Source organism: Loxodonta africana, chromosome 19, assembly GCF_030014295.1.
Source record: "Loxodonta africana isolate mLoxAfr1 chromosome 19, mLoxAfr1.hap2, whole genome shotgun sequence".
Lineage (NCBI taxonomy): Eukaryota > Metazoa > Chordata > Mammalia > Proboscidea > Elephantidae > Loxodonta > Loxodonta africana.
This window is the reverse complement of record NC_087360.1, coordinates 14,809,961-14,954,139: the sequence shown is the minus strand read 5'-3', so window position 1 is coordinate 14,954,139 and position 144,179 is coordinate 14,809,961. Positions and strand designations below refer to the sequence as shown.

Genomic DNA, 144,179 nt, shown 5'->3' with positions numbered 1-144,179 from the left:
CACATGGGATGTTTAGAAGTAGATTGCCAGGCCTTTTCTCCTAGTTTGTCTTAGTCTGGAAGGTCTGCTGAAACCTGTTCAGCATCATAACAACACACAAACCCCCGCTGACAGGTAGACTGTGACACATCAGAGGTACTGGCTGAGAATCGAGCCCAGGTCTACCGCATGGAAGATGAGAATTCTACCAGTGAACCACCACTGGCCCACTAGGAGGAAATAAACACCCAACCTCACTGTCCTCCCCCACCCCTCGCCCCACTGCCCTGCCAATGCTGCCCATTGCCTGAATCCAGTGGGAGCCGAGGCCAGGGAGCCTGCTGATCCTGTCAGCCTCCAAGGACACCAAGTAGGGTGCAGAAGGGGAAGCTAGTGGACTGAAGGGACAAACGGACACTAGCTAGCCCATACCCCTTCCAGGCTGAAAGATGAGAGGTGACCACATCCATTAGGATGTCTTTGGTTTCAAGAGTCCTAAACTGACTCTGGCCAAACTCCAGCAAGTGCATTCCAGGGATTCGGGGCAGCTTTCAGATTAGAAGGAAGAGCTGAACAGCTGAGCCTCAGCAGCAGGCATCAGGACCCCCAAGACTGCATGTGAATGAGAAAGGGGACTCCCCAAATAAAACTAGGGTTCGGTGGCCCAAAGAAGGGATGTGAATGCTGGGGCCACCAGGCAAGAAATGGCCTTGCTAGACTTACTCCTGTCACCAAAAAAAAAAAAAAAATGAAACCGAATCAGCTGCAAAGCTAATCCTTCAACCAGCCTCCGAGAGCCCATCCACTGGTCCTCTAGACTCATCTGTGGGCTGGAGGAAGAAATGAACCAGGGACTGCTAAAGAATTTGGGCCTTATCCAGAGGGCACTGGAGACCTTGAAGTGCCTCTGGCTTGGGAAGTGCCAGGGTCAGATTTTCACTTTGGAAAAGTCACACTGAGCTGGGTATGCAGACTTGGTCACAGGGGGAGCAGGAAGCCTGTTGGGATGGTAGGGTGCTCCAGGAGAGGAATGATGGCAGCTTAGACAGCAGAGTGCTTGTCAGAAGGGAAATGGGGTTAAAACCAGTTGCCTTTGAGTCAGTTTCAACTCTTGGCGACCCCATGTGTGTCAGAGTAGAACTACGCTCCGTGGGGTTTTCAGTGGCTGGTGTTTTCAGAAGTAGATGGCCAGGCCTTTCTTCCGAGGCACCTCTGGGTAGACGTCAACCTCTAACCTTTCAGTTATCCAAGTGCTTTAATCAATTTGCACCACCCAGGAACTCCAAGATGGGGTTGTTGGGTACCCTCTAGTTGATTCCAACTCAGTGACCTCATGTGACAGAGTAGAACTGTTCCATAGGGTTTTTTTGGCTGTAATCTTTATAAAAGTAGGCCATCAGGTGGGTTCCAACTGTTGACTTTTCCATTAGCAGCCAAGCGCTTAACTGTTGTGCCACCAGGGACTCTAAGAAGGGGTTATAGTAGAGCAATTTGGGGGGTAAGGGCATGATCAGAGTTGATCAAGTTACTAAATACAGGTCAGAGCCCCACTGATGGGCCTGGGTCCGGGGCTGCAGCCCTGGGGGTGGGAGAACCCCTGTTGATACCAGCACCAGCATCGCCATTTGAGGGCCCCCTTGTCACATGCTGTGGGGATCCCTAACCCACCACAGCTATTGACTCCATGACCTCAGACACCCTAGGGGTCCAAGCCAATCCCACGAGCCAGTATGAAGACCCCTTTACCTGCCTGCTGGGTTGACGGAAACCCAGTCACTGACCCCAGGAAGCTTCCGTTTTGTTGGCACAGGAGGAGAAAAACCATTGCCGTTGAGTTGATTCCGACTCATAGCCACCCTGTAGGACAGAGTAGAATGGCCGCACAGGGTTTCCTAGGCTGTAATCTTTACGGAAGCAGACTGCCACATCTTTCTTACACCCGGCAGCTGGTGGGTTTGAACTACGGACCTTTCCATTAGCAGCTGAGCGCATAAGTACCGCGCCACCAGGGCTCCTTACAGGAAGATGGGTAGAGGAATAAGCTTTCCCCAAGGAGGGGCAGACCATCACCCAGAAAATACCCACATCTATACCCCTACACACAGCAATTCCAGGGAGGGGCAGCCCAGGACTAAATTGTGGCTCCAGAAAGGTGGCTTTCACCAGCCAAAGCCTGAGCTGTACAGCCCTTAGGCAAGGGGTTAATTCCACCATGGGCAAAACTCTAAGCTCCTGAGTTTCCTGAATGTGCCAGCATTCCAAGTCTTGGCATGTTTCTGGAATGATCTTTCCCTTCTCCTCCATGTCTACCTTCCCTGGGTCAACTCCAAGTAGTCCTTCAGACCCCAACTCAGAAATTCCACCCACAGGGGTAGGAATTTCTTTGCCCTGGGCTGGGTAAGTGGGTCTCCTCTGAGCTCCCACACCCCTTCCTCCATCATTGCCCTTAACATGCTGCATTGGCCTTGCGTGACCTTGACCAAGTTGCTGAGACTTCCCTGAGCTCAGTCTCCACCCCTGAAAAATAGGGTTACAATAGCAGCCGCCTGACCAGTTCTGACCCCTATAAGGCACTTAGCATGGTGCTTAGAATGGAGTAAACTCACAGCAAGTACAGTTAAACCTGAGAAAACCGGAACCTGTGTGAGGCCGAAACCTGTCAGAGAAGCAAAACTCAAATATTCTCCGCTAAAACAGGCAATAGAAAAGTGGTAAGATAGCACCCTGTCAAAAGTGGAAAGCTTTCAAAACCCAGAAAAAGAAGGCAGTCCTGTCAGGTTCCAGCTCTCACAGGCTTCACTATGTTAGCTATTGCTTGCTGAACCACTTCTCAGGTGGGAAACCCAGTACAGAATCTAACAGAGCCTTGCTTTTGCCAGTGCCTTGTGATTCCCTGAGGCCTCAGATGACCCATCATTGCTTACGGCAGCCCCCCACCAAATAGCAGGGCTGCCTTCCTCTGGGGGGTATTAATTGGCCCAAGAACTATGTGCTGTTGGGCCTTAAGGGATTTCTGAGTAAAGTCATTGATACCCTTCCTGTGACATCAACTCACAGGGGGGTTGTCGGTGCTGGAAGTACTTGAAGAAGTCTACACGGGTTTTTCTTCTTAATATTTAAGGTGCTACCCTCATCTGTTGTATTGTTGATTGGCTGCATAGTTAAAAGATTTTACTTCTCGTGTGTCTTAGTGCAGCCGTAATAAAAAATACAAGTAGGTGGCTTTAAAGAACAGAAATTTATGTCCTCACAGTTCTGGAGGTTAAAAGGCCAAATCGGGGTCTTGGCCATGTCGATTCTTCTGTGGATGTCTCTCCTGATTTCTGGTGTCTGTCGGCAATCCTCAATGTTCCTCTGCTTGTAGGTGGCCCTTTTGCTGTCTGTCTTGCTTTGCTGCTTATAGACATGTCTGCTTGTGTTGTCACATGGCCTTTTCCCTGTGTGTCTCTGTCTGTTCTACTCAGAAGTGATTAGGTTTAGGACCCACTCTGCTCTGGTGTGAACTCATTAATATAACAAAAGAAACCCTTTATTTCCAAACAAGGTCATATTTACAGGTATAGGGGTTAGGACTTCCACATTTCTTTTTTGGGGGGACACCATTCAATCCATCACACTGTATTTAACAACCCTTTATTGAGCACCAGCTGTATGCACTTCCTCCAAGAGGCCTTCCCTGCCATACTGTCTAAAATTATCCCCAGCCTAGTCCTCCCTCCCTGTCTCCTCACCCTGATGTGTTTTTGTCATAGTATTCATCACACTTTGACATTATATTATTCATTTGTTTAATTGGGGGGTTTCACGTTATTTGTGTGTTCACTTGTATATGGTTGGCCTCTCCTACTAGAAAGTCAACTCCACAAAGGCAGGGATTTGGTCTTCTTTGCTCACTGCTGTAATCCCCAAGGCCTACAACATACTGTAGGTGCTCAGGAAATAAGTACCAGGTGAATAAATGCAAAGCAATAGAGGAGACATTTTTCAGAGAAAAGAACGTGAATGTTAAGACATGGATTCTGAATTCAAAATGCTTATCGTTGAGTGGTCAAGAAAAGCCTTGGGAAAAACAATTACAATTCTGGAAAGAATTAGATGCATTCTAAGAGTGGGGCTTTGAAAAGCAGGATCCATTGAGAGGCAGAGGAAGGGAGGAGAAGTGGCCTCTTATACTGTCATTAAGTTATGGGCATCTTTGTTGAATGTCTGTCTCCTCTGATGGACTGCCTGGGTGTCCTGACAGCAGGGACCATATCTGTTTGGTTCATCACTGTAGACACAGGATAGAGTCCAGTTTGGGACATAGTAGAATTTTAGTAAATGTCTTAGTAGATCCCAGAAGTAAATCCTGAGACCAGGGTTGAAGTGCAAGTAATTGGTGCAGTAGATTACCCCAGGAAACACCAGTAGGAGAGTGGGGAAGTGAGACATGGATGGCAAGGAAGCAGTAAAGGGTATCTTATCAAGCAGGTTACCCCTGAGGGCAACTGGAGCTGGATCCTGTGGTGGGAACCCTGGGAGCCAGTGTAGAACACACACCTCAGAGTTACCCACTCAAGGGGGAAGGAAGTTGGCTCTTGGTACACTAACTCATATCACTCATTGGTTGATGATTGCTTCAAGAGGGGTGTGTTGAGACTGTGCCATTTTTTCAGCAAAAGAGTTGTAGGTTCTGGAAGCTGGAGGTTGGGTCAATGTGTACATGTACGGGAATGGTAGATGCCAAGGTGACATGGTAGGGGGTAGGTTGGAGACTGCTACGGTAAATATTTATTGAATTACTGAATGAATGATGGCTGTTGGTCGAGTGCCTAGTACATACCAGAGCTTCGAACTGGTTCTTCCCAGTTCGGCCATGGCCAAGGAAGCGACACCAGAAAAGACCTAAATTTTTAACAGCTGGTTGAACCGGAACCATAACTGGAATGAGAAAAATTACAGGTGGAAGCTCTGCTAGAAGCTTCATCTTCCTCTTAGCAAATAAGGACAGGGTACACATTGCATAGCAACCGAATCTCTTGCCTGTCGGATTTCACGCAGAGTTGGAAACAGTGGTGCCCTCTTCAAAGATGGCGGCCGGCCACACCCTTTGAATGACAGTCGCCGTCGTTCTCCTCAGTCCTGGCAATAATCCCGTCTCACACATCAGGCTCCTGAAAGGCCTCGTTTTGCTTCTTCCAAGTCTCCCATTCCAGGGCTTCAACCCATAATTTTTCCCATTCCAGTTGTCATTCTGGATCATCCAAATTGTAAAAATCTGAGTCTGTTCTAGTTTCACTTCATCAGCCATGACTGAACCGGTTTGAATCGGTTCAAAGCCCTGCTACATACCAGGTGCCTGGATGCTGTTACTTCATGTGATTTGTATTTCTAACAAGTTCCCAGGAACCACATTTTGTTCTAGAGGTAGACACTGTCTTTATTACACAGGACCGTAAGCAGGCTCGCCCTGGGCTCTGGAGGGGACACTATTTCTATTTTCCAAAGCTATTGTCTATACAAATCTCCTTGAAAAGATAGTCTGGATAAAAGGCACCCAGTATCTCCGGAAATGCCAGAGACACATGGTTTCTCACAGGATGGAAGAGTGGGTGGATGGATGGGTTAGTGAGTGAGTAAATGAAAGGGTGGGCAGATGGGTAGCAGAATAAAAAATGGCAAGGCAGTGCTTTTCAAATTGTGCTCCTGGAAGTCCTAACTGCTCTAGGGGCTCCTGTGGGAGAACAGGGCAGGTGGGCATCTTGTCCTCTCCCTTGTGATTTCTGAATAGTTCCTCTTTCACCTGTTTTATATATTGGCTCTGCACACAATTTCATTTGGAAATTTTAAAAAAAGTTTCCCCAGTTAAACAAGTTTGAAAGTCATTGGCGTGTGGAGTGTGGAGACGTAATTCTCAAACTTGAAAGCGCACCAGGACTGCCTGGAGGCAGTAGAAACACAAATTCCCAGGCCCCACCCCCAGAGTGGTTGATTCGGGGGACCTAGAAATTTTGCAACAAGTTCCCAGGTGATGCTGATGCTGCTGACCTCAGGACCCCACTTTGAGAACCGCTGGTGTAGAGTAGCTATCCTGATTGCCCCAGGCTGCTGAATTCAGCTATGGGGTGACTTCAGGTTTAGAAGAATTCGGTGGGTTGACATGATAGCTGCGACAATGGGCTCACACAGATCAATGATCGTGAAGATGGCGCAGGGACCGGTCAGCGTTTTGTTCTGTTGTACTTAGGGTCGCCATGAGTCGGAACCTAGTCGATGGCAACTAACAACAACACTGAGTGGCTGGTTAAGGCATGTTGGAGGATATCAGAAACGGATTCAGACATGGCTACTACCCCTCAAAGAGGCAAGAATCCCCCACACACCAATAGATACTAACAAGAGGAGCTTGCATTTATTGAGCATATACTGTGTACCAAGGACTGGGCTGAAGGCTTCACATGCATTATCCCATTCAATCAGCACAATCCTATGGGGTAAAAAACCTATTGCCATTGACTCATTGCAAACTTACAGGACAGAGCAGAACTGCCCACAAGGCATAGTTCCATAGTCCCCCTATGAGGTAGGGGCTATCGCTATCATTATCCCCAGTTTTGACAGATGTGAAAGTGGAGGCTCAGAAAGGGCGGTCAACTTGCCCAAGGTCACACAGCTAGGAAGTGGCAAAGCCCAGGACTGATTCCGACGCTTTTAATCACACCATCTCTTAGCACACTCCCCTCTCCCACACAATTAGAGAAGAGCATACGCCAGTTTGCTGGAGTGTCAGCCGGAATAAATCACATGCCACAACCTATGAAGCTGACAGAGCTCTGGGCTGTCAGGACAGGGAGAGGAATGTGGGTGTTCTCATTAAGACTTTAAAAGTCAGGGTGAGGCCGGCAGGATCCCTTTGCGGGGCTCAGGGCGGTATAGACTGCCAAGTGTCAGCACGCTAGCAGGCCGGGCTGTCACTGCTTGTGGGCTTGTCTACCTCTCCCATTGGACTGTGCGCTCCATGATCCAGAAATCTTGCCTGGCGGTTTCAGTCACCCCAGCCCCTGGCACAGCTCCTGGCATATGGCCCACCGAGAGAAGGGGAGGATGATTACATGGAAGACAGAAGATGCTGTGGGTAGCTTCCAGACCAGTGGCTCTCAAGTTTGTTTTTCAAATGAAAGCTTAATGAGGGAGCCAGATACATAAGAGAGACTAAAAGCAGACCAACACTGAATGGACAGTAAGGGAGGGGGGCTAAGAGGCCCCTAGCACCCCTCCCCCTTGACCTGCAAGGTAATACCCAAGATGCTACCCAGAGCCCCAGGGCATCCTAGAACAGAGGAGGCAAGCCACTGCTCCACTCTGACCCCTTAATTTTACAAAAAGGGGAGGCGCCTTGTGCAAAGTCACATAGCTGATTGAGGACAGAGTCCAGTGAGACTTCAAGTTCCCTGACCCTGGTTTTCATAGCTTTCTGGAATGCCGGGCTTCGGTTTCACCTGCTCCTCTCTCCCTGGCTGCCTTTTTACGTCCCTGTTATCCTCCCCTGGGGACTAGTCTCAGCGTTTTCCTAATTCTTAGGACTAAGCCCAGCTGTGCCATCTTTTCTGTGTATGTCTGTGGTATGATGGGAAGAAGCAGAATTGTAAGGGATTTCTTCTTTGATGGGCATGTTGGGGGTTGGGGGCAGTTGTCATTATTGCTGAGAAACTGTTACTTCACTGCAAATGTCTGTTCAGGCTGGAAATGAGGACCCAGCCCAGCTCACTGGGGTGGCCTTACCAACACAGAGTGGACACTGGCTACAAGGGTGTGTTTGCCAACTGGGGACCAGAAGACCACCTGCCTCAGTTTCCCCTGGACAGCTTGCTAAAAAACAAAGCCTCTTGGGGCCTACTCCAGACCTACAGACTCAAAATCTTTGGGGGTAGAGTCCAGGAACTCAGACGAATCTTCTCAGGAAATTCTTATGCGCCTGGCAGTTAGAGTATCACCGCTTTAGACTCTGATTAAGACCTTCCTTGTCATTCAAACGCCTGAAATTCATTTCCTCCTGTACCTGGGGCCAAGGTGGTTTAGTTTGGTGGTGCATTGCTTTGAAAATATTGGAATGAATGCTTTTCAATGGGGCATGCAGTACTCTTAGCCACAGACCCCACTACTCCCCAGTGTCTCACACCCAGCCAAATCCATCAGTTCCCTGTTAAGCAGTGCTCCCTTCCTGCAGACCCCACTGTGACTTAGGTTTAGAGGATCCCTGCAGTGTGGGTGCCATGAGTTGGGGGTAAGAGAAGAAGCGAGCCCTGCAGTGGGGCATGGGGGCAAACCAAGGACTAAATTGGGGGTATGAACACCAAACTTAGGGCTCCTCCAGGTTTTTCTGTTTGTCCCCCTGGGCGATTGCATCCCCTATCCCCCCTTTCACTCGCACCCTAACACTCCCACCCTTACTTCCTTTTCAATGCCTCCTCTATAGATAGAAGCTGCAAGAGAGGGCTGGGAAATGGAAGATGCAGACAGTCCCCCAGGGATGCCCAACACTCTCACTTCACCTAAGTCAGATCCATGTAGTGGGGACCCGGGCCTCGGTGGTCCCAAGGCTGAGTAAACAGAAGCTGTAGACCTACCTGGCAGGTCTCAGGAATAACTGGAAGGCTACAGTGAAGGTTTAGCACCATCTGTTGGTCATTCCAGGAACTGCTTGTCTGCCGGATACGCTGTGTAGAGCAAGGGGCCCCTGCAAGCTTGACAGCCAGATTCTGAGACAAGAAGTTGCCTCCTTTTTGCCCATGAAAGCCCCCTAAGAGACTATCTGGTCCAGTTTCTCTTAACCTTTTCATATTCTCGGACCCCTTTAAGAAAGCAGCTGAAGACTATGATCTCTCCCCTACCCCAAAATAACACTCATACTCCTTTCTGCCTATCATTCCAGGGAGCTGGCCATCCTCGGGTTAAGATCCCGTGCTGAGATGCAGAGATGCCCAGGGACTTGCTCAAGCTCACACAGCACATTAGGGGCAGAGCCAGGTCTGGAAGCCCGGTGTTCTAGCCCCAAATCTAAAGTTCTTTCTTGTGCTCTGGGCTGGCTCTTTAAGCCTTAAAGGGCCCCTCCCTCTCTCTCCCCTGCTGGAGTCATGTGTCCGTGGGGTGTTTAACCAGTGCACAGCCATCTCAGGAACTGAGGCACCCCCACCTCTCCTGGGGGTCTTCCCACCCCTCTGCGCCCTGTAAAAGTATGCCCCCAGGACCACTTTGGTGATCTTCTTCCTTTAGGGACCTGAGTCAGGACAAGAATCTAATTGTTCACTGACAGGCTGTATGCCTTTAGGTGCATTGCCCAACCTCCCTGGACCTTGGCCGCCCTGTCTGTAAAATACCAGGGCTGAGGACAGCCATCTCCAAAGGCCCATCCTCCCTGCCATCCTCCTCGCTCTCACTCTTCAAGGCTGACCATGGGTGCAATCCTTCATAAGCACGTCTGAGTGACTTCCTGGCTGAGCACCTAGGTCTTGCATAAAAAACAGAATTCTATTCCAGGATTAGAGACCCTGGGTGGCTTGGGGTTTGGAGGCTGCTTAAACAAGGGAGGGGATCTGTGTATGGGCAGGATCCGAGGGTGCAGAGTAGGTACCCCTGTGTCTCTGTATACCCCCTGTGCGCCTGCAACTCAGGCCAGAGAGGCAAACCAAGAGAACGGAGGAGGGTAGGGATGGTGAGGGATGGATAAGGGGTGGCTGGGAGGGTTCAGAACTCAATGCACAGGGTTTGGCATACAGTTGATACCTAATAAGGAAGAGTTATTGCATTATATAGCTGGCCCTGGCTTAGCCCTAAGCTCTTCATTGATTTATTCAATAAACATTTATTTGGGTTTGAGTTCAAGCAGGATCCCCTGGAGGGCTTGTTTAGAACATGGAGTACAGGTCCCCAACCTGAGGGTCTGATACGGCAGGTCTGGAGTGGGGCTGCAGAATGGGCATTTTTACAAGTTCCCAGGTGATGCTGAGCCTGGTGGTCCAGGGAATATGCTCAGAGCACTAGCTTACAGTGGTGAATGAAGTAGACCCATCCCTGCCCTCATGAAGCAGTTCACAGTCTAGCCTGGGAAGCAGACACGGAATGGGTGAATATTCCAACGTGTACGGATTGTTGTGTGAGGGAGGCAGGACCGACCCCATTTTACAGATGAGAATGCTGAGGTTCAGAGGCAGCATGACTGGCCCGAGATCACAGAATGGGGAAGTAGCCCAGGTCTGTCTGTTGGTAGGACACCTGCCAGCAGCCACACTCCGCCTGCTGTTTCTGCCCTGCTCCGCCACCTGCCCCTTCCCTGGAAAGCTGCCCCTCTTGATCCAGTGGCAGGGCACCAGCCCGAGTCTGAGCTGCAGGCCTGGCCAGCCATTCTCTGCCCATTCCCCCACCCAAGTCCTTCAAGTGTTTTCACTGCTGGGTGAATTCAGCAGATGCCTTTCGATCGCAGCCTATTAAATTAGCCCCTCTCTGCAGCCAAAAGAAGATAATTATGTTTTCATTAGCCCTGGATAATGTATTACCCCCTCGGTGCTGCCACATCGCGAGGTAAGCCTCCTCCCTGCCCCTCCCCCCAGGTTCTCCCAGAGCACTCTGCTCCCCTGGGTCCACCTCTGGCACAAGGGGGTGTCCACTGGTGAGGGTCCAGGGTGGTGGGGAGGGGAGCAAGGGGGCACCCGGGAATCCTAGCTCTGTACCCACCCACCATCCCTGCAGTCACTGAGGGGTGTGGGCCCAAGAGAAGATCCTAGAATAACTGTTATTGTGGTGATCATTTATTGAGAATTTGCTCTGTGCAGCTCCCTGGGCATGTCTCAGCTAGTTTAATCCTACAGCAGCCCAGGACAAGTGGCATTATCACAGACTCCTCCGGAACACCAGGGAACCTTCGTATCTCGTAGGAATCAGGTTAGAGGGATGCCCAGAGCAGTCTTGAAGCGGGGCAGACGACAAGGACACCCTAGGAGCTTTCGGGCACTGTCCCTGTGCCGGCCCCAGGCTCATCACGTGGATATGAGTTTCTCTTTTTAGTTCCAGTGATCAGGGCCCTCTGGAGTCACTGCCCAGCACTAGCACGGTGGGGTCCCCACAGGCCAGGCACCACTCCCCAAAATTCCAGACACTCCCCTACAACCCTAAAACCTGGCTCAGCCATCCATCACTTTCTCCACCAGGCGGCGGTAGGGAGACAGGAAGACCCCCATTTTGGGGACCTTAGGACCCTTTACCACCAATTAACTAGGTGACCCAGAGTAAGTCGCTTTGCCTCTCTGGGCCTCTATTTTCTCATCTGTAAAATGGGGATAATCATAGGACCTGCCTCTCAGAATCGTTATGAGAATTCCATGAGCTATACCTATAAAACGCTTGACCCAGGACTGGAAAAAATGAGAAGTGCTCAAGCCAAGTTAGCCATCTTTACTTCTACTACTACAGCTAGTATTGTTACTGCCAAACAAACAAAAAGCCGGTTGCCGTTTTGTCAGTTCTGACTCACGGCCGCCCCATGTGTGTCAGGGTAGATCGTGCTCCAGGGTTTTCGATGGCTGATTTTTCAGACGTGGATCTCCAGGATTTCTTGGGAGGCACCTCTGGGTGGACTTGACCCTCCAATTCACCATTTGTGTACTAGTTCCCCTTAATCCTATAGAAACAACCACAGTAAGAAAAGGAGAATCTCTCTCTCTCTCTCCCCTCACCAGACCCCTCTTGGTGACTAACCTCCTCCTCTGAGCTTGGAGGCCCTGCCTTCCCAGATTTCTGCCTGAAGAGCAGCCACGTTAAGACGCTTTGTTCTCTGTTTCACCAGGACACCATGTGGGAAGGAGAGAATTGGGGAGGGGTGTGCCCCCAGTCCCAAACCCAGGCCGGTCCTGCCTGATGAGCGCACAGCCCAGCCCCTTGGCCCTGACCCCACCAGCCCCACGGAAGAGCAGCTTTCCTTCTCCTGGCTTTCTGATTTTCCCCAGTTGCCATGGTAATTGAGGGGAGCAACGTTTTGAGTCTGAGACCACTGAAGCCCGATGCTCAACTTCGATGGTTCAGGCAGGTGCCGCTGGGCCCAGGACAGAGGGGGCCAGGCTGGAAGGACTCAGCTCTGGCCTCACTTCCCTGGATGCCCCATCAAGCTTTGACGTCACCGTCATTGTCCTCTTCCTCTTTATTATTATGGGCTACCGTTTACTGAGCATTTACTACACGCCAAGAGCTTCGCTGACATCGTGTCGTTGTGTGCGTCCTCACAGCGGCCTCAGCCCCACGTTACCATTGAGGAAACTGAGGGTCCAGTAGGTTCTGGAACTTGCCTCTTGCACATGGCAGACAGGAGGTGGCCAAGTCCCGGAGCTGGCAGGAAATTTTGTACCTCTTCCTTCCAGCTTGCTGGAGACAACATAGACTTCCACGTACTCCCTCAGTTCCTCATTCCTTCCTGCCTTCCTTGAGTTCACCCCCACACCCCACTTCCTGCCCCCCAAATCACACTCCTTCCTCTCTCTGCTTGATGTGCAAGACGATCTGGAAAGCATCTATTAGTGACAAAGGGTGGTGGGTGGTGGCTTTCCTCTTTGCCTCTTCTCTGCACAACTCAGAGCCTTAGTGGGCTCCCTCCACTCGGTGGGCGAGGCTAGGGAGGAGGGAGGATGAAGCCTTTCAGAGCCAGGTGCTGGGTGTGTGTGTGTGTCTGTGTCTGCATCCTCCTCTCTTTCCCTGATTCCCCCCCCCCAACGTCACCTCCCCGAGAGTGTCTGAGCAACAGCGACAGTGCAATGCAAAATCGTTTGCAATCTGCCCAGGAAAAGACAGCTTTTAAGATGAGTTTATATGGTTACCCATATGTTAGGGCCCCTAAGACAGGAACAGAAGCTTGGTTCTTGGTGATCTCCCTTCCCCCAGTCCAGCCCTTGGCCTCTCCCCACCTGCAGGTCTACCTGGCCACAGGTGTGTGTGTCCCCTCTGGCCCTTCTCCCTCCACAGCTGCCAAGCCTAAGCCCTGCTCTAGAGAGGACCAGAATGGGCAGTGTTTCCAGAACTGGCCATTTCTCTCTATCTGCCCACCCAAGCACAGGGCCAGATCCCAGGCTGTGACCTCCTGTTGATTTCTGGGGGCTTTCAGCCCTGCCCAGGGTAGGGGACTGTGCAGTCCACCTTTCCATTAAGCTCAACACTGAAGCTGGAAATAACCTTCCCTGCCTCTCAGGGGCCTTTTTTGCTCAGAGACCGGCCCTCCCGTGCGTGGCTACTACGTTCACCCCTCCAGGCTCCCAGAAATTGTCATTGTGTGTGTGTGTTTCCTGATAGAAGGAAAAAAAAAATGGAAATTAGGTTATATAAAAGATGTATGCTTTGGAGCCCAGAGCGGCTCTTTAATGAGGGTTGCGACGTCTCCCTCCCCACACCCATAAACCAGCCGGGTTGGACGTCACCGCTAATTCGTTTCAGCGATGATAGGATAAAGGAGGGACATTAAGGAATAAATTCCCCCTCACGACCCTCGCTGAGCTCACGGCTCAGTCCTTACATATTTATGCCGCGTTTCCAGCCACTGGGCGAGGAGCTACTTAGCGCTGCGGCTCCTCCGAGGGGTGGCCAGGCGGCGAGCCTCTACCGGGCAGACAGGGTGAGCCAGGGGCGCGCGCGCGGGGCGCCCAGCACTGCGCTGGGGAAGCCCGCAGCCTCTGTCCCGAACTTGGTTTTGCTTGGGCGGAGGGAGGGAGGGAGGGGAGGCAAGGGAAAAAGGGAGAGGTGGGGGCCAGGCGAGAGGGGGTGGGGAGGGATCTTAGAGGCACAAAGCGGAGGGGAAGGAGGAGGGACGAGCGCAGCTCCTACCCGGAGGTGAGTCGGTGCCACTGGCGCCCTCCAGCCGTGCGGGGCGGCGGGCTCGGAGCGGAGCGCAGCGGTCACGGGCGCCCGGGAGGAGGAGGAGGAGGCAGGCAGGCGAGCGGCCGGCGGGCGGGAGGGTGCGCAGCGCGGAGTGGCAGCTTCGGCGCTGCCCAGCTCGGCGGCAGGTGAGTTCTCAACCCGGCGTCCCGCGCCCCTTTGCTGCCCTCAAGGGCTTCTGGCTCCTGTGCGAACCCCGAGTGCGGGAGAGGCGCGGGGTAGGTTGCCCAACTTGGTTCCGGCGGCCTCGTTCTCCTCCCAGCAGGCAGCCGGGGCTGGGGGCTCTAGTCCCCGGGGTCCGTGCGCCCGTGGCGCCAACTTTGCGGGGACCTACGACCTGCCGCCACCGCGCGCTTAGCTCCGAGCTGCGCTCCTGAGGTAATGGCGGCCCCTTTGGCACCCTTCGCTACTCCCATCCGGCAGCCTGATGCTGGGGACGCCAGTCCCCGGGAACCATTGCACCTGCCCGACCTCAACTTTGAGCTCTCCGCTGTCCCCGGCTCTCCAGCCAGATCGGTGCTGCGAGCCCCTGGTAATGGCGGACTCCGGCAGGGCCAGCCACCTCGGTGGGGGGCCCGGGGCTCAGAGGGTTTGGATCCTGGAACGCTGCTCCTGCCTGGCTGTCAACTTTGCAGGGACCCTCAGCCCTCCATAGACGCCCGCCCCTGGCCGAATGGGATCTTCGCTCCCACGGTGATGACGGTGCCTTCTGCACCTATTTCTTCAGCCCGGGCAGGATCAGGGTGGAGCAGTGCTGGCTTCCAGAACCTGGGAAAGTTGTGCCTCCCCTGCGGAGAAGGCGCTAGGGCTCCCGGATTGCCCCCCCAGTGGGCGAGTGGCGAGCTCCCGCAGGGTTTGGGCCGGGCAGTGTACTGCGAGCGAGGGTTTGCTTCTAGGTGACCAAGGGTCAGAGCAGTGTCCCCATAAGATCCAACTTCCAGAACCACCTGAGGGACCCTTGGGTCCAAGGGTCCAGACGGGGCTCTCCCCACTGGGCGCTAAAAACCGAGAGCCGCTCACCTCGACCCGCAGAGCACCGGGCCGGGAGCCTGAGGCTCTGTGCGCTCTAGACCTCGCTGTCTGGGGCCGGCACTGGCAAGAAGAGAGGCGCGCGCGGAGAAGGCAGTAGACCGAGCGCTGGAAGCTTCCTAGTGACATCCCTGGGTTTTAACCCTGGATCTACCCTTTACTTGCTAGATGACCTCGGGTAAGTCTCTTTACCTCTCTGAGCCTCAATTTTCTTATCTATAAAGTGGGGGAAGCAATACCTTTCTCATGCAGCTAACATTAGGACCTTGAAAAAAATTCATGAGCGGGAGTATCAAGCTCAGGACAGATGCTCAATGTGTGAGAAAAGTTGCCGATATTATTATAATGCCCCGGGACGGGTCAGGAAAACTCATGGGTTTCAAGTTTTCTGCCAATAGGAACTGGGGGTCCTCCCCTCAGGGTCCCCAGGTGCTTGCCTTCTGCGGGTAATAGGTAGCCCTGAGGAACATGCATCCAGGTCTTTTCAGAAGATGAGATCTGCCTTCCCCTGTAGCCCTACTCAGATGCTTGCCTTAGGCCCCAGAGGAGCGTACAAGTGATGGTGGAGGGAGTGTCCCCAAGAGTGCCTCTGGGTATAGGAGCTGTGGCGGTGAATGTGTCCAGGGGCACTGGCTGCCCAGCACCCTGGAAGGGAAGAGGAAAGAGCTGACCCCAGGTCACTCTCTCAGGGGAACCAGGAAAAAATTCCCCTTTCTTCAGTGCCTCTCGCGTTGGGGTCAGTCCAAGTCTGGGGTTTGCATAGGCACCAATGAGCATTGCCAGGGCTCCCTGGGATATAGATTTCCCCATTGTTATTTTGAATTTGAGATAAAACAGGGACTGTACCTGTCCTGGAGTATACACTAGCCGCAGGGCTCCCAAGCATTTCTGCCCTCAGCGGATAGGTTTGAGAAGCCTTGGCAGGTCTCCGGAGGGAATACTGTGTCCCCCCACTGTCACCCCAGCCCCTCTCCACAAACCCGGATTCCAGAAGCCTTGGGAGAGGCACACAGCTCTGTGTGGGCTCCAGGGTTCCTTCACACACAAGGTATCCCTGAGACCTGCTAACAGGGATATTTCCCCAGGTGGCAGGGATCTAAACCCCATTTTGCAGATATGGAAACTGAGGGAGGGGAAAGCAAGTGACCACACTGGTACGTGACACAACTGGGCACCCTGGCCCTGGTTTTTGGCTTCTTAATGTGAGTCTTTTTGCAGGAGTCTTGGGCACTGAGGAGCCCTGGCAGCACAGTGGTTAAGAGCTCAGTTGCTAACCAAAAACGTTGGCAGTTCAAATCCACCGGCTGCTTTTTGAAAAACCTATGGGACAGTTCCACTCTGTTCTGTGAGGTCACTGTGAACTGGAATCATCTCAGCAGCCACGAATTTGGTTTTGGGGCACTGAAGCAGTCTAGCATGTGCCCCCTGCCTTGACACACGTGCAGCCCCGTTTCCTGATACATCTGCCCAGCCAGAGGCTACCCCAACAGCCAGGGGCATGACTATGTCTTCAGAAATGGTGATTTTCCCAAAGCCCTGACTGTGTAGAAAAAGCAGGAGCTGTGTAGCAGAGGCGCTTGGTGAAGATCTCTGCTTGAGGCCAAGTTTAGCTCACTCCACAGCTGTGTGACCTCCAGCTAGTTGCTTAACTTATCTGGGCTTCTGTTCCATTATCTTGAGAGAATAACTCCCACGAGAGGTTGTGGAGATTTTGAGATTGTCTGTGTGAAAGATGTTCTGTGAACAACTGTTTTATGGTAAGATTGGCAGTTGTAAGGAAAAAAGGGAATCCCAGACAGAAGAAAGGGTCTTCTGTGGAGCCATTTGAGGGGGCTGGTGTGGACTTGGCTTCCAGACAAGCCTGCCCTTTTCATTTCTGGTCTCTTTCCTGTTTTCCCAAATTTCCAAAGCCAGCCCCCCTGGGACACTCTGCCATCCATAGGGGAAAGAACACCCAGGGGAAAGGTGAGAACAAGGGCACCGAAGGGTGCAGGAGGGCCAGCAGCTCCACGGTGGTGGGTGGGCAGGGGGAGGCCGTCTCTGCAGCTGAGCCACAAGGAGTTAGGTGTTTAAACTCTCCCCAGTGGTAGGGGCTCCAGCTAGGACTCAGGAAGGCTTGGGTATCGAAAGCATACGTTGGCTTGACTTTGCTGCCTTCTTGGGTGTGTATTTTGGGGTGACTTATGTTTTTAAGAGTCAGGCTGTGTGGCTGTCACAGGCTTCTGCGCAGGACGTGGTGAGCCTTAGAATGTGGCGTGCTGGGAGCCACAGGCGACAGTCGGTGCCAATAGAACCAGGGCTTTTTCCTATTAGAAACTGGAATCTGCAGAAGTGGAATTTGACATTTCAGGACCAATTTCCATCTGGGCTGTTGTAGCAAAGGGGCCTGCTTCCCACCACAGGTCAGGTGGGTTTGTGTGGTTAACTACGCAGAGGCTGCATCAGCTGTAGGTATGACCATTTTTCTCGTTCGAGTCTAGCAAGTGGCAAACACCAGCCCAGCCGACTGGCAGCATGAGAATTCACAAAGGCACCCCAGAATCGGCAAATGCGTAGAGACCAAAGTTGCTATGTGGTTACCTGGGGCGGGTGGGGGGGGAGTGGGTTGTTGCTTAAGCTGCACCGAGTGTCTGTTAAGGATGGGGAAAGTATTTGGAAGCAGAGAGTGGTGATGTTTGGACAAGATGGTGGATGTAGTTAATGTCACTGAATCGTGCATGTAAAAATGGTGGAGGTGTTTTGTAACATCCATTTCACTGCAAGAAAAAATTTAAAAATCAAAAAAGGAGAGAGATACCAGACCCCACCCCAGATCTACCAAATCAACATTCCCAGGGGAAGAATTGAAGTGCCTGCATTTTTAACAAGACTTCCCCCAAGAAATTCCAACACCTTCAGCCCCTCTCTGTCACCCCCATTTTACAGATGGGGAAACTGAGGCCCAGAAAGGGTCAAGAACTTGCTGAGAGCCACACAGCACGTCGCTGACAAAGCTGAGATAGAACCTAAGCGACTGGACTCTTGGTCCAGTGCTCCTTGACAATAGCTTCGTGTTTATTTCAGTATAAGGAAGCCCCACCCATGGGTGGTGAACTTAAAGGAAATTTAACCCTGTTTCTTTCCTGGTTGTCGCCATAGATTGGACAAGCTGTTAAAGGGAAACTGCCTGATTCTTCCCATCTTGACCTTGCTGGCCATCAACCCTGAGTCCCCAACCAGAGTTGGGCATCAGCCCCATTAGTTGGTCCATCTACCTCTTTAGAGAGCAAATCCCTTTTAAAACTGACCCACTGGCTGGAACAGGAATTAAGTCATCTGTAGAACTAATAAACCGAGTTTAAGCACCATTGACGTCACCAAAGCCCCTGGTTTGGGCTCATCTCTACAGCTAAGTCGACCCCTGGCTAGGTCTCCTAAGATTACCGTAAGAAAATACCACAGTGGGTGGCCTTAAGGAACATAAATTTATTTTGTCACAGTTCTGAGGGTTAGAAGTCCAAAGCAGGGCCTTGATCATGTTCATTTCTTCTGGGGGCTTTGACAGAGGGACTGTTCCACGCCTCCCTCCTGGCTTCTGGCGGCTGTGGGCAGTCACTGGTGTTCCTTTGCTGCTTGGAGAATCACCTGTCTCTGTCGTTGCATAGTGTCTTCCACTGCGTGTGACACCAGTCATATAAGATAAGGATTAGGATGCACCCTCCGCTGATAAGACCTCGTTTGACTCATGAAAGAAAAATCCTATTTCCAAACAAGGCCACACTTACAGGTACAGGGGTTAGGACTTCAGCATATCTGTGGGGGGGGCACGATTCAATCCCTCACAGCCGCCCACCCAGTCTTTGCAAGTCACGCATATGTTTACGTTGCTCACATGCCCGTTCCCAGGAAAGAATTACGGAGCAGCATCCCATGACGCTGGAAAATTGAGCCCACTCCATTCTATTCCGTGAAAGTGATGTAGCAACCGAAAATGCCCCTAGGCTCCCAGTGAGAGGACAGCTAACAGGGTGCAGCAGGCGTGGATCACGGCAGAGTCGTCTTCAGCGACAATAAACCGATGAGGAACAGCAGTGATTGTGTGTGGTACTGCGGTGGACATCCGTGCATTTGTCAAGTGTGCAGTGATGTCCGTGTTAGGTGGCAGGCCCAGTGGTGGCCCTGAGGGCAGGTGCCCAGAGAGACATGGTGTGATCGCCTTATCTAGTCAGGGACATGGCCACCAAACAAGCCCCGTACGAGGTGTGAAGCTTCTACAGGAGAGGCAGAGGCAGAAGGAGGCTGGATGCCCCAGGAGAAGCACCTGGGACTATCAAGAAAGGCTTCTTGGAGCAGGTGGCAGCTGAACTGATGGTCTTCTGATTGATACTGTCACTCTTGGGGCAGGGTCTCTGGTGATGGATTGGGGCAGGGTCTCTGGTGATGGATTGGGCCAGGTGTAGTCAGGTTGAAAGGCAGAGCGCTAGACTGAGAGTCCAAAGAGAATATCATCTTTGGAAGCATCCGAGGCCAGGCTCAGGCACTTGTGGGCTCTGTGACCCCAGGTGAGAGAGTTAACCTCTCTAAACTCAGATGTGCCGTCTATAAAACAGGGATTCTAAATACCACATGGGGCTGGCAGGAGGATTTGATGTGTAGCGTATGTGTAACTTTGGAAAGGGGACAGTATCAGGCCCAACCCAATGATGATAACAAGAAGTGAAGTACAAAAAGAGAGACGCCTTTAGTTAGCCACATGATATGGGCCTTGCCTCTCCCTCCTGCTCAGCCTCAGTTTCCTCATTTGTGAAACGACGGAGTTGGATTTGAAAGACATCTCCATTTGAGAAGCAAGCAGATGTATTCTGCTTGGCTGGTACAGCTTTTTTTTTTTCCCCCTTGGTTTTGTTATTTTCTTGCCATTAGGTCACAGACCCCACCATTAAATATTGTTTAGGTCACTCGCCTGCCCCTTTGAGGCAGTTCAGTTTACCAACTCTGGCTAACTTTCCTCAAAGACCTTCCAGTGTCGACATTCTCTGCCTCTCAGGAGACAAGCGTTTGCCCCAGTCTCGTCCGTCCGTTGCGTTTGTGATTTCTGCTGCCAGGTCTTATGAGGGAGATGGCCCTATTCGGATGGGAAATCCAGAAGCCCAAGTTGGTCATACCCTTTGCGAGCTCTCACAGCGTACCTGGACAAAGGGAACAAAGAAATTCTCACTTCCAGTCTGGGCAGTGTTTTCTCTTTTTCCAACCTCTGTTACCTACTGTAAGCTTATCGCTTCTCACCTGGGGTTTCCCAGGAGCCACGGGCCTTCATTCTGGCCACCCACGGTGCTTAGGGAGTCTTGGACTAAGGGAATTTGAAAGAAATTCCACAGGTTTTCAGCAGTGCCCTCAAAAGCAGCTCAGCTTCTGCTGAGGACCTTCCCCAGCCAGCATTAAATAATAGTCAGAAAGTCTCTTATTCAAACCTGACGGCTAACTTACTACCTTGGGGATAATAAAGGTGGGCCTTTCTGGAACCCATTTCCAGTGGGAAATGAAGAAAGCAGCTTGTGGATTCCAAGAGCTTGACAGGCTTCTGATGGCACTGATGAGCAGCTATCGTTGCTCAGGATTTTCTTCTCTTGAGTAAAAGTCAACTCAGCCTCTTCTTTGCTTAACAAGCCAGCCCTGAGCTCCCAGCTCCATCTCAGCCCCCGTGAGACAGGCCAGGGCGCAAGGAGAGGGGGAAGACAGGGCCCCCGCACTCAAGTACCTTACAGTATCTGGGAAAGGGATCAACCAGCCCAAAGCTAGAATGCAATGTGACAAATGGGGGCAGAGGTGATTCAGTGATAGAATTCTTGCCTTCTGCGCGGGAAACCTGTGTTCAATTCCGGGCCAATACAGCTTATGCACAGCCACCACCCATCTGTCAACGGAGGCCTGTTTGTTGCTATGATGCGAACAGGTCTCACCAGAGTTTCCAGACTAAAATAGACTTAGGAAGAAAGACGTGGTGATCTACTTCTGAAAATCAGCCAGTGAATATCTTATGGATCAGTGGTCTGCTCCCATTATACATGGGGTCCCCACAGTCAGGGCCGACTGGACAGCAGCTAACAGCAGCAGTGTGACAAATAGTGTGTGTAGTTCATCTTATCTGGTCCCTGAAGTAGACACCTGGATCACCACGAGCTGTGTTTCATTCCAGGAATTTTTAGCGTGAAAATGCAACCTACAGGGATAAATCAGGATAGTACTTAATAGCAGCTGAAGTATTTTGAGCATAATTTTCTCTTTGATTTTTGAAGCAGTATCTTGGTTCTGAAATATTCAGTAAGGAAAATGAAAACCAATTATGTCATGGACCGGGGTCCAGGTAATGAAGACAGGCAAATACGTCCATGTGCTAGTTTGTTACGGTAAGTCTTAGCTGGAAAGAGCTTCATTTGTCTTTCCTTCCCTAATATCAGGGTAGTCACTAAAATGAAAATCCCCGTATTTCCCGAAAACCAGGGTATGAAAGAACGGGACAGAATGGGTGTCATGGCTTGAATTTTTCTTATTTTTTTTTAACAAACATGTAAAACTCCTACAGGTAGATAAATGCTGTTTCCTTTACTGATATCTGCAGTGCCCAGGAGGGTGGGCATTGAATTTCTTGGAGGTACCTCCCTGAGTGGTATAAGCAGTTAACAAACTCACCTGCTGACTGAAAGGTTGGTGGTTTGAGTTCACCCAGAGGTGCATTGGAAGAAAGGCCTGGCAATCTATTTCTGAAAAGTCAGCCAGAGAAAAACCTGTGGAGCACAGTTTTACTCTGACACACATGGGATCACCATAAGTCAGAGTCAGCAGCTTTTACCTTCTTTAAGACTTGCCTTCAGAAGGGATGATATTCCCCTTTGAATCTCCCCACTGCTGATATCTCATTGGGCTTTTGAGGGTGGATTTGCTTTTCCGAAACAGGAAGAAGCCATTGGGAGTCAGGTGTTAGGCTTAAAAGTAGTGAGTGAATTGGATGAACTCATTTGGAGTTTTAGTATTGAGAACGGTTCTTTTCAAAGACATATGGGGTCGTCAGACTGGCTTTTTCACCTGGTACAGAACTGGTGTCTAAGTCAAGCATCGTGCCCTGAAAGACTCTGACGGTACCCAGCCTCCAGGAGGCCAAGACCTTCCTGCTCAAGAATCCCTTTTGACAGCCCATTTCTGTGAGGCAGGCTGTCTGACTTCTCTCTCCGAAGCAGCGGAATTAGATTGACTACTCAGGTTGTCATTGTTTAAAAACAACCTTAACGGAAGTATTGGGGAAACTGTGCAATTACAGTTAATCTTCTTGGGTGTAATAGCAGCACTGTGGTTTTGTAGGAGAAAAAAACTGTCTTCATTCCGGAGATGCAGGCTTGAGAATTTAAGGATGAAGCCTTCTGTGTCTGTCTGCTGCTTAGTTTCAGATTTTTCAGTGTAAAGACAGACATGTAGATAGATTTAAAAAAAAAGATAGATTAAGTAGAGAGAAAGAGATAGGCAGGTGCACATAGGGCAAATATGGCAAAATACTGATAGCTATTGAATCTAATTAGAAGTTTATGAGTGTTACTGTACTGTTTTAAGTTTTCTGTGGTTAGATTCTTCATAATAAACTTGGGGGGCAGAGACAGATTTAGTTAGCCATTCCTCTGTGTTAGATTTTCCCGAGCTTCTCGGGAGAATACCATTCAGCCTCCCCATCTCTCTCCCCATCCTGTGCGCGCGCGCGCGCACACACGCACCCATGCACACACACTCTGCCTGTCTCTCTGTCTCTGTTCCACTCTCGCTCTCTTTTCCTGGAAGAAATAATCTTGCAGCTTAGCAGAATGCCACTGTTTTCCATGGCAGCCTTCCTTTACATTTTCCCTCAGCATTTTAATTAGGGCAGTGAGTCACCGTGCTTTATGAAGGCTGGTGACAGTGTCATTTACGGCTGTTTAGCATCCCAATCAAGCTCTCTTTGGCGGAGCTCATTCCGTCGGGGGCACTGAGCAGTGAACAGGAAGCTGCCCCTCTGTCAGCAGCAGAACAGGCTTGGGGCCTCTGGAGGAGCTGAGAAATGACTTAGAGGTTTGTCCCTGGAATATCTTCCAAAGTTGCCTTCTCCGCTGCTGCCTCAGTCATCTGGGCATGCCTGGATCTGCTTCAGCTCCAAGGGTTGCTCACAATGGCAGCTTTGACAGCCTTCTAGGTGCCAGCAAGCTGTCTCCCAAATGCAGGGACCTCTTTCCAAAGTTCCATCAGTGCCGTGACATCAGTCATTGCATGCCTTCGATCCCTCTGCAGGTGAGGTGATAGGGAGGAGGCAGGATTCCAGAGTCTATCCACGTTGGGTTCAAATCCAGCCACTGCCACTTGCTGGCCGTGTAACCTTGGGCAAGTTACAGAATCCCTCTCGACCTCCTTCTCCTCTGCTGTAAACATGGAGAATGATAACTTCACCTCTCTGGGTTATTGGGGTAATTAAGTACCAAGCATTTACCCCATTTACCCCTGGACACTCTTAACTCAGAGCTGAAGTTCACCCTTTGGTCAAAGATTAGGCAGGTCTATAAAACAAACAATAACACATGTAAGGAATGTGCTTCTTAGTTCAATCAAATATATGACACCAAATGGGCAACACCTGCCCAAAAGCAAAGCTGAGACGGCAGGAAGGGACAGGAAAGATGGACAGATGGAAACAGGAAACCCGGGGTGAGGAAGGGGAGAGTGTTGACACATCGCGGGGATTGCAACCAGTGTCACAAAACAATTTGTGTATAAATTGTTGAATGAGAAACTAATTTGCTCTGTGAACTTTCACCTAAAGCACAATTAAAAACGCAGGCATTTAAGTTAAACATTGTGTCCTGAGATACTCTGATGAGTGTCCCTCAACTTGAGTTTGTTTGGTGGTTTCTCACGATTGGAATGAGATGGTAACCATTTTTAAAAACATACTCATTAACGTTGATAGGTAACAGGAAAATGTAGCTAGCCCCTTCATACCATGATTTCGTGGATTTCATTCTTTATGATGAGGCTATCATAAATATTTGAGGTAAAAAGTGAATGAGTCACTTTGAAGGAAAACTGTTAAATAAATAATTACATAGGTGAGGTATAGGTGTGGCACGTAGGTGTGATGGTGGTAAGACCAGTTTGGGAAACCTGGCATTATTTCACAGGACACTCACAAGAGCCCTCTCCACAGTAGATGCTATTATTACTCCCACTGTGCAGATGAGGGCACTGAGGCACACAGATGCTAAATGCCTTGTCCAAGCCCACACAGTGAGTAAATGGCAGTGTGAGCATTTGAACCCAGTGCCCATGATCTTAACCATGACATTCTCCCAGAAGCCTTCTTTCCCACCTCTGTGACGGCAGCTCGGTTAAGGTGATGCCATTCTCTTTCGACTGTGATTTCATTCAGTAGGGTTGAATCAGGTAGGAATGTGTCACTTGGTGGCGAGGTGTGGTGTCTTCTAGGAGCTCACTGGGTGTGCTGGTGCAACGGGGGAAAAAGATGGAGCCAGTTCATACATCCCTCAGTGGAATCACCAACAAAAACTTACTGAATCTGGGATCGTATGACCCCTCCGAGTGGTGGAAGGTGGTTGGGTTCGTTCAGCTCTTGTTGGAATGAGTAGGCAATGCCTAGTTTGACACTGAAGGAGAAAGCCCCAATTAGAGAGAAAGGTGTCCCTGAAGGAAGAGTTTCTGTAAACGTGCTGAGGTGGGAGAGGAAGTTGATACGGAGTTATCATGCCGCGCTGATCTCAGTAGACGTAACCCAGGGAAGATGAGGGCAAAAGCTGGGCATTGGCCAGCGAGGCGCAGGTGGGGCCTGATGCAGAGGGGCTTTCAGGGAGGGGGCTTAATGAAACACCTGGGTCCACTGGTGGCACCTATGACAGGACCCAAGCCACTGAACACACCTTAGCCCTTCACTGAGCAGCCCCTAAAGGTGACTTTCCTTGGTTCCCTTTAAAACCCACTAACCAGCAGAGGAGTCCCTCGGTGATGCAAATGGGTAATGTGCTCAACTGCTAACTGAAAGGTTGGAGGTTCAAGTCCACCCAGAGGTGTCATGGAAGAGAGGCCCGGCGATGTAATTCCGGAAAAACAGCCATTGAAAACTCCTATGGAACACAGCTCTACTCTGACACACATGGGGTCGCCATGAGTCGGAGTCGATTCGATGACAAGTGGTGGTGAACTAATGGGGTCTTGCAGCCAAATACCTACAGGTTCCTGGCAAGAAACAAACGAGGTGGAGGGGGGCTCCATGGGGACCTAGGGGACCTGGAAAGCCCACGCCCCATCTAAAGAGGGTGCCTACCTCCTGCTCCAGCTGATTGCTGACATGGAGGAATATAGGCTTGATACAAACACACCTTCCCATGTGTCCAGAAAGCCAGAAATTTTTATTTTATGTGAAACCTCATGGTTTCTAAATGTTGGTAACCCATTTGGGAAAAAAAGTTAAATGTGTGGACCAAATGAAACCCACCTGTATGTCTGTGGGCCGTGATTTGTAGACTGATTGGAGCCGTTTTGAAGCATTTGATACCCTGAGTCTGAAGCATTTTGTGCAGAACAGGTGATAGTTTAGGTCGAGCCATCTGAAATCGCTATTTTTGTAGGTCACAAGATGATTGAAGACCTGCAGTTTTATACAGTGCAGACTAATATTATCACACTCACTAGACCCAAGTGCCCTGTTTGAAGCTTTCTAGGAGTACAAAAAAAATAAAAGGCATTTAGAGGCAAACTGGACCACTGTTTCTCAAACTGTAATGTACGCATCAATCACCTGGAGATCTTGTTAAAGTGCAGAGTCTGGTTCATAGGTCCAGGGTGGGGCCTGAGGCTCTGCATGTCTAACAAGCTCCCGGGTGAGTATCGAGGTACTAGACCGTGTTCATCATTGGTGATTGTGCGGACTCCACTGAGACTCCCTATCTTAGTCATCTAGTGCTGCTACAACAGAAATACTACAAGCTGATGGCTTTAACAAAGAGAGATATTTTCTCTTGCAGTGTAGGAGGCTAGAGGTCCAAATTCAGGGTGCCAACTCTAGGGGAAGGCTTTCTCTCTCTGTTGGTTCTGGGCGAAACGCCCTTGTCATCAATCTTCCTCTCGGCTAGGAGCTTCTCAGCTCAGGAACCTCAGGTCCAAAGGACACACTCTGCTCCCAGTGTTGCTTTCTTGGTGGTAAGAGGTCCCCAAGTTTCTCTGCCTGCTTCGAATCCACCTGCCGCTCCTTGGAAACCCTATGGGGCAGTTCTGCTCTGTCCTATAGAGTTGCTATGAGTTGGAATTAACTCAATGGCAGTGGGTTTGGTTTTTGATTTTGGTACTGAAATAAGATTCTGAGAAAATTTTTTAATTTCAGGGAGGAAGCAAGAAAAATTAGTGGGTAACCTGAGTTTGGGGAGAAATTATGCAAGCAACCTGAATCCTAGTCTGGCTCTGTTTCCCCACTGTGAGCCTCAAATTCCTCATCTGTTAAATATGTGGTTAGTTCAGTGACTTCTAACATTTCTGAGTCATGGAGTGCTTAGAAAATAGTGTAAAGTGGTTAACACTCCCCTCCCCGCCCCCCCCTCCCCCGCAAGATACACACCTACTTACAAAAGCTGTGCCCATATTTCCAAGGTTTTCAGAGATTCCTGGGCCCTGTGGGGTCTATAGATCTCATATTCTGAACTTTCAGAATAGACAATCTCTCTAATCCCTTCTAACTTTTAATTACTAAAATTACACAGGTGATCAGTTCAACTGAGTTAAAAACATACCATAGTAGCAAAGACTTTGAGTTCAGACAAACTGGGTTTGAATCCCCTCCACTAACACTTATTGGCACAGTTTCCCATCTATAAAATGGGCATAACAATAGTACTTCCTTCATATGGTTGTTGCAAGAATGAAGTGAGATAATTCGGTGAAGTGCTTATACATAAAACTGTTTGAAACATTAGATTAAACCATATGCAGTTCGTAAATTTGATAATTCTAAGCTGCAAAACTGGCAATTTCATCTATCCCACCCTAATTAATAAATATTCAATAAAAGGTATTTCTATGAATAGCTAGTCATTTATTCCTGAATAGTTATTATGTACTTATTAGGTGCTGACATATTCTTTTTTATTGTGTTTTAGGTGAAAGCTTACAGCGCAAATCAGTTTCTTATTTAAAAAACTATACATGAGTCATTTCGTGACCTTGGTTGCAATCCCTGCAATATGTCAGCACCCTCCTCCTTTTCCTTTCCACCCCAGGTTCCCCCATGTCCATTTGTTCGAATTTCTTGTCCCTTCCTGCCTTCTTATCTTTGCTTTTGGGCAGGGGTTTCACATTAGGTCTCCTGCAGTTGGTTGAACTAAGAAGCATGTTCCTCATGTGTGTTATTGTTTGTTTTATAGGCTTGTGTAATCTGTGGCTGGAGCCCTGGTGGCATAGTGGTTAAGAGCTCAGCTGCTAACCAAAGAGGCTGGCAGCTCAAATCTACCAACCACTCCTTGGAAACCCTATGGGGCAGCTCTACTCTGTCCTATAGGGTCACTATCAGTCGGAGCAAACTCAACAGTACCTAACAACAACAACAACAATCTTTGGCTGAAAGGTAGGCTTCAGGAGTGGCTTCACTTCTGAGTTAGCAGGGTAGCCAGGGGCCATAGTTTTGGGGGTCCCTCCAGTCTCTGCCAGACCAGTAAGTCTGGTCTTTTAGGTGCTAACATATCCTAAGAAGGGAGTCAGTTATATCTTTCAAGTCAAAGCAGACCTATGTTGCCTTCAAACCAGTTGACAAGCAGTTGTATATGTAAGCTCAAGCTTGCCGTGGTGAGATACTTCCCTTTCCATCCTTGATTCTTGTCCCTACATCTGTGCTAACTAATATAGAGCAAGTGTAAATGCATTTTAACCAGTCTGAGAGTCTTTTACTCCATGAATTTAACACATTTACGTTTATTGTTGTTACTGATGTAGCTGACGTGTGGAGTTATTTCTGCCATTGTAGTTTGTGTTTTCTATTTAACATGTTCTTTCTTTGCTGAAGTTCATTTGTAACAGATTCAGGCCTACCTGGATACTATGATCTATTTACAGGAAACTTTCTTCAGTACTCTCTTTAAATAGCCATTCTTATTTCTTTCTCATTCCATAAGTACCTTCTGCCTTCCTCTTTGACCAGCTCCCCTGCACCAGGGGACACCTGAAGACGGCAGGCATGAAAGGAGAAAACTTGCTTGAGATTCAGGTTAACATTGAGCTGCAGTTTGGAGATACTGCTCTTGATGTCCTCCTAAAAATAAAGACTCAGCATTGTCATTACAGTTGGCATTTACAGACTGCAAAGTGCTCTTCACAGCATCCATCTTATTTAATCTCCACAAAAACCTTGGGAAGTAGTTGTTATTACCTTTTCAATTTCACAAAAGGAAATTGAGATTCCAAAGGTTAAATGGCTTGCCCAACATCAAATAGCCAGCAAATGGCAAGGCTGGGGGAATGAGCCAAATCAAGTGTATTTTCTATAAACCAAAAAAAAACCCACTGCCGTGGAGTCGATTCCAACTCACAGCGACACTGTAGGACAGAGTAGAACTGCCCCATAGGATTTTCGAGGCTGTAAATCTTCACAGAAGCTGACTGCCACATCTTTCTCCCACCGAGTGACTGGTGGGTTCAAACTGCCAGTCTTTCGGTGTGCAGCCGAGTGCTTTAATCACTGTGCCACCAGGGCTCCTTGTATATTCTATAATCCCCATGAGCTTTCAGAATAGAATATAGAGATGGTAATTGAACCTTGGTGGCCCAGTGGTTAAGAGCTTGACTGCTAACTAAAAGATTAGCAGTTAGAATTCACCAGCTGCTCCTTGGAAACCCTACAGGGCAGTTCTACTCTGTCCTGTGGGGTTGCTGTGAGTTGGAATTGACTCGAGGGCAATGTTTTTTTTTTCTGTTTGTTTGTTTGTTTAGTATCAGGAAATATTGACTCGCATGATGTACTAGACCACAGTTAAACTATTCATTCACACTCAGGAAGAAGAATTCTATCAAATATAATTCAGTTATTCTTATTCTTTCCTTCATCCCATTTTTACCTTGCCTTCTAGTGCTCTCTCTCTCAGGAAATTTTGTCACCCTTCATCTACTCTTGGAAGCCAGGAGCTCAAAAGTCACCATGGACACCTCCCTCTCCCTGACCCCCTATATCCAATCAGTCACCAAGTTTTATTGATTCAGTCTCCTAAATATCTCAAATCTGCGCACTTCTCTTCTCTTCTTTCATCACCTGAATCCTAACCACATCATCTCTGGCCTGCAGCAGCCTTTTAACTGGCCTTCCCGTAGCCTGCTTTGCATTTCCTACCGGACAGCCAGAATGATCTTCATACAATCTGTATTTGAGCAAAACCCTCCAATGCTTGCCATTGCTCCAACTGTCAAGTCAGAAGTCTTTTACCTTCACTTTCAAGAGACCCGTGTGGTCCAGCCCCTGGTGATTCCTCTAGCTTTGTATCAAGACACTGGCTTCTTTCTCCTGCTACACTGGACTTTGTCCAGTGCCTCAAAGTACCTGCTTCCTCCCACTTTACGATCTTCTCACATGGTGTTCTCTCTACCACTACTCATCCCCACATCCACTCCCTTCACCTGGCTAACTCTGTTTCCTGGCTCTTCTTCTACAATGCCTTCCCTGACCACCACGACCCAGGGTAGGTTAGGAGTCCTGTTACATGCTCCTATTAAAAACAGTTGATGCTGAGTTGACTCCAACTCATGGTGACCCCATGTATGTCAGAGTAAAACTGTGTTCCATAGGGTTTGCAAAGGCTGATTTTTTGGAAGTAGATCACCAGACATGACTTTTGAGGTACCTCTAGGAAACCCTGGTGGCGTAGTTAAAAGCTATAGCTGCCAACCAAAAGTTTGGCAGTTCGATTCTACCAGGCACTCCTTGGAAACTCTATGGGGCAGTTCTACTCTGTCCTATAGGGTCACTCTGAGCTGGAATCGACTCGATGGTGATGGGTTTTCTAGGTGGAGTTGAACCCCTAGACTTTCACTTAGCAGCTGAACGCATTAACCATTTACACCACCTGGGGACTGTGCCCTCATTAGCACCTGTATCTCTACTTTTATACTACTCATTATACTTGACATTAATATCTCTCCCCACCCTCATTTTGTGAGTTCTGAGGGCAGGAATGCTATCTGTCTTCTCCATCCCTATATTTGTGATACCTGGGAAGTACGTAAGAATTAGTAAATGAACCAGGGCTTTGAGCCGGTTCATCCCAGTTCAGTCATGGCCGAGCAAGTGAAACCAGAACAGACTCTAATTGTTACAATTTGGGTGAACTAGAATGATAACTGGAATGGGAAAAATTATGGGTTGAACTCCTGCTAGAAACTTAATCTCCCTCTTAGAAAATAAGGACAGCATACGCATTGCATGGCAACCAATTCTGTTGCCTGTCAGATTTCGAACAGAGTCGGAAACAGTAGTGCCCTGCTCAAAGATGGTGGCCAATCGCACTGCTTTAGATGTATGTTGCTCTCCACAGTCCTGCCAATAATCCAATCTCACGCATCAGGCTCCTGAAAGGGCTTACTATTCCTCTTCTAAGTCCCGCATTCCAGAGCTTCGACCTGTAATTTTTCCCATTCCAGTTATCATACTGGAGCTGGACCACCCAAATTGTAAACATTCTGGTTTCACTTTCTTGGCCATGACTGAACCAGTTTGAAGTGGTATGAAGCCCTGGAGTGAACTCATGCCATGCATGAGAGATACCCCACTGATCCCATTTTACAGATGAGGAACCTGAGGCCAGTAAATGGCCAAGGTCACCAACCTTTATCTTTCTAGATCTAAAGTCCATGACGCTTGTAATGACAGCATATATTCAGCATTTTGTTCTGTTGTGCATGGAGTCGCCATGAGTTGGGGGCTGACTTGATGGCAACCAACAACAGCAAAAGCAGTGATGGGGAGACTCCATTGGACCAAGATGCTAGTGTCTCTAGGATCCCTGAGGCACAGACGACTAGCTTATACCCCTATTTTGCAGGAGGCTGGAGGGTTTACAGTATGACTTACTAGCGTGGGAGAAAGCACGTCAGCTTGATTCTTAGGGGGTGTTCTCTCTGGGGAAAGACTGCAAATTAGTGGTTCAGAAAATGTGAGGAAGTTGGTTGTTTTGTTTTTTAAGAGGAGCACAGTTGGGTTTACACTTTTGGTCTTTTGTTGATGTTGGGGGTGGCGGTATTTTGCTTTGTTTTTTAAGACTTGGAGGATTTGGAATTTGTTTTTAAATGAGATTGGAGAGAAATGGGAAACAGGGCTTTAACTCCATCAGAGATTTTGTGGGTGTGCAAATGGAGAATTGCCAGGAGTTCACGGGCTGGCTTTTGATTTCTTTAATATTGTTCATTTGCAAGGTAATACACATGGAACAGAAAACAAATGAGATGCTATTTAAATAGAACAAAACAGCATGTAGGGCAAAGTATGTCTCCCTCCTACTTCTGACTTGGAGCATTCCTTCTAGGATGTAGCCATTGATAGCCATTCCTTCCAGAAGTCATCTCTGCGTTTACATGTGGAGAATCTACACATTTTCACCTTTCTTTTCTTATCTACTGGTGTATCTTGGAGCTCCTTTCCAACCTGTAAGTAGATATCTGCCTCATTCTTTTTAATGGAACATCATTGTACAGTAGACTAGATTTTAAATGACAATTGGAAGACAAGATTTTGGATATTGGAGTATTAGCCGTGATGACATCCTTCTATTTCTTCTCTCTTCGGTTAGTTCTGTTATTGTTGTTATGGTTGGGCACCATCGAGCCGATTCCAACTCATAATGACCCCCTGTGACAGAGTAGAACTGCCCCACAGGGTTTCCTTTAAGCCACTGGGTGGGCTTAAAGTGCCAGTTTTGCAGTTAGCAGCTGAGCGCTTAACCATTGTACCACCAGGGCTCCTTCACTTGATTCTAGATGGGCTTTTTTTTTTCTCTCTCCATCCTACTTCCTCCACGCCCTCAAAAAGTGGCAAAAAACGTGTGAACCCTCCGTGTCATTTTTTCTGATTTCTTCAGAAAGTAAAATTTGAGGAAGTATTTTCTGCCTGGCTAAGTTATCAGCAGATTCTTGAGGGGACCCGAGGACAGCGGGGTATAGGAAAGAGCACTGCCCCGGGAATCAGGAGGCCACACTCTGGATGCGTGATGTTCAGTAGAAATACAATACGAGCCACATATGCAATTTTTAATTTTATCATAGTCGCATTAAAAAATGTTGAGTTGATTTTGACTCAGAGAAGAACAGCCAGCCCCATAGGGTCTCCAAGACTGTAAGTTTTATGGAAGTAGACTGCCACATTTTTCTCCTATGAAATAGCTGTTGGATTTGAACCACTGACTTGTTAGTTAGCATCCAAGTGTGTAACCACTGCGCCACCAGGGCTCCTTATAGTCACATTAAAAAGATTAAAAAAACAACAGCTGAATTAATTGAAATAATTATATTGAGCCCATTATATCAAAAATATTATCATTTCAACATATAGTATTAAACATAATATTAAACTATTGTTGTTTTTAGTAGCCATCAAGTTGGCTCCAATTAATGTCGACTCCATATACAGCAGAGCAAAATGCTGCTCAGTCCTGCACCATCGTCATGATTGTCGGTATGCTGAAGCCCACTGTTGTGGCCCCTGTGTATTTCGAGTGACTTGCAATTAAGGGGGCTCAGCTTTCAGCATTATATCAGACAACATCCTGAGCTACAAGATTTTCATTGGCTAATTTTCATAAGTAGATCACTAGGCCTTTCTTCCTAGTCTGTGTTCTGCTCGGCTGAAAACAGCCCATCGTAGTGACTCTGCTGATATTTGAAATACCAGCAGCATAGCTTCCAGCATCACAGCAACACACAAGCCACCACAGTACAACAAACCGACAAGCGTGTGGTGGTTAAGCATATTAAGTTCTTTCTTTCATATTAAGTATTTATTTGAAATTCACCATGTATTTTGCACTTACGGCGCATCTCAGTTCAGCCCAGCCACATTCAAGTACTCAATGGCCACGTAGGTGGCAAGCAGCTGCCATGTTGGATGCAGTAGTTCTAGACCCACCAACTGTTGCTGATCCATGTTGAATGAATCCTCGCTTTTGCAGACCTCGGTGTCCCTGTTTATGAAATGGGGGCATTAGACTAGATGATCTCAATGACCCTTTGTCATTCTAATAATGTTCTCAGACTCTCAGTGCTAAATATAGAAAGTCATAGGCAAACTGGAACAAGTTGATCACACTGAAAACCTGTTGCCATTGAGTCAGTTCCAACCCATGGCAACCCCACGTGTGTCAGAGTAGAACCACACTCATATGGCTTTTAATGATGGTAACCTTATGGAAACAAATCACCAGTCCTTTCTTCTGTGGTGCCGCTGGGTAAATTTGAACTTCCAACCTTTCAGTGAGTAGCCAAGAGCAAACCATTTGTGCCACCCAGCTTAATTTCTACATCTGTAAAATGAGGACAGTCAGTTCTGACCCTGGTCTGGGTGAGAATGAAAACTATTGGTAATGGATGAGGCCGTGCTTTGGAGAGGAACAGGAGGTGGGGCATAGCATGGCAAAATTGCCATGTGGATAATGGTTGACAAGGGTAAATGGTAAGGATCCATTCGCTCAGACCCAGGGCTGCCTCCTCAGTTACTTCTCTGAACCTCGGTCACCTCCCCTTACAGCGGAGGATTTAGCATAGCACTTCCTGTCGGGTTGTGGTAAAAATTAAAGAAGACAGCCTCTGCAGAGGTCTCGGCACCTTGTGTAAAGCGTGGTAAAGTCAGTCACTGGGAGCCGCTGCTATGCCTGTCCCTCCTGTTGCACAAACGAGGTGCAGGGTGTGGAGCAGGCTGTCCAAGGTCGCGCAGTGAGGTAGAGCAGACGCTGGCCTATTTTGGCTGCCTCCTTCTCACTGGCAGCCATCCCCAAAAGTCAGCCGCTAATTTCCTCGCAGCAAGGTAAATGAAATAAATACACCCGAAACCACCGAGCGACTTGAATGAGGCGTGAGCCCAAGTATTATTTCCACGCCATGTACCCTGGCGTGTGTGTGTGCAGTTTGTGCAAAATCGCAGCTCCAAAGCACGGAGACTGGGTTGACAGGCTGGGAAGATACTGCCCAGCACCTACAAATCCCCCTTCCATGAGCCACGTGAGATTCCACTGGGTGATTCCAAGGGCAAGGCCCCCTTCTAGCTGCTGCGTGAAGTCTGTTTGGTTGGACTGTGATGGAATAGAAAGTGCACAGAATGAAAAGCCGGGAACCCCAAGTCATTATCTATCATGTAACAATAAGAGGAGCTGTCTGTGTCTCCTGGTACTTCTGTAACAGAGATAGGAAACTAGACGGAAATACTACCAATGAGTGACCTTAAAGGACAGAAATTTATTCTCTCACAGTTCAGGAGGCTGGAAGTTTGAACTCAGGGACACTGGCTCTAGAGGAAGGCCCTCTCTCTTTCTGCTCTGGGGCAGGTTCTTGTCTCTCTCAGCTTCCGTATCCCTGTGTTCCTTGGTTTCTTGGCAATCCTCACATGGATTCCATCTTCCCCAGTATGTGCTTTCTTGCCTGGGTCTGATCTGCTCTTGGAAACCCTGGTGCCATAGTGGCTAAGAGTTCAGTCACTAACCAAAAGGTCAGCAGTTTGAATCTGCCAGGCGCTCCTTGGAAACCCTGTGGGGCAGTTCTACTCTGTCCTATAGGGTCACTATGAGTTGGAATCGACTGGATGGCAGTGGGTTTGGTTTTTTTGAATCTGCTCTTTTTGTGTCTCAGAAGTGATTAGGTTTAGGACCCATCCTACACTGATATGGCCTGGTTGACAAAGAAAACCCTATCCCCAAAAGCATTTACGTCCACAAGTGTGGAGGTTAGGATTCCAACACGTATGTTGGGGGACACAATTCAACCTAAAACAGAAAACATTTTTTTTGAGCACTCACTCTGTACTCATTATTTTATTTAATCCTCCAAGTTACCCAGAGAAGTGGTTATTACCAGTGCCCCCATTGTACAGATAAGGAAACGGAGGTCCAGAGGAGACAAGAAAATAACTTGACCAGAAACACGCAGAGAGAGCCAGGAAGGCCACTGGACTGAGGGGTTCTTCAATGCGGGGCATTCACAAACCAGGAGAGGATGGTCACCCTAGAGTCGCTTACTGTCTTCATCCATAAATGAGGACAGTCAAACCTGACTCTGGCTAGGATGAGGATACAGCATTTGGCAGTAGGCGAGGATGTGATTTGGGGAGGAAGAAAGAGACACACTGTTGTGGAATTGTCATTTGGATCATGATTGAAAATGGAGAGTCGTATGACTCTTCCGTCCGCTCAATCAGACTCACAGCTCGCTCTCTCTCTCTCAGTAGATACAGAACGTGCCTGCCTCTCTCCAGCCCAGCCTCTTTCAGTACCTTCCAAAGATCAAGTTTCCTTTTTAGGGTCAAGGTATGGGAGGGAAGCAGCACACTAATTTCCCAAGCACCAGCCAGTATCGCTCCCTGATTCAGCCAAAAAAGAGACAAGAGAACCTGAGAATGCTCAGAAAACATTGAGTGGCTGGTGGGGCTTGTGGATTCCTTATTTCGTCTTTCTTTTTTCTTGAACGAGTTCAGCAACCCCAAGCCCAGCCTTGTCCTTTGGCAAGCTCTAGCCCAAGCCCTACTGGGAGCCTTGTGTCCCCAAGAGGTCACCTTCAAGTCCCTTCTTTAATTAAAGAACAGAGCCCAATTCCAAACTCAAGAGAGATCTGGACGTCCCAGCTGTCACTGTCTCCAACTAAACCATGGGTTTAGTACCCAGGAAAAATGGGGCTGGGGAACGTTAGGGAGCAAGGACAGGGTAGACCAGTCTTCCCAGTGAGAAAGGGGCCTGGTGGTTCTGGGTGGTTTTCTCTGCAAACTGGAACCCCAATCACAAGCTGCTGAGAGGCACCCAGCCAGTCGACACACGGGCCATACACACTCACACACAGCAGAGAAGTGGCACAGCGTGAGGGCGGTGCATGGATACACAGAGAGAAACACACACACCACTATGGCAGATGGAAAAGGCAGCCCGAACTGGGCCCAGGGATTCATGATTCCTGCACCCACACAGAGGGACTGGCGCACTTACGTAATGCAAGCTGCAAAGTGGAGTGAGGAGGGGCTGAATTCACTAACCACCTCCTCAGGGGATCCAGGAGGTAGCACCTCCTTTTGCGGGGAGGTAGGGAGTCTCTACCCACCTCCCACTCTCAGAGGCAGCAGGATTTTGTCAGCTGCCTTGGCCCTGGAGTAGCCCTGGGAAGTCACTAAAAGGGAAACCAGGGAGTGAGTGTCACTTTGCTGGTAGTGGCAGATGGGGGCTCCCTCCTTGTGCTGAAGCGCGATAAGGATGCTGGCAGGAGAGGATGCTGGGATTGGGACAGGACTGGACTTGAGCTGGGGGCTTAGGGAAAGAGATGGAGGGGTCCTTCGCTGCCCCCCCCCAGCCCCATCCCACCTGTAACTCACAGGTCACCTGCCCCATCCCAGACAGATAAGGCACTCTCATGTAGCTACACACATACACAGCCCCCTGCCCACTCCCACAGGCGCCCACCCACCCACATCTGGGGCATAGCACCCCCATCTGGGCACTATGTTGACTTTGGCACTCCTCCACACACCGTCTCCCCAAGCCTAAGTGAGCTGGTAACTTGTAAATTGCCAGCAAGATTCACATTTCAGGGAGCAAAGTTGGAAATTGAGAAAACGGCTATAACATAAGTTTAAAAGCTCACACTTAAGAGTGGAGCCGAGCTGTGTTAAAATCCTCCCTCCGCCATTATTCTCTGCGTGACGTTGGACGAGCTGCTGAACCTTCCCAAGCTTCGGTTTCTTCGTCGATTAAAGGGGTTTCTAAAGGGGTGAGGATCAAAGGAGCAAGTAATACATAAAGAGCTGAGAGCTTGGCATATAGTAAGTGCTCAATAAATGCCTGCTTTTTTTTTTTTATATTTAGTAGATACTTAGATCTACTTCTGAAAATTAGCCTGCAAAACCACTTCGAATTACAATGGTCCAGTCTGCAACCGATCTCGGGGCTGGTGCAGGTATCAGCAGCATTGTCTTGCATTGTGCGTGAGGTCACCATTAATCCAGGCTAACTTGATGACAGCGAACAACAATAACAAATATTTCGTCTTTAGATATTTTTCGCCTTCATTCAACAGATAGTCATTGAGCACCTCCTATACTCTGTGATAACCTTAGAGGTACAGAGTCCACTAGAAATGTTTCTCCATTAGGGCTTCAGATGGTCTGTGGACCACAAGTGTCCTCCATGTTCTTTTGTAGACCCGTCTCTTGAGGTATTTATAATGTTTGCAGTATGGCCAAGGCTCTCCTTTTGAAGCTGAAACAAGTTAACAAGTGCAAAAATGGCGTGTACAAGCCAATTGTCTTCCCTCATTGGCAGTTCCATGAAAGACAGCATCATTCCCATTCCAGTGGGTTCGGTTGTTGGGGCTTTGGGAGTGGCTGGAACGGAAATTCCAGAAGTCTGTGCCAGCGGAGCTCCTGACTTGTGAATGGGGGACGTTTGTAAAACATACAGAGCCAGTTGGAGTGGTGAGTTCTTGGGGTGGGAAAGACGTAAGAGAGGTCTTATGACTCTTGCCATTTTATTTCTGAGCCCCTCACTGGTTTCCCTGGGAGATCCTTTAGTCTTAGGGGCTTTGATTGCGGAGGTAAAACTAACAGAGAAAGGTATTTCCCTTTAAGAGAGAAGGAGTTGACTTTCTAGGTTGGCTTCAAAACTCTGGAGTGTCTTGTAGCTAGACTTCTAAGTTGGCTGCATTTTCCATTTTTGTTTTGAAGGTGGTGTTGAGCGGTCCATATCAATCTCTCCTTTTTTCTTCTTTTCACCCCCTCCCTTCTTCTTTCTCTTTAGCTCAAGAAGCCCTAGATCTGATCTACATCTAATGAGCTGGCACCCGCCATGCCCAGAGAGTAGTGTGCATCATCTCTGGATAACTCTAGACACATCCACCAGACACCACTCCCCTACACTCTACTGGACCTCTTGTTCAGGGACACGTCCACTGCTTCTCTTGACGTCTGCCTGGTCAACCATCATTTCCTTAGAGAACAAGGGGGGGCAGAAGATGCACAGAATCATGCCACTGACGGCCAGACAGCCATGAGTGGGTGACGCCAGTTTGACGTCAGAGCCAGAGAAGACTGAAGCCCAACACCAGCTCGGCTCTCACAACTCCCCCAGTCTCTGCGGCATCATCGCTCCAGCTCCTCCACTGGGTAAAGCCTGAAACCTGGCTCTTCCCAGTGAAATCGCCTTGGCTTGATCCACTCGTGGTCTTCAGACAGGACCCTTGGAAGCTGGGCACCATGGAGGAACATATGTTCAGTGTCCAGCAAATCCAACCCAACGTCATTTCTGTCCGCCTCTTCAAGCGCAAAGTGGGAGGCCTGGGCTTCCTGGTGAAGGAGCGGGTCACCAAGCCACCCGTGATTATTTCCGACCTGATTCGAGGGGGTGCTGCAGAGCAGAGCGGCCTCATCCAGGCTGGAGACATCATCCTGGCCGTCAATGGGCGGCCCTTGGTCGACCTGACCTATGACAGCGCCCTGGAGGTGCTCAGGGGCGTTGCCTCTGAGACCCATGTGGTCCTCATTCTGAGGGGCCCTGAGGGCTTCACCACACACCTGGAGACCACCTTCACTGGGGATGGAACCCCCAAGACCATCCGGGTGACACGGCCCCTGGGTCCTGCCACCAAAGCTGTCGATCTGTCCCACCAGCCATCAACCAGCAAAGAGAAGCCACTGGCGGTGGATGGGTCCCTGGGGCCTGGAAACCGGCCTCAGCATGCCCAAGACAACAGGCAGGAAGCTGGCTCACTCTCGCACGCCAATGGCCTAGCCCCCAGGCCCATGAGTGAGGACTCTGCCAAGAAAAGTGCCAGTACTGGTCTCCAAGGAGGTGGGGAGAACAATGACCTGCTCAAGGAGATAGAGCCTGTGCTCAACCTCCTCACCAGTGGGAGCAAAGGGATCAATGGAGGGAGACCTGCCAAGGTGGAGATGAAAGACGCAGAAATCCAGGTGGACAGGTAAGACCATACCTGTGTGTATGCGTGTGCATGTATGCATGTGTGTGTACTGCAGTTCAACCCCACAGCCCCGAAGCCAACCTGAGCACATCATGTCTACTAGGCTACCTTTGCCTCCTTCCCTTAGAATTGCAATTTCAAGAGGGCAATGGGCATGACTTCTAGGGTGTATCTCTTGCCATGATACCCAGAGCTAATAATCATGGTAGCAAATGTTATGTGTTCCCGTCTTTATCCCATACAATCCTCCAGACACTCTCCAGGGTGGGCGTTTTTGCAATGCAATCTGTGTTTCCCAAATGAGAAGACTGGGGTTCAGAGGGAAGGGGTCTTCCCAGGGCCACCCAGTGAGTGAGAGGCAGTTGTGTATGTGGCTTATCCCCAGAGCCTGGGAAGAGCGAGAAGGCAGAGCTGAACCCTGGGCCACCCTCAACATAAACCAGCTTTCCCCTCCCAACTGCCACCCGGGGATGAGGAAGGCTCTAAGCGGGGAAAACAGAATCAAAGTATACAATTGGCCCCTACTCCCAAAAACAGCAGTCTTGCTTGGATTATGTGGGAGCTAAGGCTAGAACTTGAAGAACTGGGTACCAGCCCCTCTGTATTTGCCAGATTGGCATTTTCCAATTATGTGGGGGAGGAGAGCTGGGGACATAGGAGTGATGCAAGCTCCTTCTCTGGGGAGAAATCACCAGCAGGGCCAGGTGGTTGGAGAATAGTGGGCCAGGAGATGAAAGAGACAGACATTGATGGATTCCTCTCTCCCCCCTTTTGCTCTCACCTTTGATCTGGCACTGACTCTCTAGCAGCCAAGTGAGGATCCCTTCTTATCTAGGGCTCAGGTCTGGGGCCACCCAGGAATCAAGGCCAGGATTGCCTACACCCTTCCCCCAAGAACCCCATGAGTGCCCCAAGACCATCTAGCGGTCTCCAGGAAGCCCTACAGGTAGCTGGATTAAAGTAAATCTCCAGGCCCTGCATTCATTCATTTAACAGATGTTCACTGGGGACCTACTGTGTGCCGGGCACTGTTCTAAGCACTAGGAATACAGTAGTGAATGAAACAGACAAAAATCCCTGACTCTGAGGAGTTTACAGTGTACTGGGGAAGAGAGATGGACAACAAATGAGATCTTCAAAACAAACAAACAAACCAACCCCTGTTGCCATCAAGTCTGTTCTGACTCATAGTGACCCTATAGGACAGAGTAGAACCACCCCATAGGGTTTCCAAGAAGCAGCTGGTGAATTCAAACTGCCAAGCTTTTGGTTAGCAGCCAAGCCCTTAACCACTGCACTACCAGGGCTCCGCAAACAAGATAAATATGTAAAATATATAGCATGTTAGTGATGTGTGCTAAGATGAATAAAGCAGGAAGACAGAGTGTTGGGAGGGTAAAATTTTAGATAGGGAGGCTAGGGTGGGTCTCACTAGGAAGGTGACATTTAAAGACCTGCAGGAAGGGAGGGCAGAATGAGCTTTGCAGCTTTCTCGGGGAAGAGCATTCCAAACAGGGAAGGCAAGTGCAAAGACCCAGAGGCCCGAGAGCACCTAGCATATCTGAGGAATCACATGGGATCCGTTTCTCCTCCCAAATGGGGCAGCCTTCAAAATGCCGTTTGGCAGGCCCCTCAGTCCCTGGCAAGCCCACCTTGTCCCACCATTGCATCCTGGGGTTTTCCCAACTTCCCACATCTGGGCCAAACTGAGCCAGTTCCAGCAAGACCCCTGAACCCCCCAAGTAGCAAGATGGAGGCTCCATCCAGAAGTCCCTGAGCAGAAGGGAAGTTAGGATCCCTAACTGCTGTTTGGGGCCCTGCCCTCCAACCTACTCCTCTCTTCTGCAAGTTCTCCTGGGGACCCTAGAGGCTCACCCGCACCTTTGGGCCCTGTCTCTAGGAGAAGGGCAGAATGTTGGCCTCAGTGCATGGAGCTTGGTGTGAACCTCCTGATGGATCAGGAAGCAGAGTGGAGGTGTGGAATCTGTCCTTAGGATTCTCCCAGCTGGCAGAGGTTTGGGGCCTTGTTCACCCAGGACCTACACAATCGGCCTCATAGGCTGGAACCCAGCCATCAGGGGAGCAGCCACTCTCAGGGGTCCCTAGCTGAGGGAATATCTAGACCTTGGAGCATCTTCTTGGTATCCCATATGCCCCCCGAATCATCTTCAGTCAGCTTAAATTCTAAAGTGGCTTTAAAAAACCAAACCAAACCAGTTGCCATCAAATCAATTTCTTCTCATGGTGACCCCACGCGTGTCAGAGTAGAACTACACTCCATAGGGTTTTCTTAGCTGTAATCTTTATGGCAGCAGATTGCCAGACATTTCTTCCAAGGCACCTCTGGGTGGGTTCAAACTGCCGACCTTTTAGGTTAACAGTTTAGTGCAAATCATTTATGCCACCTAGGGACTTAAAAAAAGTGGCTTTAGAATCCAGAGTAATCGACATAGGTCTTATTTCCCAGGAGGTATTGAAAACTACCCATCCTCAAAGACTACCCCTGGCATGACCTCTCCCTCCCAAGCCTGAACGTCCCTTGCTATTCCTCAGTACCACTTCTCCCAAGACGAGCCGGAAAGCACTGAATGGGGACCCCTGTCTTACCTTAGGAGCCCTGGTGGTGGTTAAGAGCTGGGCTAGTAACCAAAAGATTGTAAGTTCAAATCCACCAGCTACTCCTTGAAAACGCTATGGGGCAGTTCTGCTCTGTCCTGTAGGGCTGCTATGAGTAGGAATTGACTCGATGGCAATGGGTATGGCATGATATGTCTTACCTTATGTAGGCAGAGCCCCCTCCTCATGTACAGTTGAGCCATGACTGTATCTAATGTTCTACAAGCTTAGTTCCGATTCTCAACTGGGCACGGGGTGGTAACCATCAGACTTCCCAGGGCTCTATCTCCTTCACACCACCTCCCGCCCCAGGAGTCTGAATCTCCATGTGGGATGTGGAAAAGCCCCCCAGAGGGTCTTGGTATGCCCTACCTGCCATAGTTACGGCCTGGGGGCCCTCTCTCCCAGGTGAGTTTGGGACATGGAGATGTGGTCTGGACACTAGACTTGGGTGTGAAGGGAGTCCTCTTGGTAGCCCAGCCCTGGGAGGCCTCTCCAAAAACCATCGCAGGAAGCGTCTCCTGCTTTTGTTTCCCCCAAAGATGGGGAAGGACAAACAGGTGTGATGAGGGGTCTGCCCTGGCAGGTCTGTTTTCCCAGATCAGGGGGCTACCTCCAAGCTCTCCACCTGCCCTAACCCATCTTAGTTCCCCCTCGAGTGCCCCTGTCTCAACTTGCATGTGATGCGGTAGTTTGACCAAAAGCAGCAGAAAAAAAACTGCTTTGGAGGAGTAAGGCTTGGGAGAAAGTAACAAGCTCACTGAGGTGAGTGACTCTAAGGATATGTAATATCTCATAACAATGTGTTTGTTCCCACCTGTGTGAAACCTAAAGCCCCGCTCCGTTTTTTAACAAATATTTTAAAATGCCATTTTTAGTAATCGGAGCTCCTGAATGGTACAAATTGTTAATGCACTCAGCTGCTAACCGAAAGGTGGAAGTTTCGAGTCCACCCAGAGGTGCTTCGGAAGAAAGGCCTGGCAATCTGCTTCCCAAAAATCAGCCCTCGAAAGCCTATGGAGCACAGGTGTACTTGGACACGCATGGGGTCACCGTGAGTCAGAATCAACTCAACAACTGCAGTAGTCCCCGGTCTTACCCATGGCAGATACATTCCAAGACCTTCCGTGGATGTCTGAAACCCTGGAGAGTACCGAACCCTATACATACTATGATATGTCCTATGCATACATATCTATGGTAAGGTTTGATTTATAATTTAGGCACAGTAAGAGATTAACAGCAATAACTAGTAATAAAATAGAACAGTTCTAACAATATACTGTAATAAAAGTTATGCGAATGACAGAGTGGGACGGCATGAGCTTTCATCATGCCATGTACTCATTTAACGTTTTTGAACCGCACTTTACTGTGAGTAACTGAAACCACGGAAAACGAAACCACAGGTAAGGGAGGAGGGTTACTGCGGTTTCTTTTTTTTTTTCCCCAACTGGAAGATGATTCATGGATACTTTAACATATCTACAGTTAAATTTTTAAAATCAGTGTAAGGCCCTAACAACAAATAAGGGAGAAGTAACAGAAAAGTAATTTCTAATACAATAACACGTATTTTGTTCCACCGATGCTCAGGCATGACTACACTGGAAAGGTCAGATGTTTGCTCCTGAACGTAGACGCGCTCTGAACGTGACAGCAACAGATGCAGACTAACACAGGCCTGTTGTTTTGGCAACTGTGATGCCATCGGCAACATCATCTTGGTGATGTGATTTTCTAAAGACTCCTGATAGACAATGTTTTATCATTCCTTGACTTACCCAGTAGTCACATGCACGGGAAATTCGGTGTATTTTAAAGCTGTGCTTATGTGTAAGGCAGAGTCAGGGCCTTGGCTCAGGAATTTAAAGCATGCTTTTTTATATACTAGTTGCTGTTGGGTTGAACTGTGCCCCCATATGGTTTTCGGTGGCAATTTTTTGGAAGCAGATTGCCAGGCTTTTCTTCCTAGGCACTACGTGGAAGTTCAAGTCCACCGAGAAGTACCTTGGAAGAAAGGCCTAGTGATCTACTTCTGAAAAATCAGACATTGAAAACCCTATGGAGTGCAGTTCTTCTGTGACACACGTGGGGTCACCACGAGCCGGAGTTGGCTCAACAGCAACTGGTTGGTTTTTATATACATGGATGTCCAAAGGTCGTGTGGGTGTCTGGATTGTCCTTTGTCTTGTGGATTTGCCCCTTATATTGTAAGATGTCCTCTACCCTTGATATTACCTCCCTCCTACTACAATGTCTCTGTCATTGTAACAACCAAAACTGCCCCTGCGAATTACCAAGTGCTTCTCAGGGGCCGAAGTAAGTACCTCATTAAGAAATAGTGCCCTAAGTGAGGAAATGCAAACCCAAAGACAGACCTTTGGGGTCATTCTGGAGTCCTGCAGGAAATGGAGAATTTGAGCTGCTTGGAGCCCACACCTGCCTGGAAAATTCATTCTTCCAACGACTTCTGCATCCAGGTATCCTTGGATGCTGGATAAATAGCCACCAGCCCAAGCCACCAGCTAGCCTGGTTGACAGTGGGACTGGCTGCCCACCAGGTCCAATCTCCACGTCCAGGTCTCATTCCCTAGTCTGTGGCTTCAGGGGCCAAGCAGAGGCTGGGACCATCACCAATTCACAGCAGTGCCCATCTCTCCTGCTCCGGTGCCCTCATTCGTTTCCTTCCATCTTTCGTCTTAGAAACAGACTTAGCAACCTGCTCCACCTATTCCCTTTGCCCTATGGGCCACCCCTGGTCCTATTGTTTGGGGTGGCAGCATTTATTTTATGGGGGAGAGTGGTGCTTACTCTAGAGGCAGTCTCATTCCTTCATCCCAGGTGGAGCGTAGACCTGGCAGGTGGTGGCTGCACAGGAGGGAAGTAAGGGAGGGGTGGATCCCGGGGCTTCTAGAACCTTCTGCACTGGGAGCAGTCACTTTAAAATGCTGCATGTCAGAGAATATCCAGGTTGCTCAGCTTGCTGCCCTGAAGGAGGGTTTTAAAGAGGCCAGGCTCCCCGATCCAGCGTCCATCTGTCCCAGCCGGTCAGCCTTGCTCCCTCCCACTTGCAGCATACTCGGTAACTTACAAAGTGCCTTCACAAAAGTCACCCCTTCCAGGCTTGGGTTAATTCTGCTCCCTTACTAGGGCATATGGTTTTAGTCCTCTTTTATAGATGAGGGCATTGACGCTCAGAGAGGTGAAGCAACTTGCTCAGGGTCACACAGCACTGGCCACAGGGAGATGTCCTGGTTCTATGTAGAAGTCTCACAAATGAGTTCCAAGAGTTAGAGAAACTGGGCAAGAGAATGTGTCCAGAACCACGGAAATCCATTTTGATCCAGAGGGTGAGCTTAATGGAGGGCCCTTCTTCTGTGGCAATTCTGAGTTTTAAAGTCGTTATTATAGTTAACTTCTATTGAGCACATGAATGAGCCTGGCCCCAGGTCAAGGTCTTTGCATCAGGTAATTCATTATTTATTCCTTACAGCCCCCCTCTGAGATGTAGATCATTTTGTTGTCCCCAGTTCCTGATGTGGAAACCAAGGTTTAGTGGGGCACGGTCACTTGCCCCAGGTCTCACAGCTAGCAAGTGACAAGCCCACGCTCTTGACCGTTACTAACCTGGTCTTTCGTACTGTTGGCTACAGTACACTCGGCTACTGTTAGCCACTGAGTTTCTGAAGACATGGAGATATTTTCTTAGAATTCAAAAGGGAAACCGAAGCCCTGAAACGCCATTCACGAAAGGTAGCACCCCCAGCATCGAGCTACCCCAGGCGTCAGTCGAGACAAGAGGGCCTCCCTGGGTTATGTCAGGGTCCCCTCTCGCTTGCTCTGTGCTCCTCATTCCCTTCCCTCCTTCCATGGTCCTGGAAACAGACCTAGTGTCCTGGACATCCCTAGTTCTCCCCATTATTGTTAGAGATGGACTTGACTTGAGAGGAACGTGAGAGAGAAGGGACAAAATCAGAAGGCCCCACCCTTCTGCTAAGTGTGGTTCCTGACTCACAATTCTCACTATTTAAACCCCGTATTTTATTCATCTCTGAATCCCCAGCACTTAGCTCAGAGCTTGACCTAGGGTAGGCCCTGTTGGAATAAAGGGAGGGAGGGAGGGAGGGAGGGAAGAAGAAAGCAAGGAGGAACGGAAGGAGGGAAGGAAAGAAGATAAGAAAGGAAGGAAGGAAGGAGGAAGGGAGGGGAGGGAGGGAGGGAAGAGAGGAGGAAGGGATGAAGGAAAGGAGGGAACGAAAGAAAGAAGGGAAGGGAAGGAAGAAGGGAAGAAGGAGGAGGGGAAGGGAGGAAGGAAGGAACGTTGGTTCCTCCTGACTCACTCTCCAGGCAGCCTGGAGGGCAGCTGGGTCAGCTTTCCCTCAGCAGGACAGAGGTAGTTAGAACTCTCTCCATTGAACGACCTCAAGATCAACCACCTCGTATTGACTCCAGGACTTTATGAGTCAGGAATTCCGCCCAGGCTGCACTTGACATGCCTCATAGCTTTAAATCACTCCAATGGCATTTTTTAGCCAAAGAACCGAATCCAATAACTTTGCCTTCACACTGAATCTCAGTGCAGGTTTTCATTCTCGCTTTGACCCCTTCGATGTGGATGGCTCCCCCTCCCCCACCCTCACCCCACCCAGTCCATCCTTTCTTTGTCACAGTTACTACTCTTGCATTGTGTTCTCTTCCCATGAGTATCCCTGCTGTCTTGTCAGGTGGGCACCCAGCCCTTCATCCTGGAAAGAGCTATGGAATCAGCCACCCACCATCCACCAAAGAATGTGTGTAACCAGAGGGCTTCTGTCCATTCCCCATTCAACAGTGATTTGCTGAGTGTCTGTTCTGCCCCAGATACTGTTCTTAGCACTGGGGGTCCAATGGTGACCAAGCCAGGGGAATAAGGTGTCTGTCCTCATGGAGCCACATCCTAGTGGGGGACAGAGACAAGAAATGTCAGATAGATGCATACAGTCATTTTAGATAGTAATGCGTGTCATGAAGGAAATAAAACAGGGTAACTCGAAGAAAAGTAACTTGGAGCTGGGTAGAGCATTAGATGGAGGGGTCAAGAAAGGCCTCTCTAAGCAGCGACATTTGTACTGAGGCCAGAAGCCAGAAGGTGCCAACCATGTGAAATCTAGGGAAAGGTGTTCCTGGCAGAGGGCACAGCAGGAGCAAAGGCCCTGAGGCAAGAACAGGTTGGGGTGTTCAAGGAACTAAAGAAGGCCCTATTGTGGTCAGGCCCTGGGCTGCCCAATAGGTGTCCCCATCACTGCTACTCTGAAGTTCTCGCTGGACTCAGGGCTCATGACCTGGCTTCAAGCCCTCCCCCTTTGCCCCTCACCAGCTAAATGTTTTAGGAAAGCCTCTTGACCCTCTGGGCCTCAGTTTCCCCACTTCTAAAGATGGGATGGGGACCAAATGAGTCCTAAGATTCCTTCTAGAATAACCACTCAGATTCCACCTAAAGGTCAGTGGTGGCCACACCCATGACAGGCCAAGCAACTGATTGCTCCAGCTCCTTCCAAGCCAGCAGGATATTCACCGCTCCATTTGACTTCTCTGGAATTTCACTCCAGGGGGAGGATCTTGAACATCCCTTTAGGTCAGAGGCCACAAACCGGGGGGAGGGAGGGGGGCTTGAGGGTCACGGCCAGTTCTCCCACAAGTTTTGTTTGGCCTGCAGAGCTTTCTGAAAAAGTGATTTGGTGGCCAAATAGGGAAATCATAAGATTGCATATTAAATCTTGTTTCCAGTCTCCCCACAAAAAAATCAGAAGAGCTGTTAACACAGAATTCACATCAAGTTGAGGGAACCAGCTGCAGGCTCCAGAAAGGAGCTGTGCTGGGCTCTCCATTTCACCAGCGTCCAAACTCAGCCCAGTCCATCCCTTGGCTTCACTAGCCTGGACACTGTAGATATTTGAGTTGGAGAACCCTGTTCCTCTTTTGTGATATTCATTAGAGTCGCGATATTTCCTGAGCCCAAAGGACCTCACTCCACTTTTCAGCTACGGCTTTCAGCATACAATTTCTGCTCTCAGAATCATACGTTTCTATTTATGGAGGACATTCACCACTCCTTCCAGTGCTGAAGGACTTCTTGGAGACCCCAGTCCTGGCCTTCACAGCCCCCAAGTCCTCTTGCTTTAAGTCAACTGCCAGCATCAGGGACCAGGTGGAGGCAGAAACCTAAGGCTGTTGGAGTGTGCAGGGCAAGGAGAAGAGGGAGTCAGTTAGAGCTTGGTGTCTGCTGACAGTGCGGGCAGGGCCTCCTGCCAACACAAGCTGCTCCTCAGCCAGCCTGAGCAGAGGCAGCCCCCGCCTCCTGCACCCTGTACACAGGCTGGCCCACCTGCCTCCCACCCAGGTCCTCAGGGTGATCAGTGGTCAGCACTGGGCCGGCAAACGCACGCCCATGCTTCCTGAGAAGTTGGAACTAGGACCCTGTCCCCTCTGTGTGAGAGATTGGGGGACCTGACTTTGTGAACCTCGGTTGGAAGGATCTCCTGTTGGCAAAGGTGCTCAGAAGGTTTAGAGATGCTAGACTGACTTGGCTTGGATATGATCATCCGGCTAGCGAAGTGGAAGAACAAGGACTTCAGTGCTTGCCAGAAAGCCTAGGAAATGCTTGCCAGGTGGGAGGCAGAGTTCCATAGCTGACCTTACAGGGGAACCACAAGGGATTGGAGGAGCTGGGGGGAGGGGGCTGGAGGAAGGAAGGGGAGATAGGGAGGGTGACATCTCTAACCTTTTCTTCCTAGTCCAACTTAGTCTGGAGGCTCCATTGAAACCTGTTCAGCATCATAGCAATTCGCAACCCTCCACTGACAGATGGGTGGTGAGTTGCATCGGCTGGAATCGAACCTGGGTCTCCCAAGTGGAAGACAAGAATCTTACCACTACCCCCAATAGAATTTTCTTTCTCCATTTCTGTGTAATCAGCTCATAAACAAATTAATAGTGAGTGCAGTAGCGGGTGCCATGCTGCTAAGTGTCGTAAGCTTTATCTCATGTAACCGTTGCAGCAACCCTGTGAACTAAGTCCTGTTGCTGTACAAGAGAACCCTGGTGGCATAGTAGTTAAGAGCTACGGCTGCTAGCCAAAAGGTCTGCAGTTCAAATCTACCAGGTGCTCCATGGCAACCCCGTGGGGCCGTTCTGCCCTGTCCTATAGGATCGCTATGAATGAAACACTGCCCGGTCTTGCACCATCCTCACAATCGTTGCTATGCTTGAGCCCATTGTTGCAGCCACTGTTACAGATGAATAAACAGAGGCAGAGAAGTTTAGGTGAAGTACCCAAAGTTGCACTGTTTATAGTGAATAAAGCCAAGAGTCAAACTCATTTTAATTCAATTCTACAAGCAATATTCGTAACCAGCATGCTATATTCAGGAAGCAGGTAGATCCCAGGGAGAGCAGATCTGAGGCAATAATTCCATATATTATTACCCTTAGACCTGACAGCTTGTAGGTTGGGAGTCTCACTAAAGTTAGGCCTGGTTTGGCTTCTGGGTGAAAGGAAGCAGAATATTTCAACCTGGATGTACCCACAGTCCCATATTCAAAATATTCTCCTGTGTTCATCACACAGACTCTAAAATCAGTTTGTGTTGCAAAACACTGCAAATGCATTATTTAAACAAAGGTGTTAATGGCTTAAAAAAGAAAAAGACAGTAAAAGAAGCTTTTCCTGCAAATTCACACAAGAAAGCTGGAGAGAAACAAGCCATCAAATCCATTTCGGAGCTCCCTAGCTAGTGGTGATTTTTGTAAAGTGGCCTCATTCAGGAAGAGATGTTGAGTTGCTTGCTCTGTAGTCTCTGGCTTGGAAGGGGCACCCTGACCTGTTTTTCCGTCTCTGTTAAAAAAAAGAGATGGTGCTAAGCGGGGCATCAGTCAGACCTGCTTTTAAATATCATTTCTGCTACATGTTTATAGCGAGGCCTCAGGAATCTTACGTAACCTCTCTGGGCTCAGTTTTTTTTTTTTTTTGGTTTGTTTTTATCTGTAACATGAGACTTTTAATGTCTGTTGAGACAAAAAGAAATAACTTCTGTACAAGTACCTCAAAAAAAAAAAAAAACCTGTTGCTGTACAGTTGATTCTGTCTCATAGCAACCGTATAGGACAGAGTAGAACTGCCCCATAGGGTTTCCAAGGCTGTACTCTTTGTGGAAGCAGATCACCAGGTCTTTGTCCTCTGGAGAAACTGGTGAGTTCAAACAGGCAGGGACAGACTACCCAATAAGCAAGGTAGGTGATGTGGTGAAACCCGTGTGAAATTGTTCGCTGCAGATTAGCACCAAAAAAGAAAAAAACCACACACTCTTTGCCATTTAGTCAATTCCGACTCATAGCGACCCTGTAGGACGGAGTAGAACTGCCTCATAGGGTTTCCAAGGAGCGGCTAGCGGGTTTGTACTGCTGACCTTTTGGTTCACAGCCAAGCTCTTAACCACTGTGTCACAAGGGCTCCTACAGATGAGTAAGTAAACACAATGAAGCCTGTGTGTATCTGGTTTACTACAAACCAGTGCATAGTGTGCTTACTGGTTAATCTGTCCCTAACTGCTGCCCTTTTGGTTAGCAGCTGAGCGCTTAACCAGTGTGCCGCCAGGGCTGTTTTTCCATAAAGATTACAGCCTGGGCAACCTAGTATATTATACGAACCGGTTGTCATGGAGTCGATTCTTACTCATGGTGACCCTATGTGTGTCAGAGTAGAACTGTGCTCCAGAGGGTTTTCAGTGATGGATCTTTGGAAAGTAGGTCGCCACGTCTTTCTTCCGAGGACTCCAACTGCCAACTTTTCGGTTAGCAGCCAAGCTTGTTAACCATTTGAACCACGCAGGACTCCTTAGTGTGTCTTAAGCATCTGTCATCTACTGTTTTTTGAACATCTGTCCTAGTCCACTGTAGATGCTCAGAAACAATTGGCCTCCTCCTTTCTCTGATGATTCTCATTCACGGCCACGTGATACCATCGGATCAGGAGTTTTAGAGCCACAAGAGAGCTGAGTGACATTTGATGCAGCCTCTCTACAGACAACTCCTCTGTTTGTCACCACGTAGGTAAACCATTGACTCAGGAAATGTCTGTAATCAAGAGCCACTCTGGGCATGTTTTGGTGACATTTTAAAAGAGGGTAAAACAGAACCTTTCCTCTGACGATTGCAGGCCTCTCCAAGAAGGAGAAGAGCGGAAGTGACTTTGACGTGGGCCACTGGGATTATGTTAAGCATAGTAGAGGGAGTGTCTGGCTGGCCCTGGGTAAGCAGCTGGGGGGTGGCACGCACTTGGCCCTGATATCTGATTCATCCCGAGTAATGGTCAGCACCAGATTTGGAGAGGAGGCAAATGAGGGAGTCAGGATCAGGAGTCCTTAAAGCTGGGAACGTAGAACAGAGGACAGACAAGGGCCAGCCTGGACCCCTGGAATCTGAACTGAGATGGGCCACAGCGCAAGCTCCGTTGCCAAATTGGGGGAACAGACAGAGGCTATAGTCAGGAAAACTGGATGGGAGGGTCAAACATGAGGGCAGGACCCGTGCAGCAAAACAGAGAGGAGGCAAGACTGGTGGGGCGATCTGGATTTGGACCCAAAGCCACGTCTCGTCATGACACTTCGTGCAGTCTCAGGATGGCCAGGCTAAGGAGCCTTGCTGACAGAGCTTCCTCCTGAGTCTGTTAGAGTCCAGGGGCAGGGATCCAGAAAAGCTTAGGAGTTAAGAGGCCAGGCTCTGGAGTCAAGAACAAGCCTGGGTTTGAATCACAGTTCTGCCATTACTAGCTATGTGACTGAGTCTAGTGACTTAACTTCTCTGAACCCCTGTGTCCTCATCTGATGGTGATTGTGAGGGTGATGGTGGTGGCAGTGAAGATGCTGAGGATGGTGAGGACGAAGAGGAGGAGGAGGATGCTGGTGATGGTGATGGTGGCTATCATGGTGTCTTAGTCACTTAGTGCTGCTATAACAGAAATACCACAAGTGGATGGCTTTACCAAAGAGAAAATTATTCTCTCACAGTACAGTAGGCTACAAGTCCAGATTCTGGGGGTCAGCTCCCGGGGAAGGCTTTTTCTCTGTTGGCTCTGGAGGAAGGTCCTAGCCATCAATCTTCTCTTGGTCTGGGAGCATCTCAGTGCAGGAACCTCAGGTCCAAAGGACATGCTCTGCTCCGGGCATTGCTTTCTTGGTGGTATTATGTCCCCAGCTCTCTGCTTACTTCCTTTTCCTTTTATCTCTTGAGAGATTAAAGGTGGTGCAGGCCACACCCCAGGGAAAGAAACTCCCTTTATATTGGATCAGGGATGTGACCTGGTAAGGGTGTTATAATTCCACCCTAATCCTCTTCAACATAAAATTACAATCTCAAAATGGAGGACAACCAAAGAATACTGGGAATCATGGTCTAACCAAGTTAATACACACATTTTTGAGGGGACGTAATTCAATCCATGGCACATGGTAATGATGATGGTGACTATGACGGCAGTGATGATGGTGATGATGATGTTTATGATGGAATGATAGTGGTAGTGGTGATGATGATGGTGATGGTGATGATGGTTATACTGATGAGGGGAAGGAGGTGATGATTAGGATAGTAATGTTGGTTATGATGAAGGCGATGATGGTGATGATGAGTGTAGTTATGGTGATGATGAGGGTGGTTATGGTGATGATGAGGATGGTTATGGTGATGATGAGGGTGGTTATGGTGATGATGAGGGTGGTTATGGTGATGAAGAGGGTGGTTATGGTGATGAAGAGGGTGGTTATGGTGATGATGAGGGCGATAATGAAGACAAAGATGATGATGGTGATAGTGATTACGGTGGAAATAATGGTTATACTGGTAAGGAGGAGAAAGATGATAGTAATGATAGTGATAGGATATGATGGTGATGATGGTGATGATGGTGGTTGTGGCCCTGATGAGGATCATGATAAAAGATGACAATGGTGAGAGTCTCTACTCTAGAATGAATGTGAAGAGCAGACTAGAATACTTGGCTCTGCCACTAACTGTGTGATCTTAGCAACTTAACTCTTTCTCTGACTTTTCTCATCTGTATAATGGAAAATAATAACCCTTCCTACCTCATAGCCTTGTCACATAGCGACCTCGTGCACAATAGAACGAAACACAGCCTGGTCCTGTGCCATCCTCACAATCGTTATGCTTGAGCCCATTGCTGCAGCCACTGTGTAAATCCATCTCATTGAGGGTCTTCCTCTTTTCTGCTGAACCTCTACCAAGCGTGATGTCCTTCTCCAGGGTCTGATCCCTCCTGATAACATGTCCAAAGTACAGGAGATGTAGTCTTGGCCATCCTTGCTCCTAAGAAGCACTCTGGTTGTACTTCTTCCAAGACAGATTTGTTCATTCTTTTGGCAGTCCATGGTGTATATTCAGTATTCTTCTCCAGCACACTTCAAAGGCATCAATTCTTCTTTGGTCTTCCTTATTCATCGTCCAACTTTCACAAGGACTAGATTAGTTAAAATACATGTTAAGTACTTAGCAGTGTGCTTGGCACATAGTAAGTGCTTGAGAAACTCTAGCTGTCATTAACAGTGTTGTTGTTGCTAGAGTCCCCTTATTGTCAGAATCATTCCTCGTTAGCCTCACCTGCTATCATTCAAAGCCCGAGTCAGCTGGAGTGACCCTGGCTCACAGGACTTTCCCTATGCCTCCCACCTCCTACTTTCCCCACTATTAAGGCTCATGCGCATTAAGGTATCCAAGCCAAGAAATCTCAACCAGTTGATGTCAAGTTGATTCTGACGTATGGCAACCCGATGTGCGTTAGAGTAGAACTGTGCTCCGTAGGGTTTTCAGTGGCTGTTTTTTTTTTTTTTAATGGAGTACCAGGCCTTTATTCCAATGCATCTCTGGGTAGACTTGAACCTCTAGCTTTTCAGTTAGCAGCTGAGTGCATTAACTACCAGGAACTCCACTAAGGTGTCCAGGGAGTCACAGTACATGGGGCTGTACCAGAAAACGGGCCTCCTGTGTTCCCAGATCTATGAAATTCGGGAAGGTGGAGAAATGAGCAAAACCCTGAAGCTACATCCACCAAGAGGGTGTGCATGTACCAGCCACCTGTGCCCACTCGGATGAGCTCACCTTCGTGCTTGACATCTGGGACTGCCTTCCCTCGTGTCGTTGGCCTGGTCACCCAAACCCCCATGGTCCTATACAGAGTCATAAAAGTGAGCCACCAAGGTTCTGAGCACACTCAGGATCTCAGACCAAGGCCACCAGCTGGTCATTCCTGATGTCTCCCCTTTCCTCACCTCCTGTACTTTGCCTTCCAGAGACTTGGATGGAAAACCACACAAGCCACTGCCCCTTGGCGTGGAGAACGACCGCGTCTTCAACGACCTGTGGGGGAAAGGCAATGTGCCTGTCGTCCTCAACAACCCATATTCAGAGAAGGAGCAGGTAAGTGGGGGTGCCAGCCTGGCGTGATGCTCACATGGCTCCCTGACCCCTCCAGGATGTGAAGAGAGGGAAGGGAAGCCAAATCCCATGCTGCGTTGGGATGGAAACAGCCACCACGGCGGGAGAGCTTGAGGGGCTGAGGCCAGCGCTGCTCATCCTGCGAAATGGATTGTGCCTTTCCTCTTGTTTTGTTCTGTTTTATTTGTGGGCTTGCCACTTTTCAAGTTTTAATTCTGTTTTTACTAGGAAATGCATTCAAACCAAACAAAAATCAAACCAGTTGCAGCCGAGTCAATTCCAACTCATGGTGACCCCATTTCTTTCGGAGTAGACCTGTGCTTCACAGGATTTCTCCTTTCAGAGATACATTGCCAGGCCTTTCTTCTGAGGCACCTCTGGGTGGGTTCAAACTGCTAACTTTTCTGTTAGTAGTTGAGCACTTAGTCAATTTTGCCACTCAGGGACTCCAGGAAATCCATTCCCATGGTTCAAAATTTAAAAACATATCAAAGATACATGGTGAAAAGTTTTACTCTCTCCCCAATCCCAGCCACACAGTTTCGCTCCTGAGAGGCAAGCAACATGAATAGCTTTTGTATGTCCTTTGTGTGTCCTTTTAGCAATATTTTATGCATAGGTAGGCAAAGACATATATTTTATTTTCACACAAATAAAGGCACACTATACATATTGTATATGTATTTTCACTTATCAGTGTATCTTGGCGGTTCATCCTGGTTAGTAGGTAAAGAGAATCCTTGTTGCTTTTTCACAGCTGTGTAATATTCCACTGTATGCTACTCCATGACTTACTTAGCCAGTCCTCCATAAACGGTCCATGGACCATTGCCAATATTTTGCTCTCGAAGTACTGTGATGAATGATATTGTACGAATAGCTCAGTTGGCACATAAGCAGGCCTACCTGGAGAATAAAATCCTAGAGGTGGAATTACTGAGTCAAAGGCCATGATGTACCTTTGTAATTTTGACTGGAATTGCCAAATGGTTCACCATAGAGGTTGTCCCAGTTGCACCTGCTGAGTAGGAGACTGTCACTCCACTGTCTCGCTTTTTAGTCTGCGCCAATCTGCCGAGTTGTGTTTTGACAGCTAAGTTAATATCATTTCCTGAGAGTGTCTGGGTTTGGCTGGAGACCAACAGAGGCTTTTTCTCATCTGCCTGGGCAGATGGAGGACCTGGCCAAAGCAATTCTAGTGAAGCATGTGAATTTTCCACCCATCCTCTGTTTTGCATTGATAGGTAGGTGGAATGAGATCCTTGGGTGGTCCAGTTTAAGCTCAACTGCTAACTTATAGGTCGGTGGTTCGAACCCACCCAGTGGCACCATGGAACAAAGTCCTGGCGATCTGCTTCTGTAAAGATTTCTGCCAAGAAAACTCTATGGAGCAGTTCTACTCTGTAACACATGGGGTCACGATGAGACAGAATCAACTCAACAGCAGTGGGGTTTTTTTTTTTTTTTTTTTATATGGGTGGAATGACCAGTGGGAGGTCAGAATGGGGAGAATGGCTCACATCACCCAGCAAGTTATCCTCTTCCTGGGTCATCACTGTCCAGCCCTGCTCCAGCCCTGGATGGCACAGGCCAGGTTGCCAAGTTCTTCCTTCTGATGCGTGATGGTTGGTACCTTTTACCAGCTTATCTAAGCGATGGCTGAAAACCTCTCCAGATAGCTTCAGGAGTGAGGATAGGACATTCCAGAGTCTGGTGGAAATTGCTTTTCTTAACTACTGGTGGTTGGCCAGGACAATGAGGACGTTAGGGATTCTGCAGTAGGTCAGACCCATGGTCGCACTGGCCAATGACTCTCTCTCTGGCAATGAAACCTGGGAATGTTTGGTGGGCAAGCACAAATGTGGACCCCTCTTTGTTGTCCTCAAAAATCAAGGCCATCCTCTGAGTATTTTGATGGTGGTGATGGTAATTGCCATCGAGTCAGCTCCTGTGTACAACAGAATGGAATGCTGACCGATCCAGCGCCATCTTCATGACCACTGGTATGTTTGAGTCCATTGTTTCGGCTGTTGGGTCAATCTATCCTCTTCTTCAAAAACCATTCTTCAAAACCAGTGGGGTACAATTATACATTAATGACTAAATGAACAAATATGATTAAAAATTTCTTTATACATTTTTATTATTTTGGTCTTAAAAATGAATGAGTGTTTCTATAATACGAACCTTCCCAAGACAAAGAACAGAAAGAGCCAGCTTCAGGCCAGATCAGACTATAGACATGATTCGTTAGCTCTGCATCATATCATCTTAAGAGACATTTTATATTTTGAATTTATTGCCAATGTTTCAAAATTTTACATAAATATCATATTTACAGCTTCTCTCAAAACTATGGAAGGTTTGACCACATTGTGCCCATATTCTTATGGGGTAACAGTCGGCATGGGCTGAGTAATAGCTGTCCCCTTTAGGCAGGGTATGGGCTCTTTAGTCTGCCACAGTCCCCACCACTCCCTATTGTCTCCCTGTCCTTAAGGCCAGCGTCCATTGTCATGTATTATAACTTTAGAGCTGTTGCTTTTCTCACAGTAGCTGGGAAAATGAAATATGTTTTGTATTCCTATTATTAAGTAGAGGGGAGAGAGAGACCATCTTTCAGGAAAAATGAGAAAGATGACATTTTTCTATGAAAATGAAGAACATGCTTATATATGTTTAGTATGCAACCTAAGTGTTCTGTTTTGAAATTACCCAGCCTACCTCACTGATTTACCTTACCTATTGGTCCCCTCGGAAACCTTGGTGGCGTAGTAGCTAAGAGCTACAGCTGCTAACCGAAGGGTCAGCAGTTCAGATCCACCAGGCGCTCCTTGGAAACTCTATGGGGCAGTTCTACTCTGTCCTATAGGGTCGCTATGAGTTGGAATCGACTCAACGGCACTGGGTTTGATTTTGGTTTGGTATTGGTCCCCTCAAGGAGCCCTGGTGGTACAGTGGTTAAGCACTCAGCTGCTAACCAAAAGGTCAGCAGTTTGAACCCACCAGCCACGCCGCAGGAACTAGGTATTAGAGTTTGTACTTCCTGGTCAGTAGTAACCCTTGAGGTCAAGAGTGTAGGAAGGAGGCAGAGGAGGCTTTGCCTGCACCAAAAGAGACACTTAAAGTCACTGCTGAAATCTGGTGATGGCAGGACTGTGGCCATTTCCTTTCATGCCACCTACCTGGGTTAGAAGGGGCAGCTTGAAAAATGTCACCTTGAACTTCAAGAATAAGGAGCGGGGCTCAGTTTGGGAATGAGGCTGAACGTGGCTAACAGGAGGACCACCTCCCATTAAGAGAGGTGTTAAGAACGCACTTTAGTCCTCTATAATGAAAACCCCATTTACTTGGAGAAGGAGGAAGAGACTCTGGGGGTGCTGGGGAGAGGGGGAAAGACCAAATCTTTCCGGGGTTCAATAAGACTGCCAAGCAGTTCTAGATTTGGGGGCTCCTGGGAGCACAACCTGTAGACCCACAGTGCTTGAGGTTTACATCCACTCATTCATCCATTGTCAAATTCTCCATCTAGTCCCCAACCCAAAAAGATCCAGAACCCTGTGAGACCAGCCCAGCTCTGTTGTCTCAGTTCAATTTTCGAAATGCCTCTCAAAAATAGAACCAAAAGGAGGCAGAGAACCCATACTCAGTTACATTTGAGTCCCAGCTTCAGAGCTAAGAAAATAGCCCCGTTACCTCCAGCTGGAATTTCTGCTGCCACAGGGTTCAGAAATGTTTCCAAGGCTGAGGAAATTAACTAGAAAACACTGCGCCCTTCACCCTTTTCTGAAAGACTGTCTCCTATGTTTGGCTTCTCCACTATCTGCGCAAAGCTACTTTCCCCTGGAGCTCCTTGTGGCAGCTTCCTTTCCTCCTTTGTAACCCACATTCACAGCTCTTTTAAGCATTTGCGAGGAGCTTAGCATTGTTAATAACACAAAGAAGAACCTGGCTGCTACCTGCTTTCCTGAATCAGGAACAGAAAGGGCAAGTGCAGGAGCAGCTAGTCTCCATTTTCCCCAAGGACTGGACCAAAGGAAACAGGAGGCTAGACATGAGAAAGAACTTCCCAACTCAGAAGACTATACTAACTCCCTGAGGGAATGGTATGGTCTGTCCCTTTGGCCCAAAAGGGATTCCTATCTTCTTTGATGTTCTCCTTTGTCCAAATTCAAGGAAAATCTCAGAAAGCTGAGACTTTCACCTTGACCTGGTGGTCATTTCTGTTGCTAATAGTCTGGGTTAGATGTGGGTGGGGCCGGTGAGACTCAGGTCCCCACTCACTAGAGCTCAGTGTGTAGATGACTTTGTGACATTCATCTATAACATCAATTTGCAAATTGTATCTAGCCTGTGCTGGTAAATCGAATGGATCAGTTCTCCTATCAGCAGATATTCACCCAGTGGCTGCCGTGCGCACAGCACCAGGGTAGGAGCGAAGATGAGCAGACATAGTCCTCCCTGCTCTGGAGGCTCGCACAGAGGGTAGGGGAGACAGGCCAGGGGCACAGCGAGGGTGAGGAGTGCCCAGGGGCACCTCTCAATTTCAAGATGAATAAACGATAACAGCCACGCATCAGCAGAAACACCTTCCCCCCTCTTGTCTGGCTTCCTCAGTCAGATGCCTTTCATATTTGTGGTGCCTGGGAATATCATTCCACATTTTATCGGGCACCCCCTTGGACTTGCTCCCGGGAACAAGAGCCCCTCTCTGCCCTGCCCCCTCACTATGCCTCTGAGACAGACGTATAGAGTGCAATTAGTACTAAAACAGACAGGGACACAAGATGCTGTGACAACATAAATGTCTCAGTAGGTATCAGGAAAGGTTTACTGGAGGAGGTGACATTTGATCTGGGTTTTGAAGAGTAAGTAGGAGTTTGCTTATAAAAAAGTGGAGGAATGGCATTATAGTAAAAGGAATAGCAGCGGCTGCTTATTGCATTTTTTTCCTGCCAAGGATCGTTATTAGATCTGTTAGGTTGTCTTTAGTGCTAATATCACCTGAGGCGCAAGTTGAGTTTTGACACCATTCTGAAGGCCCTTTAGGAGGCAATGGTGGTTCAGAGGTAGAAGTCTCACCTTCCACGCTGGAGATCCGGGTTCAATTTGTGGCCAGTGCACCTCACACACAGCCGCCACCCATCTGTCAGTGGAGGCTTGCATGTTGCTATGAAGCAGAACAGGTCTCAGAAGAGCTGCCCGGCTAAAATGGACTAGTAAGAAAGGCTGGGTGATCAACTTCTAAAAATCAGCCAGTGAAAACCCTGTGGATCACAACAGGCCAGTCCACATCCAATCATGGGGATGGTGCAGGACTGGGCAGCGCTTCCTTCCACTGTGCATGGAGTCACGGTGAGTCGGGGGCCCACATAATGGCTGGTAACAGCAACAACAAAGAATCATGTTAAGTACAAATGCTGCCCTCCTTAAATGACTGGAGGGAATGCTCTTTGTCCATTCTCCCTGCAAAATCTTGGGGCTTGAAAGAAGCCCATCTCTCCGGCCCTTCTTCACTAAGCATCTGTTTCCTTTGTTCTCCTGTGTCCCACATGGTGAGGGGTTGGGGTAGCAGGACGCCCTGCTTGGGGCAGAACATCTATTTTCAGGCCCTAATGAAGCATCAATCCAGTCCTTCGTGGGTGTAGGTGGGAAAGAGTCTAGGGCCGAGGGGAGGTGGCATTTCCATTTGGGGGTCTCCTGCTGCCCCTCTCCTAAGCTCTTCCTGATGAAGGTATCAGATAGATGACTGTTATATCGAAACCCCCCTCCCCGTGCCCACCGTCTCATCAGGAACCTGGCATTTCCTCACCCCTGGGGACACAGGGCTTGCTGGCTGCTTTCAAAATGTCAAAATCTGTTGAGAAGCTTTTCTGTCTTTCCAGGTGTGTCAGCAGCACCCCAGCTTCTCTGGAAAGCTCCAAATTAGGAGCAAGTAGGGAGTGGGTGACAGGCTTGTGGGCTATTTCTGCCCCAATCTGCAGAAAATCAAAGGTCACCAAGGCCCCTCTCTACCCCAGCACACACCAACTGGCCAGCTGGCACTAAGAGGGGGGCAGCTGGATGGGTGTGGTCTGAATGAAGGCAAAGCTGTATAGGCACTGCCCTGAGCATTAGCCCAGCCTGCCAGGGAAGCCTACTAAGTCAGCCTGGCTCGTTCCATGTTAATGATGTCAGGACAAAAATAACAATAACCCTGATAGCAATACCACCATGCAGGTGTGTGACTATTTTAACTCCTGGGTGCAGTTGAACGTAATATTGGGGCCAGGAGCTCAGCTCTGGGCTCAGACCAGGTTTGGGTCTCTCTTGGCTGGTGACCTTGGTCAAGCAACTAATTAGTATCTGTGCTGAGCTTCTGTTTCTTAATAGGGGCTAATAGACTCATAGGGTTGTGGGGAGGGTGAAAAGAGATCCTGTGTGAAATAATGACCTCAGCCAATAGTGTTGTTGTTGTTTGCTGCCGTCCAGTCGGCCCCCACCTCCTGGTGACCTCACTCATTCCCATGATTGGCTGCAGATCATACTGTTTTGAACCACAGCGTTTTCACTGGCTGATTTTTGGAAGTAGATTGCCAGCCCTCTCTTCCTACTCTGTCTTGGTCTGGAAGCGCTGCTAAAACCTGCTCAGCATCATCACAACACACAAGCCCCGACTGACAGATAGGAAGTGCGTTGGCTGGGAATTTGAATCTGGATTTCCCACATGGGAGGTGAGAATTCTACCAATGCCACTTCACCCATAATTTAAAAAAACAAATAAGTGAAAACAGCTGCCGTCTAGTCAATTATTACTCCTGATGACTCCGTGTGTGGCAGAGTAGGACTGTGGTACACAGGGTGTTCCATGGCTGTGACCTTTTGGAAGTAGATTGTCCAGTCTTTCTTCCAAGGCACCTCTGGGTAGATTCGAACCACCAACCTTTCAGTTAATAGCCAAGTGCTTAACCATTTGCACAACCCAGGAATTCCAAATCTGTTTTTTTTTTTTTAATAATAATCGAAAAAATCTGTTGCTGCCGAGTCAATTCCGACTCATAGCCACCTTATAGGACAGGGTGGAACTGCCCCCCTAGGGTTTCCAGGGCTATAATCTTTACAGAAGCAGACTGCCACATGGTTCTTCTTCAGAGCAGCTGGGGGTTCGAACCGCTGACCTTTTGGTTAGCAACCAAGAGCTTAACCACTGCACTACTGGTGCTCCTTCAACTTGCAATAGCTAATATTAACGTTAATATTAACAATAATAGCTAGTATTCATTGAGCAATCCCAGGCAGTGTGCCAGACATTCTAGGTCCACAGTCGCATTTAATCCCCAGCCCGACCCAAAGTAGTACTATCGTTGTTCCCATTTTTCAGATGTGCAAACTGAGGCCCAGAGTGTTCAGCAGCTTGATGAAGGTCACACAACCAGCAAGTGGTAGAAATGGGATTTGAACCCAGGCCATGGAGTCCCAGAGCCCATTCTTTATAGGGCTTGGCGTAGAATAAGTGTTCAATAAATGTTTATTATTACTGTTGCCATTATTTTTCGAATTATTATATTGATTTAAGCACGCGGCAACCCTGTGAGGCAGATAAGGCAAGAAGCACTGTCCCCATATTACAGATGAGACCCTTGTGGCCCAGAAAGGGAGAGTAACCACCCACTTGGTTTTGGTGACAAAACTGCATCTCTCTCCTTTTATAACTACATCGTCACCCTCGTCAGTCATTTGAATCAGTGTATCAAGTGTTATTTACACCTCGTGCATTCCAGGCCATAGGAACACACAGAGGGAAGAGCAGTGGGGCCTGGAGTGGAAAGGCAGGAACTTAGAGGCCTAGATTCCAAGCTCAGCTCTATTGCTCGTTAACTTGGTAATTTGGAGATAGTCACTTCACCTCTTGAGTCCCTGGAAGCTGCAAACTTTTAATATGCTCAGCTGCTAACCGAAAGGTTAGAGGTTTGAATCTCCCCACAGGTGCCTCAGACCAACTTCCAAAAAACCAGCCATTGAAAACCCTGTGGAGCACAGTTCTATTCTGACACACCTGGGGGGCTCCATGAGTCAGAATCAACCAACTCAACTGGTTTTGGTCACCTCACCTCTCGAAGCCTCTATTTCCTCCTCTGAAGAATGGATTAGTGTGAGGATTCAATGAGCCAGTGTATGTCCAATGGCCCAGCCCAGATCAGGCCCCAAATAGGCATTTACTAAATGTTACTTAAAATGAAATGAAATTGAACCTGATCACTGCCTTTGAGCAGTTCACAGCCTAGCCATCATCTCACCAGATACTTGCTTCAACCTCTGGAAACTCTACTCCCAAGATAAGTTCCACACACACACATAGCAGTGATCCTGCTGTAATATTTGGGGTTTCACAGAAGTGCCCCCAGAAGTCACCCAGAGGGCCCACCTAGTTGGGCTTAGCAGGCTCTCTTGGCTCCATTCTGGCCACCATCTCGGGGTGTCTGTTGATTATTTCCTTCCCTAAGCCTCTCTGTCTCTAAGCATGTGGGCAACCTCCAATGTTTTGAGGTTAATTTCTCTCTGTGGGAGGGTGCCCCAAATTCCTAGCCATAAGCTGCTATTAAACTCATTTTTGCCCCCAACTACTCAATGGCTTTCCCTTGATCCACCTCATGTCCAGAGTTAGATACCCAGGTTGGATTTTCCCTAAAGTATCTTCAGCTCCCCCCCCAACCCCGCCACTTTCTTGGGTTACACGTTCCCAAAGTACTCACAAGAAGGGAGCAAAGACCCCTCAAGAAAGATACTCCCTGGGAATTTCTATTGAGCAAACCTTGCTGGCGTTTCACTTCCCTCTACCTAATTTATTGCCTGCTCAGTGACCTCAGGTCTATATAGGTCACTTAGCCAAGAGATGGGTCTTCCAACTCCTGCTGCCCTTGGGGGTCAGAGCCAGGAAGGGGCCTGAACTGATGGGTGTGTGGGTTCAGCCTGGCCAGAATTTCCACATATTATGCTGTTTATTTTTAATAGTATATTCAGTGCTTTATCTCGTGTACTTTGGTCATGTTATCAGGAGGGACCAGTCCTTGGAGAAGGACATCATGCTTGGTAAAGCAGAGGATCAGCGAAAAAGAGGAAGACCCTCAATGAGATGGACTGACACAGTGGCTGCAACAACGGGCTCAAACATAACAACGATTGTGAGGATGGCGCTGGACCGGGCAGTGTTTCCTTCTGTTGTACGTGAGGTCACTATGAGCCAGAACCAACTTGATGGCACCTAACAAGAACATATTCAATGTAGGCTGTCCCGACTGCTGTCTGAAGGGAGCAATGACATTCTGTTTGAGGACTCAGGGACACCACTCTCCCTGCTTCATTCATTGCATTTCTCACCCAGTATTCAGATTCTTTCCCCTTAGAGGCCATGTTGGGGCAAAGTCATTTTTCCTCCTCTCTTTGCAAATGATTTCAGTTGCCGGAACCCCTTCCAAACAGAGATTCTCAGAGGTCCAGAGAGACCCAACCCACTTCCATTTTCTGACCTTGTTAGGTGCTGTCGAGTTGGTTCTGACTCATAGCGACCCCATGCACAACATAACAAAACACCGCCCAGTCCTGTGCCATCCTCACAATCATTGTTATGCTCGAGCCCATTGTTGCAGCCACTGTGTCAATCCATCTCATTGAGGGTCTTCCTATTTTTCGCTGACCTCTACTAAGTACGATGTCCTTCTCCAGGGACCAGTCCCTCCTGATAACATGTCCAAAGTATGTGAGACATAGTCTCGCCATCGTTGTTTCTAATGAGCATTCTGGTTGTACTTCTTCCAAGACAGACTTGTTTGTTCTTTTGGCAGTGTGTGGTATATTCGATATTCTTCGCCAACACCACAATGCAAAGGCGTCAATTCTTCTTCGGTCTTCCTTATTCATTGTCCAGCTTTCACATGCTTATGAGGCAATTGAAAACACCATCTTGGGTCAGGCAAACCTTGGTCCTCAAGGTGACATCTTTGCTTGTCGACACTTTAAAGTGGTCTTTTGCAGCAGATTTGCCCAGTGCAATGCGTCTTTTGATTTCTTGGCTGCTGCTTCCATGGGTGTTGATTGTGGATCCAAGTAAAATGAAATTCTTGACAAGACAACCTCAATCTTTTCTCCATTTATCATGATGTTACTTATTGGCCCAGTTGTGAGGATTTTCATTTTCTTTATGTTGAAGTGTAATCCATACCAAAGGCTGGGATCTTTGATCTTCATTAGTAAGTACTTCAAGTCCTCTGAGGCAGAAAGGCTAAAACATAACTATAAAACTTGTTATGCATTTTAAATATTTATATTTACCAAGTTGATACTTTTAACAAACACACACACACAAACACAATGCAATATAATGGGGGTAGGTCTCAAGATAATTACAAGATTTATTTTAATTTATCATTTATTAAATAGCTATTTAAATTAAATCCTTGTTTGAATTGATCCATAGTGCACTTGTCAAACCTGGTCTGATGATGGAGCCGTGTTTCAAGTCGTCTGGTAACATCTTCTAGCTTGTTCTGTGACATCACTGTGACTGTGCATAAAAACTCATTTCCGGAAACATCACCAGTCTAACTTTAAGGCCCCTTATCCTCCAGTGGGAGCCCTGGTGGTGCAGTGGTTAAGAGCTCAGCTGCTAACCAAAAGATCGGTAGTTCTAATCCACCAGCTGCTCCTTGGAAACCCTCTGTGGCAGTTCTACTCTGTCTTATAGGGTCGCTATGAATCAGAACTGACTCGGTGGCAATGGGCTTGTTTTTTTTTTTTTTTTTTTTTGGTTTATCCTCCAGTGGTCCTCTGGCCCCCCACTCCCATCCCACGATAGGTCTAACTCCCGAGCATCCCTTGCCACAATCTTCCTCTGCAGATATGGAACAAGGACTATTTCATCAGGGGGAGAAAGGAGAAGAATGAACCACTTCAAGCTCCTGTGGAATTATGGTAAAGAACAAATCATATTAGAAATAATGCTTCGAATACACTCGGTGGTGGTGCTGATGGTGGTTGCCATGTAGTGGATTCCGACTCATGACGACCCCGTGTGTGCAGAGTAGAACTGCTCCGCAGGGTTCTCAAAGCTGTGACCTTTCAGAACCAGATCACCAAGCTTTATTTCCAAGATGTGTCTGGGTGAGTTTGAACTGCCAACCTTTCAGTTGGCAGTCCAGCGCTTAACCATTCGCACCACCCAGGTACTCCTTGAATATACTACCAGGAAATTATACTGCAGTGGACTAAAAACAGCCGCTTAAGTTTTGTGTGTGTGTGAGGTAAAAACATACAACAAAATATTTCCCATATCCACATTTTTACATGTAAAATTCAGTGGTATTAATTACGTTCACCATATTATGCAATCATCCCCCATGCGTTCCCAGATTTTTCTATTACCCTTAGCAGAAACTCTGTGTTCCCTAAGAGATGACTCCACCTATTCCCCTCCCACTCAACCCTGGTAATCACTTATGAACTTTGACCTCTATACATTTGCCTAAATCAAACCCATTGCCATCGAGTCGATTCCAACTCATAGCAACCCTAAAGGACAGAGTAGAACTGCCCCATAGGGTTTCCAAGGAGCGCCTGGTGAATTCAGACTGCTAAACTTTTGGTTAGCAGCCGTAGCTCTTAACAATTATGCCACTGGGATCATACAATATTTGTCCTTTTATAACTGACTTATTTCACTCAGTATAATGTTTTCAAGATTCATCCATATCGTGGCATGTACCAGGACTTCATTTATCCCTGTAGCTGAATAATACTCCATTGTATGGATACACCACATTTTGTTTATCTGTTCATTGATGGACACTTGGATTGCTTCCACCTTTCGGCTATTGTGAATAGCGCTGCCATGAACATTAGTGTCCACATATTTGTTGACATCCCTGCTTTCAGATCTTTGGGGTATATACCTACGAGTGGACTTGCCGAGTCCTATGTATGATAATTCTATGTTTAGCTTTCCAAGGAGGCACCAAACAGTTTTCCACAGCGGCTGTACCGTTTTACAATCCCAACACTGAGGAGGGGCTGGTTAAGTTTTATAAGTAGCAGCTTTTCCATTGCATGGATGTTTGCATACTTGCTGGTTTGTGGGTCTGTGGTCCTGGACCCTGAGGTGCCATAACTCGTAACTGGGTTACGCTTGCTGCCCTGAAGAGGTAGTACCCACCCAGTGAAGGGCATAGTGTGCGGCATCTGTCCCTTGGTGTGGATGCCCCAGTGCCTGGCTCAGCCCAGCATGTTGCCTCATTGTAGGACAAGCCAAGCAGGGCAAGTCACTAGCTCCAAAAGTGCGAGAATATGACACTATGTGATACATGCAGGGTTGGGCCTTAGCTCCTAATATGTATGCTTGTCTCATAGATACCTCCTTCCCTCCCTTGCTCTCCTGGCTTCACTGAGAGGCCTCCGACTGTGACAGCCTCTGTTTCTGGTGCTAGAAAAACCTCCCACCTCCACCTGCCCAACCCTGCTGTTCCTCACGTCCCAGCTTCTGCTAAAAGGCTCACCGTCCTCCCAGCTACCCAGGCCAGAAGCTTCCGAGTCAAAGTTGACTTCTCCTTTTCCCCCCGATCTGTTCACACCCCCAAGGCTCTCAGTTCCACTTCTGACACCCTGATCTCCTTCTTCACGCTTCCTGTCCTGCAGCAGCTGTATTTCAGACCCTCCTTGCTTCTCTCCTGCATTCTTTCAACAGCTTGCTCCTGGGGCTCTCTGCCTTTACCCTTTCCCTCCTCAGGTCCTTGCAGCCGTGGATTTCCTAAAGCAAGGCTTCCTAAAACGAGATCCCTGATAAGCAGGTTCAGGGGTTCTCCATTCTCTGCTAAATCAAGACCAAACTCCTTGGCGTTTAAGGGACTCCACAGTCTTGACATTAATGTAAACCTCTAATCTTTACTGAGCACATACTGTGTGCTGAGCTCTGCTCTAGGAGCTGGGGAGAGAGCGAAGTGAAACATGGGCAGGCAGGAAGCTATATCTATGGCTACATAGGTATGTTGTTAGTTGCTGTCAAGTTGGCTCTGATTCATGGCAACCCCACGTACAACAGAATGAAACGTTGCCCGGTCCTGCTCCATCCTCATGATTGGACCATTCTGATCCGTGGTATTTTCATTGGCTGTTTTTTTGGAAGTAGATCACCAGGCCTTTCTTCCTAGTTGTCTTAGCCTGGAAATTCTGCTGAAACCTGTTCAGCATCATAGCAACACACAAGCCTCCATTGACAGACGGGTGGTAGTTGCATATGAGGTGTATTGACTGGGAATTGAACCCAGGTCTCCCACATGGAAGGTGAGAATTCTACCACTGAACCACCAATGCCTACCCTTAAATATATGCATAGATATTTAAATCTTTATGATATACCAAACCCACTGCTGTCAAGTCGATGCTGGCTCATAGTGAGCGACCTTATAAGACAGGGTAGAACTGCTCAGTAGGGTTTCCAAGGCTGTAATCTTTATGGAAGCAGACTACCACATCTTTCTCCCAGGGAGCAGTTGGTGGGTTCAAACTGTCAACCTTTCGGCTAGGAGCAGAGCACTTAACCACCGCATCACCAGGGCTCCTTTCTATAGAGATGGAGATATATACATACCCATTGCCATCGGGTCAATTCCAACTCATAGCAACCCTATAGGACAGAGTAAAATTGCCCCATAGGGTTTCCAAGGAGTGGCTGGTGGATTCAAACTGCCAACCTTTTGACTAGCAGCCAAACACTTAACCACTGTGCCACCAGGTCCCACGTGTACACACACACAAACTGCAGGCAGGGATAAGTGCTATGAAGAAAAATGGTGAGGGAAGAAAGGGGCCAGAGAATAGCGAGTGGGGCACTCTTTTATTAAAGAATGCTCAGGAAAGATTTCTGATGTGGTGATATTTGAGCAAACACCTGAGACCCTGGAATTCAATCCTTTCGAGCAGGAGTCTGCAAAGTTTTACCGTAAACGGCCAGAGAGTAAATATTTTCAGCCCTGAGGACCAAGAAGTCTTCATCTCCACCGCAACTATCCCAGCCCTGCTGCTGTAGTGAAAAAAGCAGCCATAAACAATATATCAATGAGTGTGGCTGTGCTCCAATCAAACTTTATTTATGGACACTGAAATTTGAATTTCACATAATTTTCATGTATCAAGAAATATTCTTCTTTTGCTTTTTATTCAATACTTTAAAAATGTACAAACTGTTGTTAGTTCATGGGCCATATCAAAACACGCAGCAAGCCAGATTCGGCCCCTGGGCCGCAGTTTGCTGACCCCTGCTTTAAAGCAAGCGGCTGTAAGAGGCTTTTCCAAATTGTCTCATGTGAGCGGGACTCTGTCTAACTTGCCTAGAACATAAGTCCCTGGCACATAGTAGGCCCAGTAAACAGGTTGCCATTGAGTTGACTCCGACTTTTGGCAACCCCATGTGTGTCAAAGGAGAACTGTGCTCCATAGGGTTTTCATTGGCTGATTTTATGGAAGTAGCTTGCCAGGCCTTTCTTCTGAGGCACATCTGGCAGACTTGGGCTTCCAGTGTTTTGATTAGCAGCTGAACTTGTTAACTGTTTGCCCCCCCAGTAACTCTGCATAGTAGGTACTGAATGTATAGTTGTTGAAGGAAGGAAAAAAGAGAGGCATCAGAGCCTCAAGGATCCTACAAAGCAGTGTTTTTGGTTGGGGCCTTGGGAAGCCATGACCTCCCCTCACTGCCTCCTCTTATGCCTGGGTGGCAAGACCATTTCCTCGCATGTCCCCAGGGCCTCTGCAGGCTCCCTAAATGAAGAGGGATTGGCAACGCCCTTGAAATGTGCACAAGCTCAGCGCCTCCTTTTCAAATTTAGGAACAGGCATTGCAGGGAGCCCTCCCACAGAGCCCAGGGCTAGCAAGCCACCTGAAGAGGTCTTCCATTGTTCCATATCACACCTACAACCCATCCTACACATAACCAGAGCCCAAAACCCATTCGTGCCCTGTCCCTACCTAAGAACTTCACAAGGGCCACTAATCTGCATATTTAGCACAAGCCCTGTGGTCGCCACTCAGAAAAGTCATTTGCATCCTGCCTACGGGGCCCCTGACTGCTATATTAATCTCCCCAATCGTCCCCTCCTGAGTCATCTAATATTACGGCCGGCTAATTAAAACATCAAAGCCCCAAGTACAACAGCCCTGCCAGAGGCCTGCTAACGTCTGGTTTCAAGTGTGCAATCCAGTGAAGCCAGGACACAGGGAGGCCCCGCTCAGCAAGGGCAGCCAGTTACTGGACTCTTTACAATCGCCCTGCATACATCTGGAACCTCAACAGATGGGCTCTGTTATTAGGCCTGTTAGTTTGCTCCTTTGGCTCCCTGGCTGTGAAGTCGGTGGGCTTCCCACCCACCAGCCACACCCCACACCTCCTCTGATGCCATATTACACTCTGCCCACCCATTCTCAACCTGGGTCCCGAGCCCAACCTCAGCGCCAACACCTTGTCTGTGATCCTTCCTGAGTGTTCTGGTGTTCGAGAGAGTTTCTGAGCTGACAGAGTGAAGCTCGGTATTGCGGGAGGGTGGCTGGGCTGCCTTTCACATTGGCAACATAGAATTTCTTTTCTCAAGGATGCAGGATATCGGCACCGTTAGAGTAATCCGTCACTGAAAAGGCTTGCCCAGACGTGCCTTCCATCACTGCATGTTTGCTGGAGGAGACAGCAGTGAGGACAGAATCCAGAAGACGTTTCCAGGATTTGTAGCCAGGCCTTCAAAGGCAGTGAGGTTATTTGTATGTGGCTTCCTACGGAGGAATAAGTAGAAGAGCTTAGAGTTCAGCAGGGTAGAAAGTACAGTTAGGGAATTTGGGGAATGGAGGAAAGAATGCTTCCAGACCCTTCGCCTAATGCTGCCCATTATGATAATAATACTTGTAGCAGTAGTAGTTCTACCAGTACTGGGAGTTATACTAGATTAGAGGTCACCGTGATAACATTACAGTAAAACCTCTGAAAGCCTGAACCTGTATAAGGTGGAAACCCGTCAGAAGGAAATCTCAATTTCCACTAAACAGAGCGATCTACCGTTCATCTGTCAGTTTGTCGTACTGTGGTGGCTTGTGTGTTACTGTGATGCTGGAAGCTATGCCACTGGTATTTCAAATTCCAGCAGGGTCACCCATGGTGGGTAGGTTTCAGTGGAGCTTCCAGACTAAGACAGACTGGAAAGAAGGATCTGGCAATCTACTTCTGAAAAAAGTGGCCAGTAACATAACAAAGTTTATTAAGAAAATGTTCTTCATTCCGCTTTGGTGAATGCCGTCTGGGGTCTTAAAAGCTAGCGAGCAGCCATCTAAGATGTATCAATTGGTCCCAACACACCTGGAGCAAAGGAGAATGAAGAGCACCAAAGAGTCAAGGAAAATATTAGCCCAAGAGACAGAAAGGGCCACATAAACCAGAGACTCCATCAGCCTGAGACCAGAAGAACTAGATGGTGCCCAGCTACACCAATGACTGCCTTGACAGGGAACACAACAGAGAGTCCCTGATGGAGCAGGAAAAAAGTGGGGCGCAGAACTCAAATTCTAGTAAAAAGACTAGACTTACTGGTCTAAGACTGGAGGAACCCCGGAAGACCTGGTTCCCAAACCCTCTGGGAAGCCAGAGAAAACTATACCTGAAGCCAACTCTTCAAAGATTAGACTGGCCTATAAGACATAAAATGATATTCATGAAGGAGGGTGCTTCTTGGTTCAAGTAAATACATGAAACTAAATGGGTAGCTCCTGTCCGGAGGCGAGATGAGAAGGCAGGAAGGGGCAGGAGTGGGTTGGATGGACACAGGAAATCCGTGATGGAAAGAAGCAGTGTTCTGCCACATTATAGAGAGAGCAACTGGGGCCACATAACAATGTGTATGTAAATTTTTATATGAGAAACTAACTTGAGCTGTAAACTTTCACTTAAAGCACAATTAAAAAAAGAGAGAGAGAGAGAGAAAGTGGCCAGTGAAAGCCTTACAGATAGCAGCTAAACACTGTCTGACATAGTGCCGGAAGATGAGCCCCTCAGGTTGGAAGGCACTCAAAATACGACTGGGAAGCACTGCCTCCTCAAAGTAGAGTCGACCTTAATGATGTCGATGGTGGAAGGCTTTTGGGACCGTCATTTGCTGATGTGGCATGACTCAAAATGAGGAGAAAGAGCTGCAAATATCCATTCATAATCAGAACATGGAATGTAAGAAGCATGATTCTAGGAAAATTGGAAGTTGTCAAGAATGAAATGGAATGCTTGAAGATCGATATCCTAGGCATTAGTGAGCTGAAATGGACCTGGTATTGGCCATTTTGAATCAGACAATCATATGGTCTACTATACCGGGAATGACAAATTAAAAAGAACAGTGTCACATTCATTGTCAAAAAGAATATTCCAACATGTATCCTGAAACACAGTGCTGTCAGTGATAGGGTAATGTCATACTCTTACAAGGAAGACCAGTTAGTATGACTACAGGCAGTCCTTGGGTTACAAACGTCCAACTTAGGTACCTTCTGTAGTTATGAATCAATCCCCATAAGTCCTATTATATTAAGAATTCGAGGTACATACTATGGTTTGTAATAACAAATGGGGGCTACTTTGTGATGCATGTCAAAACATTATTGTTATTACTGTATTTACTGTGTGTTAAAGAAGTTTTAGTGTGTCTGGAAGTGTTTCTTTAATGTTTTTTATGCATAGAAAGGAACACTGTATACTAAGACATTTAACTAACTGATGTTAGATGCAAACCATACCTAACCGTTCTGATTTACATACAAATTCAACTTAAAGACAGATTCAAGAACGAAACTCCTTTGTAACCTGGGGACTGCCTGTATTGTTCAAATTTAAGAAACAACCGCTAATACCAAAGATGAAGAAATTGAAGATTTTCACCAACTTCTGCAGGCTGAAGTTGATCAAAGCATGCAATCAGGATACACTGATAATTACTGGTGATTGGAATGCAAAAGTTGGAAACAAAGAGGGAGGATCGGTAGTTGGAAAATATGGCCTTGGTGATAAAAACAACGGGAATTGCATGACAGAATTTTGCAAGACCAATGACTTATTCATTGCAAATACTTTTTTCCAACAACATAAATAGCGACTATACACATGGATCCCACTGGATGGAATACACAGGAATCAAATCAACTACATCTCTGAAAAGAGATGATGGAAAATCTCAACATCATCAGTGAGAACAAGGCTGGGGCTGACTGCAGAACAGACCATCAATTGCTCACATGCAAGTTCAAGTTGAAGCTGAACTTCAAGAGGCAGTTGTTGGAACAGAACAAGGGGATGGATACTGCATGGTTTACAATCAGGAAGGGTGTGCGTCAGGGTTGTAATCCTTTCACCATACTTATTCAATCTGTATGCTGAGCAGATAATCTGAGAAGCCAGACTATATGAAGAAGAACGTAGCATCAGAATTGGAGGAAGACTCATTAACAACCACTCATTAACAACTTTCAGTGTGCAGATGACAGCAGCTTGCTTGGTGAGAGCAAAGAGGACTTGAAACACTTACTGATGAAGATCAAAGACTACAACCTTCAGCATGGATTACACCTCAACATAAAACAAAAATCCTCACAACTGGACCAGCAAGCAATATCGTGATAAACAGAGAAAAGATTGAAGTTGTCAAGGATTTCATTTTACTTGGATCTATAATCAGCACCCATGAAAGGAGCAGTCAAAAAATTGAATAATGTATTACATTGGGCATATTTGTTGCAAAAGACCTCTTTAAAGTTTTAAAAAGCAAAGATGTCCCCTTGAGAACTATGGTGTGCCTGACCCAAGCCATGGTATTTTCAGTCACGCCTTCTGCATGCAAAAGCTGGACAGCATAAGGGAGACTGAAGAGCTGACGCCTTTGAATTATGGTGCTGGTGAAGAATATTGAGTATATCATGGACTGCCAGAAGAACGAACAAATCTGCCTTGGAAGAAGTACAGCCACAATGTTCCTTAGAAGGGAAGATGGGGAGACTTCATCTCATGTACTTTGGGCATGTTATTAGGAGGGACCAGTCCCTGGACATCATGCTTGGTAAAGTAGAAAAAAAAAAAAAAATTTTTTTAAAAAGTAGAGGGTCCGCAAAATAGAAGACTCCTCTCAAGGAGATGGATTGACACAGTGGCTGCAATGATGGGCTCAAGCATAGCAATGACTGTGAGGATGGCGCAGGACCGGGCAGTATTTCCTTCTGTTGTACGTAGGTTTGCTATTAGTCAGGACTGTCTTGGAGACACCGAACAACAACAACAATAGAGAGTGATAGAAAAGTGGCAAGACTAAACCCTGTGAAAGGCAGAAAACTTGCAAGACCCAGAAAAACAAGGCAGTCCCTTTGAGTTTCGGCCCATGGGTTTCACTCTAATATTAATAGTAATAAGTAATAGCTTATTTAGGAAATTTAGAAAAGAGGGAGCATTCGTGGTTCAGTGGTAGAATTCTTGCCTTCCACGAGGGAGACCCGGGTTCAATTCCCAGCCAATGCGCCTTATGCGTACGTCTGTCAATGAAGGCTTACATGTTGCTATGATGCTGAACAGGTTTCAGTGGCGCTTCTAGACTGACAGACTAGGAAGAAAGGCCTGGCAATATACTTCCAAAAATCAGCCAATGAAAACCTTATCGTTCACAATGGTCTAATTTGCAACTGGTCATGGGGCTGGTGCAGAAATGGGCAGCATTTTTGTCCATGGTGCACAGGATCACCACGAGTTGGGGTCTAACTCATTAGCTGCTAACAACAACAACATATAGGAGGTGATTGCAATTATCCAAGTGAGAGATGATGATGGCTTAGAATGGGTGAAGGCCAGTAGAGAGAAGAGGAGTGGGAAGGTTAAAATCAATGGGAGTTGGTGACAGATTGGATTTGGAGGTGAGGGCAGGATGACGTCCAGGACAGCTCCCACCTGTGGCTTAGGCAAATGGATGGTAGGACCCAGATCTGAGATGGGAACCACTGGGGATGACCGGATTTGGCCACAGACAGGGAGGTGGGGAAGAACATGAGTCGTAGCATCTTCTATCTGTTCTCCAGTAGAGCCCTCTCCCAGAGCTGTCTTTAACCATGGCGTGCCTTCACTTGCCTCCTGTTCCCCAGGCTCTAGCATGGCAACATGGAGACTTCAGCACACAGAGCTCCTATTCCACTGGACCCCGAGGTGGCTATGACATGTCTCTCACCACTAGACTTTTGTACGAGCCGTGCTTTCTGCCTGCAAGACCTTGCTCCCTCTTCTTTGCTTGGTCAACACCTGCTCATCCTTCAGGTCTTGACTTAGAACTCCAATGCTCTGGGTTAGGTGCCTCTTCGATGTACTCTCATAGTTCTCTCTATACACTAACACCCCACGTTATGGCATCCGTCGTACTTGGTCACAATGGCTCATTTAATTGTCAACCCCCCCACCCCGTCGCTGGATTGTGAACCCCACGAGAACAGAGATCACATCTATCTGGCTTGTTACTGTAGCCCTGCCCCTTGCCCCCTTGGCTGGCACATATGCAACAATCACGTGTTCAATGAATGAGTAAATGAATGAGTGAGTTATTTTTAATGGACAGGATGCAGAATAGCCAAGAAGTCAAGGGCATGGTTCAGGAGCCAGACTGCCTGTATTTGACTCCCAACTCCAGCTTTTTAGTTCTGTAATCTCGAACAACTTTAGTTAACCTCTCTGTGCCTCAATTTCCTCATCTGTAAAATGGGGGTGATAAAGTTGTTGTTTGCACGCAGTAAGTGCTCATGGAATGTTAGCTTTTAGTATTAGACCCTCAGAGTTCTTGTGATTTCTGTCCTGGACTTAGCTCACTTAACCATATTTATGGCTGCCTCACGAGCCTGGATGCCTCCAAGCTGATGCAATTTTGGCTCTGCCTCCTTTCTGACTTTATCTCCTGGCATTCTCCCTCCTCCTACTCTCTAGCCACATTGGCCTCCTTGCTGATCTTTGAAATTTAACAAGCTCTTCCCTACCCCAGGGCCTTTGCACTTGCCCTTCTCCCCTCCACTCCATCACCAATGCCTACCCCTATTTATATTCTTATCACAACCTCAGATCATATTTTTCATGTATTAGTTTACTTATTACTTGTCTCTACTTCTTTCTCAAGAATTCTCCAGGAGGCCATGGACCCTGTCTGTATTGTTCACTGTTATATCCCCAGTACCTAACAGTGCCTAGTACATTGCAGGTGCTCAATAAATATTTGTTGAATGAATGAATGTCCTGTTTCAAGCTTACTGCCTACTACTCTACTCCTGGGCCTGAGAGTCACTCAACATTGGTTTGTCTTCCCACGTCCCTTGCTTGGCTATCATGTCAGGGCATGCCCGCTGCCTCTGCTTGTCTGCTGCGTGGACACACTGCACACCAGGCAGAAGGACAGCTACTCAGGAACATGCAAGACAGAATGGGATCCTTATCAGTGAGGTCTAACACAGATCAGTCAACACTGGCCAACATGGGACTTACCCCACCTCACCTACTGGGCAGTTCGTTTACAGAGGTGAAGACAAACGGGGACCGAAGATGTTAAAAACAGAAGCAACAGTAGATGCAAAGGCCCTGAGGCAGGAACAGGCTTGGCATATGGGAGAGGCGGAAACCTGAAAATTGGGGGAAATAGACTATGCTTCAAGACTTTCCAGCTCATACCTTTCTGTTTTCCATTATATTTGCCAGAAATGGTGAGTTTGGGCTATAGTAGGAAGACCCAGAAATCCAGGTAACCTGGCATAGTCCCAGGTTTAGTTCCATGGCCCTGAGGGCTGGTAGCATTCAGAGAGGCTGACGGTGCCCTTTCAGCCATTATTCATCCAACAAAATAATATTCATTGAGCACCTACGATGTGCCAGACCCTGTGCTAGATAGACCACCGTTTTAGTTCGGTCCACTCTCCCCAGAACAGAACCTTCCACTGTGCCTCTTTCTGCATAGGTGGACAGACCAGGATCCCGGCCACCTTGCATGCACGTGTGCAACCAGGGAGGATGACATTCTTCTCTGTACTCAGGCAGTGGGTGACTCCGGCAGATTCCAGGAAGAGCAAGGCGTCTCCCAGTCCCTTGTGGAGAAATTGCACGGTCCCCTCAAGACCTTGCCTAATGCCCCATCTGCATTCTCTCCTGCAGCCCCCGGCCTCAGAAAAACAGTCCCCCACAAAGAATGGCAGCCCCTCCAAGTGCCCCCGCTTCCTCAAGGTCAAGAACTGGGAGACTGACGTGGTTCTCACTGACACCCTCCACCTTAAGAGCACCTTGGTAAGTATCCCAGCAGGGCTAGACCAGGCTTCCTCAACCTCAGCGCTGTCCACATTTGGGGCAGCGGAATTCCTTGTTGTAGAGGGGTTTCCTGGGCATTGTAGGATGTTTAGCAGCACCCCTGGTCTCCACCCACTAACTGCCTGTTACCCCCTCCCCCGAGTTGTGACAACCAAAAATGCCTCCAGATACTACCAAAAGTCCTCTGGGAGAAGAATTACCCAGTTGAGAAATGCTGGTGGAGATTCATTCACTTATGCAAATGTTTTTTTATTTGTGTACTTTGTACCCAAAAGAACCTAAGGAGAGGTTACTGACTCAGAATATATTCTATTTGTCTCTGTCTGACCACTGATGGAGTATTGAATACGCCCTTTCTTGCTTCCACAGTGTGTCCTTTAAGTTTTTGTATCATATGTTTAACAGTCATTAAGTCAACCTGTTGCCTCAAATTTTTGTTGAAAGCGGGCCTCTTGGAAGAATGTATCAGTTAGCTATTGCAGTGTAACAAAATGCCCCAAAACTTAGTGGCTTAAAACTACCACTGTTATTATTTTTAAAAATTTATTATTTTTCAAATTCTACCAGTTGTTGGGTGGTTCTCCTGCTTTGGATCAGACTCAGTTCTTCTCAGCTGGGCTTACTCATGTATCTGAAGGATCAGCTAAAGGCTAGCTGGTCTTGGATGGCTCTGGCTGGGAGTACTCAACGCTGTTTCATGTGATCGTTTATCTTCCAAGAAGCTAGCTGGGGCTTGTTCACATCGTGGTTGCAGGGTCCTAAGAGAATGAGCAGAAGCATGCAAGACCTTTTGAGGCCTGGGCTTGGAACTGGCACAGTGCTACTTTCGCCATATTCAATTGGCCAAAGCCAGCTCAGATTCAAAGAGTGGATGATAGGCTCTATGTCTTGATGGAAAGGGCTGTAAAGTCACATTGCAAAAGATGTGAATACAAGAAGGGGAAGAACTGGGGCCATTTTTTCCATCAGTCTACCCATAAAAAAAAAAAAATTTTTTTTTGATGTGTTAAAAAGAACTCCTGTAGTCACCGAAGTAGCTCATTCTTTATCAAGGTTCACTCAAAAAATATTCTGAAATTCAGTGCCAATGATTCTGATGCCAGGGAATGCCAATCAGAAATTCCCTGTTCTCCCAAGTTAAGCCAACACTTTCAAAACCTTAAGACACAGCTTATTGTTCCTTATTAGGACCGATGACCATGTCTAACAATGACTGGAAGCCGGTAGTTGAGAAGCTCCATTTGGGAATTAAGGACCAGGCAAATTTCACCATGAATGTCAGAATCAGGGCTTCACACCAGTTTGTTCTGGTTCGAACCCCCTGCGGAGAATTTGCATTTCTAACGAGTTCCCAGGGAATGCTAAAGCTGCTGATTAGGGTCGAATTCTGAGAATCACTAGTAGAGCCCTGGTTCTCAAATTTTCTTATACGTAAGAATCACCTGGGCATCTTGTTAAAATGTAGATTCTGATTCACTATTATCTGGGGTGGAAATGAACTGGTTGGAAGCCCTGGTCAGAATCCAGTTTCACAGCCTGATACATGCCATTCGGTAACGCCAAGCGATAACCAGGCACCATTTTCCTTCTAGGAATCGGGATGCTCTGAGCACATCTGTATGGGCTCTATCATGCTCCCTTCTCAGCAAATACGAAAGCCCGAAGAAGTCCGCACGAAAGAACAGCTCTTCCCTCTCGCCAAAGAGTTTATTGATCAGTACTACTCGTCAATTAAAAGGCAAGTTCAAGTTGACTCTGAGGAGCCTGGGGGAAGTTATCAAGTGCTGGGGACAAAGACTTGAGCTCCAACTTTGTAGACAATCAAACGAAGGCCTCAACACAGGGCTTCTGCCCATTAATGCCAGAGGTTGAAAACTGGTGACCCAGGGGCCAAATCTGGCCCACAATATGTTTTCTTTGGCCTACAAATTGTTGCTTAAAGTTTGAAATATTTCAAGCAGTTCCACACCTAGGTATGTACCCTAGAGGGACTCTCGTACATATTCACAAGACAGCCTGTATACCAATAGTCACTGTAGCATTGTTTATAATAGGATAAAATTAAAATTAAAGAAACCACTTCAACTCCATCAACAGCAGAATGTATAAATAATTTGTGGTATGTTCTGTGTAAGGAAATACTATTACCAGTTGTCATCCAGCCAACCTTGACTCATGACAGCCCCATGTGTGTCACAGTAGACCTGTGCTCCATAGGGTTTTCAGTGGCTGGTTTTTCAAAAGTAGACCAGCAGGCCTTTCTTCCGAGGTGCCTCCAGGTGGACTCAAACTTCCAACCTTTTGGTTAGCAGCTGAGCACGTTAACCATTTGCACCACCCAGGGACTTCTGTGGAATACTATATAGCTGTAAAAATGAATGGATTAGAGCTCTGTATGTTCATGAAGTTGAAGCTCACCAATAACCTTGAACAAAAGAAAGAAAGGGCAAGTTGTAGAAGGACACATTCAGTATAGCACCAATTATATAAATGTTTAAAACATACAGAATTTGAATCCACCCAGTGATTCCACAGGAGAAAGACCTGGCAATCTGCTCCTGTAAACAGCCTAGGAAACCCTATAAGGCAGTTTCGCTCTGTCACAAGGGGTCACTATGAGTCAAAAATCGACTCAACAGCACCTAGCAACAACAACGTACTTTTCTGGAAGCCTGAAATTTTTCATATTACTTTTTTAACTTTCTAAAATTGAATTCATTATCATTGTTTAAAAATTAGAAGAATTCTAACTCCTGGAACTATTGCCCTGAGATAATCTTTAAGCCTGAAACCAAAAATATCCCCTCAAGTCTTAAAACCAAACAATACCAAAAAAAAAAAAAACCCAAACCCATTGCCGTTGAATCAATTCTGACTCATAGTGACCCTATAGGGCAGAGTAGAACTGTCCCATAGGGTTTCCAAGGAACACCTGGTGGATTTGAACTGCTGACCTTTTGACTAACAGCAGTAGCACTTAACCACTACACCACCAGGCTTTCTAAACCATAGCTTAGCTTAACCAGTAAAGAATGTCTGTCTTGAGCGCTGTGCTCTTTTAAGATCTATCTATATGGGATCGAATTGACAACAGCAACTCAAAAGATTAGACAGGGACCTTAGGGGGCAGTGAGTTTATGGTAATGGGGAAGGAACAATTCAGAAAAGGACGATGAGAATGGTTGCACAACTCTAAGAATATAATTGATATCACGGAATTGTACATATAGAAAGGGTTGGATTAGTGTATGTTCCGCTGTGTTCTCAACATCAAAACAAATTATTTAAAAAATTAGAAGAATTCCCTTTAAAAATCAGATTTCCAGTTTCTCTTGAAAGATCTAGTGACTCTGGGCCCCCAATCCTATCAGGCAGTAACTGGTTGGAGGAAAGTTGTTGCTATACTCTTTGGACAAGGCATGGGCTGGCTGTTTGCCACAGTCCCCACTGAGCTGGTTTGGTCATATACACACTGTCAGGCTTTTGTGGACATTTGAGTTTGCAATCTCTGCTTCGTGCTCAAACTCTTGTATCCAGAAATGAACTCGGGACTTTCTGTGGCTGTAAGCCTCCGACCAACTTCTAATTCAGGGGAGAGGGTAATGCTCCCATGTCCCTTCCCTCCTCACTCAGATTTGGGTCCAAAGCCCACATGGACAGGCTGGAAGAGGTGAACAAAGAGATTGAGACCACCAGCACCTACCAACTCAAGGACACGGAGCTCATCTACGGGGCCAAGCACGCCTGGCGGAATGCCTCCCGCTGCGTCGGCAGGATCCAGTGGTCCAAGCTGCAGGTAGGCGGTGAGGTTCGCACACTGTGAAGAGCCCTCCAGAGGGGGAGGGCAGGATGGGCCTTTAAAAAGGGTCAGCTTCCACCGAGGGCACCTGGTGGCCTTGATGACCTCTCAGATGGTGATCATGGGGTCCCAAATTCTTGGACCATAGCCAAATCTGACCTATAGTCCCCTCTTATTTATCTAATACAGTGCTTTTTTAAAAATGAATATCTCGGTTTGGGGACTATGGCTTAAGGGGACTTCTAAGTCAATCGGCAAAATAATTCTATTATGAAAACATTCTGCATCCCACTTTGAAATGTGGCGTCTGGGGTCTTAAATGCCAACAAGCAGCCATCTAAGATGCCTCAATTGGTCTCAACCCACCTGGATTAAAGGAGAATGAAGAACACCAAGGTCACACGATAACTAAGAGCCCAAGAGGCAGATCGGGCCACATGAACTAGAGACCTACATCATCCTGAGACCAGAAGAACTAGATGGTGCCCGGCTACAACCGATGACTGCCCTGGCAGGGAGCACAACAGAGAACCCCTGAGGGAGCAGGAGATCAGTGAGATGCAGACCCCAAATTCTCACAAAAAGACCATACTTAATGGTCTGACTGAGACTAGAGGAATCCCGGCGGTCATGGTCCCCAAACCTTCTGTTGGCCCAGGACAGGAACCATTCCCGAAGACAACTCAGCAGACGTGAAAGGGACTGGACAGTGGGTAGGAGAGAGATGCTGATGAAGAGTGAGCTAATGATATCAGGTGGACACTTGAGACTGTGTTGGCATCTCCTGTCTGGAGGGGGGATGGGAGGATAGAGAGAGTTGGAAGCTGGCAAAATTGTCACGAAAGGAGAGACTGGAAGGGCTGACTCATTAGGGGGAGAGCAAGTGGGAGAACGGAGTAAGGTGTATATAAACTTATATGTGACAGTCTGACTTGATTTGTAAACATTCACTTGAAGCTCAATAAAAGTTAATAATAAAAAAAAATGAATATCTCCTAGTAGGGTTTATACACTCTAGTTTACCACAGACCCCACCACTCCCTTTTGTCTCACGCTTCTCTTTGCTAATTTACTTTATCTACCTAGTCTTCAAAGGCTTTAGATTTTGCGTCCCCTAATGCAGTTTTTTTTCTGGGGAATAGCTTAAAGTGGTGAGTAGATTATTATCAAGTTCAGAGCTTTTTGTTTGACTTTTTTTTATCTGTTTTGTTTTGCTATTAGATTTAATACCTAATCCCTGTAATCGGCTCATTAAAATTCCCTCCTTTGCCCACCATCACCTTCCCACACACACTTACACTCTGTGCCTACTATTAAGGGCTGCTTCCTGGTCTAAATGACTGAGGTAATTGGCCTAGAAACGTATATATACTTACATCTATCTGGAAACCCTGGTGGCACAGTGGTTAAGAGCTACAGCTACTAACCAAAAGGTCAGCAGTTCAAATCTACCAGGTGCTCTTTGGACACCCTATAGGGCAGTTCTGCTCTGTTTTATAGGATTGCTGAGTCGAAATGAACTCGTCGGCAGCGGGTTTTTGGTTTATCTATCTGTCTGTCTGTCTATCTATCTATCAGGAGCCTTGGTGATGCTGTGGTTAAGTGCTTGGCTGCTAACCAAAAGGTCAGTGGTTCAAATGCACCAGCAGCTCTGAAGGAAAAAAGACCTGGCAATCTGTTCTCGTAAAGATTACAACCTAGGAACCCCTATGAGTTCCACTCTGTCCTGTAGTTTCGCTATGAGTCGGAATTGACTCAATGGAGATAGGACCTATCTTATATATTAAAAAAAACAAAAAACCAAACCCATTGCCGTCAAGTCAATTCCAATTCATAGTGACCCTATAGGACAGAGTAGAACTGCCCCATAGGGTTTCCAAGGAGCAGCTGGTAGATTCGAACTGCTGGCCTTTGGGTTAGCAGCCGAGCTCTTAGCCGCCGCACTACCAGGGCTCCATCTATCTTATATAGCTGTATTACATATGACATAAATATCTATATCTACGTATCTATTATTTATGGGTATAGTTATGTAAGTTATAAATATCTCTATATATAACAGGTATAAATAAATATATCTATTATCAAGCCCAGTCTAGGACTCAGTAATGAGAAGCTCACTACCCCAGTGGGGTAGCAGCTAGTGTGGGCTCTGAGTTCCCCTAAAATGTCAAGGCTGAAGCAGGAGGGAATAAGGAGGCACTCAATGCCACAATGTACCTCTTGCAGGTATTTGATGCCCGAGACTGCACCACGGCTCACGGGATGTACAACTACATCTGCAACCACATCAAGTACGCCACCAACAAAGGGAACCTCAGGTGAGCTGGGTCTGGACTTGGCTTACCTGCCAAGGAAATGCTACCCCTCCCAGGGAGATGGACCTAGATGGTGGAGGTCTTCTGGCATCCTTGGTCCACCCCTCCTGTGCCATCTCTTCTGGGAGAAGCAGACTCCCAGGTGGTTTGCAAAACTACTGAAACAAAAATCATGTGTAACCCACTCTTTGATATCGGCCACCCAGAGGGCAGGAAAGGATGTCGCAGATTCTTGGGGATAGGAGCAGAAAAATCCCAATGCCAGGAGCGACCTGCTTTACCACCTCCTGCTCGGTTGCCTGGCGCTGCCTCAGCATCTTCCGTAGTTTAAAGGGCAGTTTCCCTTCCTGCTCCTATAGGGACTGCTCCTTCAGGTTCCACCAAGCCAAGCCCCACACCTAGGACTCTTCTTGCCCTGATACAAAGAACAAAGCCCCAGTGAGCAGGGCAGAAGGAAGGCATCAGTGGGGACTGGTAGCTTCTACCCTGGGCAACTGTCAGCTGGGAGCAGAGCACAGGAGGGGAACAGCTGGGTCACACAGACAGGCGTTACATTTGTTAATCCTGCTTGCTCATTCCTGTTCCACCATCTGTCCCCAGCTGCTGAGGACCAGCCCCATCTCGGGACCACATAGGACCACTCCAGGGTTATTCCCATAAGTCCCTGGGCTATCCTGCGTGCATCCCCATGTGGCTTATTTGCATTAAGCAATGATCTTCTTGAATCTGTCTCTTCCTTGAGAAGAAAACAGTGTTGCCAGTGGACTGAGTCAGTAGGAAGGGGGCCTGTAATCTAAGCCCAGGGCCTGGATGGAGAATTGGTATTAAGGTCTCTTTCCTAAAAGACCTTATTACCCCCAGAGACCATCTAAAAACCCACCCAGTCAAGGTCTTGGCTCTCAAAGAGTGTTTGGTTATTCAGGTGGCTTTCAAATGGTGATGCGAGGAGGCGATTTGGGGGGGGTGGGGGAGTGACATTGCAGACAACAAGCCAGGCAGATGGGTCTTTTGGTCCCAGCCCCCCTCCCCCCCCCACCACCCCCTGCCACACACTTCAACTAGTTCACCTCCACGGAGGTCTTTGTGAAATTTTTTATTAAAGAAAGTATTTAGCTGATTCTTTTAAGACATTTTTTAAACCTTATGTCTGAAAACTATGAGAAAGCAATAGGAGAATGTATACCTTGTATGGAAAGACTCTATACATAAGAGAAGGAGGAAAGCAAGTTAGAAGAATGAGAGAGAGAGGAAGAGGGAAAGAGAGGCGAGGAGAACAGCCGTTCAGTGAGATCATGGAGGTGTAAATGTGTTACAGCTCCTCAGTTAGTCTTGGATCCTGCACCCAAAGTGTGATTCTTGTGTTTCTAAACATGCCTTTAAAAATGTATATATATTATACAAACACGATTTTATCTGGTGCGCAACCAAAGAAACAGCAGTGGGTTTTAATGCCGGAGGGAGAACTGGCTGTTTGACTCTCTCTGTTCATCTCCAATATGGCGCCTTTGCGAAGAGATTTTCAAGAGTACTTTTGACTGTGTTTTTCACCTTAAGCCCCAGCTCTAGACTGACCCGTGGGTGTGATGCACCACCCCTTTGGTATTAAATGATACACCTGTTTTCCCTCTTTTTTTTTAATCAGTGCCATTCTTAGAGGGGTGAGGAGGTATCTCATTGTACTTTTGAGTTGTGTCTCCCTATTGGCTAATGATGTTGCCTTTTCATGTGCTTGTTGGCGTTTGAATATCCTCTTTGGTGAAATGTCTGTTCAACTCCTCTGCCCATTTTTTGATTGGGTTTTTAGTCTTTTTGTTGTTAAGTTGTAGAAATTTTATTTATATTTTGGATATTAGACCCTTACTGGATATATGGTTCCTGAAAATTTTGTCCCAGTCTGTAAATGGTCTCTCTTCACTGCCTTGATAAAGTCCTTTGATGATCAAAAGTACTGAAGTTTTATGAGGTTCCATTTATCTATTTTGTCTTTTGCTTTTGGTGCTTTTGTTGTCATATCTGATAATAAAACCCAACCCAGTGCCGTCGAGTCGATTCTGATAATACCTTGTTAAAAAACTAGGTCCCAAAGCCTCATCCCTAGATTTTCTTCTAAGAATTTCATAATTTTAGGTCCTTGATCTATCTTGAGTTGATCTCTGTGGATGGCGTGAGGCTTGGGTCCTGACTCATTCTTCTGCATTTGGAAAATCAGTATTCTCAGCACCGTTTATTGAAGAAACTCTTCTCGCATTAAGTGGACTTAGCACCCTTCTGGAAAATCAGTTGACCATAGATATATGGATTTATTTCTGGACTCTCAATTCTATTCCATTGGCCTATATGTCTATTATTATACCAGTATGACAACTAACAACAATAACAACCAGGCTATTTAATTACTACGGCTCTATAGTTATGTTTTGAAATCAGGAGATTTGAGTCCTTCTACCTTATTCTTCTTCAAGATTGCTTTAGCTGTTCAGGGTCCCTTCCCCCTTCTGCATAAATTTGAGGATGGGCTTTTCTATTTCTGTAAAGAAGGCTGTTGGAATTTTGATGGGGAAGTTGTTTTCTTTTGAATCGAAAGTCTGTAAACTTCAGCATGGTATAGATGGTGGGCAGACTGGACAAGAGTTAATGATGGAGGCAGGAGAAAGCCTGGAACTGGGAATCTACAGTGCATTCATAAAGGGAAACAGGGCCAGTGTTGTTCCCTGGGGGTCACCTACAGCAAAGGAATTCTCCGGAAGAATGGCTCACATTGATATTGTCTAAGTCTCCAGCTAGAAAAGCATTCTCCTTCCTTTGGGGAGCTGGCATCTGGCATGGGGCATCCCACCCTCCACCCTGTCTTAGATCAGGAATACTGGTAGAGGAACGGGGCAAGGTCACCCCCCTTCCAACAGCTGCTCTTCCAGCCCTGGTGACCTCAGCACAGATGCAGTCCATCCTGTGCCTCAAGCAGTTGTTGGCCTGAGTGGCCTTTTCTCCAGGATGTCCCCAAAGTACAAGTCCCACCCTGACTCCATGTGTCATCCTCTCTCTGCCACAGGTCTGCCATCACCATATTTCCCCAGAGGACAGACGGCAAGCATGACTTCAGGGTCTGGAACTCCCAGCTCATCCGCTATGCAGGCTACAAGCAGCCTGATGGCTCCATCCTGGGGGACCCAGCCAACGTGGAGTTCACAGAGGTGCGAGCGTGGTGACCCCACCCTCACTCCCAACCCCACCTGGGCTCTCATCCCCCCAATCTGTCTTTATCCACAGACTTCTCTTAGTTTAATGTTCTCATGATGGGGAGAGGGCTGTCAGCCAGGTAGCCAGCAGGAACAGCTTACTCTTCCCCAGGCTCATTCCTTTGGGTTCTTTTACAGCTGGCCATTTGGTCATTCTCGTGCTATTACTTCTCCTGACCCTCGCGATGGGAAACTATTGTATTGTCCCATTTTACAGATGGGTAGACTGTGTCCCACAGAGGCCAAGTGAGTTATCCAAGGTTACTAAATGAGTCCGGGGAAAGCCAGGACTACTGTCCAAATCCACTACCTCCCAGCCCAGAGCCCACTTCTTCCACCAGGTCCAGAGGAGCCAACTTAGGGAAGCCATGTATGAACACCACCTTTTCTGAGTTGAGAAACATATCAAACCCATGTCAGTCATTCATTTATTTGTTTATACAACAAACTGTTGATCTTCTGCTCTACCCACCCAGCTCCTCTTTGTGTGGGCTTGAGTCTCCTTGTGTCCAGTACCACCGCAATTGCTGGTAGCCCAAGTTGATTCACAAAAGCTGCCAGGACAATAAACGCCACCATCTCCCCACCAAGGGTTCCTTTTAGGTGGGAATGCTGACAGACAGAGCGGGTGAGGCCTCGTAGCTTACGCCAACTATGCCCATAGGAGACCCCATGCCTAGAACGATCTCAAGCACACAGGCCTGGTACTCCTTTTTATTTATCACCCAAACCCCTTCACAGTTGAGTTCCATCTTTGTTCTTTATCCAAACCCCTCTCCAACTACACCCTAATACCTCCTCCAAGATGGAGCTGGCAAGACCAAGGGCTGCTCTTCTCCCATTGCTCTTGACTTCATTTGCATGTGGCTTTTCTTGTTAGAATGTTATTATCATGAGGAGGGGGCTGTAACCAGGGCAACCAGGAGTGGCACCTGTGCACTTGCAGACACAGCCAGACTCGCTGCTCCACTTGGCTGAGCGCTAACAGTGTACTTGGCTGACCTTGCCTTCTTGGTACCCGAACAGAAACTCTACCGCTTCTGCTTCCCATTCTGGCTCTAGAAACCTCCATGACCTGTTCTCCAAAGCCCCTGATCTAGTGCTTCCTCTTTCAGCTAACACAACATAAAGTATCACTCCAGACAGATCCACGCCATTATACCTTTTGAAACCCTCTAGCCCAGTGCTATCCAATGCAGTAGCCACTTACCACGTGTGGATACTGAGCGCTTGAAATGTGGTGAGTCCAAATTGAGAGGCTGTAAATGCAAACTACACATCAGATCTCAAAAACTTAATACCAGAAAAAGAACGTCAAATACCTCAGGAATAATTTTATATTGATTACGTGTTTAAATGATAATACTGTGGCTATACTGGGTACCTATAAGTATTATAAAACCCGTTGTCATTGAGTTGATGCCAACTCACAGCAACCCTATAGGATAGAGTCGAACTGCCCGATAGGTTTTCCAAGGCTGTAATCTTTACAGAAGCAGATTGCTGCATCTTCCTCCCGCAGAGCGGCTCGTGGGTTGAAACTACCAACCTTTCAATTAGCAGTTGAGCACTTTAACTACTGTATCACCAAGCAAACCAACGAAACCACTTGGCACTGAGTTGATTCTGACTCATAGCAACCTGATAAGACAGAGTAGAACTGCCCCATGAGGTTTCCAGTGAGCGACTGGTGGATTCGAACTGCCGACCTTTTGGTTAGCAGCCATAGCTCTTAACTACTGCACCACCAGGGCGCCTATAAATGAATATATTTATATGGTTAATAAATATAATCTTAATGTTAGTTTTTTGTTAAAATATATTAACATTAATAATGTCTTTTAATAATTGATTAATAAATTAATATTATATTTATATTTTGTACAATATAATTGTTATATTGCTAATATGTTATATTACACATATTCAATATTTATTGTGCTCATAAATATATTTTTATTTAATTTAAATATATGAATAATGTATTAATAATTATCATTAATACATTAATGTTAACATTTATATTATATAATATAATTAATATTAACATTATAATACGTTGTTATATGTTACATATATTCAATATATTAGGTTAATAAGTATATATTTGATTTTAATGGTAAGTGTATTTTAAAATATATTAATATTAATACTTTAATAACTTATTAATAAGTTAACGATAGATATATTGTTTAAATATATTATTAAAATGACTATACTATTAAAATTAATTTTATCTGTTTCTTTTTACTTTTTTCATGTGGCTATTAGAAACTTTTAAATGACATATATGGCTGATAGATTCCTATCGGACAGCGCTGCTTTGATCAAATGCACATTGCACACTCATCCTAATACATGCCCTCCATCAAAGCCAGTAGGACTTCCCTCTGTGGCCCCCAGTGCAAACATTTATGGAATAAGCTGCTACAATGGCCAGGCCCTGTACGCAAGAACACCACAGATGCAACAATTAGTCAGATGCAGCCCTTGCCCTCCCAGAATCCCAGTGGCCAAGAAAGACCCAGAAAACATAAAGTGCGGTCCTGAAGGAGAGGTTTGCAACTCTGCCCATGGGGCCACGAGGAGTTACATTATTTATGTGATGTCAGGGAGCACTTTATATAGGAGGCCATGTGGCTCCAGAGCCTCCAGAGGCTGCAGCTGCCTCTGGGTTTGCTTTAGGACCTCCGCCACCCCACTCATTGTCCTTGTGTCTGGAGGGTTGGCACCGGCGTGACCTAGTGGATCTGGTTGTAGATCTGCATACAGCAGGGCTGGAAGCCCCCCCGAGGCCGCTTCGACGTCCTGCCACTCATGCTGCAGGCCAACGGCAACGACCCCGAGCTCTTCCAGATTCCTCCAGAGCTGGTGCTGGAGGTGCCCATCAGGCACCCCAAGTAAGAGGGGCTGAGATGGGGTGGGGAGGGTGGGTGGACTTGCCCAGTGCCTGCCTGCCCATCCCCCTGTCTCTGCCTCTCTTTCCAACCCAGTCAGAGGCCGAGAGGAACCTTGCTTCCTCGTCCTGGGTGGGGCGGGCTTCCACAAGATTCAGTAAGTCCTCATTGTCCAGCCTGGGGACCCCATCTTTCTGACTCACAATCTCCCGCCAAAATTTAAGGGGGTGCCAAAAAATTCAATAATGGAGACAAGTAATATTTTAATGCAATATTTTTTAAAAATCAAACTGATGTAAAAAAAAAAAAAAATCCATGGTGAACAAAATGTCAGAACTTTAAATACAGACCCAGTGGGCTGTGTTGCTCTCTGCAGGCTCGAGTGGTTCAAGGACCTGGGGCTGAAGTGGTATGGTGTCCCTGCTGTGTCCAACATGCTCCTGGAGATCGGTGGCCTGGAGTTCAGTGCCTGTCCCTTCAGCGGCTGGTACATGGGCACAGAGATCGGCGTCCGGGACTACTGTGACAATTCGCGCTACAACATTCTGGAGGTGCGGTCCCTGGTCACCCCGAGAGGGTAGCACAAGGCGGAGGGTAGGGGTGGGGCCGGAAGTCCTTCCTTACAGCCGAGCCCTGGAGCTTGGAAACTGGAAGGGGTTAGAACAGAACCTGCGATGCTGGGGGGAAAAACCCCGCTGCTGTAGAGTCAGCTTGGACTGTCCAGTGGATCGTGGCAACCCCGTGTGCATCAGAGTAGAACTGTGCTCCAGAGCGTTTGCAGGGCCTGATTTTTTGCAAGTAGCTTGCCAGGACATTCTTCTGAGCTGTCTCTGGGTGAACTTGACCCTCCAACCTTTAGTTAGCAGCCAAGTGCACTAACCTCTTGCACCACCAGGGCCTCCATAGCGGAAAAACTCAAAAAGCTCAAACCAGTTGCCATACACCTCATGGCGACCCGTGCGTTTCAGAGTAGAACTGTGCTCCAGAGGGTTTTCAATGGCTGTGATCTTTTGACGCCCCCTGGCAATCCCAGAGAAATCCGTTTCATTCACAGTGATTAACAATAGTAAACACTCATATTGCACACGGTCAGAATGGACGGCACAGCAAATGGGTATTCTATAAATAGTTCTATGTATGCCAGGCACTTTTCAAAGCACTTTGCGTGTATTAAACATTCTCAATGAATCCTCGCCACAACCTCAAGGTAGGTACTATGATAATCCCCTTTTTACAGATGAGGAAACCGGGGCCTTTCAGAGGAATGAAGTAAGGCACTCGAGGTCGCACAGCTAGTGAGTGGCAGAACCCGGAGGCTTTAGATATAATCCATAATCATTCGGCTGCATGGCCTCTCAGTATTAAGCCTTATTAGAATGGTTTGAGAATGACCCACACACTTGGGGCTTTCTGAGTCTGTTTTCTGAAAAACGACAGGGCAGGGTCGACAGTGGTTCTCTGCCTTCAGCGTTTCTCAGTGGAGGGTCTGACTCCCTCCCTCCTCCCTCTGACTCATCCTCATCTGCTGAGGAGTGCTGGGGCGGAGTACTTCCTGAAGCTCAACTTTGGGGAAAGCATCAGGATTGCTGTTTTTGTCAGCAAGTGTTGTTCCTAATAAGAGTCTGCTGCCTTTGGCCTTGTTTCCAAAGAAGGCACGAAAAAACAGAGACACTAATTGATGGGCCAGTGTCACACAGTAGGTAAGATGCAGAGTCAGGATTCGAACTCAGAACCAGGCCTTAGGTTTATGATGTGAAACCAGTGCTCCTCAGCCTTGCTGCACATTGAAATTTCCTAGGGAGCTTTACATGATGCCGAGTTCCCTCTCCCTGGGATTCTGATTTAGCTGGTTTGAGGTGGGGCCTGGGCATCAGGATTTTTCAAAGATCCACAGGTGGTTCTCGTAAGCAGCCACTGATCAAATGCAGGGCAGGAAAGGAAAAGACCCTTCAGGTGACTTCCGTAGATGTGGTGCAGGTCGCATTTGGAGAATTTTTAGGTCTTACGGTTTTTTGTTTTATTCTGCAAACTTTTATTCTTCTGGCCAAAATCATGCTGTATAAGTAACAATAGCAGCGTGCCTGGCTGTACACATTTTCCTCTCTCATAAAATAACGCACGTTTTATATGTATTTATGTAAAACAGCAGGTTTCTTACGTTCTGTGTATATGTCACAGCTAAAAAACCCAAGCCAAACCTAACGTCCCAGCCTCAAAGAATGAATTTCTAAGTCTGTATTAACTGTGATCTCTGCTTACGTTTTGTGATCTCAGCTCCCACTTGGGTTGCAAAGAGTAGTCACTGGCTAACTTAAAGGAACCGCTGCCACGCCAGCCCTCTGGTACCAGCTGCCATTAGGTGCAAATGTTGACAGCTGAGGCTGGAAAGCAATTTACCTAAACCTGAAAAATTGTCACCGTCTAGGAAACCCTGGTGGAGTAGTGGTTAAGTGCTACAGCTGCTAACCAAAGGGTTGGTAGTTCGAATCCGCCAGGCGCTCCTTGGAAACTCTATGGGGCAGTTCTACTCTGTCCTATAGGGTCACCATGAGTCAGAATCGACTCAACGGCCCTGGGTTTGGTTTTGGTTTTTTAGCCCGTAATGAGACTTGGGTCCCCACGAGTGACTGGGATTGACAGAAGAAATGACAAGCAGAGCTTTAATTGATGAATTTGTTATTGGGTCTTCCCTCCTCCTGACATCAGCTCCTGCTTCAGTGCGAGCCGGGACAGATGGTGTCATGAGTTGTATTTTTCAAGGCATTTTGCTAAAGGTGTCAACTGGTTGGGTGGCAGCTCCCCGAGGTCTGGGAATTAGATATCTCCCCGGGCTCCAGCTCTGATGCCAAGTGGCTCTGTGGACGTTAGGCAAGTCTCTGTGCCTCTCTGAGCCTTAGTTTTCTCGTCTGTCAGGTGGAGTCAGGCAGGTGTCCCCGTAAGCTCAAAGCATCTGTGATCTAGATTCTAAGTCGTGGCCATTTCAGGGGTGGAATGAGATGGGACAGGGAACTTTTCCAAATAGGAATCAGACATGTCACTCCCCGACTCACCCCTCTGCTTAGAACCCTCAAAATATGCCCTATCCCATTTGAAACGCAATCCTGATCCCTTGGCACAGCCCCCTAGACGTGTATGACCTGGCCCACGACTGGCTCCATCACTTCCTGGGTCTTTCCGCTGGCTGTTCTCTCTGCTAGAGCGTTTCCTCCCCAGGTCTGTGAATGTCTTCTTTCTCCTTGTCATTTGTTGTTGTTGTTGTGTGCTGTAAAGTCAATTCTGACTCAGAGCGACCCTATAGGACAGAGGAGAACTGCCCCATATGGTTTCCTAGGCTGTAATCTTCACAGAAGCAGATTGCTAGGTCTTTTCTCCTTCGAAGCTATTGGTGGGTTCGAATTACCAACCTATCGGTTAGCAGCCAAGCACTTTAACCATTGTGCCATGAGGGCTCTTCTCATCATTTAGGTCTCAACTTGTATGCCATCTCCTCAGTAGCCCTTCCCTAATCCCCCTAACTGAATTCACCCTGCCCCCATCTCCCTCTTCATCCATCTCCCTGTCTTATTTTCTTCATAGCACTTATCACAATATTAACCATCCAAAAGGTCAGCAGTTCGAATCCACCAGCCGCTGCCTGGAAACACTATGGGGCAGTTCTACTCTGTCCTATAGGGAGACTATGAGTCAGAATCAACTTTACAGCAACGGGTTTGGTTTTGGTTTCTCCCCCACTAGAACATAAGCTCAGTAATTAAAGGGGCCAACCAGGTCGCTCTAGTTACCCGCTGCTGGTGAAAACAAACGATTGCCTGCTAGTCAGTTCCTGCTCATGGTGACCCCTTGGGTGTCAGGGTAAAACAATGCCCATAGTGTCTTCAGTGACTGATTTTTTGGAAGTGGATCACCAGGCCTTTCTTCCGAGGTACCTCTGGGTAGACGCAAACCTCAACCTTTTGGTTAGCAGCCCAGCCTGTTAACCATTTGTACCATCAGGGACTCCTGGTGCTGGTAGGTTGTCAATTAAGTCTTCTGAGTGAGTGAATCAGTCTGTGAATGAATTAATTCATTATTTAGCAAATTAATTAATGACAGTAGCCCTGTCCCTCTTTAGCCCAGAGGTTCCCCAGCCTGTGAGTCTGTGTTTCCCTCCCCTTCCAGGAAGTGGCCAAGAAGATGAACTTGGACATGAGGAAGACATCTTCCCTGTGGAAGGACCAGGCTCTGGTGGAGATCAACATTGCCGTCCTCTACAGCTTCCAGGTAGCCCCAGGGCATGCATCCCCAAACAGAGACTAAGACCTTTCAGAGCCTCACCTATAGAGGTTGAAGAGACCCAGCTTCCACAAAACACCTCCAGGGGGGTTCTGCCCACCAACATGGGCTACTTCCTTGGTGCATGCCTTCCTCTCAGTGTGGGCCTTGGATGGCGACTGTACGATGAAGAGATGGATGGACAGGGAAAAGGGCTCATGACTTGTTGCTTAACAATTATTTAGAGTTGAGCTAGCAAGCATGCTCTGTGTCTGACCATCTCTTAGGGACTCAGACTATCACATCACAGCAACAGATAACCACCATTACCAGAAACAGAAAAAGCCAGTTGTGGCTGAGTTGACTCCAACTCAGGGTGACCCCATACATGTCAGAGTACACTGCGCTCCACAGGGTTTCCAGTGGCTGATTTTTCACTAGATCACCGTGACTTTCTTCAAAGGTGCCTCTGGGTAGACTCAAACCACCAAACTTTCGCTTCCTAGCCAAGTGCATTAACCTCCAAGGGACTCGCCACTGTTACATAGAGTAACCTCTATTACGTAGGTCTCTTGGTTTGCCCAGGAGTATCTCGGTCTTTGCCTCTTGTCCTGGCACAATTATTAATAAGGACCCCAACAGTGACATAAAAAAAAAAAAAAAAACCCATTGCCATCAAGTTGATTCCGACTCATAGTGACCCTATAGGACAGAGTAGAACTGCCCAATTCGGTTCCCAAGGAGCCCCTAGTGGATTCAAACTGCAGACCTTTTTGTTAGCACCCATAGCTTTTAACCACTACGCCACCAGGGTTTCCATCAGTGACATATTGCCTCTAAATGTATGTGGTTCTGTGCTAGATGGAGTTATAGTAGGAGAGCTATAAAATTTACCATTCAAACCAGAACACTTTTTAAAAACAAAAGGAGTAGAGAGATGATAGAAAAAAAAAAAAAGTACAGAAAGGGGCAAAGTTTTGCAGGCAGACAGGGAAAGCACTGCTTGGATAAGATATGAACCTTGTCCCCCACAGACCACAGCCAACCCTAGAGCCAAGTTACTGGCCATTCATTCCACCCACCTTTGCTGTGATGTACTTGTCTCATTTTTAATAAGCTCGCTCTTTAAAAAGACCAGATTTAATGGTCTGAGACTGGAGAGATTCAAGAGGACATGGCCCCTGCACTCTCTGTTAGCCCAAAACTAAAACCATTCCTGAAACCAACTCATCAGACAAAGATTAGACTGAACTATAAGACATAAAATGATACTGGTGAGGAGTGTGCTTCTTAGCTCAAGTAGACACATGAGACTATGTGGGCAGCTCCTGTCTGGAGGCGAGAAGCCAGAAGGACACGGGAAGTACAGAGTGGAGAGAAGGAGTATGCTGTCACCTTGTAGGGAGAGCAACTAGGGTCACATAACAATGTGTGTTTAAGTTTTTGTATGAGAAACAGACTTGAATTGTGAATTTCCATTTAAAGCACACACACACAAAAAAGCTCACTCTTACAACTTAAACATTTTTATTTTAAGAGGATTTTGTATCCCCACCTTAAGTGGAGAGCAAGTACAGGTGGCCATAAGTAGAAAGTAATTATAAAATTAAATAAGTAAACATAACAAGCACAAGGAGAACAAAGCAAAGTTGTTAAATTCTAGTCTGACACTGCTTGAGGTTCTAAACCCAAGACTGGTTCTCTCCTTGTTAAAATAACAATAAGGGTAGAAATGGCAACTGTTTTGTTACCTATACATTTACCACAATAAAAAAAAATTAAATAATTTTTTGAAAAGGAAGAAGAGAGGAAGAATAGCAAGAGAGGCGTTAAAGACACATTAGCACCAAACAGAGACTTTCTCTTTGGTAGAATCTGGATTGAGAGAGAATTCAAAGAGAGTCACTTTCTCACTTTGCACTGCCTAGGATCATCTTGGGACCACCCTTTGGGAACTGCTGCCCTGTAAATACCTCATCTTCTCATAACTCCTGACTCCTTTTCTGTCCTTTCTCCTTCCCACAGAGTGACAAAGTGACCATCGTTGACCATCACTCTGCCACGGAGTCCTTCATTAAGCACATGGAGAATGAGTACCGCTGCCGGGGGGGCTGCCCAGCTGACTGGGTGTGGATCGTGCCCCCCATGTCTGGCAGCATCACCCCTGTCTTCCACCAGGAGATGCTCAACTACCGGCTCACCCCCTGCTTCGAGTACCAGGTCCTGCCCCCTCCCTGCCTCTGTGATGGGGCTGATCATTTCATTCCCTCATCCTCATGGCCTCCCCAATTCTAGTATCTTTCACCCTTCCCTGGGAGAGGCTTGAGGCTGCAGTAGCCAGCGTTGGCAAGTACCAGGAATGACATCAATGCCCTTGGAATGCCCCCATCCAGTACAGTCCTTCCTGCTTCCTAAGCTCAGTGAGGGATGGAGTTCGGTGCTCCACGTTTGGTGGGGGGTCGCTGACCATGTAAACCCTTTTCATGCTGAGGTTTGGAAGCAGTGGAAGGCAGTGGTTTAAAGTATGGATTTTGGAACCAGAGTATCTGGGTTTAAATCCCTGCTCTGCCACTTGCTACCCATGTGACTTTAAGCACACTGCATAACCCCTCTTTGCCTCAGTTTTCTGGTCTATAAAATGTAGGTAATGTTTATACCTCCTGTCTAGGGTTGTGATAACAAAATGAGTGAATACATGTAAAAGTACTAAGAACAGTGACTGACCCAAAGCAGGTGCTCAGTTGTGACCCACCATTCTTGTAAATGGTTGTTGTTGTTAGCTGCTGTCGTATCAGCCCCTGACTCGTGGCAACCCTGTGCCCAACTGATCAAAATACTGCTTGGTCCTGTGCCATCCCCATAATCAATTATGAATCAGACCACTGTAATCCATAGATTTTTCACTGGCTAATTTTTGGAAGTCGTTCACCAGGTGTTTTTCCTTAGGCTGTCTTAGTGTGGGCAGCTTTTCATTCCATTGTGCATGAGGTCGTCATGATTCGGGGTCCGACCTGGCAGCAGCTAACAACAACTTCATAAAACCCAGGAGATTACTTTGTACCTATAATAACTGGTGGCGTAGTGGTTAAGAGCTCAGCTGCTAACCAAAATGTCAGCAGTTTGAATCCACCAGCCAACTCCTTGGAAACCCTATGCGGCAGTTCTACTCTGTCCTACAGGGTCACTATGAGTCTGAACCAACTTGATGGCAGCAGGTTTGGTTTAGTTTATAATAAACTAACATCCTAGCTCAGGGTTCTCCAAAAGAAAAGTAATGCAAGCTATATGAACCATTTAAAATTTTCTGGTAGCTATATTAAAAAATAAAAATAGCTGAAATTAATTCTAGTAATATATATCTAAAATATTATCTTTTCAATGTGTTATCCATATGAAATTTGTTAATGAGATATTTTACATTCTTCTTTTCATACTGAGTCCTTGATACCAATGTGTATTTTATACTTGGCACACATCTCAAATTAGACTCACCGCATTTCAAGTGCTCAGTAACCACCTGTAGCAAGTGGCTACTGTGTTGGACAGCACTGGTCAGGCTGGAGGCCTGACAGAGACAGATGAGCTGTCATGGTCATGAAAAGGGAGTCAGGGGCAGAGGGCTGAGTTAGGGTCTGGCAAGTTAATGCAGAGAGGTGGGCCACCACCCTGTGGTCAACACTGGCAGAGTCGCCCCCTTCAGGGGCTGAGGGGTGAGCATAGCTATTGCTATTTGGTGCTGTTGAGTCCATTCTGACTCATAGCGACCCTGTGTACAACAGAACAGAACTCTCACAGTCGTTGCTGTGTTGGAGCCCGTTGTTGCCGCCACTCTGTCAATACATCTCATTGAGGGTCTTCCTCTCTTTTGCTGACCCTCTACTTTAATAAGCATGATGACCTTCTCCCCGGACTGGTCCCTCCTGATAACATGTTCAAAGTACTTGAGACAAAGTATCACCATCCTTGCTTCTAAGGACCGTTCTGGCTGTACTTCTTCCAAGACAGATTTGTTCGTTCTTTTGGCAGTCCATGGTGTAGTCACTATTCTTCGCCAACGCTATAATTCAAAGACATCAAATCTTCTTTGATCTTCCTTATTCATTGTCCAGGCTTCGCAGGCATATGAGGCGATTGAAAACACCGTGGTTTGGGTCAGGCGCACCTTAGTCCTCAAAGTGACATATTTGTTTTTTAACGCTTTGAAGAGGTCTTTTGCAGCAGATTTGCCCAACACATAGCTGGGCAGTTATAAACCCTCTACAGCATCCTCAGAGTCTCCCTCATCTGAAGAAAAAAAAAAATAGTTACCATCTAGTCGATTCTGACTCATGGTGACCCCATGTGTTTCAGAGAAGAACTGTGTAACATAGTTTTCAATGGCTATGATTTTTTGGAAGAAGAATACCAAGCCTTTCTTTCGAGCTCCCTCTGGATGAATTCAAACTGCCAAATTTTCAGTTAGTAGCTGAGTGCTTAAGAGTTTGTGCCATTCAGGGACTCCCAAGTATCTCCCTTCAAGAAAAACCCAAACCCGTTGCCATTGAGTCCATTCCGACTCATAGCAACCCGGTAGGACAGAGTACAACTGCCCCACAGGGTTTCCAAGGAGCAACTGCTGGATTCAGACTGCCGACCTTTTCGTTAGCAGCCAAGTTTTTAACCACTGCGCCACCGGGGCTTGTCATCTCCCAGGAGGAGCCAAATCCCTTCACACAGTGACTGTAGTTCTTTCTCCCCAGCCTGATCCTTGGAACACCCATGTCTGGAAAGGCACCAATGGGACCCCCACAAAGCGGCGAGCCATTGGCTTCAAGAAGCTGGCAGAGTGAGTCTCCTACTGGGAGGGTGGGGGAATTGGTGGGTGGGGGTACCCACAGACTCACACAGCCCCAGAAAAGGACGCTGGGCTGGTGTGAGTCCCTCCTGACCTCCCGTATGACATGATTGCTCTGTTATCTGTAAGCCCTGCGTGCCTTCTTTGCTTCAGAAACTAGGATGCTCAAGTTTCTACAACCTTCTTCCTTCCCAACCTTACTTTCCTTGCCCCAGCTTTCTAAATTCTTGCCCTGGAGGTAGTGGTGTGGCTCTCCAAGTAATAATAATACCTTGATTTGCAACATTTGCCAATTTCCCTGGTGTAAATATTCCCACTAGGGCTGATTTCAAGCTACCAATAGGAAGTCACTAAACCTAGAGCTGGAAAGAGCTGCAATGAGCCAGCTCTGGCACACTACTTACTGCCTAAAGGGCACTAGGGTCCAGGGCTGGACTCATACCTGATTCACTCATTCATTTATTCATTCATTCATTTAGTCAATAGGTATTGAGTGCCTATTCTGTGGCAGGCCGTGCCAGGCTCTAGGAATGCCACAGCACACCAAAGAGACATGGGGCTGGCCCATATGAAGCTCACAGCACCCAGTTGTAAGAGAGTCACACAAATATAGGCAGCACTGCAGTTGTGCCAAGTGCCATCGAGGAAAGATTCATGGTGACATCAAAGAGACATAACCAAACTTGGGAGATCAGGGAGGGCTTCCTTGAAGAGACGACAATTGAACTGAACAATGAGATAAATAAGACTCAACTGGGCAAATAGGGGCAGGAAGAGGGTTCTAGGTCAAGGGAACAGTACAGGCCAAGGCTACTGAGGAGTGATTTGTCTGAAGAAGTCTTGGCCAGGTAGAAGGCCAGCGGACAAGTAGAGTGGGACCAATTGAGATGGTTTAATGGGGATGTCAGCCTTCTGCCCAAAGGATGCACTCAGCAGAGACCCCTGCTTGGAGCTAAATTTCTGTCAGTGGAGATAGGTGTGCATGAAGCTACGCACTCTCTTCCTCTCTATGTATGACACCTAGTTGTGCATCAGATGCCATCATGCCCTGGACCCCAGAGGCACGACACTGGTGGAGGGACTCGAACTTAGGTCCTGGCTAAATTAATATGGCCAGTGGGCTCTCTCCCAGTATCCCCCTCCCTCTGTCTCTCCCTTTCTTCTTCTCTCTCTCCTTCCATCCCAATCCTATCCTTCAGCCAAGCAAGAACACAGCAGCAGCTATTCTCTCCCTAACAACAGGTTTACAAGTTTTCTCTGGGATGGCAGCCTCTGGCTTCAGTTCAGTTCAGCTGTCTCAGAAGGGAGAGGAGAGGGAGGAACCTCAAACATTAATTGCACTATTAAGTTGGGGGTAGAAACAATGGGAGTTAATTATAGATGCGTTTTTTTATGCTCAGATCATTCAAAGGGAACCCTCCAGGCACCTTTTATTCCTTTCTGTTTCTCTCCCTTAGCTCGGAACGTTCCTGCTGTGTGGGTGGCTTCCCTAATTCTGAAAAATGATAAATTTACCAGGGATAATCCCCAGGTGGAGGATAATTAACAATTTGTCTACACTTGGATTCCTGGTTAGAAGAGGGTTGCTTGCTCAGGGTTTGAGCCCAGGTATTCCTGAGCCGCGGGCCTGACTGCAGCCCCTTCCCCAAGGAGCGAGAAAGGAACACTGGTCTGGCTTTGTTGGTTTGCTAGGAAAAGCTGGGACTTGACATTTAACTTACCCTCTGACTCGACGGCAACGGGGTTTTTTTGTTTGGGGAGTGAAGGGGCTTTCAGTGGCAGCATCTTTAAAATTCCTTCCTTCCATTGACCCACCCCCCCAAAAAACATACCCTTTGCCGTCAAGTAGATTCCAACTCATATTGACCCTATAGGACAGAGAAAGACTGCCCCGTTGGGCTTCCAAGGCTGTAATCTTCATGCTAGCAGACCAATGCTTCTTTCTCCCACAGAGCCACTGGTGGGTTCAAACCACTCACCTCTCAGTTTACAGCCGAATCCTTAACCAGTGGGCCACCAGGGCTCCTTCTCTTGACAGACATGTATTTAGTGTCAATTTGGTGTCAGGCGCTGGGCAAGACCCTGTATGATAGGCATTGCTGAGTGAATGAGACATGCATGGTCCTTCCTTTTTGGGTGCGTATACCTCTACATTATTAATGATTGATTCCCCTCTCTCTCACATACACGCACATGCTCTAGAATGAGCTCCATGACATGTTCATAGCTGTGGTCTCTATGTTCTTCCATTCCTATAATAAGGCTTGGCACATAGTTAGGCACTCAACATATATATGGTCAACAAACAAATGAATAATGATCCTTTGGGACAATGCTTGGCAAATCATGGTTCCCAAGACTGAGGTCTATCTATCAATCCAGTAACAAACTAACAAAAAACTCACCAACTATTTTAGCTTGTGACTTGTTGGACTTAGAGGGTCAAGTAAAGGGGTCACTATGGTGCCTAAACTCAGGGACTTCTACTGTCTCTAAGGGGATCCCTGAAGTCATCAGAGATGGAGAGTAAATTCTTACCTGATCATGTTTCCTGCCTAAAAGTCCCGACCCAGCATCTTCTCTCCCTTTTCTATTGACCATTTTTCCCCTCCATCCTCTTTCCCCAGAGCTGTCAAGTTCTCCGCTAAACTGATGGGGCAGGCAATGGCTAAGAGAGTCAAAGCCACCATCCTCTATGCCACCGAGACTGGCAAATCGCAGGCCTATGCTAAATCCTTGTGTGAGATCTTCAAACACGCCTTTGATGCCAAGGTGGGTAGGGGGCATGCCAGCTGCTGGGGCCCTTGTGGTGATTAAAGATGGGAAGAGGAGAGAGGGAAGGCAACAGAGAAGAACCCTTTGAGAATGGATAAAAGAACATCCAAGATGCCCATTAGCATGTATGTACACATATAGATACGTGCATTTGCATAATGGTCAGGGGGCTGTGATTCCCTTCTCCCCATAGACCCTCCAGAGGTCGAAGAATCACAAGATAAAATCCTCATCTCAGGAGCAAACTGTTAGAAAGTTTATGAGAAATAATTCTGATGTCAGTTTGGGAACTCCAGTAAACACAATTCAACAGGTTTCTTTGCTGCAAGTGTGTTTTATAATCACCGAAAGAGGTGGAACAGAATATAAATGTTTCCCAAACATACTTGACCATGGATTGCTTATTTTCATGGAGCATCTCAGGAGACTGAGATTCCCCAGAACCTGCTTTGAGAAATGTTGTTCAATTGATGTCAAGATACAGGGCAAAGATCTTTCCCTAAGGCAGTTATCTCAGACTTGTTTGGCCCAGGTCCTCCATCTATTGGTAGGAGGATTATAGGGAAGACTCAGCAGACCTGGTCCTTAATTTGTAGCTCAGTCAGGTCATTCCTGGACTAAGTGTGGTCAGGGAGATTCCAGGATCTGTTTTGTTTATAAGTAGCCCAAGGGTTTAAGGGTGTCCTTATCAAGATCTACCAACTCCTAACCACTGCCCCAGAATCTCCGCAGTTTAGATCATGCTGACCATAATAAGGTTTCACCCTACCAAAAACCTTTTAGCTTTACCCTCTTGAGCCTGCTGAAATAATGACAACCCAGAGCTTTCGGTTCTCCTTCCCAAGGAGATGATTCATCTTTTCCCTCTTTCTCTACTTCCCCTTCCTCCATCACTCTTTGCCCCCTACCACTTTTCTCCCTTCATCATGTGAGATGATGGATTCTGTAGTAGTCGAGTTTAAAAAATGTTATCAAAGACTTTATTTGGGATTAAACCAAACTGCTACAACAAGGAAGCCTGGCACTCAAGATGAGATACCAAAGACTTGAATTTGAGAAAGATGGCAGACTCCTTTTATAAGAAGCTTTGGGCAAGTTAGTTGGGGAAAAGAGGAATGGGTTCTGGAAAGGTGTTACTTAAGCAAAAATGGGCCCTTTCAAAGTGGGGGCAAAATTGTAATTGGGCCATGTGTCTATTATTTGTAATAGGTACAAGGGTTGTTGGCTTCACTTTGATGATGTGTCAGGAGAATGTGGGTTTGGAAAATAGCAGTTAAGTGAGATGTATAGGTGGGAGCCCCTGGGGCTGGTCTAAACTGGTTTAGGTCATTTATGGTTGACAGTCACCTTCTTTCTTCCTCTCCTTCCCCACTTTCCTCCCCCCTCACCTGCCTAGGTGATGTCCATGGAAGAATATGACATCGTGCACCTGGAGCACGAAACTCTGGTCCTGGTAGTTACCAGCACCTTTGGCAATGGAGACCCCCCCGAGAATGGGGAGGTAAGATGAGCTGTCACCTGTTGCAGCACATGGTCCCATCAGTGGGAAGAAAGGAGGGGCAGCAATTGGGTCCCTCTCCCTACACCTATGATTCAGTGCTTTGATTTGCACCCATGCAATGCAGATTGTACAATTCCAAGTTCTCCATCTACCGGTGCCCACCGATTACCAAGACCATAGTAACAATTTTGTCACCTGAGTGAGCTACTCTTTGGAATGGAGGAGCCAATAAAGATCCTGGAGTCCCTTACCCTAGATGAAAGAAGTAGAATATTTTTAGAGAGAGAAGGTCACAAAAAGGAGTTGTGTGCTAGAGATGGGAGGTCACACGTGTAATCATTTAAACAGCTGGCCCTCCCAGGGCTTCTACAGCTCAAGCATGGCTGCCCAGGTGCACCCTTGACCGTCTATGACATCCTGGCTCCCATGCATCAGAACCTCTTTTGCCAACCAGGACTCCAGACCCTCAGTACCCAGCCCTACTCCAGATTTAGTAATACGCGGTTCACGTTTTGCCCATCTCTTTCCAGAAATTCGGCTGTGCTTTGATGGAAATGAGGCATCCCAACTCTATACAGGAGGAGAGGAAGTAAGTAAATGACCCGTCCATTGTCACAGTGTCTTTGGGCAGCTGAGATTCACATTCAAGTTCTGGATGGTAGTTGCAACCTGAAGTCCATTTGAGACTGATTTTGAACTGGCGGGCAGGTGTCAGTAGCTCACGAGGGCCAGTATTTCAACCCCTGACTAGTAGGTCTTACCTAAGTAACCTCACAGCCCTGTGCCTCAGTTTCTTTTTCTGTCAAATAGGGATCATAATACCTGCCTTAACTTTCTAAGGGTCAAATTAGGAAAGAGATGTAAGAGCCCTGTGAAAAGTTAAGAGTACTGTGTAAATATCAGCTCTTATGATTCTGCCCCCCTTTGGAGACCTACGTTCAAAATCAGTGAAGCAAACTATTTTCCCTACAAGCTTTTCTATCTGATGCTCATCGTGGAGTTACTGCTAATATAGAGGATGAATTTGAAAGGTTAGATGCCTCCTAAGGTGAAAACGTGGAGCCCTGGTGGCGCAGTTGTTAAGAGAGCTCAGCTGCTAACCAAAAGGTCTGCAGTTTTAATCCATCAGCCTCTCCTTGGAAACCCTGTGGGGCAGTTCTACTCTGCCCTATAGGGTCTCTGTGAGTTGCAGTCGACTCAGTGGCAACGGGTTGGGTTTTTTGGTTTTTAAGGTGAAAAATACTTACAGCCGAAAGATATTCACAGTGGAATTGCATCTAAGGTGGGGGTTGGGTTTGAAAGGTATTTTGTAAGGTGAAAAAACACCCATAGTCAAAATTACCCTTGAAAAGCCCTTAAATTCCCCCATAAAGTATAGAACATATGGCTTGTATGCACTCAGCCACCTTTCAATGAGTCCAACACAGCATTGCCTCCCGCACGGAGCAAACCCCAGTGTGTAAAATTAAGCATCACATGACATAACTGGCTGTGTTTATTGGCTGTGTTATACAGAAAGTCCCTTTTGGTGTTCTTTTGCTGAGCACATGTTGCCACATGCATCTGATATCCAGGGGTGGACTGTAAGTGAGCCTCTTGTGGTCAGCCTTGGTTCTGCACCCTTCTTCGGCATCTTAGTCCTCACTTGCCCATCCCACCTTGAGTGGCCTCCCAGTACGTTCCCCCTTACCCCTCCTTCAGGGAGAGAGAGATAGGGCACCATCCATTCTCCTCTCTAGGTACCCGGAACCCTTGCGTTTCTTTCCCCGTAAAGGGCCTTCCTTCCCCAGTGGTGACACAGAAGTCCAGGGTCTGGCTGCAGTCCGTGACAGCCGGCACAGGTAGAGTGAGTGTGTGCATGTATGTGCATGTGTGCGTATGCTAGAATGTACACATGTGCTCAGTGCCCAAGCATCCAAGGCCACATCCATCATCCCCAGGCTGCCATGGCACCATGTGGTCTCAAGGAGATCTGAGTTCTAACCCAGGCTATGCCACTAACTCACTAAGCAAACTTGAGCAAGTTGTTTGACCTCTCCGGACCTCAGTCTTTCTCATCGGCCAAATGGGGAGAAGTAATCTCTCGTCTGACCACCTCTGAGGGTTGTTATGAAGATCGGAGGATAATCACGAGTAAGGAAGCCTTTGGGAAAACCAAACACCTCCTACAAATACACGTGCTATTATTTTTTACCCCCACAACCATCTCTCCCACACTAACAGCCCAGCCATCCCCTGATATGTTGCATGGCTTATTTGGCAAAGTGACTCAATGTGAGACTATTTTAGGGCAGAAAATACACGCGCATATATTTAGAACTTTTCCAACGCTGGAGCGAAAACTTTGAAGAACATCCAGCTTAGAAACCCTGCTGCCAGAATGCGCAATTTCCTTTTTTTGTCTTTTGCTCTCAGATTTGTGTGTTGAGTTTTAGTTTTTAGTTTTGATTTTTTGTTGGTTTTTTTTTTTTTTTTTTTTTTTGCTCTTGTCTGGGAACAAAACTTACCACTTTTAGAGGAAAACTGGGAAATTGGATTTATTTTGAGTCCCAAGTCTAATGCTGAGGTTTGAGTCCCAAAGACATTTCTTTTCTCCTTAAAGACAATTTACTAAGAAATCCAGTCTCTTTTCATGCCAGGTAAACATTTTTGGTTTACTACTGCAGCTGGAAGACACTCGAAGCATGTAAGAAGCCTAGCTTTTATGGGAGGAGAGGGTGAATGGGGTAGTCAGTGCTGTCCAATAGAACTTTCTGTGATGAAGTAGATATTCTGTGTCTGGGCTGTCTGGTATTGCAGCCACTAGCCACACCAGCTACTAAGCACTTGAAATGTGGCTAGTGTAAGTGAACAACTAAATTTTTTATTTAATTTCAATAGCCATATGTAGCTAATGGTTAAATGATAAATGGAGGAAAGATTAAGGTCGTCAAGGATTTCATTTTACTCGGATCTACAATCAACACCCATGGAAGCAGCAGTCAAGAAATCAAATGACGTGTCCCATTGGGCAAATCTGCTGCAAAAGACCTCTTTAAAAAGTGGTAAAAAGCAAAGGTGTCACTTTGAGGGCTAAGGTATGCCTGACCCGAGCCATAGTATATTCATATACATGCCAAAGCTGGACAATGATTAAGGAAGACCAAAGAAGAAGCCATGCCTTTGAATTACGGTGTTGGCGAAGAATACTGAATATACCATGGACTGTCAGAAGAACAAACTAATCTCTCTTGGAAAAAGTACAGCCAGAATGATCCTTAGAAGCAAGGGTAGTGAGGCTAGGATGTGTTATCAGGAGGGAACAGTCCCTAGAGAAGGATATCATGCTTGGTAAAGTAGAGGGTCAGCAAAAATGAAAAAGACCCTCAATGAGATGGATTGACACAGTGGCTACAACAGTGGACTCAAACATAGCAACTACTGTAAGGATGATGCAGGACTGGGCAGTGTTTTGTTCTGTTGTACGTGGGGTCACCATGAGTCAGAACTGACTCGATGGGACTGACTGGTACGGCATCTACCAACAACAACGACTAATGGCCACCGTATTGGGCAACTCAGTCTAGTTCTAAGCTGCTCAAAAGGAGATCTGGGGACCAGCAGCATTGTCATGTCGTTGTTAGCTGCTGTCAAGTTGGTCCCCCAGCTCGTGGCAACCTGACACACAACAGAATGAAACGCTGCCCTGTTCTGCCTCATTCCCATGATTGGTTGAAGATCCGACCGTTGTGGTCCATAGAGTGTTCATTGGCTGATTTTTGGCAGTAGATCACCAGACCTTTCTTCCTAGTCTGTCTTTGTCCAGAAGCTCCTCTAAAACCTGTTCAGCATCGTAGGAACATGCAAGCTTCTGCTGACAGACAGTGGGTGATAAGCATGGGGTGCATTGGCCAGGAAACTGAAACCAGGTCTCCCACATGGAAGGTGAGAATTCCACCACCACTGAACCACCACTGCCTCCGTCATCTCCTGGGGGCTTGTTAGAAACACGGAAACTCAAGTCCTGCTCCAGACCTGCTGAATCAGAATCTGCATTTTAACAAGATCCCAGGGTAATTCTTGCACACATTAAAATTTGGGAAGCAGGGAAGCATGGTCTAATGGCTAGGAGATGCTCTGTTCTATTCCTGAGTTCTTACTGAGCAAATTACTTTGATTTACTGGGTCTCAAGTTTCCTGAGTCAAGTGTGATCAGAAACCTTTTGAGTACGGGTAGGATCAGGTATGGATGGAGAGCTATCATCATTGTGGTAGGCGTGGATAAATTGATACATTCCAGAAAAAGCCAAAGGAGTGTTATGGTTTGCACTCAACACATACAAGAAGGTCCTAGAACCATGGCTGGTAATCTGAAGATCTACTGGGTGTGTCGACCTCAGCGGGGGCTCCAAGCTGAGCTCACAGGCTGTCTTTCATTTTGGCAGGAGCTACAAGGTTCGATTCAATAGCGTCTCCTCCTATTCAGACTCCCGCAAATCACTGGGCGAAGGGCCTGACCTCAGAGACAACTTTGAGAGTGCTGGACCCCTAGCAAATGTGAGGTGAGCAAGGGACCCATGGGGCTGGGAAAGACTAAGGGTCTTGCGGAGCTGAACTTAGTTGCAAAGTGGGCTCTTTGTTGGGTGAGGGGAGATCCTACTTTCCATGCCCATTCATGGAATATAAGCAGCTACGTATAACCAACTACACCCTGGCTGCCTGGAACCTCCCCATTGAAGTGTCGTACCTGGTCTGCCCATGCTCCATACTTGACCCTTCCTGTGCACTCTCCCTCAGAGACTCATCACCCAGGGTTCACCCCATTATTTGTGCTGGAGGATGTTAATCCCTGGTAATTACTCAATGTGTTGCCCTTCCCCATTGATATGCTTTGCAGTCAACAGAGGCTTCTGGAAACACCCTGCCAGGACCCAGTGGTTCTCAAACCTGGATGCTCATCAAAATCACCTGGGGCTGTTGGTGATAAATCAATAACTAAGCCCCACCTCCAGAGATTTTGATTTAATTGGTCTAGAATTAGGCTCAAGCATTGCTATGCTTTTAAAAATTCCCCCCAATTGATTCTAATATATATCCAAGTTTGAAGAATACTGGCCTAACCCCATGTTTTCCAAAGTATACTCACATACCGTGAGATAATTTTAGGTGGTACGTGGACAATTATTCTGTGTTTCAATAGTTGTATGCTCGGTTTCATGGGTATCTGGAAAGAAAGATAACTAGGATATCAAACCCTTGATTTCATGGATACTGCTCTCTGATGTAGGCAGAGTTCTCAGTCCTCCAGGAGTCTCTCAGACGTTCGCTAATTGAACCTTCTCCGTAACTGCTCAGAGCAATAGGTCATAGCTAATATAGATCCCAGGATTCCTCGATGCTAATGTATTGTGTTCATCAGTGTATTTATGTAGACCTTGTAGGTCAATGTTGAAATGTCAGTTCTGGAGTTTGAGAGTTAGACCCCTTTTTCCCTTATTAAATATACCGTGGCTTAGAGCCAGGGGTTGCAAATTACAACCTATGGACCAAACCTAGTCCCGTCACTGCCTATGTTTATATGGCCACGAGCTAACAATGGTTTCTCCCGGTGAACATTTGCAGTCAATTTGATGATAGAAAACACTACCTTTGAGCCCCAGTGAAGCAAAATGTTAACTGCCCCCCCCAAAAAAGAATTCAGTTCTTCTCATGAGTCCATCTATATTACAAGAATTGAATAGTTTTAATTTTGTCCAAAAAATGTGCAGGAATTTGGTTTCCTGTCTTGTTAATGTAAGTATCTGCATTACAGCCTTGATTTTGCCTGTTGGCCCACAAAGCCTGAAATACCTACTGCCTGGTACCACGTGGAAGAAGTTTGCCAGCTCTGGTTTAGAGGCTTACACAGAGGAATTTTGAAATCAGAAGGTGATAGATGTGATGGAAACGTGAGCCTAGTAGTAATTGTGAGGCCCATCTCAGCTCCATCAGGGAGCAAATTAACAAATCCGTTGCCTGAACCATCTGTTGGTGAACACATCTGTGAATACGAGCTGAGTCGGATGAACTAATGAGTATAAATTAAAAACAAGTTAAGGAGCACTAATAAGTAAATAATACTATCAGTGGTAGTCAAATATGGCGGACATCATAAACATAAATAACAGAGGTTTGAAAAACAATGCCTCAACCGCTTGGCATGACTAGTGATGTTTTTATTACTGTTTACTGCTGTGGAATTGCCCCCCGAACTCATGGCAACACTGTATACAACGAAACTGAATGGTGCCCATTCCTAGCTGTGGATGGGACTGTTGTGATCTATAGCGTTTTCATTGGTTGATTTTCAGAAGCATATGGCCAAGCCCTTCTTCCCAGTCCATCTTAGTCTAGAAGCTCTGCTGAAACCTGTTCAGCATCATAGCAACACACAAACTTCCTCTGACAGATGAGTGGTGGCTGCCCATGAAGTGCATTGGCAGGGAATCAAACCTGAATCTCCCACATGGAAGGCAAGAATTCTACCGCTGAACCACAGCTGTCCACACCGCTAGTGATAGGAGTTTCCAAATCTGTGTAGGCTAAGGCAAAGGGGGGGATGTTTTCGAGCAGGAATAACCTTTCCTGGGACCCCTCAAATCAACCCACACCTGGTTCACCTCCTCTCTCTACCTGTAAGGCCACTACCCTGTAAGCCAAAGGCGAGATACCCAGATCCAAGAGATTGTGGGTTAAGGAATAATGAGGAAAAACACTGCCTAATCCCACACACTATTGGAAAGGCCCTGGATCTAATGGAAAAGGGGGTGGGAAGGAGGAAGAGAATGAGACGAGACACCATGGGTGTGAACTTAAAAGGAGTAGATAGTATCCCATGTTAACCTTCAGTTCATCTGTGAGGCACCTTGACCCAGCTCAAGTTCATTCACTAATGATGAAGGGTTCTTTCCCAACTTTGCCACCTCTTTCCCTCATCCCCCATCTCAGTCTGTCGCCATCTTATCCCCATCATCCTGAAAAAGACTTGCTCATGGACAGGACAGACCCTATATGGAATAGGTTAAATAGCTCCATGCCTTGACTCATCTGAGATGACAATCTACAGCAGAATACTCTGACCTTGGAAAGAAGTGAGGCAGGCTTATCCTGCTTATAAGCCTATAGCCCCTGTCCCAAAAGAGGTCTAAAGCCACAGGCAGGACCAAGCCATGGAAATGGGGGGCAAAATGTCTGTAGAACTCTGAATTTACAGGACGGGCTTTCTGCGACACTGCCGCCCACTTCCCATACTTCAGACAAAATGTTCCCGCTTCAACATGGAAAAAAATCTTGCTAAGTTGCACCTCGCTGGTTCAACCAGGGGCTACGCTACTGTTTTTCTTGGTGGTATTACACAAAGACAGTTGGTTAAGCAAATTAATTTCATAGATATTGCAAGGGGTGGAGCCCACATATCTATAAATCTTTCATTCCCTTGTAGAAGAACCTGTTTACACACCAACACTTGATGTATACATGAAAGTCCTTCTGGTCACTTCATTAATATGGGTCACGAGGACCACTGCGTTTTCATTATCTTTGTATTTAAAACTAATGTAGTTATATCACTTGTAAAATTCAAGTCTTCTACTAACTTAGACTAATTTCCCCCATTAGTCCAGTTTAGAAAGGCACACACAAGAAACAGCCAGTGGTTCCGGGTCATTGTTACTCCCAATTCATCTGGCTCAGGGGAGCCCCTGAGTAGTACAAACAGTTAACCCACTTGGCTGCTAACCAGAAGGTTGGAGGTTCAAGTCCACCCAGAGGCACCTCAGAAAAAAGGCCTGACTGTCTACTGTACTTCTAAAGCATCTGTTATTGAAAACCCTATGGAGAACAACCCCCACGTGTCTATCAGTTTGTCGTACTGTGGGGGCTTGTGTGTTGCTGTGATGCTGGAAGCTATGCCACCGGTATTCAGATACCAGCAGGGTCACCCATGGAGGACAGGTTTCAGCTGAGCTTCCAGACAAAGACAGACTAGGAAGAAGGACCCAGCAGTCTACTTCTGAAAAGCATTAGCCAGTGAAAACCTTATGAATAGCAGCGGAACATCGTCTGATATAGTGTTGGAAGATGAGCCCCCCAGGTTGGAAGGCACTCAAAAGATGACTGGGGAAGAGCTGCCTCCTCAAAGTAGAGTCGACCTTAATGACGTGGATGGAGTAAAGCTTTCGGGACCTTCATTTGCTGATGTGGCACAACTCAAAATGAGAAGAAACAGCTGCAAACATCCATTAATAATCAGAACCTGGAATGTACCAAGTATGAATCTAGGGAAACTGGAAATCATCAAAAATGAAATGGAACGCATAAACATCGATATCCTAGGCACTAGTGAGCTGAAATGGACTGGTACTGGCCATTTGGAATCAGACAATCACATAGTCTACTATGCTGGAAATGACAACTCGAAGAGGAATGGTCTTGCATTCATCGTCAAAAAGAATGTTTCAAGATCTCTCCTGAAGTACAACGCCGTCAGTGATAGGATAATATCCATATGCCTAGAAGGAAGACCAGTTAATACTATTATTCAAATTTACGCAGGAACCACTAGGGCCAAAGATGAAGAAATAGAAGATTTTTATCAGCTGCTGAGGTCTGAAATTGATCGAACACGGAATCAAGATGCACTGATAATTACTGGCGATTGGAATGCGAAAGTTGGAAACAAAGAAGAAGGATCAGTAGTTGGAAAATATGGCCTTGGTGACAGAAACAATGCCGGAGATCGAATGATAGAATTTTGCAAGACCAACAACTTCTTCATTGCAAATACCCTTCTTTCACCAACATAAACGGCGACTATACACATGGACCTCGCCAGATGGAACACACAGAAATCAAATCGACTACATCTGTGGAAAGAGGTGATGCAAAAGCTCAATATCATCGGTCAGAACAAGGCCAGGGGCCGACTGTGGAACAGACCATCAATTGCTCATATGCAAGTTCAAGCTGAAACTGAAGAAAAGCAGAGCAAGTCCACGAGAGCCAAAATATGACCTTGAGTACATCCCACCTGAATTTAGAGACCATCTCAAGAATAGATTTGACGCATTGAAGACTAGTGACTGAAGACCTGACGAGTTGTGGAATGACATCAAGGACATCATCCATGAAGAAAGCAAGAGGTCATTGAAAAGACAGGAAAGAAAGAAAAGACCAAGATGGACATCAGAGGAGACTCTGAAACTTGCTCTTAAGCATCAAGCAGCTAAAGCAAAAGGAAGAATTCATGAAGTAAAAGAACTGAACAGAAGATTTCAAAGGGCCTCTCGAGAAGACAAAGTATTATAATGACATGTGCAAAGAGCTGGAGATGGAAAACCAAAACGGAAGAACACGCTCGGTGTTTATCAAGCTGAAAGAACTCAAGAAAAAATTCAAGCCTCGAGTTGCAATAGTGAAGGATTCCAGGGGGAAAATATTAAACGACACAGGAAGCATCAAAAGAAGATGGAAGGAATACACAGAGTCATCATACCAAAAAGAATTAGTCGATATTCAACCATTTCAAGAGGTGGCATATGATCAGGAACTGATGGTACTGAAGGAAGAAGTCCAAGCTGCTCTGAAGGCATTGGCGAAAAACAAGGCTCCAGGAATTGATGGAATATCAGTTGAGATGTTTCAACAAACAGATGCAATGCTGGAGGTGCTCACTCGTCTATGCTAAGAAATGTGGAAGACAGCTTCCTGGCCAACTGATTGGATGAGTTCCATATTTATGCCTATTTCCAAGAAAGTGATCCAACTGAATGTGGAAATTATAAAACAATATCATTAATATCACATGCATGCAGAATTTTACTGAAGATCATTCAAAAACGACTGCAGCAGTATATCGACAGGGAACTGCCAGAAATTCAGGCCAGTTTCAGAAGAGGACGTGGAACCAGGGATATCATTGCTGATGTCTAATGGATCCTGGCTGAAAGCAGAGAATACCAGAAGGATGTTTATCTGTGTTTTATTGACTACGCAAAGGCATTCGACTGTGTGGATCATAACAAACTATGGATAACACTGCAAAGAATGGGAACTCCAGAACACTTAATTGTGCTCATGAGGAACCTTTACAAAGATCAAGAGTCAGTTGTTTGGACAGAACAAGGGGATACTGATTGGTTTAAAGTCAGGAAAGGCGTGTATCAGGGTTGTATTCTTTCACCATACCTGTTTAATCTGTATGCTGAACAGATAATACAAGAAGCTGGACTATATGAAGAACGGGGCATCAGAATTGGAGAAAGACTCATTAACAACCTGCGTTATGCAGATGACACAACCTTGCTTTGCTGAAAGTGAAGAGGACTTGAAGCACTTACTGATGAAGATCAAAGACCACAGCCTTCAGTATGAATTACACCTCAACATAAAGAAAACAAAAATCCTCACAGCTGGACCAATGAGCAACATCATGATAAACGGAGAAAAGATTGAAGTTGTCAAGGATTTCATTTTACTTGGATCCACAATCAAGAGCCGTGGAAGCAGCAGTCAAGAAATCAAAAGATGCATTGCATTGGGCAAATCTGCTGCAAAGGACCTCTTCAAAGTGTTGAAGAGCAAAGATGTCACCCTGAAGACTAAGGTGCGCCTGACCCAAGCCATGGTATTTTCAGTCACATCATATGTATGTGAAAGCTGGACAATGAATAAGGAAGACCGAAGAAGAATTGATGCCTTTGAATTGTGGTGTTGGAGAAGAATATTGACTATACCATGAACTGCCAAAAGAATGAACAAATCTGTCTTGGAAGAAGTACAACCAGAATGCTCCTTAGAAGCAAGGATGGCTAGACTGCATCTTACATACTTTGGACATGTTGTCAGGAGGGATCAGTCTCTGGAGAAGGACACCATGCTTGGCAGAGTACAGGGTCAGCGGAAAAGAGGAAGACCCTCAACAAGATGGATTGACACAGTGGCTGCAACAGTGAGCTCAAGCATAACAACGATTGTAAGGATGGCGCAGGACTGGGCAGTGTTTCATTCTGTTGTGCGTAGGGTTGCTGTGAGTCGGAACCGACTCAGTGGCACCTAACAACAACAACAACGTGGAGAACAATTCTACTCTGACACACGTGGAGTTGCCATGACTTGGAGCCAAATTGACAGCAACTGGTGGGAGTGGTAGTCCTGCTCAGAACCAATTCTAATTGGGAATTTTCTCCTAGCAGACACTAAAAGGAAGGACGATGAGGCCTCGGGGGCTCCCATATTTAAAGATGGCTTTCCACAGATGGGTTTGGGGTCCCTGACTACCACAGGCTGAGCTTGGACCTTATGGAGATAAAGCCCCCTAGTACGGAACTTCTCTTGTCCTGTTGGCAGGTTCTCAGTGTTTGGCCTTGGCTCACGGGCATACCCTCACTTCTGCGCCTTTGGACATGCTGTGGACACCCTCCTGGAAGAGCTAGGAGGGGAGAGGATCCTGAAGATGGGAGAGGGGGATGAACTCTGTGGGCAGGAAGAGGCTTTCAGGACCTGGGCCAAGAAGGTCTTCAAGGTAAATGTTTTCCCATATCTCAGAGTCCCAAGTGGGTGCTCCCCACCACCCCCAAAGGCAGAGCACCTAAACCATTGAGAAATAGAAGGAACTTGAGAGACCCCCTGGTACTTCCCCCAGTTAGTACTCACACATGTTCGGGTGGCCTCGAAACATACATTTTCCACCCAGAAACCAGCGGATGAGTGTGTGGGTGGATGAATGACTGGGTGGATAGATGGGTGGATGGATGGATGGATGGATGGTGACTGTGTAGATGGATACGAGGGTGGGTGGATAGATAGATAGGTGGGTAAGGATGCACATTCCATGACTCGGAGCTGTTGGGGAAGGGCGCCTCTTGGCTAAAGGAGGTCACTGAAAGCCCTGTGCGTGCCACAGGCAGCCTGTGATGTGTTCTGCGTGGGGGATGATGTCAACATCGAGAAGGCCAACAACTCCCTCATCAGCAATGACCGCAGCTGGAAGAGGAACAAATTCCGCCTCACCTATGTGGCTGAGGCTCCAGAACTTACACAAGGTACCTCTCAGCACCCTCCCTAGAGGGGCATTCATAACAGTGGGGAGAGAGGACAGCCAGGAGATCTGACCTTCCAAAGGTGCTTAGAGATGGAGGGCTTCATTGCTTTGGTCTCCCTTTAGTGTATTCCTCCCAAAACGAATAGTGTGCTACCACCCCACCCTCAGGAAAAGGCATGCTTAGAAATTTCTCTTTCCAGCAGTATGGTTTGTAACTTTGAACCATCCTCTTTTCAACTTGTTAGCTGCCATCGAGTTGGCCCCCATCTCATGGTGACCCCATGCACCATGGAACGGAATGCTGTCCAGTCCTGCACCATCTCCATGATCTGTTGTGGTTCAGACCGTTGTGATCCATAGGGTTTTCATTGGCTGATTTTCAGAAGTAGATGACCAGCCCTTTCTTCCTAGTCTTCCTGAGTTTGGAAGCTCTGATGAAACCTGTTCAGTGTCATAGCTACACACAAGCCTCCAGTAACAGATGGGTGGTGGCTGTGCACAGGGTGCACTGGCCAGGAATCGAACCTGGGTCTCCTGCATGGAAGGCGAGAATTCTGCCAAATTTTCTTTCTGTTCTGCATTAACCGCAGCAACCCCACACACCCCAACCAAAGCCTGCCTCACCCCTCCTCTTGTATCTCTTTACTCAGAAGAACAGTGAAAGTATGGATAGAGGACCCTGGGCTGGGGAGTTTTTCCTGACAGTTGTATAACCTCATCTCAGAAGAACTGTAACTTTATTCCCCACAGGTCTATCCAGTGTTCACAAAAAGCGGGTCTCAGCTGCTCGACTCCTGAGCCGTCAAAACCTTCAGAGTCCTAAATCCAGGTAGGAACACCTTGGTTCACTCAGGGTTACTCTTGTCTGCTCCCAGATGCCACCTCCTTCTCAGAGAGGAAGTCCTTATTGACTCCAAGGACTGGATTCGTATTGCCAGCCGTTGTGAAATTCCTGGGTGGTGCACACGTTTGGTTGGCTGCTAAATGGAAAGGCTGGCAGTTCGAGTCCACCCAGGGTGCCTTATAAGAAAGACCGGGCAATTTACTTCTGAAAAATCAATCATTGAAAACCCGATGCTGCACAGTTCCACTCTCATACACTTGGGGTCGCCAGGAGCCAGAGTCAACTCAATGGCAACTTTTTTTTTTTTTTTGTAAAGTGACAGACCCCTTTTCTGGCTTGTAGCATTTGGGTTTCCTGAATATTCCTGAATTCTCTGGAATATTTCTGGGCTTCCCTTTGCCAAGCTCTGACCTGGAAGAATGGAAAAAAAGAGATAGTAGCAATCATTGCGGAAAGGGAAAAGAGAAAGGTCGTATGGATAATTGTTTACAGTGGTCCGTGCTTTGTAGGATTGCTAATGTGCACTGTACGTTTGAATCTAAGTGAGAAATCACTTGGTCCAAGCATTTCCTCACTGTGGATAATTCTGCTATGGAAGTCTGAAAAATAGCCACTCGGACTCTACTTAAATTCCTTTGGGATGTCGGGAGGTTCATTACCTCATAAAAGAGCCCACATTGTTTGTTGAAGTCCTAATTGTTAGCGATAATCTTAATATTGAACCAAAGCACGTCTCCCTAGACCTTCGTTTCAATACCAGTTATACTCCCTGATGACACCCAAAACAAATTTAATTCTTCCAAATGAGAGACCTGCAAAGAGCCAAGGACTTTGGCCAATCTCCCACATCCTGATTCTTTTAAGCGTTCTTCCTAAGACCTGCTTTCCCAAGCCTTTTGCTTTAGCAAAAGGACACACTCCCCCCTGTTGGAAATGTCATTACCAGTCCTGGCCACAGTGCATTGGAGGTTGTGTGATCACAGCCAAGTGCACTGGGGCTATTTATTATTACCATCCCCTATCTGAACAGGTCACACTAATCACGCCCGAGATTGCAGGTGTAATTCTAATAGCCATGCTGCCCACGCTCTACCTTCAGACTTGCAGCCCTGCTGCTCTCAGATATCCGAGACTTTTCACCTTGATCCACCCAGGCTTGTCCAACCCTCTGCTTGTATAAGTAATTCTTTCCCCACTAAGGAAGGTCTTTGCAGTGATCCCTGTTGGACAGAATCTCTTTCCCTCACAGTTACAGCCCACGAAGATCTTTTAAAATCTTGATTCTTTGCTTGGCATGGTACAAAGGGTGGGCTCTTGAGCTCGAGAGCCCTGGGTCCAACTGAACTCTGCCACGCACTAGCTATATGGCCTTGGGTGAGTCAGTCAAGTGCTCCGAGCCCCAGCTTACTTACCTACAAAATGGGAATGACGTCAAGAAAAGCTACGAATGTTTATGTTGGAGTCACTGGGCAGTGCAAACTGTTAACGTGCTTGGCTGCTAATCGAAAAGTTGGTGGTTGGAGTCCACCCGGGGTGCCTCGGAAGAAAGGCCTGCTGATCTCTTTCCAAAAAAATCAACCATTGATAACTATGGAGCACAGTTCTACCCCGACACGCATGGGGTTGCCGTGAGTCAAAGGTGACTCGACAGCTACTGGAAAGATCTCTGTTACGTAGAGGGACTCTCTCTGAAATACATATTTTATTTCCCATTTTTGCCCTATGGAAAGGTGTGTCTGAAGTAGCATTGGAAGAGAAGGGACTAAGAACCTACTGGAAATTTCTTCCAGCAGCAAACTGTGAAAGACCAGGTTACAGAAATTACTCCCTAAACCATACTACATAAGCAGCAAGGAAACTTGTCAGTGTTTTGATGCTAAGTTGGACCAAAGACCCAGAATCAGCCCCCTGTCCACCTCTGGGAAGGGCGCGTGACTCTAACCTGAAAGGAAAAAGTGACTTACAAGAGAATACTCTGAACAAGGTTAGGAACTGGAACATAGTGTTAAAATCAGTTATGGGTTGGCACAAAAAGCACCAGATTGTACCTAAGTGTTTATCTCCTTAAAAGCGTGCTCAGTAGCGCTACCTATTTTGGGCCTTAATACCATTTCCAGGTTTATAAGGTTTATTTTAAAAAGACGAAGAAGAAAAACAGGTTGATAGAGTGAAAAAGCATAGCACTCTTCCAAGGTCTCCTGCCCAGGTCTGGCTGTTTGGTCGAGGAGACGATAACCAAGATATCACACATCACCCCCACCAGAGACACTTAACTGCAGGCAGAGTGCTTAAGAGGGAATAGACAGCCATTTGAGGGTTATCCTTGCAAATCTAAAGACAAAAGTGACCGCAGTCACTTGTTCAGGAAGTAAATGTTCTGAGGGACACAGAACAATTAGCCAAGGATACAGAGGAAAGTGTAGGAGCGCTAATGGGTGGGTGGAGCGCATATAATAAGTCCTAGAAGTCACAAGGACGTGGGAGATCATAGAGCTTCAGATGAGCCTCAAAGGCAGGGGTAGATTTTAGATATCCCTGGGTGGTGCGAATGGTTTTAATATGCTCTCGCTAACCAAAAGGTTGGAGGTTTGAGCCCACCCAGGGATGCCTCAGAAGAAAACCTGGTGATCTTCCAAAACGACCAGCCACTGAAAACCCTAGGGAGCACTGTTTTACTCTGACACACAAGGGGCTTGCCATGAGTCAGGGTCAACTCCACAGACCGGTTCTGGTAGGCGTTAGACAGGCATAGAGAATAGAAGAGGGAACGGCAGGGGCGGAAGTGCAGGAGGGGCACTGAACCCTGGGATGTTTGGAGAGTGGCGGGACATTATAGCGGAGAGTTCTCGATGGGACATAACTCTTAAGTCTCATCTCCCCTCTGATAAAATTGCTTCTCTCCAGCCTCTCTTTCCCACACTCTGCACATCCATTCTCTCAGCTGGTGCTGTGGGCTTGGTCCACACCTGCCACCCCACCGAGGGAAGCCACAATCATCTCTGGTCTGGGTGACTCCTCTGGCCACCTAATTTGTTGCTTTGTTTCTTAGCTTTTGTCTTAAAGGTCCATGTTGTGCACAGTAGTTAGTCTTTTTAGAATGTAAATTAAAGCTTAACTCCCCAGCTTAACACCCTCCAGGTGTGTCCCAGGCTTCCCACTGGACTTAAAGAAACTACCAAACTCCTTGCCATGGCAGATCTGGGCCCTACACAGTTCTCTGACCCCCTTCTCCTACCGCTCACCCCTGTGTTGGCCACTCTCCAGCCACTCAAGCCTTCTTGAACTTCCTTGAACATGCCGTGCTTAATCCTACCCCAGGATCTTTGCACTTGCTGGTCCCTCTGCCAAATCTTTGTATTCCAACTCCTTCTCATCGTTCAGGTCTCTGCCCCGCTGGCATACCACCAGAGAGGCCTTCCCTGACTGACCATCCTCTCTGACTTAACCCACTACCCCAGCCCATCACCGCCCACCTACCCACATCGCCAGCTCGATCTGAAAGCTTTTTAACTTACTTCTCAGTGAGAGTAGGGCACTTTCTGGTCTTATTCATCACCCTCTTACCAGTGCCTAGAGCAGTGCCTGACAATACAAATTTGTTGACTGAAAGTACCTTGTTAACTCAAACTGCTCATGGCTGACAGTGTTTACTGTTTTTATTGCAGAATAACCGTTAGCTAAATTTTTGTATTTTTTTAATGCTGGATGTTAGCGAACTGTTCTTTCATCTGTGAATCTGTCATTGAACTACTGCCAAGTATGTGAGTATGTGTGTGTGTGAGAGAGAGATGGTTCAGTTTGTCGTTAGTTGCCATCGTGTCAATTCCAACTCATGGCGACCCTGTGTGTGTCAGAGTAGAACTGTGCTCCATAGGGTTTTCAAGGCTTTGTGGATGTAAATATATCACAGGCAGGGATCTGCTGTGGGGCAAGAGGTACAGAGAGCCCAGATGGCTACTGTAGGCCTGGACTGTCCTCTTTCCCCTCCCCCAGTACTTCTCAACCTGCCCCTGTGTATTCCAGGTTTTAAGAAAGGAAATGTTCAGAAAATCCTACACTAGAACCCCTCAGGGGAGCTGAGATTTCAGACAGCTGGTCCCCAGGCCAGTGTCCCAGGGGCAGGAGAATCAGCTGCTCTGTGAAGCATCAAGGCTGCCCCATCAAGGTGCCCTGGGGTCAAGTGACCATGCCTTGCTGGGGTTTCAGCTCAGCGAACCACACCCGGTCAGCAGCTTAGAAAGTCCCCTTGGTTAAATTCCCAGCATGGCAGAGCCTGGACCCACCTTGGAGCTCCCCTGCCAGCTAACATCCCAGGCAAGCCTTTCCCACCCCTTATCTGCCCAACCACCTTCTCCTACTTCCAAGGGGACTGGAGGATGTGGCTGTGAGCATGAGCCAGCTCAGCAAGTTGGAGGCCTCTGCATTTCTATTTTGCACCGGCCAAAAGAACAGAGGCAAATATACTTCTGAAAGAAATCGTGATGATCCGGGAGAAAGCGGGAATTGATTCACAGACCTTCTAAAAGGTCTTTCCCAAATGAGCAGCCCCACAGTGCCCCCTGCTGGTGTCTAGCCTTTGCTAATTCCCTTCCTGGGGCCTGCAGGGAGGGATTGATGTCTTTGTTCCCCAGGGACCAAAAGATAGGACAGAGTTGTAGAAAACCACACAACTGACAGGATCACTAGACCAGAGAGGGCCCAGGGAAGAGAGGTGGGACCCCAGACCCTGATTCAGCCATTCACAATTCAGGTCACCATGTTTCCTACCCTGGCAAGGACAGGGGTGCCTTGCTTTAAGAAAATACTTGACACCCCCCAAAAATATGCCAGCACAAGTATTTTTAATCATGGCGGCTATTTGCAGCACAAAAGGACTCTTGGTTGTGCCAAAAAAACTCCTTTAAATAGCAAGCCCCATTGGACTCTTCATTCGTGATTTACATACCACCGAGAATGAAGAAACTTCATGTGGAATATCAAGTGTCTCTATCATCAGAAAACCAGTTGGCAGTGAAGGAAAAGCAGATCTGAAATGCAAATTTAACTCAGAGTGCAAATGATTTATTTGATTTACCCAAGCGTAATGGATCCCCAAGTTTCCAGGTATGACATGAAATCCAGCGTATCTATACTAAAACTGGAAGAACAGGCTTAGAATATGAATTCTGAGAATTCGTTCTTGAAGCCATCTGTGTTAGCACAGCTCTCTGGCTGTAGAAGCACAAAAATCAACACAAAAGGGCACAACCCGGCAAGCCTAAATGAGTTTCTCCGTGGATTTTATGTTTGTTTAGACGCATGGTTCAATTTTTGTAACAGCAGTGGGTTTGTGCGTACCAGGAACCTGAGCTTAAGGCCACATCTGTTTCCCTTCACCGTCACAATCTGAGGGGCTCTGGTTGCAGATGTGGGGTGGAGCTTGGAATTCCTAGAAGAGATGGAATTTCACAGATCGGGGAAAGTGCCTATAACTCTACTGGGGCCAGGATTCCTGAGAGCATCCCGGTCAGGTACTGAGAACAGACCTGTCCCTGCAGCTGGATATCCTGAGGAGCCTGAGGTTCTTTTTCCAACAAACATCTTTTGAGCGGCTACTATGTGTCATGGTGGGTTCTAGGCACAAGGGGATAGAGCAGTGAAAAAAAGCACAAATCCCCTGACCTCCTGGAGCTTACATTGTCCTGGGGGGACACAGACCATAAACTATACAGGCAGTCCCCAAGTTACAAATGAGATCTGTTCCTAAGTCTGTCTTTAAGTCAAATTTGTAGGTAAGTTTGGTCAGGAACACATGGTTCTTATTTAGCATCAGTTAATCGAATGTTTGTCTTAATATATAGTATGTATTTTACCTTTCTATGCATATAAAGGAGCCCTGGTGGCACAGTGGTTAACAGGTCAGCTGTTAACCAAAAGGTCGGAAGTTCGAACCATTGGAAACCCCATGGGACAGCTCTCTTCTGTCCTATAGGGTCACTATGAGTCAGAATCGACTCAATGGCCAGTTTGGTTTGGTACGCATATAAAACACTTCAGAAACACTTTGAAACCATGCCATGTTTTCATAAGCATCACAAAGTAGTATGTGCATTCATTAGGTTACCATTGTATTTAACTCAGATTTTTAGTATGAGTTTTATGGCAGCCTGTTCTTAAGTACAAGTTTCTGTAAGTCAGACATTCGTAACCCAGGGACTGCCCGTATAACAAAGTCAACTACACGGTGGGACAGACGGCGTTAAGTGCTATGGAGAAAAATAAAGCAGGGGCCAACCAAAAACCCATTGCTGTCAAGTCGACTCCTAGCAACCCTGTAGGATAGAGTAGAACTGCCCCATAGGGTTTCTGAGGAGCACCTGGTGCATTTCAATTGCTGGCCTTTAGGTTAGCAGCTGAACTCTTAACTACAGTGCCACCAGGGTTTCCAAAGCAGGGACAGGAAGGTAGAAAAACAAAGAGGTATGAGGACTGATCCTGGGGGAGGTGCCAATGTCGAGAGTTTGGGGAGAGAAGGAACTAGCCAAAGGAGTAGCCAGAGAGGTGATCGTGAAAGCCTGGGATGCTAGAACCCAAGAGAGAAAGAGAGTCAAGAAGGAGGGAGTGGACAGGGATGCCCAATGCTGCTTTGATGATGAAGCTGGGCACTGGGCACGGCTGTTGGATTTGCAGTGAGTGGCTCTTAAGTGACCGTGATAAAAACCATGGTGCAGAATGATGGGCAGAAGCCTGGTGGGCATGGGCCTCCACCAGAATGGAAGGAGGAGAATTGGACCAACAAGGACACACAAAGTAAGGAGGGCAGTGGCTGGTGGCCCCCGTCCTATTTTTCCCTTGGCCTTTCCCTTCAGCCGATCCACCATTTTCGTGCGGCTCCACACGAATGGGAATCAGGAGCTGCAGTACCAGCCTGGAGACCACCTGGGTGTCTTCCCCGGCAACCACGAGGACCTGGTGAATGCCCTGATTGAGCGGCTGGAGGATGCACCCCCTACCAACCAGCTGGTAAAGGTGGAGCTGCTGGAGGAGCGGAACACAGCTTTGGGTAACTCCCAGGGGGCCCCTTCCCTTCTTCAGGGAGTTCCATAGGGAGTAGGAGTTTGGGGAAGAGGAGACCAGTTCTTCCCAAACCCCAGCCCAGGGCGGAGAGTGTGTGTCCATCCCTCCAGCTTATGAGATTGAAGGCTTGCCCTTTCTCATGACTGAACAACCTTGAACCAGTTGGCCAAGTAAATGTCCATGATACCAGGACATCACTGACTAATCACCTGTCTTCCCTCACCTGCATCATCAGCTAGGAATTGATGTTAGCAGTGGCCACTTTTCTTGCTTCCTTCATCACCACCACCGCACTGATAGCCACTGAAGTCCCACCCTACTCCTCCTTGAATCAAAAAGTACTGTATGAAGCTCAATGGGATTGAACTCACAGTGTTGACCTCATTAGAGCAAGTCCCAACCTGTTGAAGTAACCATCCCTGACATTGACATTCAGGTACTTTCAGAACCAAATGGTCTGAATGCTTCATCTCAGTAGGAGCAGGTGAGCTCAGGCATCAGGTGTAAGAGAATATAGTGGCCTTACGTGGCAACCCTTGATACAGTGACATATCACCTTGATGAAGGTATCAGGGGCTGAAGTCAGGGCAGAATGTAAAAAAGAATATGCAGCCAAGCCCTACAGAAAAGCCCTTAGGAAGGCACCACTTTGAAGAAACATACCTCTCTTAATAAATCCATCCCAGCTAGGTTTTCCTCCAGTGTTGAAACTGAGTTTCCTGTCTTGGATTGAGCCCTTGATGATCAAGTAGAGGCTTGTGCTTGGACGCCATGTTGGATGAGAAACACACAGAGAACATGCAGTGTAGTAGTTAGAACAAGGTTTGGAGCCAGACTGACTGACTTCACCCTTATGAGCTGTGTGACTTTGAGCAAGTTCCTTAAGCTCCCTGTGCTTCCATTTTTGTTGTCTATAAAATGAGGGTAGTAACACCACCTACCACCTAAGGCTGTCATAAGGGTTAAGCGAGTTGATATTATAAAGTGCTGAGCCCAGTACTTGAAGTATAGAAAGTGCTAGGTAATTGTTGGGGCCCCTGGGCGGTGAAAATGGTTAAGTGCACGACTACTAGCCGAGAGGTTGGCTGTTCAATCCCACCCAGAGGCCTGGTGATCTGCTTCTGTAAAGTCACAGCCTTGAAAATCCTACAGAGCAGTTCTACTCTGCACACATGGGGTTGCCATGAGTCGGAATCGACTGGACGGCAACTAACAACAACAGATAAGTGTCAGACATATTTGTCATTTTTACACTCTAGAATGCCGCTCCCACTGACACCGTGAGTGGTCAGACAGACTCAAAATAGACTCATGTCCTGTGCCGACCTGGGGCCTTACTACATAGAATGCCAGTGGAACAGCTCATGCTATTTTAATATTTATTCTCCTCTTTTCTTTTTTTTTTATTTTTGGACCAGTTTACCTAATTGATTTTTGGATACGCCACTTGCACACATGAGGTAACCACACAGTCCCTGGGACCTGGGTGTAGACGCAGGATCCGAGAACCAGGCTGGCTCCTGGATGTGGGCTCAGGGTGTGGAAGGTGGAGAGCTGAGTGGTTGCTTGACTCTAGGACAGTCCTGGTCACCAGCCCACCCTTTGTTCCAGGACCAGACTTGCTTCTTGCACCCAAGCCCTTGGAGCTCAGATTTGCCTTTGCCCACCTGGTCCCCATGGCCATTGTACCTCCACAGGTGTCATCAGTAACTGGACAGACGAGCACCGCCTCCCACCCTGCACCGTATTCCAGGCCTTCAAGTACTACCTGGACATCACCACGCCACCAACGCCCTTGCAGCTGCAGCTGTTTGCCTCCCTGGCCACCAGCGAGAAGGAGAAGCAGCGTCTGCTGGTCCTCAGCAAGGTGGGTCCCTGGGCCTTGTACAACCCAATTAAAAAAAAAAAGTTGCCTTCCGGTCAACTATGGCTCATAGTGACCCCATGTGTATCAGAGTAGAACCACACTCCATCGGGTGTTCAATGGCTATAAACTTTTTGAAGTAAATCACCAGGCCTTTCTTCTGAAGTGCCTCTGTTGTTATTGTTGGGTGCCATCGAGTCAGTTCTGACTCACAGCGATCCTATGTACAACAGAACGAAACACTGTCTGGTCCTGCGCCATCCTTACAATCATTGCTGTGTTTGAGCCCATCATTGCAGCAACTACATCAGTCCATCTCACTAAGGGTCTTCCTCTTTTTTGCTGACCCTCTGCCTTACCAAGCATGATGTCCTTCTCCAGGGACTGATCCCTCCTGATAACGAGCCCAGAGTACATGAGACAGAGTCTCACCATAATGATGTCCTTTTTCAGGAACTGATCCCTCCTGATGACATGTCCAAAGTATATGAGACAAGGTCTCACCATCCTCGCCTCCAAGAAGCACTCTGGCTGTACTTCTTCCAAGACAGATTTGTTCTTTCTTTTGGCAGTCCATGGTATATTCAATATTCTTTGCCAATACCATAATTCAAAGGTATCAATTCTTCTTTGGTCTTCCTTATTCATTGTCCAGCCTTCCCATGCATATAAGGTGGTTGAAAATACCCATGGCTTGGGTCAGGGGCACCTTAGTCCCCAAGTGACATCTTTGCTTTTCAACACTTTAAAGAGGTCTTTTGCAGCAGATTTGCCCAATGCAAAACGTCCTTTGATTTCTTTGCTGCTTCCATGGATGTTGATTATGGATCCAAGTAAAATGAAATCCTTGACCACTTCAATCTTTTCTTCTTTTATCATGATGTTGTTTATTGGTCCAGTTGTAAGGATTTTTGTTTTCTTTATGTTGAAGTGTAATCCATACTGAAGGCCATAGCCTTAGCTCTTCATCAGTAAGTGCCTCTAGTCATCTTCGATTTCACAAACAAGATTGTGTCATCTGCATATCGCAGGTTGTTAATGAGCTTCCCTCTGATCCTGATGCCCCAGATCTGTTGGATAACCTTCCTCTGGAATGGGCACAAATATGGCTCTCTTCTAGTTGGTTGGCCAGGTAGCTGTCTTCCAAATTTCTTGGTATAGACAAATGAGCGCCTCCAGCACTGGGTCCATTTGTTGAACCATCTCAATTGATAGTCCATCAATTCCTGGAACCTTGTTTTTCGCCACTGCCTTTGGTGCAGTTTGGATTTCTTCCTTCAATACCATCAGTTCTTGATCACATGGTATGTCCTCAAGTGGCTGGACGTTGACCAATTCTTTTTGGTACAGTGACTCTGTGTATTCCTTCCATCTTCTTTTGATGCTTCCTGCGCCATTCAGTATTTTGCCCATACAGTCCTTCAAAATTGCAACTTGACATTTGAATTTTTCCTTCAGTTCTTTCAGCTTGCGAAATGCCAAGTGTGTTCTTCCCTTTTGGTTTTCTAACTCCAGGTCTTTGCACATTTCATTGTAATATTTTACCTTGTCTTCTTGAGCCACCCTTTGAAATCTTCTGTTAGCTCTTTTACTTCATCATTTCTTCCATTCTCCTTAGCTACTATACGTTCAAGAGCAGTTTCAGAGTCTCTTCTGACATCCATTTTGGTCTTTCCTGTCTTTTTAATAACCTTTTGCTTTCTTTATGTATGGTATCCTTGATGTCACCCCACAACTTGTCTGGTCTTCGGTCATTAGTGTTCAATGCATCAATCTGTTCTTGAGATGGTCTCCAAATTCAGGTGGGATATACTCAAGGTTGTATTTTGGTTCTCATGGACTTGCTTTAATTTTCTTCAGCTTCAGCTTGAGCTTGTATGAGCAATTGATGGTCTGTTCTGCAGTCGGTCCCCATCCCTGTTCTGACTGATGGTACTGAACTTTTCCATCATCTCTTTCCACAGATGTAGTCAATTTTATTTCTGTTTTCCATCCGGTGAGCTCCATATATATAGTTACTCTTAATGTAGACTTGCAAAATTCTATCATGCGATCTCCAGTGTCATTTCTGTCACCAAGGCCGTGTTTTCCAACTACCGATCCTTCTTCTTCTTTGTTTCCAGTTTTTGCATTCCTGTTACCAGTAATTATCAATTCATCTTGATTGCATGTTTGATCAATTTCAGACTTCAAGTTGATAAAAATCCTCAGTTCCTCATCTTTGACATTAGTAGTTGGTGTATAAATTTGAATAATAGTCATATTAACTGGTCTTGAGGTGCCTCTGAGTGGATTCAAACCACTAACCTTCCAGTTAGTAGCCATGCACTTAACCATTTGTGCCACCCAGGGACCCCTTTGTACAACCCTAGGGGGTGCCTTTCACCAATAGTCTTTGGAGAATTGTATAGTTATTACAACAGCTCTCCAGTAGGTAGCAGCCTTGAGGAAAGAGCACCATTTTCCTATTTGCAAGACCATTGCCATATTGGCTAGTCCACTTTGGTTAGTCCTGACTGTCTCCCTTTGTTCTAACTAAGACCCGACAGAACTAGAGTGACCTCCTTGAGTCTTGAATTTGTCTGGCCACAGTAGAAACTGATATTCTAATTCATTTTCCTCCTTCCTTTGAAATCCTTGATCTTCCATTAGTTCCATCTTGGCTTATCCTTAGAGGAAAAAGAAACAAAGAATCTCAGTGTCTTGGCTTAAATATGGTATCTTTTCTGATCCAAAGGACTGGTAGGTATAACTGTTAGGAAGTCTCAGACGGCAGGGTGAATCAAACACACCTTCTACCACCCTGGCTTAGAAACCAAGGATTTGTCTACCCCAAACTGCCGCAAAGCCTAGCTCAGGAAGACTCCTACCCAGAAGGACCACCCAGGCTTCTCCCATTGACAGCTTCTTCCCAGTAAGCAAATCCCAAGCAAAGGGTGGTTTAGCTTTCTTCTGCTATCCAGGAGAAGGGATTGGCATGGTGGACAGCAAGAAAGAGGCTAATTCGGTGAGTGTGTATTATTCAGAAACATGAAAATAAACACCAGAAGAAACATTTCAAGAGTTGCAAGTTGCTAAGCCTTCTTTGGAAATAAGTACCAGGAGTGGAGTTGCAGCTCTCCTCTGTCTCTCTCCTTGGCACAGGGTTTGCAGGAGTATGAGGAATGGAAGTGGGGCAAGAACCCCACCATCGTGGAGGTACTGGAAGAGTTCTCGTCCATCCAGATGCCCACCACTCTGCTCCTGACCCAGCTATCTCTGCTGCAGCCACGCTACTACTCCATCAGCTCCTCCCCAGACATGTACCCGGATGAGGTGCACCTCACTGTGGCCATCGTCTCCTACCGTACCCAAGGTGGGCAGAGACCTGGGAGAGCCTCCCTGTCTGCATTGCCCCCAAGGGACCTCTGCAGATCTGCCAGAACTACTGCCCACAGGCCAAATCCCAAATCCCTGGGAGAAGCTCCAACCCCAAAACTAGGAAACCGAGGGAAGAAGCAGATGAGGCAACCTATCCCTGTAGGCAGAGCCAGTGCTGTGCATTATTAGGAAGGAGACCAGGTGTACATTTGGAAGGCTCAGCCACTCCCAGTCCCTGAAATCCCCTTATACTCCCTTCATCCCCACAGGCCCCCCAGAGCAGCAACTAGAACACGCTAGCACCCACATTCCTGTAGGGGCGCTCTCTGCTGCATGATGTCCAGCTAGTTGTAGGCCAGTCAGATAACCCAACCTCTGCTCTGGTATTTTCCCTCCTTGACAATGCAATTCAAATGTGGATTCCAGCAAGCCACTGAGACCTCAGTGGGCAGGATTGGAATCCAACCCACACCCACCCTACAGAGCCGTGGTCCACCACACAGCCACATGCTCATGCTAGCAAGGCCATTTTCCTTTTCCCTTTTAAAGAAAGGGCAGTAAACAGTGGACCCAGGGCAGAAACTTAGCGTTGGCATTGGTAGATTTACATGTTGGAAGGAGAGTGATAGGGGGAGCTTGAAGGCAGTAGCCCAGCCGGACCACCTTGGTTGTTTTGCTAGATGGAGAAGGACCAATTCATCACGGCGTGTGCTCCTCCTGGCTCAACCAGATACAGGCTGATGAAGTGGTCCCCTGTTTTGTGAGAGGGTAAGTGGCAAATGAAGAGAAATGAGCAGCTGACCCCTAACTGGATGCTGACATTGTGAGTTGGGGTGGGTGGACCAGCCAGAAGGATTTGTTCAGTGTTCTAGAGAGACGGATGGGTCACTTGGGTTGTTAAGGAAGTGGAATCAGGGAACATGACAAGCTAAGCAAGTCCTCTTGTCAAAGTCAATCTAACGCAACAAATATTTATCAACTGTATGTACTATGCTAGACGCTGGGGCTCCAGTGGAGGAACTCTGGTGGTGCAGTGGTTAAGTGCTCAGCTGCTCACCAAAAGCTCAACAGTTCAAACCCACCAGCCACTCCACAAGAGGAAGACATGGCAGTCTGCTTCCATAAAGATTACAGTCTGGGAAAGCCTATGGGGCAGTTCTACTCTGTGCTATAGGGTCACTGTGAGTTGGAACTGAGTTGACAGCAACTGATATTGGGGCCTACAGTGGAGAAGCAGGCAAAAACACTCAGCCTTCATAGAGTTTACAGACTAGTGGAAATTCTATCCATATTCTGCTGGCTACCCTTATCTGCTCCCAGTTTCTTAGGGATGGGGGAGATCTGAGCACCCCCATCAGTTTGAACTTTTTGCCCCAAACTCAGCTTTAATGGTATGTCTGAGCTTAGGCCCACTATAGTTACCTGCCTTGTCAGCCGATACTGGTAACCTCTCTGCCTGAACAGTGGCCTTGGCCAACCATTTTTCTCAGCTACTGAGGGCAGAATGTTTAAGATAAGGTCCAAATACTATCGGCGTCAGAATCCCCTAGCCTCCTTCAAAAATACAGAGTCCTGAGCCCACACGTACTACGTGGCCCAGGAATCAGCACTTTTAACACCCCCCAGGTGATTTCTTTGCACAGTGACCCCCGGATGTATGGTTAAGTCAGTGGTTCTCAGCTGGGAGTGGCTTTGCCTCCCAAGCAACGTTTGGCAATGTCTGGAGATGTTTTTGGTTGTCACAGCTGGGGGTGCAACTGGCATAGTGTGGGTAGGGGCTGCGGCTGCTGCCCAACATCCTGCAATACACAGGGCAGCCCCCACAACAATGAAGTGTCCGGCCCCAATGTCAATGGTGCCAGAGTTGAGAAACCCTGGGTGAAATCAATCCCACCACCCTTTGTGGCTTGGCTCAGCAATGAGGCACATTGGAGTGTGGAGAGCTCTTCAGGCTCTGAGGACCTCTGGTTCTGGGAATTCCCTAAGTTGTGGGGCTCCTACCTGAAAATGGGCACAAGAGCTGTTGTATTTCTACCCAATGTGTTTCCGCCCAATTTTCCACCCAAGACACCCATCTGGTCTACCCAAAATTCAATTGTCGATCAGCTTTGACTTCAGCAAGCCTGCTGACTCTCTCTTCCTTGTCCAGAGCACCTAGCTTCCGCCTTCCCCGAAATCCCCAAGTGCCCTGCATCCTGGTTGGCCCGGGGACTGGCATCGCCCCTTTCCGAAGCTTCTGGCAGCAGCGCCAATTTGATATCCAACACAAAGGTGGGTCACCATCCAGCAGCCTCTAGATTTTCACCCCCTGGGCCTGGGGAGGCCTGCCTGTGTCTCAACAGCCCTGTGGAATGATGAACTTATCACTTATTGTATCACTGCCTGGAACAGTGGGGGCTGGGGGGTGCGATAGAGGGAACATAGGACTTAGCTGGCCTGTAAAGTTCATGGCATTACGGTATTATTCAAATGCTGTGTCCAAACAAATCTTACCCACAGCCTATCTTAAGATCCTGAACTTCCATTCCCAGAGGACGTTTCTTTGACTGTTAAGATATAACCTTTTGTTAAAATTCTAATAGCACCACAAAGGCCAGGCATTAAGCCTTATCAAATGGATCCATGTATGTGATTGTCCCGAAGACTGTTACCCAAGAGCAGGCCTTGCTGTTTGAGACCCACCACTAATCAGCTTTGAGAGGAGAAAGCATGCATTTAACATGGATTTATTGATTTTTTTTTTTTAAATAAGTGCCAAGGAAACTATGGTGACGCAGTGGTTAAGAGCTACGGCTGCTAACCAAAAGGTCAGCAGTTCAAATCCACCAGGCACTCCTTGGAAACCCCGTGGGGCAGTTGTACTCTGTCCTATAGGGTTCCTATGAGTCAAAATTGACTTGATGGCAATGGGTTGGGTTTTGGTAATAAGTGCCAAACCCTGTTTTAGACACTGGGGCATCTAAATGAACAAGACAGGAAAAAAAAAAAAAAAAACCTGTCCTGTGAAGCTGTCATCCCAACAGGATAGCTACCATTTATAAAGTCCTTGCTATTGGTAGCAATGGTTCTAATGCTTTACAACACGATAACCTTGTGAGGTAGATACTATTATTATTAAATGGGGAAACTGAGGCATAGAGAGGTTAAGTAAGCTGCTCGCCGTCGTACAGAGTTGGAATTTATACCCAGGCAGTCTAGCCCCAGAGCTGGGCTCTTAGCACTCACCAATGGTGGGGGCCGCTAAGTAGCCAGGGAGGTAGAAGGAAGGCATCAGGCACCCAGATGGTCTGCCAGAGTCTGAACAGACTTCACCTACTTCTTTCCGTGTGTGTACGTGTGTGAACTGTGTGTACATATGCACATGTGTGTACATGTGTGGGTTGAACTGTGCACGTGTGTTTATGTATGTGGGTTGACCTCTGTGCATGTGTGTACACATACGAATGTGTGTGCGTATGTGCTGAGTACACACGTATGTGTACACCCACCTGCCCCCAGTGCTCGTGTCCTCTATCTACATGGCACACACTAAGGTCACAGCACTCCACCCCTGGCATCACTGACCACCTCCCTAAATCAGGCATCAGTGCCATTAGTAACACAAGGTTTTCCTGGCCCGCAGGAATGAGTCCCTGCCCCATGGTCCTGGTCTTTGGGTGCCGGCAATCCAAGATAGACCACATCTACAAGGAAGAAACCCTACAGGCCAAGAACAAGGGGGTCTTCAGAGAGCTGTACACGGCCTACTCCCGGGAACCAGAGAAACCAAAGGTAACCCTAGCCTGTTCACAGTCTGCCTGTCCCAGCCCAACACACACATGTACTCACACTCGCTCACACATGTATGTACAGCCTGCTAGTAGGAACCACGCTCTTGTTGTTGCTAGCTGCCGTCATGTTGGCCCCCAACTCATGGCAACCCCATGCACAACAGAACATGCCATCCCCGTGATTGGTTGCACATCGGATTGTTGTGATCCATAGGCTGATTTTTAGTAGATTGCCAGGCCTTTCTTCCTAGTCTGCCTCAGTCTAGAAGCTCTGCTGAAGCCTGTTCAGCATCACAGCAACATGCAGGCCGCTACTGACAGATGGGTTTAGCTGTGCTTGAGGAGCTTTGGCTGGGAATCAAACCCAGGTATCCCTCGTGGAAGGCGAGAATTCTACCAGGGAACCACCACCGTCCCCGCCCTGTTCTTACCCTTCCTGAATTCCCTTCTGGCGAAATTCCTCTAGACTTTAGATATGGAGAGGAAATGTATCTATTTGAAGTATTTAGCAGCTTATAAGAGACACCAACTAATTAGAACGGACACAGGCAGAACTGGAGCTTGCTCCTACTGGATCATGGGGAAGTCCAGGGGGTCCCAGGAAAGGGGTCAGAATAGCTGAGGGGGTCAGAGCCAACACTCGGGGGGCTTGGGCAGTGGCTATTTGCCAATGGTTCCAAAACCCTTTTAGGATCGGCGGTATATATAGCTACTGCTTACTTTTTGTACCTCTGGGGTACAAAAAGTCCCACCGACAGTATGTGCTACCAACAGGCAAGACCCTATATAACAATTAGAAATGGAAAGAACAGGTGTGCACTGCAAATTAATGTTTTTACAGGGTATGGGATGAGGTGGTGCTGAATCATTGAACTTTTGGTAGGAAAACATGAATTTTAAAAAATTTTATACGGTACACATATGTACCTCTGGAGTCTGGGGTAGAATTTGTGTTCACAGGAGTTAGACATGTGCCTCTGGACTCTGAGAGTATGATTTGTGGAATGAGGCATAAAACAAAAACCATATTACCTATTAAAAATTCAGACGTACTAAATGATTCAGCATGCCTTCCATGACTGAAAACACATAACCCAAAAGCACATAGTATCAACAAAATATTAAAATGGAAAAATAACTGGGTCACAAAAGGGTTAACAGCTGCCCCAGCTGTGCTGAACGTCAACCCTTGCGGACAAGTTAAAGGCATCCTGAAGACACCAGACACATTCCCTGGGGCTGTATTATCTTGTGCCCCCCCCCCCAGCCTCTTGGCTCACCTTGTATGCCAGCTATTGCTGCAGCAGTCAGCTCTGCACAGGTGGAACCTGACAGCCCCTCACCTGGCCCCTGTACCTCTTGCTTCTGCCCTGGGGCTTCTCTGGTACCCAGCATAGAATGTCCGTAGTGATGAACCCCATACCTGGAGGTGTGCAGGCGTTAACACCCCTCAGAGCCACCATTGACCGCTGGGGGAGAGTAACAGATAATACCCCCCTTTTCCCCCTCCAGGGCATGATTCTGGGATGCATTTTACATGGCTCTCCAGGGGGTCCTCAGCAGAGTTGAGCTCCACTTCCCAAAGTGAGGAGCAACTCATGTACATACTCTGGGGTTGGCTTTGTCACCTTCCCTCCCTCTTCCCAGTCCCATGCTCCTGTCCCCTGGGATCACCTCACAGAATAAACTACCCTGCTCAGGCTCTGCTTCCTGGGGGGAAGTAAGCAGACACAGGAGCAGCCCAGCCCCTTCTCATTGGTCCCCTGCCCCGTTCCCCGCAGAAGTACGTACAGGACATCCTTCAAGAGCAATTGGCTGAGCCCGTGTACCAAGCCCTGAAGGAGCAAGGGGGCCACATTTATGTCTGCGGGGACGTCACCATGGCCGCTGATGTCCTCAAAGCCATCCAGCGCATCGTGACCCAGCAGGGGAAACTCTCAGTGGAGGACGCCGGCGTGTTCGTCAGTAGACTGAGGGTGAGTGGTAGGCCGGCTTCTTGGATCCCTTTTCCAGGATCTGGTTTCTTGTCTCCCCCTCCTCACCCATCTGCCATGATGACTAAGGGAGCCATGATGACATCTCTGCTCCCATTTTTCCACTTGTGACTGGGGTAGAGGATACAGGTCGTTCTGAGAGAAGGAAAGAAGGCTGGGGGTGCAGGTGTGGGTGTATGTATGAAATATGGTTGGGGCTTTGGTGTGTCAAAATAACAAGAGAGTGGACCCCTGCATAGCAGGTCAGAGACAATCCTAACCCAACTTTTCCTGACCTCAGAACCAAGCCACCATACTTCCCCTGAGCAGTGGAGGCTAAAAGCCACCTCATGCTTGGCTCTCTAGGCTATGTGCCCTGGCATGGAGCTTTGTCTGCCCAGAAGAAGGGGCACCTTTTCCTAATTTATACAAAGGCCCAGTAGATGTTAGTCACAGCTGGTAAGCACAGTCATGGCTGCATGAACACCTGCCCTAAACAGGAAAAACAGAATCCCAGAGCTTCAGAAACCTCCAGGGTGATCCCATTCTTCCCCCTGCTTCCCTAGCTGAGCAGTAGTCAAACATTTTTGCAGAAGAAGCCCTTGGTCTAAGTCTATGCTTAATCCCAGTAAGAAAGGAACTTTCTGGTAGAAATGTCTGGGGTCAGAGAAGAGCTGTGGGCCCCCCACCCCCACCCCATACACTGGGCCTCTTTGGTATGACCCTCAGGAGACACTTCCATAGATTTCCAGGACTCTGCAGAATAAAGTGAAAAAACCACCCTTGCCAAGAATATAGGTGGGAAACTTTCTTCAAAACCTTCAGGACCAAGGAATGCTGGAACTGAACTCGTCTCACTGCAAACAACTTTTCCCCAACCACTGCCACTCCAGGACTGAAGCTTGCTCCTGTTGGATCATGGGAAGGCTCAGGGGGCCCCAAGAAAGGGACTAGGACAGCTGGGGGGTCAGGGGCAGCACCCAGAGGGTTTGGGCAGTGGCTATTTGCCAACATTTTTACAACCAGTATAGCTGTACCATGATGTAGCCACGTTTTCCCGTTTAATAGTCAGTCCGCTGCCCTTTGAGGATACTCTTTGCTGCCTGTTCCTGAATTCCGCCAAAGAATTTTCCAGCATTTCAGCAACTCTCAGTTGCCACAAGTTAAATGTCACTTGTGCTGTTTCTTGAGGCTTCTAGGGAGGTTCTTCTCTTTTCTTGTTTGTTCCTGAGCAAAGCTGAACAAAGATTTGTGGCAAAATTCACGTGTACCCAGGAAGCCTCTACTCGGGACAGCCATGAGAAAGTGCTTCCTGGGTGCTAAGTGGGCACTTTGCTTCTTCCCATCTCTGCTGATCTCCTCTATGGGCTATGATGTTTCACACTGAACCCAGCATTCCTCAGATCTGAGCTTATAGGAAAAAGGAGGAGAGAGGAAAAGGGGGAAGGGGAGGTTTTCCTCTTGCCTCATCACTTCTGACCTCAGAATGGACAAAGCAGCAGCAACCTAGCCCAGAGGAGACCCGTGCCCTGGAGGGTAGAGGGTGTTACTGAAACAGCCTTGGAGACCAAAGGGACCCAGGGGACACTGAATTCAGCCTCATCTCCTTAGGAACCACCCTCTTTAGGTATAGTTTCATTCCAGGGCTACCATTGTCTAGAACGCTCCATACTCTTGCCTGGCACTTGACGACTATTCCCTGGTTGTTTCTTTCTGCTAGGATGACAACCGGTACCATGAGGATATTTTTGGGGTCACCCTGCGGACGTATGAAGTGACCAACCGCCTTAGATCTGAGTCCATTGCCTTCATTGAAGAGAGCAAAAAAGATACAGACGAGTAAGCCGGTTCCATCCCATGGGCAAGGGGTGGGCAGAGTCCTTTCACGGGGTCCTGGTGGGCCGGGATGTCTGACTTCATTTACCGTGGCTTTCTTTTGGGTCGGTGGTTCCCACAGTGGTCCCTGGACCAGCAGCAGCTTCAGTATCACCTACTGACTTGTTAGAAATGCAGACTCCCCCAACGCTACCCTAGACTAGCTGACTCAGAAACCCTGGTTTGTGTTTTAACAAGCTCTCCAGGGTCTGTGAGGCCTGCTCAAGTGTGTGGACCCCTGTTTTGGATGCTAGCTTCCTCCTGGGGTGCCCCCTAGTGATAGGTTGGCTCTGGCCTTTGGGAAGTTGTACCCCTACCCACTACCCCTGGCTTTTACACCGTAACCCTCATCCCACAAATCTCTAGGGCCTTTTCCATGCATCCAAATTACAATTAATGTTCTTTTTGACAATTCCCACTCATCCCCTAGAAATTTCTGGGAACAGTTTGAGTCTCACTGTCTAAGCCTTACCTTAGCCCCCTGAAACATCAACCTTGACCATGAGCTTACTACCAAATGCCCTCCCCACACTGTTCCTACAGAACATCTCTAAACCACAAACACATGCACTTAGATTAAGTCAGAAAGGACTTCAGCCGCCAATACAAACCGCTTGCACTACCCAGGAACCTTAAGACAACGTGGCAGCCTCAAAAAAACTTCTGTGTCCTGTAGGTTCAAACCATTGCCTTTAAGATGGCGACTCCCTTGATTGTCACAAAGCACCTTTACTGTCCCTCTCCCCTGCTGGTTGTGTTGGTGAGCATCCATTCATTTGTTCACTCATTCATTCACTCAAGAAGATGAGTCCCGACTACATATCAAGTCCTGGCCAAGACATTGGGACTCGAATGAGGAAATGAAAGACATGAAGCCACTGAAGCCCAAGCTTACTGCGTCGCTTTAAGGAACCTGAACAGCCCTGGTACTACCCTACTAACCCCCTTCCTGGCTCTCCTCTGACAGGGTTTTCAGCTCCTAACTGGACCCCTCTTGCCCGGATGAATGTCAGGTCAGCCTCCCGGTGCTGTAGCTGGGGAGGCTGAGGTTTTGGAAGCACAGACACTCCTGAATCTTTTCTATGGGACTCCACGTGACCTCGCTGCGCCTGGCATCCTGTTGCTGCGTCCTGGTTCCCCTCGCCTGGGTTCTCGCCCCTCCGTGGTTTCCTGGGCCCTCTTCGTCTCTCTCCTTGTGTTCACCCGCTGCAATGCAATGGCTTTATAATCCGCAGTGGCCCTTATGAAACTCTGTTTCCCCCTCTGTGTCCTTCGGATAAGGGCATATCATGAGTGCATGGCTGTTGCTCGTGTTGGGTTTCGTGTTCTGGGGTCCCCCTGGACAGGCTGCAGGAACTGAATGAAGAGTTTTCTGAGCCTGTCCCTCAGCATCTCCTTTTTTATGAAGATGTGTTGGTTGTACGTGTGTGTGTCACGGGCCTGGGTCTCCATCTGTCCTCTTGCCTCTGCAAGCGTGTTGCCAGCAGACCCCGGTGCCAAGGAACCTGCCCTTGGCCCAGGCTAAGTCTTCACACATCCATAATTAAGGATCCATGCAAGTGTCCCTGAAATACATGGAGGGTCCCTAATTGTCCTGGTTTTAAAGGGCCCACGAAGGGGGCGATGATCATGAGAAAATTTCCCAGTGAAAGAGGAATCACAGAACTAGGTGTGTTTAGACCAGTTGACACCAATGCATTGACACCAGTTTGCAGCCCAATGGCAAAGAACCATGTAATGGATCACCCACCCCAGCCACCATCTCTTAATTCGGTCACATCCGTGGACCGCCTCCCCAGACAGCCCCATCCATAAAGCCCGGAAGTAATATTGTCCAAGGGAGCACACTGCTAATAAGAATCTTCCCATCTTTGCCACTGTCCCACCATGTGACTTTGGACAAGCTACTTTTCCTCGGGTTCCCTAACTTGTGATCCTATAAAGATAAAGAGTGTGAATGGACTGAACATTTAAGGTTTTGGATACTGGAAACAACATCAGTGAAGAACGTCACTGTAACTTTTTATTCCCTGAAATGGGGCTCCTTGCTTCACCCTTGGGGATAAAAGACTGGATTCCAGTTGAAGAGAAACAGGTTGGAGAGGGACTCTGTAATGAGGTACCACATTGCTGCTTCTCCAAGAAATACGACCCAGGGTGTGAAGGACCTGGCCCCAGTCTTTTGGTCTTCTAAGAATGGTTCCAAATTTTTTTAACCTGATAAAAGAATTTTGACAAATAAATTACCCTCGATTCTGACCAAGAACAGAGAGCAAAGCCTTCAGTTGGAATTGGGGCCAGTGTGATTTCTCCCTGCCAGTCAACCTACTGAGGTGACCACCTCAGAGGAAACGTGATAACAGTCCTATTCTACTCATAAGTGTGAAAATTCAAAATGAAGCAGCTCCCAGAGAGAACCAAGAAATTTCAGTGACCCCCAGCCTCGAGTAATATGCTCTGGGCCCCCAGGGATGGAAGGGTAGCATTCAGCACACCCTGGTTGGTTGGTTGGTTGGTTTTGCTATCCAGAAACACTGCATTTCCCTTATATACTGTGCATGATACAACATTTAAACGCTAGGCTGCTAACTGGAAGGTTGGCAGTTCACCAGCAGCTTTGCCGGAGAAAGACCTGGTGATCTGCTCCCATAAAGACTGCAGCCTAGAAAACCCTATGGGGCAGTTCTGCTCTGTTACACGGGGTCGCTGCGAGTTGGAATCTACTTGACGGCACCCAACAACAAGAAGAGCCCTGGTCGTCTTTGAAGGGGCCTTACAACAGAAGAGCCAAGACCCCAGAGGAGCCCACTTCCAAGACTTAGAGCTGAAGAGCAGACAACGTCCTGTCTTTCTCCACCCTCCTGGGCAGCCCCCCACTGGTGTCTGAACCTCCAGCAGATGCAGTTTGACTCTATGCCAGTTATAACCCTTCCTGCCTTTAATCCCATCTTCTCCTGCTCAGTCTTCCATGAACACAAAGACCAAATGCTCAACCTCCTCCACCAGGCCCTTCCTAACAAGGAGAGAAGCCAAGTGTAAACCTCTTCTTTCCTGCAAACGCGACTCCAGCTCCTAGTAGCTTTGTCCTGGGGGCCTTTGTTGCCATGCCTTTGAGTCTGTTGAGATGCGCCCTTAGATGTCACTAGCTCCCCAGGGCCAGAATCCCTGTGTCCAGCCTTCTTCAAAGAGGAATTTATCCATGCTCCCCTTTCCAAATCAAGCCTTATATATGAATGCTTTAACATCACCTAATAAATACGTATGAGCACTTAAATATGCCAGGTACCTTTTTTGTATCTATTCAGGCCTTTGTGGTAGCAGGCAGGCAGCTGGGAACAAGGAGTCCAAAAAATGATTATATAACCAAGGTTCATCTTTCTCCCCAAGGATTTTTTTTTTAAGTAAACACCTTTCAACCCCCAGCACAAGCTGCTTCATAACTCCTGGCTAGAAAACAGGAGATGAGTCCGCTGTGTTTCTCGCATTTGCCAGAATTTCTGATATCAGAAAGCCTCGCTGTAATGAGTAAGCATAGCGAGAATCAGAGGCCGGTTCAGGATGGGTAAATGCTTCCCCCTTGTGGTTGGTTTTAGTTCAGTCCCGGTAGCCAGTGCTAAAAACCTCAGTTGCCAAGTCGATTCCAACTCATGCAACCCCACGTGTGTCAGAGAAGAACTATGCTGCCTAGGGTTTTTGATGGCTGAGTTTTTGGAAGTAGATTACCAGGCCTTTCTTCTGAGGCACCTCTTGGTAGACTGTAACCAAAGGTGTGCAAAACCTGATTTAGCAGAAAAGAGAGCAAATAGATGGTTTACTGGGCCTTTGGGAGTTAACCAGCCTGCAGGTCATTTCTTTCCCTCTCCATCTTGAATTGAAGTGACCTTGTAATACAGAGTTTGGCCAGGAGGAATGAGACATCGCATGAAACAGTAAGTAGCCATGGCTCCCAGCAGCACTATGAATCCAGGTCCTGGAATTCCTGGGCCTCGTGTTGTGAAAGAAGTGATGTGTGGTTACACTGCCTGGGAGAAGAAGGAGCTTCCTTAGTTTCCTTGGCTTGAGAAGCCAGGTGTCTCTCTTCGTTGGGAATGCTTCAGACCCACCAAGTAGAGGTTCGGAAGCTGACCTGAGCCCAGATCCTCACCCAGCCTCTGTTTATGTGATGTAAGTGGCATATCAAGGAATTTAGGCTTTATTCAATAGGCAGGGAACCCTCAGGTGTGTTTTTCAAAAGGCGGAAATTAAGGCAATTGGAGTTATGCTTGGAAAAGAATGTTCTGGAGGCAACATAGAGTGTGAATGGCTGCTCAGTTGAGCCAGCGATGAGTTATTTCAGGAACCAAGGCTTGAATGAGGGTAGGGGCGAGTGTAATGACAAAGATATTCCAGAGGTTGAATCTACAGGACCTGGGAGCCCACCTGCTGTGGAGGGTGAGAACAAATGAGAAATTAAAGAGTCTTGCCACTAGCTGAGAAAGGCAACTCTTAAGGAAAACAGGTTCAAGGGAAAGAGGCAGTTGAAGTGCTGACATGAAAGCCAGCTTCTCCCTGAGACAATAGGTGAATCCTTCCATAGTCCAGCCATGCCCAGGTGCCTGGACAGAAAATTGACCCCTGGCCAATGGACACTGGCCTAAAAACCACAGGATTTTCTTGCCAGACTTGTTCTCAGCAGCCACCTGCTTTGGTTTCCAAAGGGATCAGGTTTTGCCCAAAGTCCATGTCTTAGGGTTCTCTAGAGAAACATGACCAGTGATTGATATACACAGATACAGATACACATTAACACTGTATATATTGTGTGTATATATATAACCCAGTGCCTTAGGGAGAGATTTACTTCAAGGAAGGCTCACATGATTGTAGGGGGCTGGCAAGTCCAAAATCCATAGGTCAGGTGAGAAGAAGAGTGAAGAGTAAGTGTGTTCTGGCAAAATGTCTATGGTGGTATAAACAATTGATGCACTAGGCTGCTAACCAAAAGGTTGGCAATTTGAGCCCACCCAGAGGCTCCTCGGAAGAAAGGCCTGGCTATCTAATTCTGAAAAACCAGTCATTGAAAACCCTATGGAGCACAGTTCTACTCTGACAAACATGGGGTCTCCATGAGTTGGAGCTGACTTGACAGCAACTGGAGAGAGAGAGAGGGAGTCTGGAGACAGAATGCAACCTAGGGAAAACTCCCTTTTTGCTCTTGTAGCCTTCCAGCCTTCAACTGATTGGATGAGGCCCGCCCACATTGTGGAAGGTAGTCTGCTTTCCTTGAGGCCAACTGACTTAATCACCTGTAACTACTTCGTAAGAGCATCTAGGCTAGTGTTTGACCAAACAACTGGGCACCATAGCCTGGCCAAGTTGACACATAAAATTAACTGTCACAGTCCAAAACAAATGAGAGGTTCTCTGACCCAGATCACAAGGCAAATGGTTCCCACCAGGATGAGCAAGCCAAATGTCTGGGCCCCTTTACCCCTACAGCATCAGCACCAGACCTCCAACACAGCTTTTTGATTTGGTCATTAAGAAAACCCTGGTCTTGTAGGTATTTTTTGTTCGGGCCACACTTACTTGTATGTTTTGATCTCCAGCATGTTACCCTGCCCCCCTCAAAGCCATCTGTCTGAATCGGCCAGTTAGTCTGAGATTGGCTGCAAGTGACAAGGAGGAAGAAATCCCAATCCGGGTTCCCTACAGAATCCACCCTCCTGGACTTCCCCCAACCCTCACAAAGACTGCAGCATTCAGATGTCCCATGTAACGCAAGAACTAGAGACCAGGAGCCAGGATGGGTCAGATAGACGGAGGGAGGTCCCCTCTGTCTCCCCAAAGACTCAACAGAGACTGTCCCCAGGAGTTGACACTGGCCTGGCCTCTCCTCCTTTCTCTCACACCCACCCCGCTCTTGGGTTTCTGCCTGGTGGCAAAAGGGTCCGAGAAGAAAAGTCGCCTTTCCCCAAAGAGTGATGTGTCCCAGACCCGGGGTTCTAGGTACACTTGCACCCCTGGAAAGCAGGATCTGTTTCGAATCTGTTTTCTATTAATACTGTGAAAGCCACATGCAAAATGTGATCACTTTTTGATCAGGAGGTAACCTGAAGTAAATAATATGCCTTGGTATGTTTATGAATTTGTTTTGGCCCTGAATACCTGAACAGTTGTGAACAAGCAAAACATGTCTGCCTGGTCAAGAACAATTCCATTGAATCCACTGCCATCGAGTTGATTCTACTCATAGCAACCCTACAGGACAGAGTAGAACTGCTTGTAGGGTTTCCAAGGAGCCGCTGGTGGATTAGAACTTGCGACCTTTTGGTTAGCAGCTGAACGCTTCACCACTGCGCTACCAGGACTCCTGGTCAAGAAGAGAGCTGTTATTAATGAGATGGTCCAGGCAGGCAGGAACAAATCTGACCCGCTGCTGCTTCTCATTGTCTTCTAGTTAATGACTCCATGACATCAAAGTGCCCAGACTTTGGGTCCTAAACTCTAGGAGACTTTAGACCAGGGTCTCTCAACCTCAGCAGTATTGATCTTTTGCTGGATAAATCTTTGCTGTGGGGGGGATGGTCCTGTGTATTATAGGATGTTTAGCAGCATCCCTGGCCTCTACGCACTAGATGCCAGTAACACCCCCTGCCAGTTGTGACAACCGAAAATGGCTCTCAACATTGCCCAGTATCCCCTGAGAGGGAGGCAAAAGAACCCCCAATTGAGGCCCACTGTTCTTGGACTTCACAGTCTCTACTGGCTGGCCCAGGCCTTCTCATCACAGGTCTTCTGGAACGAAGTGGCAGAGTGTTCTCAGCCCAGTGCTTTTGTTTCCATTCAATGCTGCCAAGCTGAGATGCAAAGGAGTTCTGAAAAAAATAACGCAAAAGTATAATTGCACAAACTTGCTCCCAAGCCAGAAGGATGAACTCACTCCCGTGCCAATAAGATTCTATGCCTTTGGTATTTCGTTTGATGGAGACCAACAAGTCCCAGTGCCCTAGCGCTGGGTCTAACAGCCCCTCTCGTGCCCTCCACTCTGCTTCCACCGTTTTTGTTGTTGCGGTGTTGTCCTAGTGATCGTATGACCCACTCCAGGCTCAGCGGTGGTTTCCGGAAGGCTGAGAACAGCAGTCCTACTGCGGTGTTACACCCGCGAGTTTCCACCCTGGGGTAGGGGGAGCCGGGGAGGTGGGCAGAGCAGGGGTTATATCTCAACGCACCCTCCACCATGCTGTCGGGAACTGGGCTTCCCCTACCTCTGAGCTCTCGATGCTGCTAAGTCTCTGCCAAGTGACCCCCGTGCTCCAGCACCTTCCGCCAAGGACTGACACACCTGCCCCACGCTGTTGCGAGGTTGTCCAGGCCGTATTCGCCGCATGCTCTTCTTCGGTATAGTTCTCATCTTCTAATTTTATGGAATTAAACAAAAGTCTACTTATGCCTGTTTGCGTTATGGTTAACATATTAAAAAGTGGACTCAACTTGGCTGACTGTGGTCTTTTGTTTAATTGGCTTGGAATGGCTCACACCTTTGTTCTCTGTCAGGGATTGGGTTCCCGTCTTAGTAATCTAGTGCTGCTATAACAGAAATACTACAAGTGGATGGCTTCAACACTCAGAAGTTTATTCACTCACAGTCTAGTAGGCTAGAAGTTCAAATTCAGGGCATCAGCTCCAGGGGAAGGCTTGCTTTCTCTGTCGGCTCTGGAGGAAGGTCCTTGTCATCAATCTTTCACTGGACTAGGAGCCTTCTCAGCACAGAGGCCACGGGTCCAAAAGACACACTATTCTCCTGGCTCTTGTTTCTTGGCGGAACGAGGTCCCTCTGTCTCTCTACTCGCTTCTCTCTTATATATCTCAAAAGAAATTGGCTCAAGACACAATCCAATCTTGTAGATTGAGTCTTGCCTCATTAACATAACTGCCGCTAATCCCATCTCATCAGCATCAAAGAGATAAGATTTACAACTCCTAGGAAAATGACATCAGGTGACACAATGGTGGACAATCACACAACACTGGGAATCATGGCCTAGCCAAATTGATACACATATTTTGGGGGGACACAATTCAGTCCATGACAGTTCCCCAGGAAACCAACTTCGAGATTGTTGTTTTAAGCCACCCAGTGGGTGGCACTATGTTATGGCATCTGAGCATGTTAACAGTTTGACCACCCGAGGAACTCATCTGATACTTCAGTGCTGGGTTTCTCAGGCTTCATGAAATCAGTTGCCACACAGTCAATTGGAAGTGGTCATTTTTAAATCTGATTCCTGGGTCTCTTCCCAGACCTGGCCATTACCACTGGATGCCTGCATTTTTTAACCAGCTGGAGTTTTGATAGGCCTGGCCTCAGAGGTGGCTGGGCTGAAGTTAACAAGTATTTGTATCCCAACTGGGGTGGCATCTGTTGCCTGGCAACCAGGTGAAAAAAATTCAGGTTTACACCAAAACAGGATTTTCCCACCCACAAGTCAAAAGGAAAAGGGGGTGGGAAACAAGGGGGGCAGGGGGCATAAAAGGATTTTTGAGTCACTGCAGGTCAATATAGAATATGGGCTTCAGAGTCAGCTGAATAAAAAATAGTAACCATTTATTATTTTTTCATTGTGTTGTTGTTGTTGTTAGCTGCTGTCAAGCTGGCCCCCATTTTTGGTAACCCCATGCACAAGGGACAAAATGCTTACCAGCCCTGCGCCGTCCCCACAGTCAGTTGTAGATCAGACCTTTGTGATACATACGGTTCTCACTGGCTGGTTTTTGGAAGTACATTGCCAGGCCTTTCTTCCTAGTACACCTTAGTCTGAAATAGGGCTTTGAACCAGTTCTTTCTGGTTTGAATCACGGCTGAGAATTTGCATTTCCACCCTAAATATACTGAATCAGAATCTACATTTTAACAAATCCCCGGGTGATTCTTATGTATAATAAAATTCAAGAACCACTGCTCTACTAGTGGAGCCCTGGTGGCGCAGTGGTTAAACATTCAGTTGCCAACCAAAAGGTCAGCTGCTCGAATCCACCAGCCACTCCTTGGAAGCCCTATGGGGCAGTTCTACTCTGTCCTATAGGGTCGCTATGAGTCGGAATTGACTATGGCAACAGGTTTGGGTTTGGGTTTGAAATCTACTAGTGGTTCTCAAAATTAGTTCCTAACCAGCAGCATTAACATCACCTGGGAACTTACTAGAAGTGCAAATTCTGAGCAGGGGTTGGAACTGGAATGAACCAGTTGGAAGTTT

At 47.3% G+C, this 144,179-nt stretch overlaps 1 protein-coding gene and 1 non-coding gene across 3 annotated transcripts; one reads left to right on the top strand and one right to left on the bottom strand.

The window, feature by feature from the left end:
• The first annotated feature begins 37,478 nt into the window (after positions 1-37,478).
• NOS1 (nitric oxide synthase 1) lies at positions 37,479-135,237 on the top strand. Of its 2 annotated transcripts, XM_023559459.2 has the most exons (28): positions 37,479-39,078; positions 54,039-54,165; positions 76,383-76,511; positions 78,125-78,270; positions 80,166-80,328; positions 82,561-82,652; positions 85,699-85,840; positions 88,646-88,785; positions 89,159-89,333; positions 92,941-93,042; positions 95,059-95,253; positions 97,773-97,858; positions 100,495-100,639; positions 102,039-102,143; positions 102,674-102,732; positions 103,883-103,984; positions 106,568-106,684; positions 113,508-113,682; positions 114,064-114,202; positions 114,952-115,030; positions 121,894-122,087; positions 123,799-123,968; positions 127,110-127,320; positions 128,006-128,093; positions 129,475-129,596; positions 130,948-131,096; positions 132,877-133,071; positions 134,789-135,237. In XM_023559459.2, exons 1-28 carry the CDS (start codon positions 38,354-38,356, stop codon positions 134,909-134,911), a joined length of 4,395 nt encoding a protein of 1,464 aa, XP_023415227.1. In that variant the 5' UTR covers positions 37,479-38,353; the 3' UTR covers positions 134,912-135,237. The 2 variants fall into 2 exon arrangements, with proteins under 2 accessions (XP_023415227.1, XP_064128333.1); XM_064272263.1 differs by lacking the exon at positions 103,883-103,984.
• On the bottom strand, positions 67,451-67,521 carry TRNAG-UCC (transfer RNA glycine (anticodon UCC)). Its single transcript has one exon. It is a non-coding gene; the product is annotated as a tRNA-Gly (tRNA).
• Positions 135,238-144,179: the final 8,942 nt, after the last annotated feature.

Excerpts from the sequence above, each read along its gene's own strand:
- NOS1 (XM_023559459.2), top strand. The coding sequence starts at position 38,354 with ATGGAGGAACATATGTTCAGTGTCCAGCAAATCCAACCCAACGTCATT. Across the intron at positions 89,334-92,940 it reads CGCGCTACAACATTCTGGAG|GAAGTGGCCAAGAAGATGAA; the intron begins GTGCGGTCCCTG and ends CTCCCCTTCCAG. Across the intron at positions 122,088-123,798 it reads GGAGCGGAACACAGCTTTGG|GTGTCATCAGTAACTGGACA; the intron begins GTAACTCCCAGG and ends GTACCTCCACAG.